The sequence below is a fragment of the Talpa occidentalis genome, unplaced genomic scaffold (genome assembly GCF_014898055.3).
Source record: "Talpa occidentalis isolate TD23 unplaced genomic scaffold, MPIMG_talOcc4v2.1 talOcc4.14, whole genome shotgun sequence".
Classification (NCBI taxonomy): Eukaryota; Metazoa; Chordata; class Mammalia; order Eulipotyphla; family Talpidae; genus Talpa; species Talpa occidentalis.
In genome coordinates, this window is record NW_023601433.1 from 675,408 (window position 1) to 776,465 (window position 101,058).

The following is a 101,058-nucleotide window of genomic DNA, read 5'->3' on the forward strand; positions in this document are numbered from 1 at the left end:
TTAAAAGGACTTACCAATGCTGCACTGCAGGCGCACGCGAGAGGTTCATGAAAGGTTTATTGACCAGGGAAGGGGAGATGAGGAAACGGACAGCTCGGGGAGAAAAGTGGGAGACAAAGTTTTAAATGCCTCCCACCCGATCTGCGGATCAGGAACCCCAGACGGCACCTGAGAGCTGCCGCCAGGAGCCGGGGAGCCCGAGGCGCGCAGGAGAGGGGCCCCCCGAGGCCCACGTGTCTGGTTTTTCTGCCAACCCAGCGGCTGACCCACCCTCCGGCCCGGCCACCCTCCCTCTGGCGGGCGGGTTTGTCTTCCCCAGCGTCCCGGGGCTCGGCCTGGCGCGGGGTGGGGCCCACAAGCCCGCGTGGGGTGGGCGCGGGCCAGCCTCTCCCCGGCCCTGCATAAATACACAGATAAATCTTTAAAAAAAAAAAAAAGCTCTTGAACTGGACGAGCACAACAGACACCGCTCCGGCAACCTAACGTGAGCTGAGGTTGGCGCCCTGGGGCGGGAGACGCGGCCGCGGGGGACACGCAGGCGGGGCCGGCCGAGCTCCCCGGCGACGCCCCGAGTCCGCGGGCGGCTCCACCCGCGCCGGGGCTGGGAAACCACCTCAGGGCGCCGGGCGGACCCGCGCGGGGGGGGGGGGGGGCGGGGCGCGCCCCGGGGTCGCTGGGTCGCCGGGGTCCCCCCTCCCCCCTCCCCTCCCCCCTCCCCCCACCCCGCGCGCCTCCCGCGGGGCGGCTCCTTCCCGGCGGCCCCCGCGCCGCGCGCTTCGAACGCAAACCGCCCGTGGCGAGCGGGGCAGCCACCGCCTCCGGGCCGCGCACGCGCAGACGCCGACTGCCGCCCCCGCCTCGGGCCGGCGCGCCCTGTCCCGAGTGCGCAGCCGCGACCGCCGCCGGGGGCGGGGCGGGCGGGGCGGGGCGGGGGCGGGGCCGCGCGCGGAGCGACGGGGCGAGGCGCCAATCGCGGGGCCGCTCCGCCTCGGCGCTCGGTTTGAAATTCCGCGGCGGCCAACGGCTCCGGAGCGGGACGCGCAGCGCGACGGGCGGCGGCGGGAGCCGAGTCGCAGCAGCCGAGTCGCAGCAGCCCGGGCCGCGCCGCCGCCGCCGAGCGCCGCCATGAGGAGGAGGTGCGGGCCGAGGGCGCGGGGGCGCCGGGGCCGGGGCGGCGGGGCCCGCGGGAGGGCGGCGGGCCGGGGCCGGGGCCGGGGCGGCCGCACCCCCCGCCCGCTCCGGGGCTCCCCGGCGGAGGCCGGCGCCCCCGCGCCTCTCCCGCCGGGACGCGGCGCCTCGGCCCGCGGCCGGGGCTGGGCTCAGGGCCCGCGGGGGGCGGTGGCCGGGCCCCGGGCGGGGTCGGGGGGCCGGGGCGGGGGCCCCGCGCAGAGCCAGGCTCGGGGCGGCGGGACCTGGGGTGACCCGCGGGCGCCGGCCTGCGAGGCGCGGCCGGGGCGGCCCCTGGGGCGCGCGGCCCCGAGGCGAGCCTCGAGCGGGCCGGGGGTCGGGGCGCGCGTCGCGGCGAGGGGCGCGGGGCCGGCGTGCGGGGTCCCGCCGCGGCCGGGGCGTCTGGGCCGGACGCCGCGAGGCTGACAGACAGCGGCCTGCGCGCCCGCCGAGCAGCGAGACGGTAGGAAACAGTAAGGCCCGTCGCGCTGAGGGGTCCGAGCTGTGGGCGCGCCGGGCCCGGGGGTCAGGGCGGCCCCGGCGGGGAACGGGAGGTGCCGCTCACGAGGCCCTTCTGAGGCGACCTGTGACCCGAGACCTGAAGGAGGTTGGGGCGCTGGGGCCAGGGAGGTGCGTGCGGTCTGGGCCGAGGGGAGCGCCGGGGCCCCGCGAGAGCGGCCGCCGTGGCGCGTCAGGGGGCCTCGGAGGCCCGGGCCGGCGGGTGCTGGCGGCGGGCGGGCGGGGCGGGGGGGGGAGCTAGTGGCAGGCGCGTGAGAGGGACGGGCCGGAGCGAGAGACTCGCGCACACCATCTGAATGTTGTGGAAAGTGAAAAAATTTTTTGGTTTAACTTGAAAACTTGTGTTCTTGTGAGAGCTGTCTCTTCACTAGAGCGCCGGGCCATCCCAGGCGCCCGTTTTCCTGCAGGCCAAAGAAAGATGGACGAGCCGGTCCACGTCAGGGGATGGGCGGCCTCTTCACGACACACATTGCGCGTGAGCTGCTGTCTCTGGCCCGCGCTGCGCTGGAGGGAGGTCGGCAGCAGGTTGCTGTGCAGGCGTTTGTCGGTTTTTTTTGAGATTTATTTGTACAAGAACCGGGGTGTAGCCCAGATGTGCAGCATGGTGAGGACTCACCAGAGACCGCGGGGAGCAGAACAGGCAGGCTGAGGAAACACACCGCCGAGGGGAGCGGCGGGCGAGGCGGGAGGGGTCTGCGCGCCAGGTGGGACCGTCGCCCGCCGGCCAGGATCAGACCCGCGCTGCAGAGGCTGTGGACAGGGGTGCCCTGCTTGTCTCGGTTTTAATTGGATTTGAGGCCTGTAAATTGTGTTGCAAGGTCAAATTGTTTTATTTTATGAAAAAACACGCAGTAAACAGTTTACTGTTTTTCGGTTAGATCACGAGTTTTTTAAAAAAACTTCAGATTATATGCCCAATGTTTTAAATAACGGTTTTAGGGGCCTCTGATGGCGCAGGGGTTAAATCTCAGCGCTGTCAAGCTGTTGGCAGCCACTGCAGCCTGAGTCCATCCCCGGCCAGGGAGTGACCCACAGGGCGTGGCAGACCTCTCCTGTCTCCCCGCTGCTCCCCTCAGCAGTGGGTTTCAGTAGATCCACTTGTTCTGCTCCCCACTCTGTCTCTGGGGAATCTTCTCACCTCCTACACCTCTGACCTACGCCCCAGTTCTTGTATCATAAATAAATCTTTTAAAAAAATAAGTTTCATTGAGATAATCCCCATATGATCTACGCCACCTACCTAAAGTATATGCAGTCAATTTTAGAACATTTTTATCATCCCTTCAAAGCCACCCGTAGCAGTCACCCGGTCTGCTTCCTCCACTGTATCCCCACCTCAGCCATGGGCCGTTGCTGATCTGCTCCCATCTCTATGCATTCGCCTGTTGTGGGTATTTCATGGAAATGGAGTCACGACTGTGACGTGGCTTCTTTCACAGCGCGGTCTTCGCAAGGCTGGTTGCCGGGAGACGTCTGTGTGCAGGTGTTCACACTGGCTGTGCGTTGCTTGGTGGCCATTTGGGTTGTTACTACTTCAAGCTGTTAGAATGATGCTGCTGTTTGTGGACATGTTTTCATGTCCCTCAGGTAGATTCCTAGGAGTGGAATTGTGGAGTCACAGGGTCGTTCCCTGTAACCTTTTGAGGAACTGCGGCCTGTTTTCCTAAGTGGCTGTGCCATTTTACATTCCCACCAGCCATGGGACATTTCCAGTTTCTCCACATTCTTGTCAACACCTATTACTGTCTTTTTTATTGTAGCCAAGCTGGCTTCCCTGATGGCTGATGATGTTGAGCTATTTCTTGTGAGCTATTCTTTTTTTTTAGCATTTCTTTTTTTTATTATAAATTTTTAATTTTTAAAAAAATTTTTACATCATTGTTCATTCTTTTTTTTTTTTTTAAGATTTATTTATTTATTTATTTATTATTCATTTATTTATACAAGCACTGGGTACAGTCAGAAGCGCGGGAGGGTGAGAGGATTCCCCAGAGCCAGAGCGGGGAGCAGAACAGGCAGAAGGACCGAAGGACACTGCTGAGGGGAGCAGCGGGGAGACAGGAGAGGTCTGCTGCGCCATGTGGGTAGCTCCCTGGCCAGGGATCAAACTCATGCTGCAGAGACTGCAGACAGCTTCACAGGTTGTATCTTAACCCCTTGTGCCACCAGGGAGGCTCCTCCTGCCCATTTCTTTTTTTTTTTTTTTTTTTTTTGTGGGATCCTTGCCAGCGGCCGGGGATCGAACTGGCGCTGCAGAGGCTGCGGGCAGCCTCGCAACCCAGCGCTCAACCACTGTGCCACCAGGGGAGGCCCCTCCTGCCCATTTCTTGACTGGATTGTTTACTTTGTTTTTTGTTGGGTCGTGTTCTTGTGAGCTATTCTTTTGTTTTCTTTGGAAAAATGTCTACTCAGATTCTTTGCCTGGAGCGCCAGTCTTCTTTTATTGTTCAGGAAAGAGATCACTTTACCTTCTGGGCGATGACAGATTAGGCCCAGAAACCGGATGTTAGACATGTAGTAAACTGTTGACTGGAATTCAAGGCCATTATTTTATTTTACTTACAACAGTTGCATTAGGGTCTGATGAAATGAACATGGGGACGAGGTGGGAGGCAACTGTGAGGGGTGGCACCGGAGCTACACCTGGTTCTGCAAGGGGCCCTGTCCAGGGAGCGAGGGCAGGTTCAGCTGGCTGGAGTCTGAGGGAGTGAGGGGCAGGAGGAACTAGGAGACTACGGACAGCCGGTTTAGAGGACCCTCCTTGGTGGTGGAATTGTGGTTCCTCAGGGCAGATTGTGGTTCCTGCTTAGGATGGGCCCTGGAGCCTTGGGATTTTGTTCTCCTGAGAACCTGGCTGTCTGGTGGAGACCAGCTAGGGCGGGCCTGGCCTCCAAGACTGAGAGAGGCTCTGGGCAATGGCTGAGTGCTCTGGCTGCCTCACCCTAGGGCTTTGATTGAATGTTGACCTTGGATTAGATCTTGTATTTTTAAATTTTTTTAGAAGATTTATTTATTTATGCAGACAAGAACAGGGGTACAGGCCAGAGGTGCGGAGGGGGGGTGGTGAGAGGATTCACCAGAGCCAGAGCATGGACTAGAACAGGCAGACGACCGAAATCCACTACGGAGGGGAGCAGCGGGGAGACAGGAGAGGTCTGCTGCGCCATGGGGTAGCTCCCCGGCCGAGGATCGAACTCGTGCCGCATGGTGGGCAGGGAGGAGAGCTGCCGTTTTTTTAAAGCTTTAGCTACACTGCCGCTGACTAGTACAGACACGGCCTATGTGTAGAAATACGGACAGATGAAACCCCAACCCAGTGGATTGTCGGTCAGCACCCCTGTGGGCCCAGCCGGCCCAGCCTGTCACCGCCGCCCAGGACAGTGGCCTCTGAAAGCAGAGCTGAGTTTTGCCCGCTTGGGAGCGTTGTCCAGGGGATCGCGTGGTGCGCTAGACCCTTGCTTCTCTGCCTTCGCCACCCCGGTTCTTTTTTTCCTTGTCTTCCCCATTTCCCCATTCTTTCTTTGTTTCTTTTACCTCTCCCCCCTTTAGACATGAGGTGTACTTTAGACACCAGAAACTGGGCTCAGTGTACACGTGAGTTTGAGTCAGGGCCGTCGTGAGCAGCTGTGTGATGGCGTGTCCCTAGTGCCATCCTTGTGCCCTCTGGGGGTGTGGGGGGGCTGTCCGGATCCCAGGCAGCGAGTCTGCTCCCTAGCACTATGCGTCTGCCCTTTCTAGAATTGCATAAAATGGAACCAGTGTGTAACCCTCGGACTCTGACAGCTTTCACTGGGCTTAGCTGCCCGTGATTCTGAGATTCCTCCATGCTGGGTATTTCCCCCCCGTAGGGAGTGGGTTATTGTCCGTTTTGTATGAGTAGTCTGGGGTTTTGTCTGTCTCCTTGGTGGCCGTGGGTGTGTTTCTGCTGGATACGTGTGTGGAGCTGGAGCTCCTGGGTCCGGCATTAGTAGCTGTTGCCAACAGGTGTTTGGTTTTTTACTTTTCTGACATTGTTGTTCATTTTTGTACAGTATTTGATTTCAGCCCTCAGGTGTAGTCCCCATAAATCTCCCACCACTACATCACCCCTGAACCATCACCGTAGTCCCTTGTGCTTCCCCTGCCAGCGGTTTTTAAAATGGTACCAGTTCACACTCCAGACAAGTGGTAGATGAAAGTTGTGCTTTTCTGTGTCCTCCTCAACATTTGATGCTTGTGTTTGTCAAGCCGTCCTGTTGAGTGAATAGTTGTGATTTAGGAACAAGAACACAGCGATCCATTGCTGGCCACCTTCCAGGAGCTTTAAAACCACCAAACTCTTATCCTCATCAACATTTGATGCTTGTCTGTCTGTTTTACTGATATTTTTGCCTGTTTTTCTTCAATAAACTCATTTATATTTCTGGACCTCCCTGGTGATGCAAGGGGTTAAGGCACAGCACTATGAGGCTGTCCGCAGCCACTGCAGCACGAGTTCAATCCCCAGCCAGAGAGCTGACCCACATGGCGCAGCAGACCCCTCCTGTCCCCCCGCTGCTCCCCTCAGCAGTGGATCCGCCTGTTCTGGTCCCCACTCTGTCTCTGGTGAATCCTCTCACCCCCTGCACCTCTGGCCTGTACCCTAGTTCTTGTATGCATCCGTAAATAAATCTTTTTTTTTTTTTTTTAATTTTTTTTTTTTTATAGAGGCATGTTTTCTTTCTTTATTTGTTTGTTTGTTTATACAAGCACTGGGTACAGTCAGAAGCGTGGGAGGGTGAGAGAATTCACCAGAGCCAGAGCGGGGAGAGAGCAGGCAGAAGGACCGAAGGACACTGCTGAGGGGAGCAGCGGGCGGCAGGGGAGGTCTGCGCGCCATGTGGGACCCTCCTCCGGTGGCCGGGAAGCAGCCGGGGATCGAACCGGCGTCGCAGAGGCCGCGGGCAGCTTCGCAACCCAGCGCTCAACCGCTGCGCCACCGGGGAGGCCCCGTAAATAAATCTTTTAAAAAGTCATTTACATTTCTTTTTATACTCTCATGGGTAGACTCATTGATACAATTCCAGATGCTGAATGTTATTCAGAAGATTGAGTTTCTGTGATGTCATGTGAGAGGGTTGCTAGTGTTGTGGTTTATGGGGAAAAGAAAAAGGGAGTGGTTAAAGGTGAATTAAGCTGCATGCTTGTTTTCAGTTTGTTTGAGCCTTGAGGCGACCAAGGTCTAGTTTATTTCATTTCTGTAAATTCTGCTCTTGGTCAGGAGCTTGTGGAACTCCGGGGTCTCTTTCCTTGTGTTTCAGTGAGGTGCTGGCAGAGGAGTCCATAGTGTGCCTCCAGAAAGCCCTGACGCACCTGCGGGAAATATGGGAACTAATTGGGATCCCCGAAGACCAGCGGCTGCAGAGAACCGAGGTTGTGAAGAAGCACATCAAGGTGAGCGCAGCCCAGCTGCCCTGGCAGTGGCTTGGGGCAGGGTGCTGGCACCATCTGAGATAGCATATACCAGCGAGAATGTTACTGTTGCCCAAACCTCAGGCTCCCCTCCCCGCTGCCCTGCCCCGACAACTTCAGAACCATCTCTCTCATAGGACCTCCTGGATATGATGATTGCTGAAGAGGAGAGCCTGAAGGAGAGGCTCATCAAGAGCATCTCTGTTTGTCAGAAAGAGCTGAGCACCCTGTGCACCGAGTTACACGTGGAGCCCTTTCAGGTGCGCTGTGGGCCTTGGGGGTCCCGCTGGGAGCTGAGCTAGAGGGGGTGTCTGTGGGCAGTGGGCATGAGAAGTGGGGAAACATGCTGCCTGGTTAATAGGTCCCACAGGGTTATTGTAATCTACGTAAGGAGTTGCCTCTCAGAGAGGTGAGACAGCTCATAAGTGTTGCTTATTTTTGATCGAAAACAAGATTCCTCTTACTGTCAATTTGTAGAGCATACAAAAATATTTTAATCTGAGGAAAAGCCAGGCAGAGACGGTACTGTGATATTCTTTAAAGGGAAGTGAAAAGAGCTATGTAGGCAGCAAAAATGTCTGACTATACCAGGGAACGTTATCCCCAAATCCTGCATTTGTAGATTTTTCCATACCCAGAAGCTGCAGACCACTGAACCAGCCAGAACTGCGACTTGTGGTGAAATCCCCCAAAGCTGAGTATCAGGAGAGCAGTCAGTCTCAGCATGCCATGCTTGCCCGAGACCCCGCTGAGCAGCAGTGTGCTGTGGGTCAGGGACCCAGGGAGGATGCTGGCAGGGACACATGTGCCTGGCTAGAAGGCAATAAAGACAGCATTTGGGTCATATAGATGAAGACAAGAGTAAAGTTTGCGTAGGTGATTACGGCAGCACATGATGGTGAGAGAGCTAAGGATAGTTCTCAGGTCCCTCCTGTTCCAGGAAGAACTGCTTAGGTGTCTAGTGGAGTCAGCACAGGCAGGAGATGGCCTTGGCAGGGATAAGAGTAACTCACAACTGGCAGCTAAGAGCAGCTGGGCCAATTGTAACATCAATGAAGTTTCTGGAATTCAACAGAAATAACATTGACTTTGAACAGGTTATTGTTGTTGTAACCTTTTTTTTTTTTTTTTAAGATTTATTTATGCATATAAGAACTGGAGTGTAGACCATAGGTGCAGGGGGTGAGAGGACTCATCAGAGACAGTGGGGAACAGAACAGGCAGGTTGAGTGAAATCCACTGCTGAGGGGAGCAGCAGGGAGACAGGAGAGGTCTGCTATGCCATCCCCCTGGCTGGGGATTCAAACTCAGCTGCAGTGGTGATAGGGTGATAGTGCTGAGACTTAACCCCTGAGCCACCAGGGAGGGCCCTGTTTTTGTAACTTTCTTTTTTTTTTTTTAGAGGCATGTGTTTTTTTTTTTTTCTCTTTTTTTTTTTAATTTATTTGTTTGCTTGTTTGTTTTTTGTTTATACATGCACTGGGTACAGTCAGAAGCGCGGGAGGGTGAGAGAATTCACCAGAGCCAGAGCGAGGGGCAGAGCAGGCAGAAGGACCGAAGTACACTGCTGAGGGGAGCAGCGGGCGGCAGGAGAGGTCTGCGCGCCATGTGGGACCCTCCTCTGGTGGCCGGGGAGCAGCCGGGGATTGAACCGGCACCGCAGAGGCCGCGGGCAGCTTCGCAACCCAGCGCTCTACCGCTGCGCCACCGGGGAGGCCCTGTTTTTGTAACTTTCAATGTGAAGTTGGGTGTGATGTTAGGTATACAGAGGTACAGCTCCCTTAAAGTACATGATAGTTTCTAGTTCACTGATGTTGAGAAAATTTGTATAACTTCATAGGACATGTAACTGCTCTTCTTCAAATTATCAAGAGTAGAACAAGGAGTCAAAACAAGCTTTCCAGCCAGTTTTTTTTTTAATTGAAGTAATAAAATTATAAGGGGCCTCCCTGGTGGCCTAGGGGTTAAGTCTTAGCACTGTCACCTCTGTGGCCTGAGTTCCTTCTTCAGCCAGGGAGCTGACCCACATGGCGCAGCAGACCTCTCCTGTCTCGCAGGCTGCTCCCCTCAGCAGTGGATTTCAATAAATCCACCTGTTCTACACCCCAGCTCTTCTATGCAAAAACCCCACAAAACTCTAGGTATCTTATAAATAAATAATGTTCCAGGAGTCTGAGATGTGACATCTGCGCATTATTAAAGACAAGCATGTGCATTAGCCCCATCAGTTTTCACCTCTGGCAAAAGTCCCTTTCCTTGTTTAAGATCTTAATTAGGGGACCCTCTTTGTACCACACTCTGTTGGTCGTGAATTAACTTATTTGTAAGTTTAACTGAAAATCTGTCCTCCGAGTCCTGCTCCGTTGCCCTTCTCTTCTGTCGAAGACATCCACTTGAGCCTGACAGCAAGGAAACACTGTCTTGTACAGGAAGAAGGGGAGACGACCATCTTGCAGCTGGAGAAGGATTTGCGCACTCAGGTAGAACTGATGCGAAAACAGAAAAAGGAGAGAAAACAAGAACTGAAACTGCTTCAAGAGCAAGATCAAGAACTATGTGAGATTCTTTGCATGCCCCAGTACGACATCGACAGCACCTTGGTGCCCAGCTTAGAAGAGCTGAGCCGGTTCAGACAGCACTTGAAAGCCCTGCGGGAAACCAAGGTACACTGCTGGCTGGCGGCACGCTCCCGAGAACCGCTTGAATCCTGGGCGTGCTGTGACCCTTCTGTCTTTCAGGCTTCTCGGCGTGAGGAGTTTGTCAGCATAAAGAAGCAAATCATACTGTGTATGGAAGAATTAGATCACACCCCAGACACGAGCTTTGAACGGGATGTCGTGTGTGAGGATGAAGATGCTTTTTGTTTATCTTTGGAGAACATTGCAACGCTACAGAAGTTGCTGCGGCAGGTAATGTCTGTTGAAATGATGGTCTGGGGCTGCCCAAGTAGTCAGCAGTCTGAGGAAGCATTGTCACCCGTTCAGTCTTAATGAGGAACCAAGAGAAGGAGGGAGAATAAAGACATTAAGTACAGCCGTGATGTCAAACAAAACAAAAGAAAACTGTATGTGTCCTTAAAAGTGTGAAATTGAAGTTTTGGATGAAATGATACTGGCCACTTGAATTGGCTAATGTTTACTGGAGAATCTTACTCAAAATTTCAATTGTAATTTGGAAGGGTTTGTATCTTGCCGTAAGGACAGCTTACAGTTTGTGTTAAGTCGTAACCACACACCTCTTCACACCCTTGTAAAGGTCTGCAGCTGATCCTTTTTTTTTTTTTTTGTGGGAGGCCGGGGGCTACCTTCTCTGCTGCTGTCTTTACTATTTCTGCTTTGCTACAGCTGGAAATGCGAAAATCACAGAATGAAGTGATGTGTGAGGGGCTGCGTGCTCAGATCCGAGAGCTCTGGGACAGGCTGCAGATACCCACAGAAGAGAGAGAGGCCATGGGTAACATTATGACTGGTTCAAAGGCCAAGGTCAGGAAAGCGGTAAGAAACCTGAAAAGTGCTGCTGGGTCAGCAGTCTCCGAGCGTGCCCGTGCCAGGTCTAATGTGCTGACTAGCTTCTGCCTTGAGCAAACTTGTTTCCAAGATAGACACAGCAAGGGGGGCAGGCCTTCTGCCTCTTGCAGACATTCGTGGCTCGTTATCATGTGGTTGCAAAGGTGGTCAATTTATCTCTGGCATAAAGCCCGCTGCACTTTTATTTTAACGGGGGAAGCTTCTGCAAACCGAGGTGAACGCAGAAGCGCAGGTCTCTCAGCTGCTTTCTTTCTTTCAGCTGCAATTGGAAGTGGGTCGGCTGGAAGAACTGAAGATGCAAAACATGAAGAAAGTGATTGAGGCAATTCGAGTGGAGCTGGCTCAGTACTGGGACCGGTGTTTCTACAGCCAGGAGCAGAGAGAAGCTTTCGCTCCCTATCATGATGGTTAGTACAGCAACGTGGTCCGCACGTGGCCTGCTGTGTGCAGGTTCAGGAGTGTGTCTACTTCTGAAGCTTTTCGAGCTTTCAGCCCATGTTGCCTTTACTGTACAAATAAGCATTTGCACGTGCTACTGGGAAATTAGAGCTCTCTCGATCTCTGAAGCAGTGTGTCCCTGGATGTAGTGAAGCTCCAGTCATCAGGTGCAATGACCAGCCCTTCCAGGAACAGCTTACCCAGTCCTCGTGTCGAGAGACGAGGGCCGAATGCACTTGAGTGTCAAGCAGCTTAACCCGGAAGCACCGCAGGCAGGTGCAAGAGCCCAAGCTGGTGCCCTCAGAGCCCCGTGCAGTTCCTGGCTGACCTAACCCGAATTTCTATAAAGATGAGGCTGTCTTTACTAAGTTCAACAAATGTTGTTTCTGGACATTTTCAAAGACCCAGCCCTCTGTTGACAGGGTGGGGGAAGGAATATGAAAGAAAACTTAGGCAAGAGAGCACTTGAGAATGTTCATCAGCTTTGTGCCCAAGATCAACGGGAGCAAACCTGGCTTTTATTATCCACAAGATGTGTATATACTGTCTCATGTGTCATTTTTATTACAAGGAAGAAAAATCTTCCCATTATTTATTTATGCATACAAGAGCCGTGGTACAGGCCAGAGATGCAGGGGGGTGAGAGGACTCACCAGAGACAGGTTGGGATGCAGAACAGGCAGACTGACTGAAATCCACTGCTGAGGGGAGCAGCGAGGAGACAGGAGAGGTCTGCTGCACCATGTGGGTTTCTCCCTGTCCGGCCGAGGATCGAACTCGTGCTGCATGAGGCTGCAGATTGCTTCATAGTGTGGTGCTTAACCCCTCTTACCACCAGAGAGACCCCAAAAATCTTCCCATTACTAAAGGGATCAGTAAGTAAAGATACTAGAGAAATTTCTAAAATTAGGTGTGTACACACATCCCAACATTTATTATGTGAGCCAAAAAGTACAGAAATGCAATTATGGAATATCAGAGCGCTGGGTTTATTTTTCCTTTTCAAGAGGGCTTGACTCTCACTGCCAGGCAGATAAAGAGACTGCACACTGGTGGAAACAGACCAGGGGTTAGCTCCAAAGTTCTGCCTAGAACTCGCTAATGCCATCCCCTGCACAGAGGATAGGAAGGGAACGTCCTTGCTAGTTCCCACCATTTGGAAGCTGCTATATTCCGTTTTATCAGCACCAGTATATGGAATGCATCTGGATTAAATGTTAGCACTAAAAATGAAGCTAGTACATGAGATTCTGGCTAAAGAGGGCACTTAAAGAAAGGAGAATAAAGTGTATCACGAGGTAAAAATGAACAAAAGATTCTTACTGCTTTATAAGCATAGTTTGTGTGTATTTTTAATCAGCTGAAAACATTTAATGTAAACCAAACACTGCTCCGCCTCCACCTTAGCTGTGAGTTCTTGCTTCCACATATGATGAGCTCCCCTTGTTTTCTGTTCTTTCAGCGGATGTTCCCAACACGTTTCATTAGACCTGGCCTCATGTTGGGGGTGAGGAGGGGGTGGGCGGAGGGAATTAGACAGACGAGGGAGGGGGGAGTGGACAGACATGGGGAGGGGGCGACACACAGGAAGAGCGAACATGACTGAATTACACCACTCGGGAGCAGTGGGCAAGAGGAGAGGCCCCCTGCACCTTACGTGGGTTGGCTCCCTGGGCCAGGTATCGAACTCAGGCCGTAGCAGTAGCAGCACCGCGGCACTGAGCCTTAACCCGCTAGGCCACTGGGGAGGCCCTTCTCACTCCCTGACTTTAAAGGCTACTAGTACTTCTCCGGAGGGAGCCTCTGCTTTGGCAATGGTGCGCTGATGTAAGCGCTTAAACTCGGCGTCTGCAGGTGTAGCCCATGTCCTGAGAGGGCAGTCAGGGGTAAACCACGCGGTCTGGCATCTGCTCATTGGGAGCCTGCACTCAAGTGGGCCTCAAGTTTACAGTCAGCATGGCCCGCTAAGCGCTGCCAGCAGGTGCTAACGTGCACTGCGGCTCCCGCCTGGGGGTGCCGACTCGCGTGTGTAGCCAGGAACGGCCGGGCAGCCTTCCTTCCGTGGCAGGGCCCGGAGACGAGCGTGGACGCCTGTGAAGAGTATGAATGTAAGTTAGCACGGACTTTGCCAGTCCACGTTCACCGACCACCAAATCTGTTGTGTGGATTTGCAAACCCCACATCGCTGTCAAGCTGCCGTGGCGCTGTGGCGCTGCCGCACCCGTTTATACCTGTTTATACCTTGCAGAGGACTACACTGAAAGTCTCCTCCAGCTCCACGATGCCGAGATCGTGCAGTTGAGAAACTACTACGAGGTGCACAGAGAGCTCTTTGAAGGCGTCCAGAAGTGGGAAGAAAGCTGGAGGCTCTTCCTAGAGTTTGAGGTACCGCCTTGTCCATCATTACCTGGAGAACTAGAGTCAGCGCCCGGTTTCCTCTGCACGTTACTGGGTTCTGGGGCCCTATTTCATCAGGTCAGGTTACTGTTGACCCCCCGTGTGTGTGACCCTTGTATGTAGGAGCACTAACCCCAGAGTCAACAGCTTGAATAAGTTTCTTGCATAAGGGACGCCCAGAGGCGGGCGGTGCAGATGGCTGTGGCTACTCTATCTAGTTCCTGGCTGCTGAGCTCACTTCTTCACCACCTCATCCAAGTCCAGGGAGGCTCCAGAGCGCACCCCCCCAGCATATGGGTGGCTTAGGGCCAGATGGGGGAGAGAGCCCCTTGAAGACAAGAGCCTGCATCCTCTGAGGGCCCCTCCAGGCTCGCCACAGCAGCTCTGCCCCGATGCTAGCAAAGCAGGGAGAACTGCAAGACCTAGCTTGGCCACAGGCCAGCGCCAGGGAGGGAGAGGAGAATGGATGTCAGCAAACATCTGGCACATTCCACCATTTTGATTTTCCCAATTTTCTCAGAGAATTGTCTGGGCACGGGGTTCCCTCAGACTAGGGTGGGGGTGGACTCAGCCAGGGACCTCGGCCAAGAATGCCAAAGACATTCGCTCAGGTTCATGCCATCCTGACGCAGCTGGAAGGGCCCTTCAGGGAATCCTCACTCAAGTCCTTCCAGTCTATGGAGGAAACTAAGACTCCAGAGTGAGTAGCGAGAACAGCGTGAGGTCTCAGAGCTGCCGCGACCACAGCACGGCGTGGAGGGGCAGCGCTGCTGGCAGTAAGAGCCGAACAGGCAGCTCTGGTCACACCCGTTTTTCAGAGAAGAGAAGTGAATCCTACCTGCTCTGGCGTAGTCCATCTGGGGCGTGGCTTTCTCACGCTTGACCTCTAGGCTGTGGAGACGGTGAACTCTGCCGAGCACCTCCTTCTGAGAGTTCACGCCTGACCTGTAGTTCCCGGGTCCGTACCTCACTGCTGTTCTGACGTACTAGGCGCAATAGGAAGAACCGGGAAAGTTACTAAGAAGCCTAGTGTTTTACATTTTATTCTCGTCCATTTTGAGAGGGTTCATCTAGTGAAGGACAGAGGATCCATAAGCCCCGACTTGGGTGCCGCTCCGCTGCCCTAGGCTCTGGCGGAAGTGCGCCCAGGGCTGCTGCCGAGCACGGTGCAGGCTTCCCCGTCAGCTAACCTTTGCCCAAGGAAAAGAGCCGGTGACGCTGTGCATATTAAAGCCTGTCCTACTTTTTTAGGAATCGGTAGTTTTCCTGCACCCGGGGGGGGGTGATCATGTGGTGACCTGGTGGTGCGCGCCCCCACCGCTCCCTGAGAGCTGTGGGGTGTGCGCAGCCGCCTTGACAATGGTATCTTTTTGTTGTTTTTTGAAAGATTTATGCATACAAGAACTGGGGTGCGGGGGCAGGGGGGCGGTGAGAGGACTCACCTGAGACAGTGGGGAGCAGAACAGGCAGCTCGACTAGAATCCACTGCTGAGGGGAGCAGCGGGGAGACAGGAGAGGTCTGCTGCGCCATGTGGGTAGCTCCCTGGCCGGGGACTGAACTCGTGCTGCAGAGGCTGCGGACAGCTTCATAGGTTGCGTCTTAACCTTGCACCACCAGGGAGGCCCAACAATGGTATCTTTCTGAGAGCAGGGAACCTGAGAAGAAGTCACTGGTCTGGCTTTCCCAGAGTCTACTCTAACGGAAATGTATTTTTCACAGAGAAAAGCATCAGATCCTAGTAGATTTACAAACCGTGGAGGAAATCTCCTGAAGGAAGAAAAGCAACGGGCGAAGCTCCAAAAAACACTGCCTAAGGTAATACTGCTGTCAGGTTTTTGGTGCTTGGCCAGAAGAGGCCTGACTGTCGGTGTGTCTTTGCTTTGAATCATGTGGCCTAAAACTGCCTTTTCAAAGACAAAGCTTAGGCAAGGACAAGAAGGCGGCCTTGAGCCTTCCCTGTGGAAGCGTGGAGGAGAGCCAGGCCCCATCTAGGGCTGCGCTACAGCTCACCCCAGGCGGGGTTTATCACTTTGATAAACAGCAGGGGTGCCTCTTCCCGCCCCGAGGCGCAGCTCTGAGGTGAAGGTGCAGGCCAGGGCTGCTTTCCCTGAGGCTCTGCCCCCTGCTTGCGGGCGACGCCACCCCTGTCTCCACATGGCCTCCTCTGCGCACGTCCACGTCCACTCTCTTCTTTGCAAAGGACACCAGCCACATCCGCTCGGGGCTCAGCCTCGGACCCCGTTTTTACCTTGATGTCCAGATAAAGGCACATTCTGCAGTCCCGCGGGTTAGGCCTTCACCCCGACTTCGGGTAGGGGCGTGGGAGGAGGCCAGAGTTGAGCCAGTAACAAAGGAAAACTTCTTAAAGTGTTGAGGGCTTCAGGCCTTTTCTACTGAGTGGCACGTGCTGAGTTCTGCGCCATTCAAGGCGCTGTCCCACCTTGCGGCTTCCACGTCGTTCCGAGAGCCTCAGAGTCGAGGCAAGCGAGGAGCCGGAAAGGCCTGGCTGCTTCTTCGCCACCGCCACTGTGGGAACTGGAACCGCAGGTCGGGCCGGGGGCGCTGCTGCCGCTGCACGCGCCCGTCTGGCTTTGCTGTCCTCCCTGGGGCTGCCCTGACTGTGGGCACCAAAACCTTCGTGTCGGACTCACGGCCCTCGCCTTTCCCCGCCGTGGTGTGAAGCAGAAGCAGACCCGGCTTCGATTTCCGCCCTGAGTCGCCACCGGGTCCAGGCTGGAGTTGAGCCAGTGACCCTCCCGGGGCGGGGGAGCAGCCTTTCATCTGTCCTCACGTGCGGCCTTGCTTCTGCTCTCAGCTGGAGGAGGAGCTGAAGGCACAGATTGAGAAGTGGGAACAGGAGCATTCGAAGGCGTTTGTGGTGAATGGGCAGAAGTTCATGGAGTACGTGACGGAGCAGTGGGAGCTGCATCGGCTGGAGAAAGAACGAGCCAAGCAGGAGAGAGTAAGTGAACGCAACCTGGGCAGAGGGCGGGACAGCCAGGCGTGTGGCCCTGAGCCTCAGGGGCCAGCGCAGCCCTTCTTAGCTCTAGGCCCAGGGTTCCGGCCCCACCCCAGACCCGCTCTCCTGTGGGACCGGTCAGCATTGCGCCCGCTGTTCACACAGCAACTGAAGAACAAGAAGCAGACGGAGACGGAGATGCTCTACGGCAGCGCGCCCAGGACACCCAGCAAGCGCCGCGGACTGCTGCCCAGCACACCCGGCAAAGTGCGTAAGGTAAAGTGCAGCTCCGTGAGCCGCTGTTCAGCAGTGGCTCTTGAGACCAGGCCTCTTGGCCACCGCTTGCCCTGTGTCCCCAGAGGCGATTCCCCAGGGGCGTGAAGGCCACTTGAGGGTGAGGGGCAGGCGGCAGCTAATCCCGGAGGCTCGAGGGCTGCTGCAGCTCCACCCAAGGACTGTGAAAGGTGACTTTTGTGCTTCAAGGGGGGCATTAGGTCCCCATTTTCTGACTTGGACAGATGAAGCAGAGTGTTAATTCCCTTCTTCTGCCTCAGCTTGTATTTTATGACATAGGGGAGGTTTTATTTCGTAAGATTTATGTATGCTTGTAAGAGCTGGGGTACAGGCCAGAGATGAGCGGGGTGAGAGGACTCACCAGAGACAGTGGGGAGCAGAGCAGGCAGACCGATGAAATCCACTGCTGAGGGGAGCAGCGAGGAGACAGGAGAGGTCTGCTGTGCCCTGTGGGAATCTCCCTGGCTGGCTGGGGGATCGACCTCGTGCTGCAGAGGCTGCGGACAGCTTCATGAGTTGTGTCCTAATCCCTTGCGCCACCAGGGAGGCCCCTCTAGGGAAGGTTTTAAAAGTCACTTGTAATGGCCTCCAAGAGGACCCCCGAGAACACTTGCCAGCCATTCCAGGGGCCTCGGTGCCAGCCATGCTGCTCCTCCAGTCTGATGCCTGATGGCTGTGGGGCCAGCACAGTGGCTCCGCCCTTGCCGGCTTCTGGTACCTTCAGACTCGACCTGTGTTCGAGGGGCGCAGAGCAGGCGCTTCCGGCGTTCGTGTGCATTCCCTGGATGCTCGTGAGGCCGAGCCTTCTGCTGTCCCCTGGCCTCCTAGGTCCTTTTCTGGGGACTCTTCCTGTTAGGACATTTATCTCCTAGCAGATTAGAGGAATTCTTGGGGGTTCCAAATGCTCCCCCTTTCACACTGACCGCCCAGTGTCTGGGTCTTGGATAACTCATCTCCTGCTCCTTGTGGCATCAGCCGGCGGGTGGAAAGCTGGCCCCGCCGCGGGGAACACCGCTGTTCCTTCACGGCGCGCTCTTCTCCCTGGTGCCTGCGTCGTGCTGCCTCGTCTGCCTCCTTGAATGATTCTGTCACGCTTACGCCTCCCCTCAGTCCACACGGTGACCATCTCCCTCACCCGCAAGGGCCCCCAGCGCCCCCCCCTTCCAGTTCCTGCAGCCAGTGCCGCTGTCATCGTGGCGCGTGGCACGTTCTGGCGTGTGACGGAACCTCGCGTGCGCCCCCCTCGCCTGGCCTTCACGGCGCGTGCTGAGTGTATCTGCTGGTGCCAGGGTCAGAGGCTCAGGCGGCCGCTCGCTTCTACGGCTCAGCAGCATCCCGCTGTGAGCAGGCCCCTCCGCGGACGCACGGCCTGTCCCTGGCTGGCCGGTCGGTGTCCTGGCCGTGCTGGGTAACTGCGGCGCCGTCTTCGAGCTTCCATTTCCCTCGGGCTCGTGCCTAGGGGTGAAGGGCGGCTGCGGCGCAGGTGGGAACCAGAAGGGCAGCGCTCGCCGGGCAGCCCTGGCGCTGCGGAGCAGCAGGCTCGTGCGTGTCGTCCCGGCGCTCCCGGGGCTGCTGCCTGGGCTCACGCCTCAGTGGAGGGCTGGGCCGTGTCCTCGCCCAGCAGCCGCCTCCCTGCTCCTTCCAGCTGAACACGACCACCCTGTCCAACGCCACGGCCAACAGCAGCATTCGGCCTGCCTTCGGCGGCACCATCTACCGTTCCCCGGTGTCGCGACTTCCACCCTCTGGCAGCAAGGTGAGTGGCCTGGCCTTTGTGTTGGGGGGCTTCTGCTCCCGCTTAGGGTTACCCTCCAGCTGCTGAGAGACGCTAGTTTCAAGCCTGCAGCGGGGGCTCTCCGGGCCTGCTCGTGTAGTGGGAAGCCCTGGGGTCACACGGGCGCAGCGCAAAGCCTGGGCCTCGGTGGGCGCTGAGCGAGGTCACGGGGTCACTGGACATGGCCGGGCACTCGGAGGAGGGGCGCGCAGGTGCTGAGTGTTGGGTCTCTGAGGCACTTAGACCGCGGAAACCCCGGGCCCCGCTGCAGCCTCTGCCCAGTGCACACGCGGCTCTTCCTCCACAGCCGGGCGCTTCCACCTGCTCTGTGACAAAGACCCCCCGTGCCGGTAGGCACGGCGCCAACAAGGAGAACCTCGAGCTCAATGGCAGCATCCTGAGCGGTGGGTACCCCAACTCGGCCCCCCTCCAGCGCAACTTCAGCATTAATTCTGTTGCCAGCACCTATTCTGAGTTTGCGGTAATTCACCTTTTCTAATATCTACCAGTCCCTGGGGAGCACACAGTTGGGGCAGCACGGGTGTCGCCCCTGGGCGCCGAGGCGAGTCAGGACAGTCCTTGGGGGCTGAGAATCCCTTTCCTGCCGTGACCGAGGCCAGTGTGGGGGAGGCGCCAGGGGCACCCCACGCAGGAAGGCAGGAGCTGGCAGCGGCAAGCAGAAACTGAGCCTGGATCCTTCTGCTTAAGAATACCTCTCCCTGGCTGCAGGAGGCGACCCTCTGCCCACGCCCTGCTGCTCTCCTGGTGGAGTTCTTGGTAATTGTCTCAATTCTCTGTTCTTAGAAGGATCCATCCCTCTCTGACAGCTCCACTGTTGGGCTTCAGGTCTGTATGGCGACCCTGCATGTCCCTTCCTGAACACGCCTCGCCTGCTGGCTTCCTTCCCGTCTGCACGGGCTGCGCTAACCACCCATCTCAGCGGTGCTGCCGCGGAACCTTTGTCTCAGGTGGCGGGGATCCCCAGCACACCTCTAGAGTAATGCCTGGCTAATCCGACAAGAGACTGACTAACCTGCTGGTGAACAAGAAACGGGTTCAGACTCGAACTGGATTCTCAGCCCCACTGAAAGTCAGGCAAAGTGTTTTTCTATGTCACTTCGCCCTCCCTGGTGGTGACAGCAGAGGCTTCCGGGGTACCGGGAAGAACGGAGGCCCCCGTGGCGCGGGAGGGGCCCCAGCTGTGTGCTGCCCCTAGCGAGGCTCCTGCCTGCGTGCTGACTCCTTCCTGGAGCATATGCCTTCCTCGCCCTCCGCTGGCGCGGGCCCTGTCTGCTCAAGCTGCAGCGCTCACGTCCTGGGCCTGGCCTGTTTCTACTACACGGAGCTGTTCGAGCAGCTCGGAGGCGCTAGAAGAAAGGAGTCTTTCCAGAATGCTCTTGAGCCTCCCGTGCCCTACTCCCCGCTTCCTAACACTTAGCGGCAGGGCCTCTAACTTGACAACACGTGTCTCCCCCTCCCCACCCCCGCAACAAGGGGCCAGTTGAGCTTCCTGTTGCGAGCTGAGGCTGCCCTTTACTCTTGGCTGGCGTCGAGCTAAAGCCGAGGGGCCAACTTTTACTGCTGCAGTGACAGACACTGGGACAGCCGGCCAGGGCTGCACGCCTGGCCTGAGTGCCGAGGCCGGCTTCCTGTCCTGGCGCTTTTCCCACGTGACACGGCCGGTGTGGCTCTGCCGACACGGCGGGTGCTTGTCGCCCAGGCTGGCTGACGGCGGGCAAAGGGCCCGGCTGTTCATTACCTGCCCAGCCAAGCCTTGTTTCCTCCACTTGGCACCTCTCTCGCCAGGCCGAGGGAGGCTCACCTGGATGGGTTTGCAGGTAGACACCCCTGGGCAGCGCCACAGCCAGCACGTGCACCTTACTAACCTTCCTCAAGAGCTGGTCCTGCCTTTTCTTTTCTGCTTCTCTACCATGTGCTCCAGCATGAGGTCAAATCACCAGCAGGTTACAAGGCCCTCGGCCCCAGGGATTGGTAGATATGTGGGCTGGCCCATTGTTTAAAAAGGCCTCAAAGCTTGTGCCTACCTAGCTTGACAGCTCGGAGGACTGGACGGCTAGGAGGCGCTGCCCTAGTCGGAAAACCTAAGGGACGGTGGACTGGCTGAGGGAGGGGCAGAGCCCGCGAGCACGCGCTTCCTTTAACAGAACGGAGCCCACACCCGCCCCTGACAGCCTGTCTCAGACGAGCCATCCCTCGGGACTCCTGCTGACACCCACACCTAGGGAGGCGCCCTGAGGGGACAGGCCCATCACTCGTGTTGTCTGTTTTTCAACAGCGGGAACTTTCAAAGGCTTCCAAGTCTGACGCTACGTCACGAATCCTCAATTCCACCAACATCCAGTCCTGAGGAGCCGTGCCGAGCCCGCTGCGGCTCCCTGGGCCTAGGCTGGGCCTGGCCGCGCGGGGCTGCCCTCCTTCACGTGGCTGTGCTGGAAGCCCCGGACCAGCGTCACTACCATGGGCCTAGCGTGGAGCAAATGCCACCGCAGGCTTCACGAGGCCTCGGAGACTTGCTTTTATTTTGACTCAGAAATATGTTTAGTTCACAGCAGTCAGTGCAAATCGTAGCATATGGACCTGAGCGCCTCTCCCCACCCACTCGCTCAAGCACACCCCGGGGCTTGCTGTAGCTCACGCGGCGCACGAAATAGCAACGGTGCCCGCAAGTCGTCTGGGCCTGTGCACGCGTTAGTTGGCAATTAGCCTCTTTCCTGGTGATGGGTGCTCAGGTAATGCTGTTAGCTTTGCTCCCACCTGCGGCTGTCCCCACGCAGAAAGCCTCGCTCCCGAGGAGGGGCTGTCAGAGTGGCGCAGCCTGACCTGCTGCCACTGGGTGACGGGGTGGCCTGGCGGGCCGGGTGGACGCGTTACCTGCCTCTGGGCCTAGCCTCGTCCCTGTGCCGAGTCCACGTCCCCCCTGCGGCTGCCAGCCAAGTGGGGGGCTGTGTGGCTGGGCGTTTCTGGCCTGGAGAGCTGGAACTTTGCACATGGCATAGGGGGTTGTTCCTGCTACACTGCCCCCCAGCCCCGTGGATCACTACTACTGCTGCACGCCCCGAAGCACTATTTATTCTCCCTCTGCCTGCACCGCACCTGAAATGGTTAGCAGCTCACAGAGCGGACCTAGCCAGGGTCAGCGCACCGGGAAGTCATACACCTACATGGCTGTTTCTGAAATTATACTAAAAATAAAATATGTGTATACTTACGATTTAAAGACACAATGTGATGGTTCTCTTTCTCCCCAAAAACACTTTTTGGTTGGTTTGGTCTGAAAAACAGGAAAGACCAAAAGACATAGAAGACATTTGTGGTTAGGAACGTGATTTTTCTTGTGCATTTTTAATTAAGAACATCCCTAGGTAATATAAGGACAGTTGAAGGAATACACCGTACAGGGCAAGTCAGCCTGACTTTCTGAACAAAGTAGATTTACTTATGTACGCAAGAGCTGGGGTACAGGCCAGAGGTGGGGTGTGTGTGTGAGGATCACCAGAGACGCAGTGGGGAGCAGAGCAGGCAGACGGACCGAAGTACATAGCTGTGAGGAGCAGCGGGGAGCCAGGTCTGCTGCGCCATGTAGTTCTCCCTGGCCGGGGATCGAACTCGGGCTGCAGCGGCTGCGGACAGCTTCAGAGGTTGCGTCTCCACCTTTTGTGCCACCGGGGAGGCCCAAACACCTTCATTAGACAGACTTTGACAGGGGCCTCCCTGGTGGCGCGAGGGGTTAAGCCCAGCACTGTGACGCTGTCCGCAGCCTCTGCAGCACGAGTTCGATCCCCGGCTGACCAGGGAGCAACCCACATGGCACAGCAGACCCCTCCTGACTCACCCGCTGCTCCCCTCAGCAGTGGATTTCGGTCAGTCTGCCTGTTCTGTTCCCCACTCTGTCGCTGGTGAATCCTCTCACCCCCACACCCCTGGCCTGCACCCCAGCTCTTGCGTGCATCAATAAATCTTTCAAAAAAAGTAAGACACATACTTTGACAAATGTGGCCCTCACCACCAGTCACCTCACTGAATGACTCCGTCGCTCCCCAAAGCTGCTTCCTGCATCTCGGCAATCCTGCCTCCTCACCCCCCACCCCCGGCAGGTCTGCTGCCCGTCACCAGAGGAGTTTGCGCTTTACAGAGGTGAGAAGAGTCCTACACATCTGGCTCTCTGCCTATTCCTTATGATGTTGAGGGTGACCCATGGAGTCAGTGTCCGTGTGTCCAGGCTGCCCTGGGCACCCACAGCTCGCCCACCTGCTGTGCTCGGCCACTTGGACTTCCAGGTGCTGCCTAGGAGGAAAGCCGGCCTGGGGGGTGTGTGCAGGAGTCTTGGGAGGGACACGTTTTCCTCTGGGCAACCGTGGCGGGGTCGTGTGCACTCAGGTGTGTGCTGAGCGTGACGTGGCCACACCATTCCCGGCAGTGCCGCGCGCAGGTCACAGACCCCATCTCGGCTTCAGGGACTATCCCTCCCTCGGCCATCCTTCTCTGGAAGGATCTGATCAGAAAACCCGAAGGACTTTAGAAAGTTAGAATAAACGAACTGGGTAAAGCTGCAGGGCACAAAGTCAACACCCGGAAACGCTAGCAAAGAGGAATGACAAGAACCCCACTCGGCAGCCGCCTCAAAAGGAAAACCTGGAGCAAACCCCGGGGGCGAAAGGCCTGGGTGCTGAAAGCAAGAAGCTGATGAAAACCGAAGACCTGCTCGCGGAGAAGGCGCGGCGCGGGGGCGGCGCACCCCCCGGCGTGGGCCTGCCCGGGGTCCCGGCGACGCTCACGGAGGGAACAACCGCGCGGGGCTCTGGAGGGAGCCACCAAAGACCCCCAGCAGCCGAAGTCATCCAAGCGCGACGCGCCCTCATCTCAACCTTGCAAACTACGGGGACCAAAGCAGTCGGGGGGCCCCGTGAAACAGGCCAGGGGTGCAGAGCTCGGGCACAAACACGCAACAGGTGGCCCGGGAACCTACAGTGCGGGAGGCAAGACGGCGGCGACGGCCCCAGGGGAGTGGCGGGACAGGGCCCGGCGTCCTGACAGAGACAGACACCACCCCCAGGCGAGGACAGGCAGGCCGCGCCCCACACTGGTCTTGGCGGCTGTCTTTGGACCTGACAGCAAAAGCAAAAGCAAAGCAAGGCAGTGGGACAGGAGATGTGCAGATGCTCTGTCTGGTGAGGGGCCAGTCACCTAGTAAGGCAGTAGACCGGGTTGTCGGGAAGGTCGTGACGTGTTTTTTCTACGTTCCTCAAGCAAAAAACGTGTCATAGCGTCTGACAACCCGGTACAACAAAGAGCACATACAGTTCAATAAGAACATTAGTAAAATACGGATGGTTGGGCCTCCCTGGCGGCGCGGGGGTTGGTTGTCCCAAGACTATACGGCTATCGGCAGCCACTGCGGCCTGCGTTCGATCCCCAGCCAGGGAGCTACCCACACGGTGCAGCAGACCCCTCCTGCCGCCCTGCTGCTCCCCTCAGCAGTGGGTTTCAGTGGATCTGCCTGTTCTACTCCCCACTCTCTCTGGGGAATCCTCTCCCCCCGCACCTCTGGCCTGTACCCCAGCTCTTGTGTGCGTAAATAAATCAATCCTTAAAAAATTAAAAAAAGAAATACGGGTGGTAGAGCTGCATAGACTGCACAGAGCCGGGAGGGCGCTCTGGGGCGCGTTCCCAGTGGTTCCGTCACCGTGATAGCGCTCACTAGGCCGGCGGGCGCTGCCCGTGGGGACCGCGGTCACAAATGTGGTCCTTGATTTCTTAAGCAATGACTTTTATTTTTATTTATTTTTTAAAGATTCATGTATTTACACAAGCACTGGGCACAGTCAGAAGCGCGGGAGGGTGAGAGGATTCCCCAGAGCCAGAGCGGGGAGCAGAGCAGGCAGAGGGACCGAGGTGGGACCCTCCTCCGGTGGCCGGGGAGCAGCCGGGAATAGAACCAGCGCTGCAGAGGCTGCGGGCAGCTTCGCAACCCCGCGCTCAACCGCTGCGCCACTGGGGAGGCCCGACTTTTATTTTTAGACAATGACACGTGATCCCTCTTGACCCAAACGTGAAGTGACTCGACCGCACACGACGGAGCACCACTCCGCCGCTGACGAGACGGCCGCCGTCTGCAACGACACGGACGGGGCTTGAGGGCATCAGGTGAAATGAACAGAGAAGGACAAACGCTGCGACCTCATCTACACGTGGGATCCGTATTTTATTAACACAAAGCGCAGCTTCCCCGGGAACCGACAAAAAAGCCTCCGTGAACAAGTTTGGAAAGAGCACACGACACGAGGGCGACGCACAAACACCAGCCTTCTCTCCACACGCCGGCCGCCAGCAACGGGCAGCCGAAATTTGCAACATGCCCAAAACGTGCCCGTGCATCCGCTTCACCGCCCGGCATCCTGCCGACGAGAGGGGCCGGACGGGCAGACGCTGCGTCCTCGGACGGGAGCCTCGACATGTGGGACGTGACGTGTCCGGATCTAGAGGGCAAATGCGAACACATCAGTGCCCGGCAGGCGCGTGGGAAGCGCAAAGCTGACCCCGAGATGCATGTGGAAGAGCAAAGAGGCTAGAGCAGCCGAGTCTGGAGAGAACCAACGTGGAGGGCGAGACTCGGGCGTTGACCGGCGCGAGGCCGGCCAGTCCCAGAGGCCCACAGACGTGGCGGGGGGGGAGGGGGTGCGGACAAGCGCGGAGGCCAGTCGGGACAGTGTTTCCAGCGAGCGGTGGGGGACACTGGACGGTCGCTTACTCAAAAAAAGGGAGGGACTGTGGCCTCTGCCCCGCTCCAGGCCTAAGTGACCTCAGAATACACCGGAGCGACAACTGTCAGAAGGAAACACGGATGGCGTCGGACCGAGCAGAGCGCCCCTGCACGGACATCAGCAGCGCGACCTCTGGAGGAACAGAGCGCTGAGATTTTAACGAATTTTAAACCTTTCATTCCGAGAAAGAGACCGTCACACAGGCTGAAGCCTCCTGGCGGCCCAGGGCTCGAGTCTCAGGCCGTCGTGCGGACCCCCGGCCAGGGAGCGGCCCCCAGGGCGCAGCAGGCCCCTCCTGTCTCCCCGCTGCGCCCCTCCGCAGTGGGCTTCGGTAGATCCGCCTGTTCTGCCCCCCGCCCTGTCTCTGGTGAGTCCTTTCACCCGACCCCCCGTAGCTCTGGCCTGCACCCCAGTTCTCGTGTGCATAGATAGAAAAAATAAATCGAGTAGCTGCCAACGGGGAGAAAATATCTGCAAATCACATGACCAGCAAAGGTAACGGACTCTCCCAAGACTCCACGACGGAAGCCCGGGCACGGGAGGTCGGGACAACCTCGTCAGACAAGACGCCGACCAACGCGGCACGTGCAGACCACACGGTCCAGAGACAGACGAGCAGGGGGCGGGGGCGCGGCCAGCTCCTGGGGGAGAGATTACGCTGGGCAGGGGGCGGTGGGGAGGGGGATGGGGAAGGAAGGGGCGTGAGGAGAGGCGTGTGTGTGCGTGTGTGTGTGTGTGTGTGTGTGTGAGACCGCAGCTGGGAAGGCGCGTGTGTGCGTCTGGGGGGAGGGAGGGGAGTCGTGTCAGTGTGCACGTCTGTAACTTCAGCTGGGGAGGGATGTGTGTGTAACTACAGCTAGAAAGGTGTGTGTGAGTGAGTGTGTAGCTGCAGCTGGGGAGGTGTGTGTGAATGAGTGTGGAACCGCGGGGGGAGGCGGGCGTGAGTGTGGCACTGCAGCGGGAGGGCTGCAGAGGGAGCCGCGCCCTGAACCTCAGGCCGCAAAGCGGGGCGAGAACCGGTCCGGGCGGTGGTGGGGGCGCGCCCTGCCCCCCACGCCGGCCACGAGGGACAGCAGCGCTGCCCAGACCAGGCCGAGCCCGCCCGCGCCGCGGAGGGGAATGTGGGGGGCGCTGACACCCTCAAGCTCCCCGGGAGCCTGAAAAGCCTCGACGGACCCGAACGCGCGGCCGGTGCTGGAGGCGCAAACGCCAGACGCCGCTGCTCGGGGTGCAGGGGAGACGCCGGCTGAGCCCGCGCCCCACAAAGAGCCAGGGTGCCCCTGCCCCCCGCAGACGGCTCAGAGCAGCCAGCGCCCCACAGCGCGCTCGGGCGGGAAGAGTGTCCACCCCGCGGGCTCCTGGGCCGCCGAGTCCCTCCCCCGGGGCCAGGCTTGAGGACGGGCGGGCGGGGCTCACGGGAGCTGCACCCCGCGCCTGGGGTTCTGCACCCTCCCGTCTGCTCCACGGGCGCTGGCCCGAGGTGCGGGGGGAGGCGGGGCTGCGGGAAGGCAGGCGCCCCGACCTGGCCAGGCCACTCACCCGTCAGCTCTGCGCGCCCGCGGCGCACACGTAGGTGTTCCAGGGCCCGCAGTGCACGGCGCGCACCCGCAGGTGGTTGTCGGCGAAGTAGTCCACGCGGCAGGGCCGGTCGCGGCTGGCCGTGTCCCGAGGCCCAGCTGGCCGTATTTGCCTGCGGGGAGACAGGCCTGGCGGCTGCGCCTCCCCCTGCAGTGACCCCCGGGGCTCGCGGCTGTGGCCACGGTCCCTGAGGCCCGGCGGGGCGAACAGCAAACTCCCTGCGGCTTGGAGAGGCCGGTGCCCGCCAGGAGGCAACGACCCCAGAAGCCGCCACGAAGATGGTGGAAGGGCTGACCCCGCGGCCCTTCTCCCGCCCCCTCAAGGCCCCCAAACTTCGCTCTGCCGCCACCGTCTCTCCAGAGTCTCCTTTTCCCGACCTAAAAAGGCCGTTGGCTGCTGCTCACGGCGCGTCCGTGCTCAGGCCCGAGGCCAAGCGCAACGAGGCGTCGCTACGCCGGGGCGGCAGATCGGCGGCGACCCCGGCCTGCGCCTCGGCTTTCAGGGCCTTGACGCTCGCGCACGGGCGGCGCGTCACAAGAAGCGGAGCTGCCGCGACCACCGCGACAGCGACGAGCAAGGCGGCGGCGGCGACGGGTACGAGGCGAGGCAGCGACCCCCGGCGCAGAAGACGCCCCCCCCCCACGGGGCGGATCGGCGCCGGCCGCGGGAAGCCACGAGCCGCTCGGCGCCTGCTGCCCCGACAACGCCCCGCTCAGGCCTGGCCTCCCCGAAGCGCGGCTCCGGGTCCTCGACGCCGACTCCTCTCAGCCTGAGGCGCCTCATCGGCCGCTGCCGGCCGGGCCGGGCGCCCCTCCGGGGAGGAGACCGCAGCCACCCCCGCGCGGCGCCTCCCGGGCCCAGAGGGGTCCCCGCCCCCTTTCCCCTGCCCGGAGCCCGACGAGGCCCCGGCCGGCCCGCCCCGCCACGCCGCCCGCCCCGCGCCCCGCGCCCCACTCACCCCAGCCCCAGGCGTACAGCTCGCCGGCGCCTGCAAGCGAGAGCGCGGTGAGGGCCGCCCCGCAGGCCGCCGCTTCCGAGGGGCGCGCCGGGAATCGCCTCCCCGCTCCCCGCGGCCGGGGGGCAGGAGGCTGCCCAGGCGCGGGTGGGCGGAGGCCGAGCACCCCCCCCCGCACAGGGGGGCCTCCAGGACCGAGAAGCCACCCGGCGCCCGCAGCGGACGCGGAGCAGCTGGTGCCTCTCGGGCCCCCTAGAAGCCACACGTCGGGCGCCCCGTCCCAGGTGCCTGGGGTCATCCCCCGCCAGGGAGCCGCCCACGGGGCGCAGCAGACCCCCGGCCTCCCCGCGGCTCCCCCAGCAGCGTCCTCAGTCCCTCCGCCCGCCCTGCTCCCCGCTCTGCCTCTGGAGCCTCCTCGCCCCCCTCTCTGGCCTGCACCCCGGCTCTACGCAAAAAAGCGGCTCGTCTCGGGGCCCCCACCCTTCCCTGCAGCCCCGGCCCGAGCGGGGAGCGCCCCGGCCACTCACGCGTCACCACCGCCGTGTGCCGGGACCCGCAGCTGACCTCGGCGGCCTCGGCGTCCAGGGGCAGGTCCAGGAGCGCGGGGAAGGGCTGCACCGCTACGAAGGGGGCTCCGGGCCCCGCCGCGCTCTCCCCCGGGGGGCGTCTCCGCCGGGGCCGGGGGCTGCGGGGCGGGGCGGGGGTGAGGGCGGGTGACGCCGGCCGGGCTGCCCCTCTGACCGCGCGCCCCAGAGCTGCCGCGGGGTGGGGCGCCCCGCTGCTCCCGATGGGCCCCGCGCCCGCAGGACGGCCCCCCCAGAGCGCCCGGCCGGCCCCCGGGGGCGCGGGACGGGGGGGGGGGGGGGGGGCCCTCACCTGCCCCCGCCGGGGCCTCGCCGCGCGGCCCCAGGCTCCGGGCGGGCAGGGCCAGCTGCCCCGACTCGTTCCAGCCCCAGACGTAAACGTCCCCGGCCTCTGGGAGGGAGAAGTGGGGTTCACGCCACGCCGAGGACCCCTCATCCGAGGCCCCTGCAGCCACCCCCACGGCCCGGGCCCCGGCTCGGGGCGCCGCTCCCCGCCCCGCCCGCCCCCGGGGGCAGCAGCCGGTCCCCGCGCCCCCCCCGCCGGTCCCCGGGGGCTCCCCGCACCCCCCCCCCCGGGCCCGGGCGGGCGGGGGGCGCTCACCGCTCACGCACGCCGAGTGCCAGCCGCCCGCCGCCACGCGCGCCACGGGCAGCCCCTGCAGCGCCTCCACGGCCCGGGGCTCGCGCGCGGCCTCCAGCGCCCCGTGGCCCAGCTGGCCGAGCCTGCGGGGGCGGGGGGTCGGTCCCGGTCCCGGTCCGCGCCCCCGCCCGCCCCCCCGCCCCCCGCCCCACTCACCGGCCGGCGCCCCAGGCGAACACGCGGCCCCCCGCGCCCAGCAGCAGCGCGTGCTCCGCGCCCAGCTCCAGCCGCAGCGCCCGCAGCCCCGGGGCCAGCGCGCGGCAGAAGGGCGGGCGCGGGCTCAGGTGCGCGCCGGGCAGCAGCGGCAGCGGGGGCGGCCCGGCCCGGCCCGCGCCGCCCTCGGGGCGCAGCGCCCGCGCCCACAGGGGCGCCCCGCGCAGCGCGCGCCCGGGCGCCCAGGCCTGCAGCTCCGGCCCGCGCCCGGGGCCCGCCGGCGCGCGCAGCAGCACGAGCAGCGCCTCCGCGGCCCACGCGTCGCGGCAGCCCCCGGCCCCGCCGCCCGCCGCGCCCGACAGCTCCAGGCGGCCGGCGCCTGCGGGGAGAGCGCGCTGGGCGGGGGCCGGGCGGGGGGGAGGGGGGGTACGGGGGGCCCGGGGAGCGCGGGGCGGGGCGGGGGAGGTGGGGGGCCGGGGGGCCCGGGGAGCGCGGGGCGGGGGCGCGGGGGTTCCGGGGCGCTCACGCGTCAGCAGCGCGGTGTAGCTCCAGCTGGCGCGCACGCGGAGGGCGTCGGCGCCCGGGCCCCGCAGCGCCTCCGGCCGCAGCACCCGCAGCCCGCGCCCGGGCCCGGCGCCTGCCCGAAGCCGCAGAACCCGAAGCCGAACCAGGCCGCGGGGCGCTCGGCCGCCATGGCCGCGGGGGCTGCGGGGCGGGGGGCGGGCCTGGCCTCAGCGCGGGGGGGCGGGGCCCCAGGCGCCGGGCGGGGCCCCCCCCGCGCCCGGGCGGCGGAGGCCCCGGAAAGCGGCCCCGCCGCGAGGCCCCCCCGAGCCCGGGGCACGAGTCCACCCGCGGGGCCCCCGCGCCCCCCGCCCCGGGCCCGGCCGGCGCGCGGCGGACCCTCCCCGGCCCCCCCGGTTCCCCCCGGCGCCCGCCCCGGCGGCCTCGCGCGGTCGGGGCCTCCGCGGGGCGCGGGCTGGACGGGCGGCCCCGGGCCCGCCCCCCATTGGCTCGCGGCCTGCCACTCACCGCCTCTGGGCCAATGGGCTCGCAGAGCGGCTCAGCCCGTCGAGCGGAAGCGGCTCGAGAGGACCCGCCCCGCGGGTGGGGAGGCGCCGGGCGCCCGCAGGCCCCCCCAGCCCCGGCCCCGCCCCCACCCCCCGCGCACGGACGGGAGGGCCGAGGCGCGCGCGCGACCAGCCGCCCCCCCCAGTCCTCCGAGCCCGGCCGACCGGATCGCTCCGTCCTGGGGGCCGCGGGGCCCCGCCTGGAAGCGGCGCTGCTGCTGCCGCCGCGGGGGGGGCGGTGCCGGGGGGGGGGGGGGGGGCCCGGGGCTCCCGGGCTCGGCGCACCCGCCTCCCCGCCCCGGAGGCGCGCTCGGTGCACACACTTTTATTGTTTTATCGGGGCGGGGGGGCGGCCCGCGGGCAGCCGGGGCCGGGGCGGTGCGGGCAGAGCGGCGTGTCCGGCGTGTCCGGCGTCCCCTCGCGGGCCGCGCCCAGGGCGGCTGGGGGGCCTCGTGCTCAGCGTCCAGCCTGTGGCCAAAGCTGCACCGTCCACACTCGCGGCCGCTCACGGTCCGCCGCGGCGGGGCGCGATGAGCCCGTACTGCACCGCTCTCCCCAGGCAGGCGGCCGCCGCTCCGGCCGCCGGGCCGTCCTCGCCCTTGGCCAGCACCGACAGGATCTCCAGCACCTCGCTCTGCATCAGGGCGCCGGCCACCTCGGGCGAGGCCTCCACCATGTTCAGCACCACCACGGCACCCCGGTGCCGCAGCTCGGGGCTGGGGCTCAGCAGCAGGGCCTGCAGGATCTCCAGCCAGTGCGCGGTCTGTGGGAACAGGGCCCGTGACCGCCAGGCAGCAGGCGGGAGCCTGCGGGGAACTCGCCCCCAGACCTCAGACCCACACCAGCCGCCACCCTGCTGGGGCGCCTGCCCCAGGTCCCCGCCCCACCCAGAGGCACTGACCACTTGGGGAATGCGGCTGCAGAGCGAGGGCCGCATGGAGGTGAGCATGGCCAGGCCCCCGGCCGCCGCCCGCCGCAGCAGCTCGTCGTCCTCTCCGCTGTACAGCACCAGCAGCTTCAGCCGGTCGTTGCCCGGGGCTTCGAAGAGGTCCTGCACCTGCGAGCAGACGCGGCGGCGTCAGCTGGCCAGAGCCGGCGGCCCAGGGTCTCCACGCGCTGGCCGCCCGGGCCGACACCCACCTCCTTGCTCACGGCCAGGTTACTCATGCACTCCGTGGCCGCGCGGCGGATCAGCTCGTGCTCCTCGAACATGTAGCCCTCGATCATGGGCACAGCCTTCTCCTTCAGGATCTTCTGCCTGCGGGGCCCAGGGGCCTCATCAGAGCCACCACCCCAGTCCTGGGCCCCCACACCACCAAGCCCAAGGGCTTTCCTGGGTGACGTGCACCGAGGTCTAGGCACAGGCTGCGGTGCTTTCCACACATCTAACCAGGCCTCAGGCAACAAATTCCTCAAAACTGGGAGTTAGGGGGCTGGGGCGACGGCAGTGCTAACCCTGGGCCCACGCCCCGCCCGCCCTGGACTCTCGTAACCCTCACGACAGGGGAGGCGCAGGGGAGACCATCCTGACTGCTCTGCAGAAAAAGCAGCAGGCCGATAGGACGTAATGCGTTCGCCGTCATGATCGGTCCTGACGGCGGACGGGGTTAGCCTGGCGCGTGCAGGGAGCCAGCACTGTGTGCCAAGTGCCTCTACAGGAGCTTTCTCGTCTGAGTCTCCTCAGCACTACCCCGCGAGGCAGGTACTGTGACCAGCCTGCTTCGGAGGAGGAAACGGGCTGAGTGGCTTGGTCACCGGCTCCAGGTGACGGGCTGGTAGCCAGCGGGGCCAGGCCTCCAGCGCCCTCTCCCACCTCTGAGACCCATGGGCGCCACGGTGACGCCCACAGAGGCAAGTGAGCCAGGAGCGCTTCCCTGACTAGGTGCTCGAGCGGGTGTGTGCCCTGCCCAGGCCCCACACCCCAGGCCTCACCGGAGCCGCTCGCTGATCCCCGCCAGGTTAGTCAGCGCCATGAGCGCCTCGAAGTTCTGCAGGCCCGAGCAGTTGAGGTGTAGCAGGGAGACCAGGGGCCGGACCACTTCATAGATCTGAGACACGAACCCCATCAGGCTGCTTGCCCTGCTCCCACAGACCCCACTGGTGGGAGTCCCCCCAGAAAAAGCCATGCCCCTCACCAGCCCACCAGTAGGAGTCCCACTCCACCCGGTACCCCGCCCTGGGGTTCAGCAAAGCTGCCAGTCCTGTGGGCCCAAGGAGCACAGCCTGGGGAGGAGGGGGAGGGCAGGGAGACACGCACCCGCTCGCCAGGAAAGGTCATCTCCGGGTTGGAGGTGATGGTGAGCTTGGCAAGGGCCTGGGCAGCCTTGGTCTGCCCCACTTCGGTGCCCTCCAGGGCCAGCGGGAGCAGAGCCTGAGGAGACAGGCCTGTCAACATCAGGTCTGAGCCTGAGCGTGGTGCTGACCTCGCCCCTCCTCCCGCCGGGCCTGGCACAGCCGCTCATGGCCAGCCTCCTCGCTGACGTCCCCCATTAAGCCACCCAGACCTTCCCAAAGCACCTGTTGAGGGCCCGGCCTGGACTGTGCTGGGCCCTGGGGCTGTGGGCTCGACAGGGGAAGGAGAGGGCAGGGCGTGACTAGGCAGGACTTTGGGGCCCAAGGGCCACCCTCCTCAGCTTCCCCCCACTCGGCAGGAGGCCGCTGGGGCTGTCCCACATCCAGCACTAGTCTCGTCTCACAGCTGCTGAGTCCTGCCCTCTGGCCCCCCGGGGCCCTCCACGCCAGCTCACCTTGCCCCCACCCTGAGCGACCACAGTGCCACGGTCCTCGACCTCTTCCACCAGAGCCAGGAAGACCCTGCGGGGAGAAGGCAGTGGTGGCGGGGTGGGCAGCCTGGCCGCCGGCAGACACCTCAATGGCAGCCCAGTGGGGACCCCCCGCTCCCGGCCACGCCAGGACCTGCTCCCATGGCCCCACCGCGGCGCGAGGCCTGGAAGGGCAGGGTTGGGCACTGCGCAGCGGCGCACCTGGAGAGCAGCTCCCTGCAGGAACTGGTCAGCACCGGGCTCTCGGTCTTCACCATGCAGGTCAAGGCTGACACCACGCCTGCCGCCAGCAGCTTCTTCACCCGAGCACGCACGAAACTCGGTTTGTCCTGGGGAAGGAGACAGCCGAGCGGAGGGGCCTCAGCTGGCCTGATGGGGCGGGGACCCGCTGGGGACAAAGGGTCAGGCCTGCTGCCGGGACGGCCCTGGGTCAGCCGGTCCTAGTGAAGGGAGACCCAGAAGCCCCCACCGGTGGCCCCTCACCTTGGGGTGCTGTTCGGGGACGTGCTGCTTGGCGTACTTGGCCAGCTCCACCATCTTGGGGTCGGGCTCCTCGTAGTCGTAGCTGTTGGTACAGTTGACCAACGCCGAGGCCACGGCAAAGAGCACTGACCGCTCCTCAGACTGCAGGGCAGGGTGGCGTGGATGAAGGCGGCCAGGTCCCAGGTCTCCCCTGCCAACCCCCGCCAAGCCCTCAGGAGCTCACACACGCGACCAACCCAGCTTCCCGAAGAGATCAGCCTCCCCGACGCCGCTGGTGCCACTCCAGCTGCCTGCCCTCCCTCCTGCCTGCCCTCCCTGGACGCCAGGAGCCACTGGCCGAAGTGTGCCAAGAAAAGCCAGCTCAATTCTAGACAGTGTCCCCACCCGCGCGGCGCTACCCTGCTGAGCTGGAACAGAGCCTTCAGGGCAGCCTCATCCTCCACAAACTCTTCCTTCACGTCGGCATCGAAGGTGAGGTAGGCCAGGCCTTCCACTGCCCAGCGCCGCGTGCCCGCGTCGATCTGGTCATTGCACAGCCACCTGGGGACATGCGGGGTGGGGGCGGCCATCAGGACTGGGGCAGGAAGGCTTCTGCCAGGGGCTCGGGCCTCCCCTGGACATCACAGGACAGGATGAGGGTGGCAGGGGAGGGTAGCGGGCAGACCCCCGTCTCCACCAGACCCGCTCACAAGGGGAGCTGACGAGCCCGGGAGACTTACTTTCGACACTGCTTGGCCAGTTTGAGGGTGGAACCCTCAGCAAACTGCTTCATGCTGAAGTCGGTCCCTCCAGCCGAGCCGAGCTTACAGAGCCCCTGAGGAAGAGACGACGCGGCTGGCTGCTGGCCTCAGCAGGGCGGCTGCACTGGGCTCCCCCGCCACCTTCCCCAGAGCATGGCCACGTGTCCTGGCAGCCGGCAGAGATGGTGCCCAGCCATGGTGCCGTCCTGCTCCCGCCCTCCCCACCTGCACCCCGACAGGCTCCGCTCTGCTCCCCGTCACCCAGTAAAGCTCTCCACCAACAGAGCCATGGTGTGAGGGACAGGATGGGTGCCTCCGCCCGAGCCACGGGCCTACAGGCCACGGAGAAGCCCAGGCCTCAGCGCCCCACAGAGCAGCGGCATCCCCGAGGAGCCAGCCGACAGCAGGTTCACAGGGCCGGGGGTCCCCCCAAGGCACCGGCTCCAGGCTCCTGCAGGCATGGCCTTTCCACAGCCCAGCCTGGCCTGGATATCCGGCCCACCCTTCCTCACCCCACCCCGCGATCTCCCCCCACTCAGGGGCGCGTGTAGCCCCGCGCTCTGCCTCCTCTGTGCACTGGCCTGAGGCCCGCAGGGGAGACGTGCGCCCCCCGCGCCTCCGCCGACAGCGCGTGCCGGCACGCCCCCCGCCGCTCACCACCAGCGCCCGGATGCGGATGCTGTCCTTCTCGCTGCGCTTGTACAGGTCCTTGAGCAGCGAGACGCCGTTGGCGGTGATGAAGGAGGCCCGCTTGGCCTTGCCGGCTGCGTGGATCAGGGCCTCCACGGCCACCAGCTGCTGCTCCTCCTGCTGGGAGGCACACAGCGCGATCACGCTCTCCATGACGCCGCTCAGCTCCAGGGCCCGGTTGCCGGCTTCGCACGGGCCCTGCAGGAGGCAGGACACCGTCTGGATGGCCCGCAGCTTCCCGGCCAGCCCGCGGCCCTCAAACCAGCTCCTGGAGGGCACAGGGTGACAGCATCACACCGAGGCCGGCATAGAGGGACTCCCCCCTGGCCCCGCACGGGCTCGGCGTCTGCACTGCGTGGGCCAGAGCAGGCTGGGGGAGTCGGCCTTGATCGGAGGCTCCCCTGAGCGACGGGCAGACGCAGGGTCGCAGTCTCACCGCAGCGTTGCGCCTCCCTGTGCCTATTACAACCGGAAGTTGTTCTGTCCGTGTCCTAATTTGCCACCAGCTGTGAGTCTGTATGGGGAGGCCCTGGGGGGTCCCTACCGTGCTGGGCAGGCACAGGGTGAGGGCCTGGGACAGGCCAGGTGGGCTGATGGCGCCCGGGAGGCACCGAAACGACAGAACACCTAGGAGGTCGCTTTGGAAGGAGACATGGCCCCTGGCCCTCCGGCCCCCAGCCCCTCCTGCTGACGCCCCAGGGCGGAGGGACGGCCTCACCTGATGTAGTTCTCACAGAGCCGATGGAAATTCTCCCTCTCGGCGTCGCACTTCAGGTCGTCAAAGAGCTTGCTCAGGAGGATGGAGGCACTCATGCGGCTGTCGGCGGTCACCGAGAGCTCCCCGGGGGGGTCCTGCACTGCACCCCCCACCTCCAGGATCTTCCTCAGGCCTGAAAAAACACCCCACTTAGACGGCAGAATGCGGGCTCCGTCCTGAGAGGCGGCAGAGTGCACGCAGCGGCTGTGGGGGTCGGGGGGGAGCCACACACACAGGGGCAGGGGCTCCTCAGGGTCAAGCTGAGCGGGGACCGCGCCTGTGCCTGCGGGACTGCTGGGCCACAAGAGGTGAGAGCGCCGCCCTGTGCTCGCGTGGAGCATCTGGGGGGTGGGGAGGGGAGATTTATGGCCAGGCCTCACTTCGCGCCTTCACGGGCTCCGGGGAAGCAGGGTTTCAAGCCAGACCATGGTTAGTGAAAGCCGGCCCCCGACAGCGTGGCTCCCTAAGGCCACTGGGCTGCCTCCTCACAGTCACAGAGGGATGACCTGGGGCGAGAGGCCACTCCCGGGGCTGCTGTGGCAAATGCCAAGTGCTCATCCCCTGAGAGCAGAAGCCAAACCCCCCGCCCAGCTCTCGGCCATGGCTGAAGGTTTAACTCTACGTCCCCCAAGGGGACCACAGGCTCAGGTGGGGTTCAGTGTGGGGACAGCAGGGCGGTCACGCCGGGGATGAGCCGGCCGCGGACACTCATCCCTCTCTGACTTTGGGTGCCGTCGCCTACCTTGGTCAATAACCCAGAGGGTGAGGCTGTTGTCGGGGTCCTTAGGAGACTTCCGGGGCACCACTTTAATCAGGAGGGTCAGGGCATTGTCTCGGCCTTGTCCTGAAACCCCCACCTCGGTCAAGAGCTCCAAGAGGTTGCTGATGAGGACCTTCAGCTCCCGGGCAGGGTCTGGCAACGAGACGGCACTCTGGGCTCCGCGGTCCGGCACGGGCCAACCCTGAACTTCTCCCATGTGGGGGAAACAAACCAGAGACATGGGGGGCAGGGGCCCACATCCTGGCTCTGAGCAGGCCTCAACCAACCCCGAAGACACCAGTAAAACACTGTCACCAAGTCCTGTTCCCGAACAACCCCCACCGCAAGCCTGGCCTTGAGAGAACGCGCCGGCCCGCTCAGCCTCTCCTGCTCCCTAACAGTGGCACCCAGGGGACCACTCACCCACGATGATGGCGCCTTCTTTGCCATGGAAGCCTTTCCTGACGCCTTCCTTGAGGGCGTCAAATATCACCTGCAGTAGGTGGCAGGCAGCCAGGGACACAGCAGGGCTTTCCACGCCCAGGATGGAGACCACTCGCCGGGTTCCCAGCACGCTCAGCGTGGCCACCGTCTGGTGGGGGAGTGGACAGGCTCTGGGTTAGCAAAGGGCGGCCGCGGAGACGGGGACTCGAGTGTGGTCGGGAAACACCACCTGAGTGGAGGAAGCAGCTGCCTGCGAGAACAGTGGGCCTGTTCCAGGAGACAACAGGTACCCCTTGCTCGAAAGAATTCCAGAAGATTCTGGAAGAACACCCACTGCTTCTTGCCCCCTTGGTGCCTAACAGAGCCGAGGAGAACTGCGGCCCCGAGAGCAGCTGTTTGGCTGCCAACTCCCCAGGAGAAGACACGTACCCCGGGACAAGCCTCGTCTACCCGGGCCCTCCCTGACACCAGCCTGCAGGTGCTGTCAAGGCACGGGCACAAGGCTGCCCCCAAGGCTTGCCCCCATTTCTAATGTGGAAAGCCCAAAAGGCCCAGTGGGAGCATGCAGTGTGCCCAGGACAGCAGGGGGCGGGGGGGTGCCATGGGGCAAGTCCCTGTCCTGGCCCAGGCTGGCTCCACTGGGCTCGGAGCCCACCCACTGCCTGGGCCAGCACCGAGCCCGCCCACGAGCTCCCAGGGCCAGGCCCTTCTCGGCGGTCAGTGTCCCGGCGGTGGGTGAGTCACTGGCCACTCACTCCCGCCAAGGCACTTCCGGGGGTAGAGAGGTGCCCGGGCTTTTACCATGTGAAACCCAACCCTGGCCCGGGGCAGTTTCTGCTCTCCTGGGCCCTGTTCATCCCAAATCACGTTGGCCTTTCCTGAGATGCTGCAATTTTCCCTCTCGCTGGGTGTCTCCCAAGACTCTCTCAGCCTCACCTTCCTTTTAGAATAAGACGAGGGGTGGATGGACACGTGAACAGATGGACGGATGCACCGAGGCCCTAAGGAGACCCCCACCCCCACCTACCCGAGACTGGTGCTCCGAGCAAATGCCGACCAGGGTGCGCAGGGCGGCCAGCATCAGGTCAGGCTCCCCTGTGTCCAGCAGGCGCTGCAAGAGCTGTACCCCGTTGCTCCGGAAGATCTTCTCAGCCCCGGCATCCTCCCGGGCCAGCACCACCAGGTTCTGAGAAGCCTGTGCCGGAAGCAGCACACCTTAACGGGCAGACGGCGCGGGCAGGTGGGCGGGGCACTGAACTCTGGACCTCACTGCTTCCGCACAGCGGCTGAGCCACCTTGGCCACCAACGCGGCCTCTCTGAGCTTCCCTTGCCGCCTGTGTAAGTAGGGGAAGGCGCCTGCTCTAGAGTTGATGGCGGAGTAAACCGGCCTGAGAGGTAGAGAGTCCCCTGTAGCCTCTCACCCGCAGCTCCTGCACAGGGTACTCAGGGAGACCTGGTCTTCCTGGGCTCACACTCAGGTGCCAGTCCTCGGCCAAGCTGCTGGGGCCCTCCACCCGGCGGCGCCTCGAAGAGTGGTGCATGCAGACTAGCAGGGCTCCTGGGCCAGGTCAGCCCAGGGCAGGGCGCGGTGGAAGGCAGCCCTAGTGCAGTTGGGCCCACTGGCTCAGCCCAGGGCCAGTACCTTTTGCTTTTTCTCAGTGCCTTTCTCCTGGGGGTCCAGCAGGATCTGAAACATCTGTTCCACCTTGGCATCGGTCGAAGACATGTAGCGCACCTGCGACAGGCAGCAGAGCACCTAAAGAGCCACCCCTCTGGCCAGGGACATTCCCGCTGACTTCTCGGCCCCTCCCGGGCCTGGTTCCTGTCTCTGGCGGCACCACGAGGAGGTGCGGCTGACAGCCAGGGCCTCACTACTCTGGGCAGGAGGAGACTCGTCTGGCAGCTGCTCCCTAACCCCCTGCGGCTATTTTCCTTTCTGAGCTACTTCCCGCTTGGGCAGCAAGACTGCCGCCCGTGCTGAAGGCAGTGCCGTTCAGAAGAGAGCATCCGAGAGCCGGGAGCCAACCCCCTCCTGGGGCACCATGCCCTGCCGAGGCACCCCTCACACCTCAGGCCAGGGAGCCGGCAGGTCAGGCGCTCAGAGCTCATCACTGATGCTCCTTCTAGCCCCAGATTCTTTCCACACCGTTTAAAAACCTGAATGTGCAAAGCCATCGGAGGCCCTCTCCCTCCGGGACCTGGGCGAGGGCAGGACAGACACCTGTGCCACAGCCCTGTGCCCCTTGCGTCACGACAGACGTGACGAATCGATCACGGCACACTCTCCGCCTGCACCAGGCCACCTGCTCTAGTTCCTCCCGTAACACAGGGCTGCAGGCAGCCCCTGCCTGCCCCACAGAGCTGGCACTGATGGGGAAGCAGGAGGCTCTCTCAGGTCTCATTTTCACAATCCTTGCTCCCATCGTGCCAGCATTTTAGCACCAAATTATCTGGTAAATTCAAGCTTGCGTAGGCTCCATGGGCCTTTTCTCCAGACTTTTACACGTCCATGCTACACAAAGCCCCCCTCTAAAGAAAAACTAGCAGACGAAACGAAACATCCTTCGAAAAGGGCCTTCAATCCTGATCTTCTATCCACATATCCCCGTTATCATTTAATGTCACCTTTTTAAATTTTTCTTTCACATTTACATACCCGAGGAGCCCCACCACACACACACACCCCCACGGTGCTGTTTTGGGTGTGTACGTGGAAGAAAGTTTTAACGTGTCTGCTCTCCACGTCCACACGTGCTGCCACCTGTCCCGGGCCCCACAGCTCAGGAGTTTATGCAGCCAGTCCCGTCCTCACCACTGCAAACAAGGCTGATGACAACACACCCAGGCCCGCTTGGGTACGCAGACGAGGCTTCTCTAGGGCAGACGGCAAAAGGGCTAGACCATGGAAGATGCCCATTTAAAGTTTTAAGAGCTACACTAAGGTCTCCTTAAAGAGCTGTGCCGGTTTACACCTCCTCCAGCAGCCCTGGGCGAGCCCACGTTCCCCCAACGTCACCCGGTGTCTGCCTCTCTCCCTCAGCAAAGGGTACAAGCTTTACACAGTCTGAGAAACACACCTCTGAGAAAGCGACATCTCGCTATGATTTAATCTGCTTTCCCGGGCTGCAGGCAGGGCGAGCATCAGGCCATAAGCTCATCTGCTTGCCGCCTCTGCTCCAGGGACCTTGCGGACACGGGACCCAGGTTGGAGTCCCCGGGCCCCACCCGCTGCGCTCTCCCGCCACTCTCATACCTTCTCCTGAATCTGGCCCCCGATGCTGCGCAGGGCCTCCTGGAACACCTTGTTCTTGGGCTCCAGGCTCACACATCTCTGCAGGTCCAAGACGGCCTGGTCCAGGCGGCCCAGCTTCTCCAGGGCTTGGCTCCGCCGGTAAAGTGCTTTGACGTCCCCACCATCCTTTTCAATGGCTGAGCACAAACAGGAGCCCTGTCAGCGCCCGGGAGGCCACCGTCTCCAGGCAAGAGCAGGAGGGACAGATCTCCAGCGCCAGAGGAAGACGGGGAGGAAGGTGCCGCTCAGCACTTCGGCCTCAGAGAAGGTGAGCGCAGCTGCAGAGAAGGAAAGGCCCGCGGGAGTGGGAAAGAGAGGCGGCGGAGCGCCGGGTGGCAGGAGAGGGTGTAGGCGCTGTGGTCCCCAGGCCCTGCCCACCGGAGCAGCCCCGGGCCCGGACGGCCCGCGCCCCTACCTTTGGACGCCTCCTTTTCCGCCTGCTCGTAGTCCTCCTGCGGGAGAAGGGGCGGGAGGGCGGCATGTCCCCTGGGGGAACTCCCGGCAGCGGGGCTGTGCTCCCGTCACCCCGCCCCGAGCCCCCGCACGCCCGAGCGGGGTGGCCCGGGCAGTGCGGGCGCGGGGCGCGGGCGCGGGCGCGGGAGGAGGGCGGGCGCGGGCGGGCTCGCTCACCAGCTTGAGGTGGCAGGCGGCCCGGTTCCGGTGCAGGACCGCCCGGTCCCGGGGCGGCGCGCCCAGCGCCAGGGCCCGGCCGTAGGCCGCCAGGGCGCCGTCGTAGTCGCCGGCCTGGAACAGCTCGTTGCCCTCCGTCCGCAGCTGCTCCGCGGCGCGGGCCTGCGCGGGGCAGAGGCGCCGGCGTGGGCAGGGGCAGGGCCCGGGCCGGGGAGGGGGGCGCGGGCGGGGGCGGGGGCGGGGAGGGGGGCGCGGGGGCCGCCCCCCGGGGTCCCCGCGCACTCACCGTCATCCCGAAGCGACGTGCGGGCGCGCAGGCGCAGTCTGCGGGGCGTGGGGCGCTCCCGGGGCCTCCGCCGCGCGGCCCCGCCCCGTCGCGCGTCGGAGGGGGGGCGGGGCCCCGGCGCGGCCCGGGCGCGCAGGCGCCGACGGCTCCGGCCGCGCAGGCGCAGACCGCCCCGGCGCGCCTAGTTCACCCCCGCGCAGACCCGCAGGGGGCGCGCCGCGGAGGACCGCGCTGGAGGCGCGCGGCGCCGGCGATCCGCGCCCCGGCCCCGGCCCCGGCCCGGACTCCGACTCCGGCCCGGGCCTCGGCCCCGGCCCCGGACGCGGCAGAAGTGCACGAGGTCTGCGGTCATCAGCGCCACGAGCAGCAGGCTGTAGAGGCCCAGCGCCAGGAGCGGGCCCGGGCCCCTGCGGGAGGCCGTCAAGAGGCCGTCGGGAGGCCGTCAGGAGGCCGTCAAGAGGCCGGCGGGCCGCCCGCGAGGCCCGCCGCGACGAGGGGCCGCTGGCAGCCCGAGGCCCTCCCCGGGGGAATCAAGCGTCACCAACCCGACTCGCGTGCGGTGCCGCGGCGCACGGCCCGCAAGAGTCTCTCGTCCCGACACCCCGCACTCCCCGCACCCGACGCCTGCGCGACCCCGGGGCACAGCCCTGGGCCGCTAGTCTGCAGGCGACAAGCCTCCCTCCCCTGAACTTGGAACAGGCGCCGCCCCGTCGGCGTTCCAGGGCTCCGGGCCGGTGCTCACCTGAAGATGGGCGGGGGCGGAAGGGCGGACAGGTTCACCTGGTACAAGGCCTCGAATTCGCGCAGGGTGCAGCAGGAGCCCCCCGCGGCCCGCAGGTGGCAGCAGTAGGCTTCCTCCGGCGCATCCGAGAGCCGAGGGCAGAAGAAACCCGGGTGGTGGCGGCCCTCCGCATCCCTGGTGGTCTGGCACAAGTGGGGGTGGTGGGCCAGTGCTGCTGGAGGGACAAGGGGCTGGAGGCCGGCAGGAAGGGTGTCCACACCCCCCCCCGCACCCTTTCGGGAGAGTGAAAGGGATCAGCCATGGGCTGCCTCCTCCCCAGCAGCTCCCCAGAGCACCTACCCCTGCGGAGATGGGCACGAGCAGAAGGCTGTACCTGAGAGGTCGGTGGGCTGGGCCAGAGGCACCCCGCTGAAGAGTACCAGGAGCCCCACAGACAGGCCTGTCAGCAGAGGGCCCAGACTCCCGGGGAAGCCCATGAGGGGTCACCTCCACCTCGGCCCTGGTCCCGGGAGGCCCAACATCACTCCTGCTACGCCATGGCTGCAGACAGTAAGGAAATAGAGATCAAAGCCCCACAGCCCCTGGGTACATGGCACAGACCTGAGGCTTCTCTGTCACGGGCCTTGAGAGGGGGCGAGAGAGACTGAGTTTCTATCTTCTCTTGGAAAATGGGAGGCCCAAGGGTTTCTGAGCTGGGGGAAAGGCTCAGAAGACGGGCAACGGGAGAGAGAGAAGGTGAGCTGTTCGCCCGAGGACAGACAAGCATCAAGGGCCGGGTTCGCTTCTCTCCACCCACCGTCAACTCTCAGGCTGTGCTGGAAGCCTGGGGAATTCTGGCCTCTGCGTTCCAGGCCCCGGAGACCTCAGCCCAGCAGTCTGGAGCTTCCCTCCCTCACCGCTGCCTCGTGGCAACCTCCAGGACTAGCCGAACGCAGGGCGAGTCCTTTCCTTCCCGTCTCCGCTGCGCTCCTGCCCTCGCTGCCGCTGAGGCCCGAGGCTCCCTGCCTGGTTGGAGGTTACTTAGCAGCCGGCCAACCCCTCGCCTGGGGAAAGTCTGCGGGCCCCAGGGCTCCATCAGCCGGGGCAGTAGATGCCCTCCCCAGAGACGCGAACTGTCTCTGGAAGGCGAGGCCTCCAGGGCGGGGCTGTCCCGAGCCCTCGGACTTCTCCCACAGGGCTGCGGGCAGCTGCGCCGCTGGTCGCCGAGGGCCCGGGCGGGAGCCTGGGGGAGGGGAGGAGCCCTTCAGCCCAGGGAAGAAGCGCGATTCTGTCCTGGTGTCTGGAGCAAGGGCACTTCTCGCGGAAACACCACAGCTGCCCGGAGCCCCCGTCGAAGCAAGAGGCTGGAAATTTCCCCGGGTTAGCCCTGGGGCCTGCCAGGGCCCAGAGGGGAGACTCCTGGCCTGCAGCACCCAGGCCCAGCCCCTCGGGGAGAGCTGCGTGAGAGCACTGAGACCGGGGGTTGCCGCTCGGGGCTGGTCCCGGGAGCCCCAACATCACGCCTGCGGGGCCGCTGCGGACGGCCGGGAGTGACTTTTCATGGGCCGAGAGCCGCGCCCCCTCCCCGGGGGGGACCCCGGGCTCGGGGAGCTGCCGGGGCCGCGGCCGCCGCGCCCTCCCGCCCGGACACGCGCAGCCTTGCTTGTCTCCCGCCCCCGCCCAGGGCGCCCGGCGGGGATGCTCGGGGCGGCGGGCAGCGCGGCTCTCGCGCCGGCCGGTGGGGCGCGCCCGGGCCGGCCTCCGCGGCGCCAGGGGGCGCTGTGGACACGCCGTGGGCGCCCCGCCGCGCGATGGACTCGGAGCTGGCGCGGCTGCTGGACGCGGCCGACTTCGCGGCGCGCAAGCACCGACGGCAGCGGCGCAAGGACCCCGAGGGGACCCCCTACATCAACCACCCCATCGGTGGGGCGGCGCCGGGGGGGGCCCGCGGTCGGGGACTCGCCCGGGGCCCCGTGTGACCGCCCGCTCGCCCGCAGGGGTGGCGCGGATCCTGGCGCGCGAGGCGGGGGTCACGGACGTTGAGGTGCTGCAGGTAACGCGCCCGCGGGGGCGGGGGCGGGGGGCCGGGGGCGGGGGCCGCGCGGCTGACGGGGCCGCCGCAGGCCGCGCTGCTGCACGACGCGCTGGAGGACACGGACGCCACCGCCGAGGAGCTGGAGCGGCGCTTCGGGGCGCGCGTGCGCCGCCTGGTGGAGGAGCTGACGGACGACAAGGCGCTGCCGCCGGCCGAGCGCAAGCGGCTGCAGGAGGAGCGCGCGCCGCGCCGCAGCCCCGCGGCCAAGCTGCTGGCGCTGGCGGACAAGCTGCACAACCTGCGCGACCTGCAGCGCTGCCCGCCCGCGGGTAGGCGCCCCGCCCGGACGCGCGCGGGGGGCAGCCGGGGGGGGGCGGGGGCAGCCGGGGGGGGGGCGGGGGCAGCCGGGGGGGCGGGGGGCAGCCGGGGGGGCGGGGGCATCCCGGGGGGGCGGGGGCAGCCGGGGGGGCGGGGGGCAGCCGGGGGGGCGGGGGGCAGCCGGGGGGCGGGGCAGCCGGGGGGGCGGGGGGCAGCCGGGGGGGGGGCGGGGGGCAGCCGGGGGGGCGGGGGGCAGCCGGGGGGCGGGGGCAGCCGGGGGGGCGGGGGCAGCCGGGGGGGCGGGGGGCAGCCCGGGGGGGCGGGGGCAGCCCGGGGGGGCGGGGGGCATCCCGGGGGGGCGGGGGGCAGCCGGGGGGGGGTGCGGGGGGCAGCCGGGGGGGCGGGGGCAGCCGGGGGGGGCGGGGGGCAGCCGGGGGGGCGGGGGCATCCCGGGGGGCGGGGGCAGCCGGGGGGGCGGGGGGCAGCCGGGGGGGCGGGGGCAGCCGGGGGGGGGGGGGGGGGCAGCCGGGGGGGCGGGGGCATCCCGGGGGGGCGGGGGGCAGCCGGGGGGGCGGGGCCCCCCCAGGTCCCGGCCCGCCTCAGGGCCGCCGGCTGTCCCCGCAGGCTGGCCGCCCGCGCGCGTGCACGAGTACTTCGAGTGGGCGGCGCGCGTGGTGCGCGGGCTGCGGGGCACGAGCGCGCCGCTGGAGGACGCGCTGGCGCGGCTGTTCCGGGAGCGCGGGCTGGAGCTGTGAGCGGGCCCGGCCCGCCCGCCCGCACCCCGCCCGCCCCCCGACCCGGGGCCCCGGCCCCCCGCCCGCACCCCGCCCGCCCCCCGACCCGGGGCCCGGCCCGCCCCGCGCCCGCCCCCCAGACCCGGGGCCCCGGCCCGCCCGCCCCGCACCCCGCCCGCCCCCCGACCCGGGGCCCCGCGCCCGCCCCATCCCGCCCGCACACCAGGCCCGGGGCGCCCGCGCGGGGCGGCGGGAATAAAGCGACTTGGGTCAAGCTTCGGTGGCTGCTGCTCCTTGTCCGGCCCGCGGAGCGGGGGGCGCCCTCGTGTCCGGGAGGGGCGGGAGGGGCGGGCCCCACGCGCGGGCGTCCCCCGGAGGCTGAGCGACAGGCGCTGCCGGAGGCCGCCGGGCCCGGGCCCGGGCCCCGCCCGCGGGGGTGGGGCGGGGCGGGGCGGGGCGCGCGTCGCGCCGGCCGCGGGGCTGGTCCGGGGCTTGCGCCCCCGAGGAGGTCGCCGTGGGGACGCCGCGAAGCGCGGGCTTCCCGGGGGCGGCGTCGCCCGCGAGGTGCCGGCGTCCCGGGAACGCTCCGGCCCGGCGCTCGGCGCTGCCCGCGCCGCCGCTCCCCAGTGCCCGGCCGCGGCGGCGGAGACCCCGGGGACGGTCGGGACCAGGCGCGCCGGCGAGAGGGGCCCGCGCTGGGCCAGGCCCCGCCGGACTCGGCGGCAAAGGCCAGGCCCGAGGTTTCTGGCCCGGCCCGAGTCCGGGGGCCCCGACAATACTTAGCTTTTCGATTCAGCAGTTGTTTTTCAGAAACCCAATGTACAGGCACCTTTCCACACGACCGGCCGGGAGTGTTTTCGGGACGCAGCGTGCTCCGCAGGCGGCCACCCACGTGGACGGGCGTGGAGGAGCCCGCACAGCCCCGCGGGAGGCGCGTCTCTCCCCGGGCGCCCCTTTCTCATAAACAGTTTTGTCTCCAACTTTTCTCGACACCGACAGTGCCCAGCGGCCGTGCACACACATTTCCTTGTGCATGTGAATCACAAGGTGTGCTTGCATTTCGCCCCAACAAGAACCTCTTTGCCTTTCTGGGCCTCCCTGGTGGCACAGGGGCTTGAGAGGCAACTGTCCGCAGCCACTGCAGCACGAGTTCGATCCCTGGCCGGCCAGGGGGCTACGCACACGGCGCAGCAGACCTCCCCTGTCTCCCCGCTGCTCCCCTCAGCAGTGCATTTCAGTCAGTCTGCCTGTTCTGTTCCCCACTCTGTCTCTGTCTCCAGGGCTGCATGATGTAGGAAGCGTGGTGCACGCGCAGAACAAGACTGCAGAGCTCGTCACCACTGACTTGCTCCATAACGGGGCAGTGTGGGAACAGGAGGGTGACTCCTCTCACCCCCCACACCTCTGGCCTGTACCCCAGTTCTTGTATGCACACTAAATCAATCTTTAAAAAAAAAATGCCTTTCTAACATTATTGCTATCCAGGATTTTAGTTCCTCTTTTTAAATTACAAAATGCTGTATTTCATGGCCAATGATGCCGTTAGTTTTATGCGCCCAAAAAACATCAATTCTTTTTTGCTGATGAACATCTTTTCTTCTTCCACTGAAACTGCAAAATCTTGGTCTTTGCCTACCAAAAGATATCATCTCCCCCCATTCTTGAGTGACAGTGCAGCTGGCACTGGATGCAGGGGTGCTGACAGCCCCCCAGGCTGAGTGTTTCATCTCACGGACTCCCCGTAAGGCTGCCAGCCTTTCATCCGTCTCTCCTTTCTAAGGCTTCTATGTTTTCTCTCTGGTTGATTTTTTTTTTTTTAAAGATTTATTTATTTATTTACACATTTATTTATTTACCGGGTACAGTCAGAAGCGCGGGAGGGCGAGAGGATCCACCAGAGCCAGAGCGGGGAGCAGAGCAGGCAGAAGGACCGAAGGACACTGCCGAGGGGAGCAGCGGGCGGCAGGAGAGGTCTGCGCGCCATGCGGGGGGACCCTCCTCCGGTGGCCGGGGAGCAGCCGGGGATCGAACCAGCACTGCAGAGGCTGCGGGCAGCTTCGCAACCCAGCGCTCAACCGCTGCGCCACCGGGGAGGCCCTCTCTCTGGTTGATTTTGAGAGTGAGGATTTTTTTTCATGGCAACTTTCTTGGAACTCAGTCATCTCTTTCATTCTGAGAATTCGTATTTTTCTTCCATCTGAAAACCCATGATCTGATTGTTTTCTTCTTCTCTCACTAGTCTCTCACAACTGCTGTTAAAGATTATGTCAAAGCTTATCATCATCCTGTCTCTCTTAGCGCTTCTTATATTTTCCTTTTATCTTGTATATTCGAGTGATTCCTCTATTGTATTTTTCAAGCCCACAAAGTTTCTTGTTTTGTTTTCTAAAATCTCACCTGCATCAATCCAGTGTCTATCCCTCACGTAGATTTTGATGCAGCGTTAGTTCTGGCTGTGTGTTGAGCCGAGGCTTCGTTTGCAGCCTCGCTGGCTTTCCTGCCCGTGCTCCTCACTCAGAGAGGCTGACCTCCCCGGGTCAGCCCCACCATGCAAGGCAAAGCCTAGCGCCCCCTGTCCTGAGCCGGCAGGTTCCTCCTGAGCTGCATCGCCCCACCTTCTGCTCAGACCCTGGTTGGTCTCTCCATTCTTGGTCAAAAAAGCTGCCCTCCTGCTGCATGACGCTGCTGTTCCATCTTCAGTGTCTTACTCAGCATCCTGAGATGTTGGGGGTTAGGGAGCAGGAGTTTGGGGGAGTACGCCCTTTGTTTGAAGGCACCGCCCCAGCCATTCTGACAGGAGGCCCCAGTCTCTCCTCTGCTGGAGTTTCTCAAGGCTTCAAGAGTCGCCTTGGCTTAAATCTGTCACATCCCAAAGGCCCGAGGACTCCGCTCCAGCTGCACCTGGGTTTCCTAACTGCACCGAGTTCACGTTCATTTCTGGTTTAGCTCGGTGAGAGAGGGCTGCAGTCAGGAGCCCAAATGGACAGAGAACCTCAGCAGCCCCCCTTCGTCCTGACACCTGGTAGGCTCTGCATCCACTCCCCCTAACCTTCAGTAAGAGGGAGGCTTTGTGAAGTACGTGGTGTCGCCACCAGCCTCTCCTCCCCTCTTAAGTGTTTGTTCAGACACTTGTCAAGGGAAAAATCGGTGATTTTGTTCCCTGATTTGGACGATGAGCCTCACATGGCTTTCCCAAGTAGACACGTGACGTCAGCTCAGCACAGGCACGCGTGGGCAGCAGGTCCTGTTAGGTAAAGGTGTTGGCGCTCTGTGTACTTGAGGTTCTACGCAGCCAGCTCAGAGCGGTCCGGGCCTGCTCGCCAGGATGGCAGGACGCAGCTCTCCGCTCTGGCTCCCCAGCCACGCAGCTCCGCCCCCACGGGAGCTGGCCGGTGGGCGAGGGCTCAGGCCCGGGCTCTTATCCAGTCCCAGGAGTTCCGGTTTTGACTCAGAATCGAGGCCTCCGCGCCAGAGCACTGAGGGTCGTTGCTTGCCTGAAATCCGGCCTCTTCCAATTACGTGTGCCAAGGCAGCGCCGGGGAGCTTGTCGCAACGCCACATTCTTTGGCTGCTACTCCAGAGTTGGGTTCCATAGGTCATGCCCGGGAATCTGCTTGTCCTTGGAGAGCTTTTTGGCTTGGCCTTGTTCCATGTCAGCCCAGCGAGCGGGGCCTCTGACCTGCAGACCCCACTCCAGCCTGCAGGCTGGGGGAGCAGGCGGGTCAGCCCTGGCGGAGGGCGGGCGTCTCAGCGAGCTGCTCTGGTGATTCTGGCCCCGCTCGGGCAAGGCCGCCTGCGAAGGTGAGTGCGCGGGATTACACGTGGCAGTCCTGGCAGGCCAGTAAGGCAAGATCTCCACAGACAGCATCCTTTACTCTGCTAATTTCCGAGGGGTGCGCAGAGTCACCCCGACATTCCAATAGCTGCCACAGCGTGACGGCTTAGCTCCTTACTCACTGGGGTACAGCTCGTGGGTAAGCGCGCTCCTGCGCACGGGGCACATCGCTCGGCAGGTCTCATCGACTCATTTCCTCCACCCAGACTCCCACAGGGCTGCAGGCAGGCGCTGGCGGCGACAGCCCTGGGTGGCCTGCGGGCCTCCAAGCCGTGCCCCCCAGTCTTTAGGGAGCTACTCAGCAGGCCTTTCTCCAAGGACCCACGGCTACTGTTGCACAAACAAATGCAGGTCCCGCCTCGTCCCGTGCCGCGGACACCTTCTCCCAAACCTGCCATTTGTGTTTAACCTTGGTCTTCACCACCACACAGAAACCGCCAATGTTTTTCGTGGTAAAATCTCTTTCCCCTTATTATCTTTTCGTTTTCATGTTGTATTTTAAAAAGACCTTCCTACACCAGGGATATAAAATTATCCTCTATTTTCTTCAGTAACTTTTAGTCTGACATTCTGCTTTTCTCCTCTGGAACTAGTGTTTGTGGACACCTCGAGGGAGAGCTCTGCCCCTCCCTTTAGTGGGTGGCCAGTTGTCTTCCAAGCCTCATTTATGAAACAAGCCACCTCCTGCCACTGACAGCGCCACCTGTCCGACGCCGCGTCCCCGCTGGCAGACGAGGGAGACACTGACCACGTCACCAAGCACCAGGTGCCATCTACAGGGACCACTGTGGCTTTTCTCGATTCGTTGAAGCTGGAAAAGGCTGAGGCACGGTCAGCCTCCTCCTACCTCACTTTCCATGACCCGAGTCCCCGTGTTGGGACCCCACCCTCTGGACAGTGTCGAGGGTGAAGCACTGAAGCGGGGAGGGGGTGAACATGTCTCTGGTTGCCCAGCTACCGGGGGCCCGGGAGGCTTCCTTTCTCTCCAGGGAGGGCAGCCAGCCAGCCCACGCACCCCCAGGGGAGGGCCCTGGGACTGTGTCCAGAGTCCAGCCTCCAGACAGGAGTCAGGCAGGCAGAGCTCCCACGCGCCTGCCACCAGCCCACAAATCAACACACAGACCAAGTGCCCAGTTTAAACAGGGTTTTCAGTACCTGAAATATCATCTGACGTCCGGCCGTGACCATCTCAGCGAGTCCTTCACCGCGTGGCCCCACAGGGCCAGGGCGCAGCCAGAGGCACTCTGAGGGGGGCCACCAAGGAGCAGCAAGTCTCTTCCCTCTCCGCCCACTGCTCACTCTACCCCCAGCCTCCGCCTCCCGGCAACACTGCCCCCGCTTGTCACCCCAGGCCACGCAGGCGCCACATGACCTTGGTTCTCCTCAAGCCCGCTCTTGTCATGGGCCACCCTGACGCCAGGCAGTTACCTGCTCGGCCTCCTGTCCCTGCGTCTCCTTCAGCCACACTGGGAAAAGGATGGGGACTTGAGCCTGCACCCCAGGGGGCGGCGCTCAGAAACTGCCGCAGAGTCCTGCAGTGCCACCGGGCCCTGGGCCTCCTCTGCTCTCTCTGGCGTCTGCCCTTTGGGCCCAGCACTGGCTCGCAGGGCGCCCCGAACACAGACGCAATAAACAGGAAACCAGGGCAGAGCCTCGGTCGCAGGTCTGAGAGGTAGATCGGGATGGGGTCCCCAGTGTGGCTCGTCCAACCCGACCTGACATGGGTGATAAGAGTCCGTCTCTGTGCATGATCGTTCTCTTCCGGCCACGGAAGTCCTAGCCCAGGCGGAGGCGGAAGGTGGCGATCTCCATGGGCTCCAAGTAGACGTCGGTGTTGTTGGAGGGCGAGGCCAGCGGGTACAGCAGCGTCAAGGAGGTGGGCTGAAGGAAACCCACGTCCAGGCCACGGAAAAGGCTGCCCAGGGCCACCTGCACAGAGGGCCCGAGGTGTTGGCTGCGGTGTGGACACGCTGGGCCCCACAGCCCTCCCTCTGCAGAGGTTGTCACCTCCTCAGAATCTCAGAGAAGCGCGGTGAAGGGGTCCACGTAGACATATGGGCTTGTAAGGGGCCCTGAGCCCCCCTTAGCCTCAAGGCCAGCCCCCCGGGGACAGGGCAGCACAGGAGCTGGGACGTGGAGACACTGGCCCTGGACTCTGTTGTGGTGTTTCCCACTCCGCTCCATGAGACCCCTCCTCACGGAACAGAGGCTGTCCCAAGTCCCGGCTAGAGCTTGCCCTCTGGGCCTCTGCAGCTTTGACCACACAGGCCCACAGCTTCCCCTTTCTCTCCAGAAAGCCCCAGAGTGACCCCATCACTGCCACCCTGCTGTCCTGGGTGCCCATCCCATCTCCAGGGCCTGCCGTTCCCCCACCTGGCTGCTCACCTTGCCTTGGCTTGTGGTGCAGTTGAAGCCTAAGTTCTTGGCCTCGAGGCCACAGTCGAAGCCCTTGCGGTGTAAGATGAGGGCGGCCTCTGCCGAGGGCAACACAGCATCCTGGATAAGAGCACACGGTGGGGAGGGGTGTGTGTGTGTGGAGGGCCAGCTCTGAGGGCGGCAGGCATAGGAGGGCTCGTGAGGAGGCCTAGAGGGCACTTACCTCGGCCTGCAGCGCACGCAGGTTGAGCAGATGGAAGTCACAGGGCAGGGAGGACACCAGGGGGTGAAAGGAGCGCAGGGCAGGGCCGGGCGGTGGCTGCGTGGTCACAGGCAGGGCCAGCGCTGGGCTGTTCAGGTGGGCGGAGGTCAGGTGGCTGAGGAGGGATGGGTAGCTGGCGGGGTGGTGGTCCTGGACCTGCAAGGTGGGTGAGAGTGGGGTGAGGAGCAGCCGCACCCCCGGGGCATCTAGGAAAGGGCCTGCCAGTGAGTGAGGGCACGTGGGGCCTGGCTGCGCGGCCTCCAGCCACACCAGCTCCCTGCCCCGGGGGTTCGGCTCCCACAGCAGTTACCACAGACTCGCTGTGGGCTTCCCCAGGGAGCCTGGGTCTCCGGTGAGAACATGCCCCACTCATCAGAGAAGCTGTCCTCGCCCCTAGGCCGCAGCGCCACTGGCTGCTGGGGACGTGCTCATCCTCTGCCGCCGGCGTTCACACAGGCAACCCCCACTCGCAACCCGTACTCCCTGGAGGGTCAGGTCCTATCTTCAGAGCGCGTGCCCCTCGCAGACCTTAAAGCAGGCGCTCAGCATCCACTTGGTGATGGAAGGGGGCCACAGACGTGGAGGCTGGCGGCAGGCTTTGTCTGTGTGGGCTCCGGCTGGGGGACTACGTGCTAAGCGTGCCCCCGGCCACCCTTGCCCCCCATCGTTGCTCCTGGGACTCTGAAAGGTCAAGTCCCTAAGCATGGCTGCCAGGGTGGAGAAAAGGCGGGCTGGCAGGCGCAGAGCCATGAGCTGCGCGGCCGGGGCAGAGGGCCGGGGAAGGAGAGCGCACGAGGGGCCCGGGGTGCGTGAGGCCGAGCAGCGAGGCTCCAGACTGTCCCCATGCAGGAGGCAGGCCTGTTCCGCCTTTGCAGCGCTCCCCAGCCTGGGCTGAACCCCAGGGCCACGCCCGGGGACCGGCCTGACCGGGGACCCTAGGAGAGGCAGAGAACGAACCTCGCTGCCCAGAACTCGCCGCTCCAGCAGGAGGCGGAAGTGGTTCCGGGTCCTCTTGTTGTCCTTGAGCCCCTGGCCGAGGCCCCGGTTGTCGTCCTGCATCAGCCGCCGGTCCAAGATCACCTCCAGCTGGCCTGGGGGCGGAGACCATGAGCCCCTGGCCTGCCACCAGCTACCCACAGGCCGGGAGGGACAAGCCCCACGAGCACCCTAGAAGGGAGCCACTGGGAGAAGCAGCCGAAGGAGCCCAAGCGTCCCGGGGGGAGGTGGCGGGGCCTGCCGGGGACCAGGCTGCAGGGCCAGGCGCACCGGCCACACCGCGGGCCTTCCTGGCTCAGGCAGTTTGTTGTGTCAGAGTTTAGCTGGAAGACGAGTTCTGGTCCTGCGCAGGGACAGCCTTGAGCTCCACCCACCGCCTTCGTCAAGAGGCAGGTGACGAGCGGGAGGCTGGAGGCAGGTCAGGTGTCCTCTGGGACACCCAGGGAGGGGCAGGTGATCACATCTCTTTCGAGGGCTGCGGCAGTGGGGTCACACCCAGCTCAGCACCCAGAGGTGCCTCCCAGGGAGGCCCAGGCCTCAGCCTCCCGCTGATGCTCTGGGGGTGTCCTATGGCCAGCTCTAGGCCAGCCCCTCCCCTCGTGTGCTAGTTCTGGTGCTTCAGAACGCCATTCTCTTTCCCAGCCCCATTAACGGGACAAGGGCGTCTATTTTTCTCCTCTGCAAACTACCTCATGGTAACATCAAATGCACTTTTCAAGCTGTCGCTACTGCCAGTCCTGGCCAGGAGATGGGCGGGACACACCTAGGTGAGAGCCACCCCCCCTCCTGCCTGCAGGGGCCCTCACCATCGTGCAGGCTGGAGACGCCCAGCGCCTGGGCAGTGTGCAGCGTGAGGCGGTTCTGAGCGTCCTGGATATAGGCCATGACGGGCATGGGGTAGAAGTTGGCCTGCAGGGGCAGCTTCTTCAGGTATCGCCGGGGCTGCACCTGTGGAGGGAGGGCTGGCACGTCAAAGGCATGAAAGCACCATTTGGGGCACAAAGGGTTCCCACGTCTGAAAGGTCCCTGATTACTCTACCCTCCACCTCCTCCTGCTCCGTCTGAGCCACCCCCAGCACTGAGGACAGCTCAGCTCTGCACTTGGGTCTCCAAAAGCCTGGGGCGCAGGACTCACCTGGAAGCCATTGAGGTCCGTAAAGAAGATGCCCTGGCTGGCGATGTCCGTGTGGATGCGCAGGGCCAGCTCCTTGTTGACATGGTCCCGGATGTCCACCAGAGTGGAGACGTCCAGAGACAGCCCCTCCACCCCTGGGCATGGGGACAGGAGAGCACTGAGGGTGCAAGGTGGGCCCTACCCGAGGAATCGGGCTGGGGGACACTGTGCCCTCGGGGGGCAGCTCCCAGGGCAGCTGTGGACAACCTCACTCCAAGAGAATGAAAGTTTGTCCAGGCCAGAAAGTGGCCAGAAGAGCAGAGCAGCCACTGCGGCAGCCATGCTCCTTCCAGACCTGCCGGGCCGTGGGCTCACCTGGCAGATTGTAGAGCCGGACCACCTGGTGGACGTGCTCGTAGTAGGCAACCACCTCGGAGAAGAAAGGGCCTTCGGTGACACGCAGCACTGGGGGGTCCTTGGGGACATAGGGCTGAGGAAAGAGCAGGGGGCAGCTGACGCCACCCCAGAGGCGGGGGTGGGGGGGTGGGGGGATGTCTCTCGCCAGGCTCAGCCAGAAGGCCAAAGCGGAGCCCCACCCGGACCCCTCCCCAGAGATGGCAAGCCCCGGCCCCAGGCAGAGATGGCCTGGAGGAGGGAGCGGCCCCCAACCCAGGCCTCCCTTCACTCTCTTCCAGGTAGAGGGGCCCCCAGGGGCGGCCCCTGCCCGCGGGGTGCCCGCGAACCTGGGCTTCACCATCAGGCAGGAAGAGGTAGGCTCCGCTTTTGTCTTTGGACGTGCGGGTGCCATAGATGAGGAATTCCATGTCCACCCGCTGCTCCTGCTCCTCGTCCACCCTTCGGATGCTCTGCCAAGAAACACAGCCCTGACCCCTGGCCCCAGACCAGCATGTCAGGCCTGCCCTCTGGGAGGGCGCAGACTAACTTCCCCAGGAGCCACGCCCGGCTCCCCCCAGCTGTCAGCGGTGAGGAGCGCCACACCCAGGCCACCGACAGTGGGGGCAGCTCTCGGCCGAGGCCAAGGCAAGCACCTCCTCCAGCCCCTCATCCTTTACCTTGAGGAGCCCGGTCAGGCCTGAGAACCAGACCTGCATGTAGCGGTTGCTGAGGGCAAAGTCGCTGCTGCCAGAGTCGACGACGCGCAGAGGGAAGGCCTCGTGCCTGCTGACGGACAGCCGCCGGCCATGCAGGTAGACGCGTGTGGACGAGGGCAGTGTGCGGGGGCCGTCCACGCCCAGCTGCAGCTGCAGCACACTGAGGCCCAGCGCCGGCAGGCGGATGGGCACAGACACCTGCGGGCACAGGGTGAGGAGGCAGCTACAGCCCCTGCTGGGGACCCCCAGGGAGCCCCAGAGAGCCCACCCAGAGTGCAGGGGCGTGGCTGGCCCCTCGAGGACTTAGAGTCTCAGACCACACCAAGAGGCTGTGAAATGGATTCGGTGTTTGCTGAATGACTGAAGGAGCGAGGGCAATGTGATACTGTCTCTGCTGTTGCCATCATGGTCCTTCACCTCTGTCCACGGACAGTCAAGTCCGGAGAGGCCCCCGCCCCTGAAGGCCCCCACGAGGGCAGGGAGGCCCTCACCTGGTAGATGTTGGGGACCATGTCGGTGGCAGAGCTCCAGTGTGCGCTGATCTGCACGGCCAGCGGCTGCCCCTCCTCCGAGAGGACGCGCACGCGGGGCGAGCTGACAAGCAGGGCCACCACGCTGAGCCGCTCCTGCTCCAGGGGGTTGAACAGCACCACGTACCTGCGGGGAGGGTGGGCTCACCCGGAGGTCTCGGGGCAGGGTCCCACAGCACCAGGCGCACCCGCTCCTGCACCCCCGTGTAGCTCACCGTGGGGAGGACTCCAGCTGGAGGACTGTGCGCTCCGGCAGGGCGTCGTGACTCAAGCGCGTCTCATCCTGGAAGAGGGGTGGGATGGAGAGGCCGGGCGAGCTGCCTCCCACGCCCGTCCAGGGATGGGCACCAGCCACCCGTGCGGGGCTGTGCCCAGGACGGTGAGAAGAGGAGCTGCACCCCAGGCCACTCTGAGGGGACTGCCTGAGCATGGGGGCGGGGGCTCACCATCTGGAGGAAGGGGGCCTCTGGGTCAAAGCGGTAGGCGTCCTTGTCCCCCAGCACCAGGTAGTGGGCTGCGTTTATGATCACCTGCTTCAGGCCCACCAGGGCGCGCAGGAGTCTGGGGACGGGAGGGGGGTGGTGGTGAAGAGGGCCGCAGAGCCCTCTGGGGCGGGGTCGGGACTGCCCAACTGCCCCTCTGGGGGAGAGGAGAGGGTGAACGGAGGGGGATCCCACCTGACCCCATAGTCCACTACCACCGCCTCCTTGGCCGTGCCGGTGATGGCATCGTGGTGCTGGAAGAGGCCCAGCGTGCGCCGCGCTTCCGTCAGGAGGGCGAAGTTCGATAGGGGGTACTGGCCGGCCAGCTCAGCGCGGCGGGCGTGGGCAACCGCCAGGCTGTACAAGATCTCTGCCCCCCTGCCGGGAGAGAGGGGTCAGCGCCTGCCTGTCCGCCCGCGCCGCCCTCCTACACTCTCCCCATGCCCGGGTCTTTGCTTGTCTCCCCACAGCCAGGCCGTGCCCCCAGGCCCCGCAGCGGACTCCCTCCAGGCCGGGGGCAGCTTACCGCAGGTGGGCTTCCAGCACTCGGTCCAGGCGCTTGTAGAAAGGCCGGGAGGTATAGTAGCCTGTCCAGTAATGATCCTCGCGGTCGGCGTAGGAGAAGAAGTCGCCGCTGAGCACGGGGAAGCCTGGAGGCCGCGCCCCTGGTTCCACCCCTGTCCTCTTGTACAGGGCGTCAAAATAGTCAGACAGGGTGCCAAACTGGGCCTGTGGGGACCCCAAAAGCCCCTCAGTGCCAGACCCTCCTGGGAAGCATGGCCCCCGAGCAGCAGCTGCCATGGCCCGCATAAGCTGGGCGCCCGGGAGACCCGCCAGAGCCGGGAATGCCTGGGCTGCGTCCCCGCACCTGCACGTGCAGGTCGGGCTTGCTGTTGAGGAAGTCGAAGAGCCGCTGGTAGTTGGAGAACTGGGCGTCCCACTCCTGCGGCTTGTCATAGCGGAAGTCGTCGCCCAGCGGCACCAGCAGGACGTGGCTGCGGAATAGCCGGGACTTCTTCCGGTACTGGTCCAGGAGCAGGGTGGCCCTGCGGGGAGGGGCCAGCCTGATGTCCTGGGCCAGGAACCCCGCGCCCCCTGAGCCACGGCCCTGTGAGTGGGCACCTCCTGGCAGGAAGGCCAGTCCCGAGCCCCAGAGTCCTGACGTTGCAGCAGCAGAGGCTCTCCCCAGGCAAGCCCCCCACTCGGGCCCCACAGACCCCAGTGGACTGCTCCCCAGGACGCCACCCTGGGCCTGTGCCCACTCTTCTGCTCCCTCTGCAGCGTCCCCATGGGATATTCAGCACCTGCTCACCCCAGTTCCCTCAGAGGGGGCCCCAGTGCTGGGCGCGTGAGTCCAGGGAGGGCCAGCCCCTGGAAGACCACGCCGGTGGGGCCCAGCCTGGTTCCTCGAGACATGTCGCCTCACCAGAACGAAGGGGGGCACCTCACCCTGGTGAGCCTTGCCTGGTGAGACGCCCCCCACACCCCAACCTCTTGAGACTTTTGAGGTCCTGACTCTGGCACTGCGGTCTGCCTGCCAGTTGGCCAAGCAGCGCAGCCGAGGGACGAGGCAGGCCAGGGCGCGAGGTGCTCGCTGAGGCTGTGGGCGAGGCCGCTCACCTCCTTGGCTCAGTTTCTACATAACGCCACGAGAACACACACGAGTCAGTGTTACACACTCGGGAGGGCGCCTGCCGCAGCAGGACCTTCAGGTGGAATCTGCGGGTTTCCTTTCCGTCCAAGTTACTGGTGACACCAGCAGGAGAACACAGCTCTGCAGCCTCTGCTCAGGCCAGCTGGTGCAGGCACAGGCTGGGGTCACGGCCCTACGCCGGCCATCCCTGACCCTCCACCCTCTCCTGCTCTCAATTTCCTCCTCTGGGAGGGCCCCACATGCTCCACTCCCCCTCCTGTCACAGCCTGGCAACCTCTCACAGGGCACCTGCAGCCCCTGCTTGGAGGAAACTCGCCTCACAGCCCTGGATTCTTGTTGGGACCCAGCACTCGATTTCTGGAAACAAAGGACCACTTTCTTTGCCCTTCAGCCACACGGCCCACCTCTTGGACCTCACGGAAACCGCAGCATTATCACACAAAAACCCGTTCAGCCTGTTACCATGGCCAGTCCGGATCTGGCTGAGCCACTGTTCAGCTCACCCTTCACCCGCATGTCCTGGGGCGGACGCTGGTGTCCGCACGGTGGCACCCCTGGGCCCCCGAGCGAGTTTGCAAGGCTGCGGGCTGTCTGGCAAGACTGAAGGGGCACCTGCAGGGGGCTCTGTGTCCACGGGGTGGCTGCCTGGGCCAGCGAGGCCTGGAGGCCAGAGGCCGCAGGACCCTGCCTGCCTTGAGAGCCGTTCGCGCGTCAGGCAGCAGCTCTGACCGCGGCCGGGGAACACGTGCGTTCAGGAAGGGATCCATTCCGGGAAAGGGGTACCTGGGGCTGCCCAGTTTTAGGGGAGCTCAGGGGCTTTGGGGGGCCTGCACTCACCACCTGAGCCCTGCCCCCCGCAATGCCCCAGGCAGCAGCGCAGGCAGCAGAGGCTGGGTCCCCCAGAGGCCCAGTTTCTGGATCTTTTTGCGGTCGGCCCGGCAGTGAGTACCTCTCGGCGACATTGGCCTCCGTGATGGCCCGGGGCGGCACCTTCCAGGGACAGTTGATACGGCCACCGGGCAAGCGTTTGAAATCAAACTGGCAGCAGATCTTGGGGTCCGGGCCACAGGTGTGGGGGACATCGTAGCTGTAGAAGGGCATCATGTGGCAGAAGATGTCTGTGCTGGAGTCGGCATCTGTAAGAGACACACACATCTGTAAGAGAGTGGCCAGCAAGGCGGGGGTGGCCCTGGAGCCCAGAGCCCTCCCAGGACCCTGGTGCCACGTACTCAGATTGGTGGGATGGACATCAGGCCCCGCAGAGGCCAGAGGTCAGTGACCCTCCTCCGTCCCCCACCCCCACACACACACACAACCTAAAGGAGAGGACTTCCGGGGTCTGGCAGTGGGCACAGGGGCAGGTCATCTGCTTGGAGGAAGCAGGGTCTTTTTTTTTTTTTTTAAAGATTTATTTATTTATTTATACAAGCACTGGGTACAGTCAGAAGCGCGGGAGGGTGAGAGGATTCACCAGAGCCAGAGCGGGGAGCAGAGCAGGCAGAAGGACCGAAGTCCACTGCTGAGGGGAGCGGCGGGCGGCAGGAGAGGTCTGCGCGCCATGTGGGACCCTCGCCCAGTGGCCGGGGATCAAACCAGCGCTGCAGAGGCTGCGGGCAGCTTTGCAACCCAGCGCTCAACCGCTGCGCCACTGGGAAGGCCTGATGCAGGGTCTTCTTCCTAGATCCCCGCTCCTTCCCGGGGAAACACTCTGCTGTGGCCCCGCCCCTGGCCTTACCCCACGTCTGCCTCCACATGAACTCCAGGCTGTGGGTGGCAGCAAAGTGTTTCTTGATGGCATAATGCACCCTCTGGATCAGCATGCTGGTCAGGTTGGCACGGCGCAGCAGGTAAGGCATGGTGGAACTGTGGCCAAAAGGGTCCACAGCCCATCCAGAGCGTGGGGTGGCACCTGGAGAGGGGCAGGGAAGCCAGAGGCTCTGAGCTCTGGATCTTGGGGCCCACCTCCTACCTGCCAGCACACCAGCTCCCCAGAGCTAAGCCCAGAGAGGAGCCCATACCAATCCCTGCACAGACACCCCCTGCTGTCCACTGGGCCCAGCTGCGGGGGTCTGGACTCACCGAGGTTCCTTTCCAGCCACTGGTGCCCCTCAATGAGCTGGTCAATCAACGCAAAGTAATGGGAGTTGGCTTCGTCCGGCATCACCCAGCCTCCCGTGGCAATCTCCAGCTGCCCGTTCCCCACCAGCCTGGAGGAAGGACTCGCACTCAGCGGGGCAAGACCTTTTGCCAGCCCGTGCACCGTTGCCACTGAGCCAGCAGCCCAGCCTGGGACCCAGCGCGCAGACCTGGGCCCTCCTCTCCTTCCAGCCAGCCTCCAGGCACAGCCTGCTTGCCCCTGCCTCCAGGCAAGCCCCACTCATGCTTCGCTTATGCGCTCTGAGTCCCCCGAACATCAGTGAGCCTGCACCGCTCTGGGGCAGCTCTCGTTCTCAGCCAAGATCACCCAGCCCCTCCCAATACTGTGGCACCCCAAGCTCAGCGAACCCTGCACCCACAACCTGACCCACGGCCAGCCCCGCTCTCCCGTGGGCACTGGCCTCCGGACGGCGGCTCTCTTCTGCACGTTGATGTTGTCCCACCACTTGGCAAAAAATGAGACCTCCGCCCAAAGGAAGCGCCGCCGAGGGTCCTCCTGCAGCTTGGCCACCATGCTGTTGAGGATGTGCTGCGTCTGCTCCGTGTAGTACTTGTCGAAGGTCTTGATCCAGCCTGGGGGAAGCAGGCCCTGAGGATCCTCCTCAGCCTCCCTCACCTTGCGCTCCCAGCCCAGGCAGCACGGTCTCACCTGGGTCGTTGTGTGAGTGTGGCACCACAAACACCTGCAGGTCTTCAGCGTCCCAGTCGTGGGGGCCATAGGAGATGTCGAAGCCCTGCTTCCACACGCCGCCGTCCACGTTGTCAAAGGGCAACTCCTCCATCACGGTGAACATCTGCAGGGGGCAGCGGGCGCTCAGGGCGCACTCTAGCCACGGTGGGGGAGCAGTGCCCATCTGCCAGCTCGTACCTGCAGCTCTGGCTTCTGGCCTTGGGCCCCCAGAGCAAACTGGCAGTCTTGTGGGGAGATGGAGAAGAAGCTAGGCCGGGGCTCCGGCGGCACCACCCAGGAGCCATTGGCTGTATAGTAGGGCAGGAGGGCGGGCGGGCCCTCGGCGTTGGCGGTCAGCTCCAGCACAGAGTCCTTGATGTGGCTAATGATCTCATGGTTCTCCTCCAGCAGCTGCTCCAGCTGCTCGATGCGGTTCTGCAGCACAGAAATTTGGCTCTGCCAAAAAACCAGAAAGTGATCACCGTTGGCTCTTCTCGCACTGAGGGGCCCGCCACCTGCAGCCTGCTGCAAGCCTGCGCAACCTGGCCCGAGCCAGACCCAGGAGCCCACAGGGCTGGACGGCTGTGCTCAAACCAGGGAAGAGGCAGCAACCTCAACCCGGCATCCATCCCACAGGGTCAGGCGGACCCTCCCCCTCCAGCTTATGGTGGCAGAGATGCCATCGCCCATGATGGCAGTTGCCCACCTGGAGTGTGAAAGGACCCAGTGGGGAGGAAGCTGCCTCCACTAGCAGTGGGTCAAGGATCTGGGAGGGCGCGGCAGGGCCGACGGCCGTTTTTCCTGCCTTCTCTATATTTCTGCCATGATAGCTTTGGGTTTCTGGAAAGCCTCTTCATTGGGAAGGCACGCTTCTGTCTGGACTAACAGGGCATGCCAGCGGGGCCCAGCTGTCTCGGAAGCCAAGAAACCAGCCACAGGCCTGACTCACCCGGGGGAAGTTCCCGCCATTCTGGTGCCGGCTGGGGTCATGCTGCACTCGGTCCAGCATGAGGTAGAGTGAGAAGACAGCCACGCAGAAGATGGCAGCACCGCACACCGTCACCTGCTTCTTCAGCTTCATCCTGGCTGGCACGCACACCTGGTGGGGACACCAAAGCCGATAGCCCTCCTGGCCTTCCCACCCAACGCCCCCGTGCCTTCTGGAGGGCTGCCCCTCGAAGAGCGGCGAATTCCAGCATGGGCACTGGGTCCTGCCCAGCCTCGCTCCCTTGGCTGAGACCGAAGGAGCACAGGTAACTGGCACCTGAGGACTGGCCCAGGCAGTCCAAGCGGCAGCTGGGGTGGAGGTGACGCCCGGTCACAAAGTTCCTGCTCTGCCTCCAGACGCCCTGTGCCACCTCCTGATGACAACCAGCTTCCCGTTAGACTCACCGCCCCCCCCAAAAAACACGCAGCGCCTGGCCAGTATGCCTCGAGTCGCAGATGAATGGGCCGGTCTCTGCTCCATGTAAAGGGTATGGCCAAGCCCAGAGGCTCACAGAAAGGCCTTTCACCCTGGCCTCTTGATCAGACTGGCACTGGCCACAAACAGTGGCTGACAGGGCTCCCCTCATGAAGAAAAGAATGAATTGGAAAAGCAGCTTATGTTTCTGACATAAAACGAGCCCCGCTCTTGTCCCTGCGGCTCCAGGCCCGCGGTGGTGACCTCCTCCTCCTACAGGGCACCTGGGGACCCCTGCCCTGTGAGGGGGGCTGAGGGATCCTGGCGCGGCCTGCTCCGGTGTGGGTAACTCCAGAGGGGCGGTGCAGGCCGCCACCACCCGCGGGCCCCCACTTGCCTGCCAGGCGGCCGGGCGGCGGCGGCTGCGGAGTCCGCGTCGCCTGGGCCGGGGAGCCGGTCACCTCTGCGCCGCGCCCTACTTCGGGCGATCAGATCGCTCTCCGGGGCCTCCCACAGTATTTTGAGCCCGAGGCTGGGTCCAGGCCAGGAAGGGCGGCGCTAGGGAGAGAGAGTTGGATCCCGGGGGGCAGGTGGGCACCTGCCGCGCGTCTCCCGGCCGACCGCCGGCCCTGCCCCTCCCCGGCCTCCTGGGCCGCGGCCTCCGCCACCGACCCCGGGCCCGAGACCGCGGCGACCCGGGCCGGACGCGGCCGCCCCCGCGCGGCGCGCCCTCCCGCCCCCGAGCCGCCGCCGCCGGGCCCCGCGCCCGCCCGGCGCGTTACCGTCCGCGCCGGTCTCCCCGCCGCTCCGGGCCCCGCCGGCCCCGCGGCCGCCCCTCACATCCCCGGCGGCGGCGGCCCGCGCGAGGCAGCGACGCAGGCCGAGGAGCGCGGCCGCCCACCCGTCGCCCCCGCTCGGCGCGCCGCCCGCGCCGTCGCCGCGCCCGCGCGACACTGCGTGAGGGGCGGGGCCAGCCGCCCGGGCACGCGCCGACAGGCCCCGCCCCGCCCCGTCCCCGCCCCGCGGCCCCCTGGGGCCCCGCCCCCTGCCCAAGCCCCGCCCCGTCCCTTCCCTCCGGCGCCCCCTCCAGGGCCCCGCCGCTGTCAAAGCCCCGCCCCTCTCCCCTCCCCCTGCGCCCTCCTCCGGGGCCCCGCCCAGGCCCTGCTCCCGTCCGCGACCCTGCCGTGGCCCCGCCCCTACAAAGCCCCGCCCCGGAAGCCCCGCCCGCAAACGCCCCGCCCCGCCAGGGCTCCGCCCCCAGAAGCCCGCCCCGCCCCGGCCCGGCCGCAGTGCGCAGGCGCAGCCGGGGCCCGTCCCCGCGCCGCGGAGCCCGCGTGGGCGCGCGGTGGGTTTCCCGCGGCGGACGCCCTCCCGGCCGCACCCCCGCCGCGGCTGGGCCCGGCGCCGTCCGTGGGCGCGGCGGGGCCCGGCCCGAGCTCCGCCCTCCCGCGGCCCGCGCTGTGCCGGGCAGGCCCCGCTGTCCGCGCCCACGGGCTCGCGTCCTGCGGGGACCCCCGCGCGGTCCGTCCGCCTTCGCGTCTTTCCGAGGGGTTCGTTCACGGGCACACAGGAGCGGGGTGCAGGCCGGAGGCGGGGCGCGGGGCAGGCGGGCTGACGCGCACTGCGGGGGGCGCGGGCGGGTCTGCGCGCCGCGTGGGGCCCCCGCCGCCGGCCGGGATCGAACCCGCGCCCGGAGCTGCGGACAGCCTCGCAGCGCGGCCTTCCCAACACGAGCCGCTTTGCGAGTGGGTTGTTTGAGCTGAGGTCAGGCCAGGCCCTGCAGGCGCTTAACTACCTCAGAGTGGAAATGGAGGTTTACAATTTTATTACCTCCAGAAACAACAGTTCCATCAGAAAAACCTGTCTCTGGGCCTCCCTGGTGGTGCAGGTGCTCGAGCGCTGCCCTGGGAAGCTGTGCCCGGCCTCTGCCTGCGGGTTCGTTCCCGCCAGCCCGGAGCAACCCGCAGGGCACAGCGGACCCCCGTCTCCCCGCTGCTCCCCTCAGCAGTGGACTTCAGGCAATCTCCCTGTTCTGTTCCCGGCTGTCTCCGGTGAATCCTCTCACCTCCCGCGCATCTGGCCTGTACCCCGATTCCTGTATAAATAAATAAATCTTTTTTTAAAAAAAGAAAAACGGATCTCTGCTGGAGCAAGGTAGTCACAGAGCACCTGGTCCTTGTGGTGGGATCCCCTCCCCGCTCCTTGAAGCCCAGGCCCCATCTCATTCCTCAGTTCAGGACAAAACCCCCTTTTTGTCCTACTTTCGTTAGAATTTACACCCATGTGGATTCTCCATGGGTAGGTAATTAAATGTGGTCTTTCCTTCTACTAATCCATCTCCTGTTAATTTGTTTGCTGGACCAGCCGGGGAAGAGCCCAGGAAGCAGGGAGACGGTTTCCGCAGACAGCAGGTGGGGCTGCCCCCCCCCCCCACAGGACTCAGCTGGACCAGACCTTCCCTTGCACGGCAGGATTGTGGGTCTGCACTGTCAATCACTAACTGTTGAATGCTGCTGAGACAGGTTTTTGACTAATAAACCAGATTTAAAGTGCCATCGCATTGATTGCTTTCAAAAACATTTTTAGCCTTACTTATTGACCGGCATACCTGTCACTATGACCCCGACCTTCGTCTCCTGGGTCTCTGTTTTGCCCTGTGTTCTGGGAAACTTCTCTTCCAAACTTGCCAAGTCTTTCACTTTGGTAATCATGATCTTACTTTTCAAGAGTCCCTGATTGTTCTCTGGCAATTCTCCTGTTTTGTTTTCATAGAGGGAGGGGTAACTTTCGACTTATGGCATGTCTTAAGTGTTCGTCTGGATGAGGAGTTTGGATAAGTGTATTCATAAGTATAACCCGCAACTAGATCAAAACAGACCCTTCCCATCACCCCAGGAAGCTCCCCAGGCACAGCCCCCAGGCACAGCATCTGCAGCAGCTGCCGACGGGGCCACCATACCTCCCAGCCTGCACCAGCGAAGAGCCCGTATGATCCGGATCCTCACCCTGGCAGCAAAAGCAGGATGACCCCGAGCCGGAGGTCGGAGGATGGGCACAGCGGCGGGTCTCTGGAGCTGAGAAGCTGCTTTAAACTGCCAGCAGGTCACTTTGTGGCCTGCAGCTGCACTCTGGAGGGGGCGGGCAAGGGGGAGAGGCCTGCACCCAACCAGAACTAGGAAGAGGGGAGAGAAATGCTGGGCAGTCTCCTGCAAATAGGGTGGTTTCTCACCAGTTGCTGACCTCCCTTTGTTCCTGGGGGATTCCGGGCCCTCTGTGGCAAGAGGAGTTCGAGAATGTCCTGGGTCAGACTGTGGTCAAGCCTGGCCTGCAGAGCCTATAGGGAGCCTCACTGTCGGGGTGCTGTGTCAGAGCTGTGGCCTACAACCCCCTCTGGCCACCCCAACCTTCGGTTCTTTTCAGGAGCATGAACTACCCAGCAGGTAGCCCAGTGCATTGCACTGATGGGAGCTGGAACCCAGTCCTTTCCCATTGCGTAGCAAAGTCAGCTGAGAGTGGCCACAACTAGGCCTCCCAGCTGGAGGCCTAAGGTTACCTGGAGCCAAAGCCCCATGTCCAGTTGTGCACTCGGCCTTACAACACCGTTATCAAGAGTTTGCTCCACTTTTCCTGATTCCCACACCCTGATCCTTGTGCAGCAGGAGGCACCGGCCACGCACACCCCCACGCCCCGCCCCCAGGCTGGCTGCACCATGCCCAGGCAGTGGCATGGGGACCGACCCTGCAGAGCCGGGACCAGTTTCTGCTTGACAGCAAGCATGGGCCTGACATCCCCAGCACAACTAGGTGAAGGAGAAGTACCAGAATCTCCTCTCCCTCCAGCTCACCTTTGCCAAGGTTGCCTCGGTGGCCTCGGTAGCCTGACTTCCTGGGGCAGGCCCGAAGGGGAAAGAAAGAATGAGAAGGGCCAGGTGTGTGGCTAGGGTCTCCGAGGGCCGCCTCTCCCTTCTGGCCTTATAAACTCCCCAACGCCAGGCCTCCCCAGGCCACCACGGACCTGCGGCCCACACTCTCCGCCCTGGGAGCTGAGCTGGGGGCAACGCCCTATTTAGTTTCTCCTGTAAGAGCACATTCCACCTCCCATCGGCGCTGCCACCTGTCGCAACTCGGGGCACGACACGTCTCGCAGGCGCCCCAGGCAGTGACCCTCTGCTGAGGACTCAGCTACAAAGTTGGCACCATGATCTGATTGGAGGTTTGGAGAACCCCGATAGGGTACAAAGCCACAGAGGAGTCCTTGGAAGCCTGGCCCACAGCCCCTGTGCTCACAGGAATCGCCGCACCACACCCAAAGAGCTGTCCGTTGCAGTCATGGCTCAGCCGGACCCTGGGTGGGGGACGACAGGAGGCCCAGAGAGTCTATTTGTTGGGGCCTGCCAGCTCAGTGGCATGGGGACGGAGGGACAGCAAGTATTTTAGCTGTGAGTGTAGAAGTAGAGGGAATGTTTCCGTGTGAGTATTTCTGCTGTGGTTTTTGTACACATATAAACACGCACTGCGTGTCACAACGCCCAGGAACAGCACGACCCCGCTGGGGAATGGGGGTGGAGCAAGACCCCCACCTGCCAGGCGCTCCCCCCCAGGGGGGAAACCGGACATGGGTTTGTGTTCTCCATGTAACAAGCCAATCACGGTTATTTCCAAATCCTGTCCACCAACTGCAGTATCTGAATCATCCATGGGTCTGTTTCTATTGCTTATCTTTCCTCTTGTGCATCGATGTCATTTTTCTCTCCTTTTCGCATGTTTTATAACTCCTGGGTGTATGGCACATACTGGGAATAAAAGGGTAAGGACTTCAGACAATGCTAGCCCCCCACCCCCAAGAGTCCGGGGCGCCAGTTACCTCAGGGTAATCAAGTTTGAGCTGAGTGCGGGAGAGCCCTCCTGTGGCCTGCCCCTGTCCCCTGAGAGTGGCCCTCTTGGATTTGGGGCTGAGCGCCTGGCCAGTCTCGCTTTCTGTCCTCCAAGTTCTGCTCTTCAGATATTTTGAGGCTGGCCTCCCACCCACACATCTTCAAAACCAGGCCAGAATCTTGCTGCCCCTGCAAGCACAGGAAACCTTTGGCTTTTCTTTCCCCCAGCAGTAGCTCCCCAGGGCATGCCTGAGGCTCAGGGATGCCCAAATCAGCAAGTGCCTCAGGGAAGTAGGCAGCCGCCTGGCCGTCCCCCATGGGCTTGCCTGCTGGGAAACCAGTTCCTCTGGCTGCCGCGTCCCCCTCCAGCCTCCATCTCTTTAACGAGGATTTCATCTCATCTCTTTCCTCCCAGTTGTCACAATGGGGGAGACGGCCTGTGACCCACCACACCCTTCTCATCTTCACTTCTGCTTTTTACCACCCCCAAAAGTCAAAATATGGCTCTTAGTATTTCCCTGAGTCAGCCACCAGCCTGGTTTCTCCTGTTGGGTGGGTTACAGGACCTTGAGTCCTAAGCATCCTCTCGCATCTAACCTCCTCGTTCCTGTTGTAATGATCCTCCCAGGCCATCCAAAGCCTTATCTTCATGACCTTCAGGGTTGTTCTGGGCATTTCAGACAATCTCACACATTCAGGGAGATGCTGAGGACTCCCCATCAGTCAGCAAACTTGCGGTGAGAGAGGGGCCCTCCGGGAAGCGTGGCTCCCCTCGGCTGCTCCGTGGGCCCGAGGGGTGCTTCCCCAACGTCTCCGCCTGTGTGGCCTGCACGCGGCCCAGCCGCTCTCCTTTGTTTACACACTAGCGGCTCTCAAACCTCAAAGGCCAGACTTTCCCTCCTTGGGCTTCCAGGCACATGCGCCCAACATACACTCCCCGGCCCCCCAGACCCATCTCCCAACTCACCACCCTGCCCGCCCTTGGCTCCTCTGCCTGTGACCCTACTTTAGAACCTCCCCCTGCACCCGCCTCCCCCACGCGGCAGCTGGCCCTCCCCTGCCCTCCCGAGGAGCACACCCCAGAGCACTGGTGGGCACGAGCGAGCGGCTTTATTATTTCTCCCTGAGGAGGGCCCCAGCCAGAGTGAGCGCAGCAGACACGGCCGGTCTCCTGCAGCAGGGGCAGGCGGCCGGGGCCGGGACCGGCGGGCCGGAGGAGGCGCGGGGTGAGGTTCTGAGGTGAGGCCAGGGCTGCAGCAGCCTCACCGATGCCGCTTCCGGATTCTCTGCAGCTCCTGGTAGATGGCGCTGAAGTTGGGCCGCTGCCCCGGCTCGTAGGCCCAGCACTGCTCCATGAGCCGGAACACAGCGTCGGGGCACAGCTCCGGGCAGGGCAGGCGGCCCCCTGGGAGGACAGCAGGCACCGGGCTGGGGCGGCCCGCAGGCTCCCCTCAAGGGGCCAGCCTCCTCCACCCAAGGCCCGGCCTCGAATCCCACCCTAGTACCACCTGCGCTGGCTGCCAGCCGCGGCTTCCCTCCTGCGAGAGGGGCACCCTCCATCCCACCTCACATGAGATAACACGGCCCGGCAGGAACCACGCCCGCACTGCGGCCGTCCTCCTGGCCCGGGGCTGGAAGGCTGGGGCCTGGCCCTGAGGCTGCCGGCACCTCGGGGGCGCCTTACCCTTCTCCACGAACTCCCGCGTCTGCTGGTTGCTGAGGTTGGGGTAGGGGGAGGCCCCGAGGCTGAAGGTCTCCCACAGCAAGATGCCGAAGCTCCACACGTCGCTCTCGGAGGAGTAGCGGCCTGCGGGGCGGGGCGGGGTGAGCAGGCCGGGCACGCCCTCAGCCAGCCCCCGCCGCCCTGGACCCGGCCCCGGCCCGGTACCGTAGTTGAGGGCCTCGGGGGCGGTCCACTTCACCGGGACTTGTCTGAGGCCTCCCGAGGCGGCGTAGACGCCGTCCGCCTCCTCCCGGGACATCCCGAAGTCGCTGATCTTCAGGGCGTTCTTCTCCGTCACCAGGCAGTTCCGGGCAGCCAGGTCCCTGGGCGAGGTGGGCGTGTGTGCGCGGGCGAGCGCAGGTGTCGCGGGGGCCTCCGGCCAAGTCCACGCGGCACCTGCCACCCACTCCCCGCACACGGCCAGGCCCCCGGGCTGCCCCCGGGACTGTCTCCCACCCGGCGCTGGGCTGAGGCCTGGCCGGGCCGCGGGCTCACCGGTGGATGCAGCACTTGCTCTCCAGGTACTCCATGCCGGCCGCCGCGTCCCCCACCAGCTGCAGCAGGGTCTTCACGCGCAGGCGCGAGCCCTCGGTCCGCAGGAAGGTCAGGAAGTCACCCCCTGGAGGTGGGGGGGAGCCCGCTGAGCCTTGCAGGGAGGGACCTGGCTGGGCTGCGCGCCCCCCAGTGCGCCCTGCGCTCCTCACCCTGCACGAGCTCCATGACGATGTAGATGGGCTGTTTCTGGGTGCAGACGCCAATGAGCCGCACGATGTTGGGGTGGCTGTACTGCTTCAGGATCCTGGGGGCAGGGCTGCCACTCAGGCCCCGGCTTGGGGACTGTACACCCCAGCCCTGAGAGCCGCTGGGAAGCCCGGGGGCCGAGGGAGGAGGGGACGGCAGCAGGGCAGCAGGGGCGGAGGAGGGGCGCTCCCTGGGGGCAAGAGGCCATCTCCCCCCTGCTTGCTGCGCACTGGGGGCCTCCGTGAGCACCTTGTACCACCCACCTGGCTTCCTGGAGGAACTTGGCCTTGAGCTCAGGGGGGAGTGTCTCCCGGCAGGACTTCACGGCCACCGGGGTGTTGTCCGCTCGCAGGCGCCCACTGAACACTTCGCCGAAGTTCCCCTGAAACGGTTCTGGGCTCCTACCCGGCTCCCCAAGCCCGGGCGCCTCTGGGCCAGGGACAGCCAGCCTCACCCTGGGCCCACAGGCTCAGACCTGCCCCTGGCTCTCCAGGGGCGCCAGGCTGGGGAGCTGCGGGGGCGGGGACGCACGGTGACCTCCCAGGCCCGTCCCCCCGACGTGGGAACACCGAGGCCATTTTCACTGGGTGGGACAAATTCATTTTTAGGAAACTGAAGGTTCCTAAGCAGGTGTTTTGGGCTTTCTTCTCCTGCACACGAGAGCACCTGGAGAGGCAGGGGCCCGGGGGGGGGGGGTGTGCCAGTGGGTGGTTTTGGGTGCAGTTGCTTTTTGCCCCTGTTTCCTGCAGGGTTACGGGGGGATAGCGGCTGGGTGGGGAAGCAGACTAGGGATCTAACTGAGGCAGGGAGGCAGCAGAGGTTGGGGGGCTTCGCTGTAACCTGGCTTGTCGGCTAGAAAAAGGGGGACAGGTCTGGGGGGCACCCGCCACTCACCCGCCCAATCTGTTCACCCAACACCAGGTCCTCGTGGTTCAGCACCCACTTGTCCTGGAGAGGGAGGGGGTGCTGAGACGTCTGGAGGGGAGTGAGCCCTTCCCCTACTGTCTCCACTTCTGGGCACCTCAGTTGGCAGGGCTATCTTCAGAATGAGGGGGGTTGGGCCGCATGGGGGACACAGGTGTCCTCACAGGTGTGCTGCCCATGAATCGGAAGTGACCTTGACCTTCCAAACCCAGAGGGAGGCCGCCCCGGGGAAGCGTCACTTGGCACCTCTGTCAGACTGGGGGCCTGAAGGCCACCCACCCCCGTCCCGTGGGGCCGGAACCCGCTCCCCCAGTCCTGGCGACTCACCTTGGGCACGGCCCTGCTCAGGACCACCCCGCTCTTCTTGGTGAGGGGCTGCTGGGTGCGCAGCAGGTGGTCGACGAGCAAGGGGATGCTGGGAAAGCCGTCTCCTTCCAGCCGGTAGAGGCCCTGCGGGGCAGGGGCCGGGTTACCAGCCGCGCGGGGCCCTGAGCCCGGGGAGGGTGGCATCACTCACGTCAGCCGACTGGATGATGAAGTGGCGGGGCTGGCCGTCCCACAGCACCGACAGCACGTACTCCTGCTTGCCCTGGCTCTCCCGCACCAGGAAGTCCCCGGAGTGCGCCAGCAGCTCGGCCACCTCTGTCCGCGGGAGGGCCCCGTGGTACCACAGCTGCTCGTGCAGGGGCTTCTGGACCTCGGGAACCAGCTGCAGGGGGGGTGGGAGCTGGGCAGGGGCAAGGAGGGGTTGCTCAGTCGGTTGGTCTGGGGCGACACAGCCCCGGGGGATGCCCACCCTTGCCCCGGGCCGGCCAGCGGGGTCTCTCACGTCCTTAGCCCTCACAGACGGGCTGAGCGGCATGGGGGGCTGGCGGGAGGCCCCTAGGTGGGCAGGAAACTATCCTGGGCTCCCTTGAGGCAAAGCCAGAATGGGAAGCCCAGGCTGCTGCTTCCAAGCTCAGCTTTGCCTTTGCCAGCAGGCCACAGCCCGAGCCACCCCGGCATGCGTGCGGGAGGGGGGCAGGGGCAGGATCTGAGGACATCTGCAGCTGGGGCTCAGGGGAGAGAGGGGCGCCCCCATGAAAGCAGGCTGGGCGGAGCCTCTCCTTGGGGACAGCCCAGTGACCAACCCCAAACACCAGGGTCGGAGAGTCTTGGGGGAGACGGCTCTGCGGCCCCCGGGCCCACTCACCGAGAACCTGGGGCGGAAGATTCCTGAGATGTGGCTTTTCAGGATCTCCAGGGTGGGTGTCCGTCCACCTTCTCGCTCCGGCTCCTGAGGCCAGGGACAGACGTCAGCGGGTGGCCGGGCTTGGGGAGGGGGAGGGCGAGAATGAGGAGCTCGCCCGGGGGCGGCGGGCGGGGGGGCGGGCGCGCGCGCTCACCGAGGAGGACGTGGAGTGGCGGTCGTCCTGCAGCAGCAGCACGGGCGGGGGCTCGCCGGGGCCCAGCCGCTCCACCTTGGCCTGCAGCAGCTCCTGCTGGGCCTGCAGCTTGGCCTGGCTGCACAGCGCTACCTGCAGCCCCTGCAGTGCCTCCTGCAGAGCCTGCTTCTTGCCCAGCAGCTGCACTCTGCGGACAGGCGGGCAGGGGTGAGGCGGGGAGAGCGGGAGGCCGAGGGCCGGCACGCAGGAGGGAAGCAGGGCTGCCCGGGGGGCCGCTAGGGTGGTGCCCACTCACCGCTCCCGGGGGTGGGTGTTTTGTTCCTCGCTCTGGAGCTCCCGCTGCAGCTGAGCAACCACCTCTTGCCGGCCGAACACCGCCTCGGTGGCCACGGCCAGTTCCTCAGTCACCGAGGTCAGCCTGCACCCGCGGGCAGGGCAGAGTCACTGTCTCCACTCCCACGGGCAGGCAGGGCTCAGGAACCCAGCCTCGCTCCGGTGGGGTGTGTCCACCCGGCCCTCCCCCCACCTCGGCCCCACCCTGCCCACTGCCCGCCCTGCCCCACACACGTGTGCTGCACGCTCTCCACGGTCAGCTCGTTCAGCTGCAGCTCCCCGGGCTCCAGCGGCTCCCCCTCCTCCAGCAGGGACTCGTCAAAGGTGACACAGGGTGGGACATCAGGTGCGGAGCTGGGGGGGTGGGGGGCGACAGTGGCCCATCAGCGAACAGGCCAGCAGGGGGCAGGGGATGGTAGGAGCAGGAGGCCCTTACCCATACTGGCGCAGGAAGCCCTGGTACTCGGCCTCCGGCTGGATGCGGGCCGCAGCGGCGGCCATCTCCCGGTGAATGGCCACCACCTCGTCCTGCACCAGGCTGCTGATCTCCAGGTATTCCTGCAGGATCTCCTTCCTGCCCCAGAGAGGACCCTGGTCAGGGGGCCCTCAGGGTGGGCAGCTTGGGGGCCCCCCACCTCCGTGGGCTTGGAGTTGCCCTGAGCTTGACCACCCCCACCTCACGCTTCATCGGCCAAAGGGCCTCATGCCCATGCCGAACCCACCCTGATCTCCACCCGCTGGTCTGCGAAAGGGAGCGCGAGGGGGTTGCTCAGTGAGCGACGATCCCGCCTGGCCCCACAGCCGGCCAGCACCGGGCACATTTCTGTGTCCAGCCCCCGGAGTGACGCTCTCTCTCTCACGCCCACTCCCAGTCCCTCCGGGAGCCACACCGGCTGCAGCAGCAGGACTCAGCCAGGCAGGGCCTCTGCCCCCAGGGCCCACTGCCCCCGCCCCGGCCTTGTCTCTGCTCTGCATTTCTAAAGCCCCCCATCCCGGACAGCCACACCGAAGCTCTTCTCAACACAAACCCCTCCCACTCCTGCCTCCCTCCCCAGCATCACCGGACTCCCCGCCCCCAGCTCCCCAGCCACCCTGCGCCCTGGGCTCCCGACCCCACCTCGTGACCTGCCTCCTGCCGCTGCCCTTGCCTGGACGGCCTCTCCCAAACACCCCGCTTCACCCTGCTGTGAGCCGGGTCTCCTTCCTGGGCCCAGGCCCCCGGGCCCCGTCATCCGCTTTGTTTTCACCACAGCACCTCAGCCTCCAGCTGCCTCTCTGGCCTACGCAGGGGCTTTCTTCTCAACCCCAGCGAGGGCCGGAGGCGGCCCCATGTTCCGTTTCCCTCGTTCTCGCTGCATCCCGGAGCCTAGGACGGGGGCGCTAGCAGGGCCGGCGCGCCCCGGGGCCTGAGGCGGGTCTGCGTGGGGCTCCCTTCTCCCCGGGGGGCCCTTCCCAGCGGGCACACTGGGGACCCTGGCCCGGGCGGGCGCGGGGCTCACAGGATGCGTGCCATCTCCTGGTGCAGCTCCTGCAGCGACTGGAGCAGGCCGGGCAGCAGGAGCTGGTGGTGGTGCTGGTGGTGCAGCTGCGCGGCCCGCACGCCCAGCACGTAGCGGTTGTGGTGGGCCAGGAGCTTCCAGAGGCTGCGCACGTACTTGTCCTTGGCCTTGTCGCGGTCCTTGTCTGCCAGGTAGAGGCGGCAGATGGGGACGGTGCGAAGGCTCGGGTAACTGTAGCCCCGGGGCCCCTAGGGACCGGCCAGGGCTGGTTTAGGGCCCCCTCCCTGCTGGGGGGAAGCCACCGACCTTTGCTGGCCTCCTGGTACTTGCGCCGGGCCTGAGCACTGTCCCGGGCCAGGGTGCGGTACTGGCTCTTTAGCTTCTCTATGTCCTGGCTGTGGGTCTGTAGAGGGGAGAAGCCAGTGTAGGCAGCAGGCGCCCAGGGGGCAGGCAGGGCTGCTGGGCCTGCGGAGGGCCGGGTGCGCCTCTGGGAAATCGGCCCTGAGGTTAAGGCCGAGGGTGGCACAGCCCCACCCACGGGAGGGCCCCGTGCTTGCCTCTGGCCTTGTGGACACTACCGTGAAATTCTTAGAGGCTTGGGAACCAGCGTCCCACATTCCCACCCACTGTCCCTGCAGGCAGGAACCACCAAGGGTCAAGACCGGCTCCCGAGTCTATGCGCTGTGATACTTCGGTGAGTGCCACCTCGCTGCTCTGGGCCTCAGTTTCCCCATCTGGAAACTAAACGCACAGACTAGGTCAGACTTCCTCTTACTGAACCAGATGGCAAACATTTCGGGCTTGTGGGCCACACGGTCTCTGTTGAAATTACTCGAGTCTGTGGCCTCAGCTCCATAGTAGCCACAGATGAGACGACACTAAGGCTCTGTTCCAGGAAGCCCGATAGACCCCGCTGAGCCCTGAGTTAGCTGAGCTTCCAGGAGAGGGGAGGGCCAGGCTGGCCACCAGGGGCCGCTGTGGGCCACGGCCTGGCTGGGTTCCTGGGGGTGGTAGGGGGATGAGCCTGGGGTGGGGATGGGGGGCAGATCAGTGCACTCAGGGAGACTGGAGCCCCCAGGCCATAGCCAGTTCCAGTCCCGCAGCACCTGGAAGCGGAGTGGGGGGGAGGGATTGTACCCCAGGCAGCTGGACTTCCAGTCCCCAACCTCTGCACTAGCAGGGGTGCTGGGCTGCCTGGGAGGAACCCGCGGGGGCCGGGGCAGACAGACGGGCCCTCCCTGCCTCTCCTCCGAGGGCGGGCTGGTGCAGCGGGGCCCCGACCCTGTGCGCCTCGCGGGCTGGAGCTGGCTGGCGCCTCCGGCATCCCTGCGCTGCCTGGGCACACGGCAAGGCGGTCCAGAGGCCGGCCCCGCTGCCGGAGCCCCGCGGGGGGAAGCTGTGGTCAGCAGCTCTTACTTCCTCCGTGAATCAGGGCTCTTGGGAGAAATATGGCGTTTTAGGCTCAACATTCTGGCAGGAATGATGGGGTGCAGGCCGCGCCGCCCCCCACCTTGGTGAGCTCCTGCTGCAGCTGCTGCCACTGCTCGCCGTAGGCCCTGCGCAGCTGCTGCCGCTCCCGGATCAGCAGGCTCAGCTTGCTCAGCGGCCCCGAGTTCAGGTCCTCCGCGTGCTGGCGCAGCAGCCGGCTCAGGCCCTCCGTCTGGCTGGTGATCTCTGCCCAGGACTGCAGCACAGGGGGGCAGGCAGGGCATGGGGGACAGCCGCTCCCCTCTGGGCCTGCCAAACCCCCCACCCCTTGGGCTTTGGGAAAGGAAGGGGCGGGCGGGCGCAGCCAGTACCCCCACGGAATTCCTCCAGCGGGGGGTAAGGAGGCCTAGGCCCCTGGAGCCCCACCTGGCTGATGAGGCTGTCAGGGCCCAGGCCGCGGCCCTGGCCCCCGCTGTCCTGCAGGGACATGTGGTGCAGCAGCCCTGCGTACTCCCTGTCACTCTTGACCCGCTGGGCCATCCACTTCCGCATGCCCTCCAGCAGCCGCAGCTCGGCCTCCTGCATCTGCTGCAGTGCCCCGTGGCCCTGGGGGCTGCACAGCTCCGAGGAGAAGCCCATGGTGCTGCCTGGGGAGAGAGCGGAGAGGCCATGACTGGACGAAGGCGGCGTCTGGAGGTGGAGGGGGCCAGGGGCCCGCCGACCAAGAGGACTTGCCCCTAGGCGGCAGGTGGGGGCTGCTGTGCCTGGCCTGAGACTGGCCCTGGCCTGAGACTGGCCCTCGAGGCCTCCTGCGGCCCCCAGCAGGCCCTGGCCCCAGGGGTCCCCTTCCCAGCCCCGGACCTGGAACTACCCGGTAGCCTCCCTCCCTGGGGCTTCCACCCGGCACCCTTCGCGGGGGTGGAGCACACGGGCAGCGGCGCGGCCTGCCAGTGTGGCCCCCACCTGCCGTCCGCCCTGCCCGGCACGTCCGGGGCCTGGGGCCGGCTCCTCGCAGCCCCTCTCCCCGGCTCCCTAGCACCCGCACCCTCCTGCCCCGAGGCGCAGTGGAATTACCGCGCGGCCACTGCTCCTGGGCCGCCGAGCAGGGACTCCGGCCCGCGACCTCCGGCCAGTTCCTGCTCAGCGCTTCCTCCTCGGCGGTTTCAGTTGGCCCAGGCCCCCGGGGCGGGCCCGCCGAGGGGAAGGGGCGGGCGGGAGCCGCAGTCCTGCCGGCCCCCCTGGCCCGCGGCTGCTGCTGACCCGCGGAAACGGAAGGGAGGAGGAGCTGCGAAGAATGGCCGAGGGAGCCCACCCCGCAGGCCCGGCGGGGAGTCGGGGATCCTAAGCCCCCCGAGGGCCAGGGTGGCCCCTCAAGAGGAAGGGGAGCCCAGCCGGCGCCGAGCTCACCCGCAGCTCCCCCAGTGGAGCTCAGCCGCCAGGCTCCGCTCGAATAAAGCTCCCCGGCCAGATCCCAGGAGAACCCGCTCCCGGGCGCCTCCCCCGTCCCCAGGAAACTGGGGCTGTGGGGGCCTGGGTTGGGGAGAAAGGATCTTCCCCGGCGGAACTCAGGCCTTTCTCAACAAAAGCCATCTTGGCTCGGGGAGGCCCCTCGAGGGCCCCGGCCTCAGTCCTGCTGCCAGTTGGCCCGGCCGCTTCCGCCAGGTTGGACCAGAGCAGGCGCCCGGGCTCCCTCAGCAGCCCGGCCCCAGGCAGGGGCTCCACTCCCCTCCCAGGGCCCCTGCCCAGCCCCCGCTGCCCAGCCCCAGCTGCCGTCTCCTTCCACACCCTGCCGCTCCCTGAACAAGGCCCTGGAACCCCACAGGAGTCAGACTCTGGCGCCCCGAGTTGGGCCCTTCCAGAGACAGCGAGGACGTCGCTTCCCCCACGCACTCAGGGGTCGCCGGAGGAAGAGGATCACCACGCTGGAGACGGGGCCCTGGTTTGCATAGTCTGCACGTTTAATCACCTTTAAACTAATGGTATCATCTGTGTCCATTAAATAGAGCAAACAATACTGGGCCTTTTAAATTACAAGAAAAAAATCACCGTGTGCCAACCCAGTATCTTACAAAACCAGCTGGGCTGGCCACAGGTTGGGGGGAGGGGGCACCCCTGGCAGGTGGCTGGGTGGTACCAGGAAGGTCTGGGCGAAAGAACAGGGGGCTCCCGGATGGGAGGGGACTGATTGTCCTAATGGGCGGGGTGCAAAGGCACGTCAGAAGAAGAGGACTTGGGGCAGGACGGGTCGGTGCCTCTCCGCCAGGGCACAGTGTTGGCGGGGCTCGGGGCCACCGCCTGCCCACCCCTGGCACCTGGAGAAGCAGGACCCCTGAGCCCTTGGCACGACGAGCCCCATCTAAGACACAGGCCAGCCTGGCCCTGCGCTGCCACCCCTTCCTGGGGCCTGCCCGGCTGCCTGCCTCTGCGGGGCCGGGGCTCAGCTCCTCTCGCTCCTCAGCAACATGCAGCCGCCCCGCCACCCCAGGCCAGGGCAGCCAGAACAGCAGGTGGACGGTGGGCGGTGGGCGTGGGAGGTGGAGGGTCCAGCTGCTACCCCCATTGAGAATACAAAAAAAAAAAAAAAATCAGCATCTAAAGTGAAATAATTACCAAGTGAAAATAGATCCTCAAACAGCCCCTGAGATCCCCACAGGGGAAAGCAGCATCGGGTGGGAGGCAGGAGCGGCCGGCTGGGCCACCGCCCCTCCCTACCGCCCACCCAGGGGCTCTGGGACTGTGAGTGCCGACAGCCCAGGCAGCCCCGGGCTCAGAAAACAGGGACTCGGGCCCCGGCCAGCCCCGCTCCCGGGCGGCCAGCCGGGTGGAGGGGGCGGAGGGCCGGGCCTGCGTGTGCCTGGAAGCACCTGCCGTCCTTGGTCCCTCCCTTCCGCCCCCGCTGTCGCCGCAGGGGGTGCTCCCTGGCGGGGGGCCGGGGCCGGGAGGAGAAAGCCCTTGGCGAGGTGGCCGTCTCCTCCCGTCGCCCCCAGCCGCCTCCCTGCTGCCTGGGTGGGGACCATTATTGCTTCAGAGGGCGGGGAAGGGACGGGGCAGCTCCCGGGTCAGGAGCCCCTAAAGAGAAGGGGGCGCCGCTCCCCGCAGGGAATACTGCTGGGCCGGGGGCTGCCCCCAAGGGTTCACTCCTTTCTCCACGAGGAAGGGGTGGGTGGCAGGGTGAGGGCCCCTGACCCCCTGGGCTTGGGCCCCCCTCAGGCAGCCGGAGGGCCCCGAGGGAGGGTGGGAAGCGGTCTCTGTCCCTCCTGCCTCCCCGCTGGGGCCCACACCCGGTCCCAAGATACAAAAATACTTTGGTGAATTAAAAAGTGCCCGCGGAGGGTGGCCTGGAGGGCGGCAGTGGCGCTGTCAAAGGGCGCTCTGGTCTTTAATGAAGGCGGTCCTCTCGCCCCGGCCCTCGTCCTCGTCGGAGTCGGACGGGCACTCCTCCTGCCAGGCCTCGGGGGGCAGCCCCTTGTAGGAGACGAGGCCGCGGTCCATGGTGTACACCTTCACGCCCCGGAAGCTGAAGCCGGAGCGCAGCTGCAGGACCAGGAAGATGGTGACGAAGACCAGCACGATGAAGGCGCAGCTGAGGCCGGCCACCACCTCGGGCAGGTGGGAGGGCAGCAGCCCCGTGTGCAGCCTGGGCGCGACCTCCACCTCGGGGTTCCGCGAGGGCGGCGACTCCCGGCTGCTCTGGCTCTGCCGGGAGCACATCTGCTCCACGGGGTCCAGGGAGGCATGGCTGGGGCAGCTGAGGCAGTCTGTGGGGGCTGGCCCCCGGCAGGTGGCACACGAGCTGTGGCAGGGGGTGCAGACGCTGGCCCGGATGGTCTCCACGTCGTTCTCAGTGCTGTAGTGCGTGTCCAGGAGCTGGGGGGCGGAGCCCGCGGGGCAGTGCTGGACACAGCTCTTGCGGTGCAGGGAGAAGCCTTCCTCGCACACTGCGGGCGGCAAGGGGGCGGCTGTGACCACGGGGCTGCGGGCGGCCCCAGCACGGCCCCCAGACTCCCCCAGAGCCAGGTGCACCCTCTGTTCCCTGCCCCGACTCCCGCCAGCCCCCGCTACTGACCCACACAGGCCTGGCTGGACGTGAGGGTCTTGCAGCCGCTGCTCTCGGGAGGTGGGGGCGGCCCCCCGGGGGCCGTGCCGTACAGCACAAGGGTGAATTTGGTCAGTGTTCCTATTTGAGGGTGGGGAAGAGACAAGAGTTAGCGGTGCTGCCCCCAGACGCACCCCCAGCCCGCGGCGTCACCCCCATACCATAGTTGTTGGCTTCGCTGGTGTTTTCAATCTCCAGGACCCACTCGCCAGAGGGGTCCTCGTCCCAGGAGTGGGTGGTCATGAAGGCCCAGTCGTTAAAGCCGTCCGCGGAGTAGTCGTGTGGCCTGGGGGGAGGCGCACATGTCGCCCGAGCTCCCAGCCCGGGGCACCCTCCCAGCCGGGTGCACACGCCGCGGCCTCTCCCCCAGGAAGGCAAATGGCCTCAACCAGGTTCTTGGCACGGGCTGGTGCGCCACACCCGGCAGCCAGCGGTGGAAGCCAGGGTCCCGGACAGCGGGGGTCCCGTGGGGTGAACCCCCTCCCAGGGCCCTCGAGACTGGGAGACCTCGGTCGCGTGACCGGCCGCGGTGGGGGCACGTGAGCGATGCGCGTGAGAGACGGGCAAGCACCTGGCGGCCAGCAGGGTGGAGCGGGTGCCCATGGGGCTGACCAGGTGGATGGCCAGGTCGCCGCGGCGGTTGTAGGACAGGGTGAGCCGCGCCTGAGCGTGCTCCAGCCGGGTGACGTGGCTGGGCTCCCCCCGGCAGGCTGTCACTGTCTTCCGCACCTCGAGCCGCTTCCCGATGTCCCTGTGAGAGCGAGGGGGGTCAGTCACCCGCCCGCCCCGGGAACGGCGGGCGCCCCCCGGCCGGCTCCAGCCCTCACCGGGGCTCCGTGAGGATGTCGATGATGCACTTGCGCTGGGGGGCCACCGTCGTCCAGTTCCGGGCCAGGGCCACCATGGCGCCTGCGTCCAACAGCCCGTAGCCATACGAGTGGCTCACTGCGGGGCAGGAGCGGGGAAGGCGGTCAGGGGAGGCCGAGCCCCGGACCCCCCCACCCGTTCCGCCCCCGACCGCGCCGTCCTCACCTTTCCGGCCCACGCCGTTGGTGGCCCAGTCATTGGCGTTGAGGTGGGCCGGCTTCGAGGTCTGCACCACCAGGTGCTGCATGTCCCGCCAGGTGAGGTTCTTACTGCGGTGGGGGGGGGGTGAGGAGGGGGGGAAGTGGGGCTCAGTCTCTGAGGAGGAGCGGGGAGCCAGGCCGCCCGGGGGAGCGCACTCACTTGGCCTCCAGGGTGAGGGCGATGATGCCGGCAGCCAGGGGCGCGGAGGCCGAGGTGCCCGTGTGGGACTCCGTGCACTTCTGCCGCAGGTCGGTGGTCACCTGCGGGGAGCGCGTGCTGGGCTGAGGCGACCCGAGGGCCACCCAGAAGCGCCCTCTGCCCACAGCCCTGAGCACCCCCAGGGTCCCCACTGGCACCCTGCTAACTTGCTGGGGCCGGGCCGGGCCCCCCCTTCTGGCCTCGGGGACCCCAGGAACAGGGAGCCCAGCTCCTGAGGGGCAGCGGCTGCGTGTGGGGCCCGACGGGGCGGAGGACTCACGATCTGCTTCTCGTTCTGGCCGCCGCTGCTGTAGGTGGTGGCCAGGGTGGACGAGCAGGCCTCGCTGTACCAGGGCACGTTGCCCAGCTGCGTGGCGCTGCTGATGGACAGCGTGTAGATGCTGTTGGTGTAGCCGTCGCAGTTGCAGCTGTCGTGCTCCCGGCCGCCGTTGCCGGAGGCCCAGACGAAGATGGAGCCCAGCCCCCCGCGGCCCTGCAGACAGAGCGCGCTGGGGTCGCTGGGGAACAGCGGGGCGGGGGTAGGGGCTGGGCGTGCAGAGGGGACGCCAAACAGAGGGGGCTGCCGGAGGCCGAGGCTTGTTCTCCTGGCGCCCGCCTGTCCCCAGGCCCCCGACGCCCCTGGCGGGTCAGGTGTACGTGCAAACACGCCTGTCTGGGCGCAGACGAGACCCAGGCCACCCTAAGTGGTGGTCTCCGGGGGGAGGGAGGGATTTCTATTTGCTTCCTTCCGCTGTCCTAGACCCCGAGCGTTCTGGCAATCACGCTTGGAGCAAAGCGAGAATTACACGCGAGTTAGACAGGGACGGGGAAAGCGAGGGCCGGCGAAGACGGCTCCCTGCTCACCTGGCTGACCCCCCGGAAGAAGGCCTCCTCGGCGAGGCGGGCCGGCCCGTCCACGGTCTTGCCGTCGTCCTCGGGGCCCCAGCTGGCGCTGTAGATGTGGATGTGGTTGGGGTTCAGGCCCAGCGAGCGCGCCTCCACCGCGTCCGTAACCTCGCCGTCCAGCATGCGCACCCCTGCGCAGGGTGGGGGTGGAAGGGTGCTGCCTGGGTCCAGCTGCCAGGGGTGCCCCTGGAGCACTCCCAGCCGTGCACCCCAGGGGAGGGCAGGGGTGTGCAGGCCCCTGACCCCTGGGCCAGCTCCTGCCTTCCACAGGCCAGAGCCAGGGCAGGAGAACTGGCCCAGCCCCCACCGCACCCCAGGACGGGGAGTTGGGGTCTCAAGGGAGCGTGGGGCTCCAGGCCTGCCACAGAAGGACTCGGGAGACCCCGCTCGGGGGCACTCCGGCTGCCTGCCCTGGGTCCGGATCTGCCCTGGTGCGAAGGCGCCGCGGGCGGTGGCGCGCACGGCCCAGGAGAGGGGCAGGGGAAGGTCCCGCGAGGGCCCTCCCAGGGCGGCAGCCGCGGGCACCCACCTCCGATGCGGGCGTTGAAGGCCACGCCGACGCCGCAGACACCGTTGTTGGCCACGGCAGCCACCTCCCCCGCGCACCGCGTGCCGTGCCTGCCGGGGCCCAGAGCTCGGCGTTAGCAGGTGGCGGGGCGGGCCCAGTGGGGAGGCCCCGCCCCAGCTGGCCACGCGCGCTCAGGCCCAGGCGCAGCCCGGCTCCCCACCCAGGAGGGAGACCGAGGCCCGAGCGGCTGTTTCGTACCGGTTGTCGTTCATCTGCGTGTACCGAGGCTGGGGGTCGGGGTCCTGGTCGTTGACGTCGAAGCTGGCCCCCGGATCCTGAGAGGGAGCAGCCGTGCTCAGGGGGCCTGGCCTGGTGGCAGGAGGGGCACCCGAGCCCCGCCCCCACGTCCCCCGCGCCCGCCTCTCACATAATTGCCTGCCAAGTCCGGGTGGTTCTTCTCGATGCCGTCGTCCAGGATGGAGACCACGATGCCGCGTCCCGTGTAGCCCTGCGCCCAGGCCGCCTTCACGTTCAGGTCCCGCTGGCCGACGCCGGACTGCAGAGACCCCGCCCCCCGCACTCAGCAGGCATGTGGGTTGTGCGGGGTTGCGGAGTCCTGTCAGCACCCCAAAACCTCTGGCTCCGCCCGCCCCGCTCTAAAGGCCGCTGCTGGCTGGCTGGGCACCCAGGCCCCACGGCCACGTACCAGGTACCACTGCTGGGGGAACTTGGGGTCCGTGGGCTCCTGGTACACATCCCGCTTGCTCCGCCGCTTCGCCACCTGCTGCTCCAGCCACCGGACCTGCGGGGGGGGGGGGACAGGGTGTGGGCGGGGGAGGGAGGCGCGCTCCCCGCTCCCCCCACCCCCGAGAGCTGGGGGAGGGCGGCGGTGGGGGGGGGCTGGGGCCGCTCACTTGAGGCTCCCTCTCCAGCCGGCTGTGCCGCAGGCGGTGAGGTGACAGGGACCGCTTCGTCACTGCTCGGTGCCAGAAGTGGTAATAGTCGCCGAAGATCTGCAACGGAGCAGGAGCGGGGCTGGGCGTTCCATCTGGCAGTCCCCGGGGGGCGGGAGGCAGGGTGGCAGCCGCCAGGTGGAGGTTCACCGGGCGGGGGGGCTCTGCTTCCTGTCCAGCACCCGGAAGGGGGAACGGGGCCAGGAGGTGCCTCTCCCCGAATACAGTGGTCCTCTGAGCCACCTAAGCTAGGAGTAAGGGCAGGCCCCCCATCCCAAGGGCTACCAGAACGCCGGACCCCCACCCCTGAAAAGACTGGGCCCCCCCATGCCTTGCGCTGGGCCAGCATGCGGCAGGCGAACCTACCTGGCCCAGGTTGAGGAAGCCATGCTTGCGGGCCACGCTGTCAGCCACGGACGGGCCTCCAGGAACATGCACCGCCCACGTGTTGGTGAAGACCTTCTGGCCACGGGCTTCGGCCACCAGCAGGAGCAAGACCCCCGCCGCTGCTACCACCCATAGCACCCGGGGCCTCAGCTCCATGGGGGGGGCAGGTGACCGGGACCCCGGCGCCCCCGTCTCCGTGGCCTGGTCACAGGGCCTGGGCTCCCGCGTGCCTGCTCGCTGCCCGTGGCCCGGGGCCGGCTGGCGGGGGCATGGGGCCGAGGTGGGCACGGCGAGGACAGGAGGCGGAGAGCTGGCGGCTCTGTGGGGACAGGGGAAGGAATGGGGAGGGTCAGTCCCCGTCCAGCTGCGCCCTGGGGGGCTCTGGGGCGAGGGGTCGGAACGTGACCCAAGGTCTGCCCGCTGGATGGACAGACGGACGCCACACGAGAACCGGGGCGCGGGAGGAGCTGGTTCTGGGGCTGGCGGCGGGGGCCGGGCGCGGCACACTGACACCCCACCCCACCAGGGCAGGGCAGAGCTGGGAGCACCGTTTCCTCGAGGGGGGGATCACGCCTGCCTGCCCTCTCCCCTGGGGTCGGAGCAGGTTTTCCAAAACTACCCAGTTGTATTTGATAAAAGAATAAAATGTTGGCTTTCCAAAGTTTGTCAGGGGCAGCGTCTGCGCAGCGCGTTTCCTGGCTCAGCAAAGCAGGCGCGGCCCCAGGGGGTGCCTGCCGAGACCCTCGGCCCGGGAAGCGGGGGCAGCCCTGGGTGGCGCTGGTTTGGTTTTCTCCGGCCGGGCGCCTTCGGCACTGTCTCCTGGGAACAGCGAGCCTGCGGCCTGGGCCTGGACGCCCCGCAGCCCCCTCGCTCGCCCACGCCCACCGGTCTTGCCTAACCCGCTCCGGGCCGCCAGGGCCAACAGCCGCCGGGCCAGGCGCGCCAAGGTAAGGCTGGATCAATAGTCTTGTTGTTTTTCCTCCTTCGGCAAACAGACAGCGGGGCCTCTGCCCGGGTCACGTAACTGTCCCCACGGACGGCCCCCGACTAGCCAGAAGCCAAGCCCCGGGGTGGGGGGAAGCTAAGGGAGGTCCCCGGGGGGCCCTGGGCTTGCTCTCAGGCCTGTCCACGGGCCGAGCCCCTCCACTACCTCGGCTGCAAAGAGGCCGCTCTCTGCCACCAGCTCAGCAGGCCCGCGGACTTGGTGCTCGAAGCCCCGGCTCCGGCAGGGCTGCCCTGGGCCAGACCAGCCTCCCTGGCGACGCTCGGGCTGCCGCTGCTGCCGTCCCACCCTGCCGCCGGGGGGACGCAACCCAGTTCCTGGAGTATTTTCAGTTTACACCAAAATAACCTGACAGCTGAAGGCAGGAGGCGGCCGGCCACACTGCAGCTCCTCCTCACCCGGGGCAGAGTCCACCGGCTCACTCCGGGCCTGCAGCCACAGCCCAGGACGCCTTGGCAGGGCACATCCAGCCCTAGGGGGTGAAGGGACCCCAAGTCCCCATGTAACAGGAGCTGTGGGGCCCTGGGGACGGAGCCAGGTTAGAGCAGGGCCTCTTCCCCCGGAACTGCCACCCCGCCGGGGCCTCCTGGGACCCCAAGTCAGCAGCACCGCCAGCCCCGCGGGAGCCCCCAGGCCTCGACTGGGTTCACCTGGGCCGAGCCCAGCACGCGGCGGAAGAGCTGCAGCTGCGGCGACGGCAGCCGACCCGCCATTTCATCACCTGGCAGCCCCGGAAAGCAAGCGAGACGCAGACACCACCCCGGGACCCCCAGGACCCCGCCTGCCTCCCTCTGCCCGGCTCCCCAGCCTGCTGAGGGGGGGCGCCAGGCTCCAGGACGGAGGGGCGACCCCTCCCCAAGAGCAGGAACCGGGAACAATGAATGAATGGGGTCCCCACCCCGCCGGACTGACTCACCCGCTGAGTCCCCGACGGCTACCAGGAGGCCCGCGCCTCTGGGCCTCTCCCGCGGGAGCCTCCACTCAGGTCAGCAGAAGGGTGGGCGCCCCTCCCCGCCGAGCCTCGGCACCTCCCAGCAGACACCCCCAGGCGCCCCAAGGCGCCGACCCCGGGCTCTGGGGGCCTGCGGGCCGGGGCTGCCCCAGACACCCGCTCCGTGTCCTTCCAGCAGACTCGGCCGGCCGCGGCGCCCGCTCCCCTGGAATCCTGAGGTGCAGCCCGTGACGGCGGCCCCCGCGGCGCCCCCAGGTCCCTCCCCTCCCGGGCCTCAGTTTCCCGGCCGGCACCGCCGGGCCGCGAGTTTCCAAACTTTCCCCAACCGCAGAGTCCGTCTCAAAAAATCGCATCTACCGCGGACGCCCCGAAACCGGAAATAGGAAACGGGGCGTCCTGGGCGAGCCGGCCGCGCCCCCCGCGCCCCCCGCGCCCCCCGCCCGCCGCGCGCCCCCGCCGGCCCCGGGTGGGGTGGGGGTGGGTGGGGGCGGGGGCGGGGTGCCGCGGCCGGGCGGGCGCCGGGCCTGGGGCGCCTCAGGGCCGTGGCGCAGGCCGCGCGCGTCAGGCAGCCCCGCGGCGGCGGCCTCCGCGGCCCTGACGCGCCCCCGCACCTGCGCCCGCGCCGCCCAGGTGTGCGGGGACCCCGCGCCCCCCGCCGGCCGCCCCCGGGGCGCGAGCGCCCGGCCCTGGGGTCCCCGCCGCGCCCGAGGCCGCCCGGGCCGCGCGCTCAGGTGGGCCCCGCGCCCGCGGCCCGGCCGGGAGAGGCCCCCGCGCGCCCCCGCGCCCCCCGCGCCCTCCGCGCCCCCCGCGCCCCCCGCGCCCGCCTTACCCGGGCCGCGCGGGGAAAGTTGCCGGGGCGCCGGGGCGCGGGCCGCAGGCCGGGCCTCTCGCGTCCCCGCGGCGTCCCGGGCGGCGGCGGCCTCGGCCCGGCCCGGACCCGGCGGCGCGGCCTGGCCTGGCTCGGCGGGCGGGGGAGCGGCCGGGCCGCGGCGCGGCTTGTTTACTCGGCCGCTGTCAGCGCGGCGGCGCCGGCTCCTCCCCGCGCCCGCCGCCCGCCGCCCGCCGCCCGGCCCGCCCCGCCCCCCCGCGCGCCCCGCCCCGCGCGCCCGCCCGCCCGCCCCGCCCGCGGGGAGAGCCGGGGCGCGAACCCGCATCCCGGCGCGCCCGAGCAGCGCCCGTGCCGCGGGCCGGGGGAAGAGGCCCCGCCAGGAGCCCGGCCGGCCGTCGGCGCCGTCCCCGTCAGCGGGAGCCCGCGGGCCGCGGGGCCCAGGACGGCCCGGCCCGGAGAAGCCCCCCCCCACCCCCGCCGCCCGGGCCTCGGCGGCCCCTCTGTGAACTGGGCGCTCTGCTCAGTCGGGGGCGCCCCGGCCCCTCCACCCCGTGGCGGGACCTTCTCCCGCTCCCAGGAGCAGGTCCGGGGCCACCCCGGGCGGGCGCCCCGCGAGCTGGCGGAGCCGGGGACGAGGAGAACGAGGCCCGCAGCCGGCGGAAGTGAGTCACCTGGTCCTCGGCCCGGGCAGGCCTGTGGGGAGGCAGGGCCGGGCCTGGCCTCACCTGGCCTGGGAGTCCCGGGCCGGCCTGCGAGGCCCGGTCTGCAGGCCCGGTCAGGCCACAGGGACGGCGAGGCCTACGGGCGGGTGCGTCTCAGGAGGAGGGGCTGGGCTGGACCTCCCGGGGCTGCCACCCCACAGAGGCGCCAGCCGCCCCGCACCCCGCCTCCGGCAGGAGCTGACTTTGGAAGCCGGCGGCTCAGGCAGGGCTGCACCCCGGCGGCAGGAGCAGAGGGGCCAGCGGGCCCCTGTCCTGGGTTCCTACTTAGCCCCCCACCTACTTTGGCAACAAATGTGTTGCAGAGGAGACACCCCCACCCCCAGACCCTGGGGTGAGGGCTGGTTTGGAGCGGGCTGCCAGCTTCTCCCTTATCTCCCTGCAACAAGGCCTGTGGGCAGGCGCCTTCATCATCCCCGGGAGCGAGGCTGGCCCAGGAGCCGGGTCCCTGGCGCCCCGGGCCACGGACCCAGGTTATCAGTGTTCCACCAAAGTTAGTGGGCAGGGGGCCGAGGGGGGTAGCACCTGTGGGCTGTGCGGGGCTATAGGTAAGGCTCTGAAGGGGTCCCCACCTGCTCAGTGGGGCTCTGGGGCCCCGGCCTGCCAAGCCTTTTTACCCTTGGACTTGGGACTAATCTGGGGGCCTTGGAGAGCCACTAGGGGGTTAAACCCACCAGGTCACCCTGGCACCAGGCACTCCCACTGTCTTCTGGGGTGCTCTGGGGCTGCCCCCTCCCCCCTCGCCTGGCAGCACCCCAGCAATGCCTCTGGCACCGCCCCACACCTGGCTTCAAGCAGAGTCCCACACCATGCGTGCCAGGAGACACAGCACAGCTTAACTGGTGTCTTCTCTGCAGGGTGGGGTCGAGAGCTTTTTCTCCTCTCTGCCACCTGCCTTCTCGGGACCAGCCTTTTCAGGAGCAGCTGCAGTAACTTTAACAAGAAACCAGTAAGCCCCTGCCCAGAAAGCTGAACAAAGCGTGTCCATACTTCACCAGCCCGCTGCTCGAGGCCTGTGTCCGCCCTGGGGTCAGGCTCCGCTGCCCCACCACCGGCAGGGCTGTCCAGCTCCGGCTCCTCAGCCTGGGGAACCTCCTTTATGGGCCCACGAGCCGGTGTCCGTGGGTGGGGGGCGGAGCCCGAGGTGATCTGGTGGTGACGTATCTGCTCACGTTGGGGCAGCCTCCGCATGGCCAGCGGCTCTTCTGCAGCTTTGGGTGGGTCTGTGCTCACCTTTTCCTGCCGGCTCTGCCTGCTCAGTGTACCTGCGAGGCCCTGCCAGTGCCCGCCACAGCTGGGCAGCGAGGCGGGCCTGGGCACCACCTGCCCTGGCAGGCACCGGGGAGCAGCTGCTGGAGGCCGGGCCTGGGGCCTCCCACCAGGGCCCTCAGGGCGTGTCCCGGGGAAGCTGCGCCCGGGAGAGCCTGCATCTCGGGCCTTGCCTCTGCCTGCCTTGATCCACACGAGCCAAGGAGTCGGGACCAGGACCCTCTGAGTCTTCTGATCCTTCTGCCACCCAGAAGGGGGTTCTCAACCTCGGCTCTGCTGACGCCGGGGCCAGATCCTGCTCTGTTGGGGGCTGGCCTGTCTCCCTGGCCTCCAGCGCTGGCTGCCAGCAGCACCCTCCACACTGTGATCTCAAAGTTGTCACGGCCAAGTGTCGCTGGGGACGAACTCTCCCCGCTGAGAGCCGGAGATCCCGAGTGGGGAGTGGAGGTGGGGGGCGTGCGGGCGCCAGCCGGGGAGTCTGCGGGGCCCGGCACCAGGCCGCTGGCGGCCGCCAGAGGACACCCTGGCAGGGCCGCGGCGGCGGGGTCAGGGCACACAGTCTCGCGTGTGCTGGCAGAGTGTCCTGGCAGTGCGTCAAGCATCAGCCGTACCTCAATAAAGCTGTTTTTTTCAAATGTATTTGAATTGTTTAATGTTCCAGGGCTTGCAAGGCATTATTTTTAGAATTTGCTGATGTGAAATAGCCTATTTCTTCACCATGTCAGATAAATGGGGGGACACCGCTGTCCCGGGGGGAGAGAAATGCCGGTGGGCCCCGCAGGGTGGGCCTGGGGCTGACCGGGAGCAGGGGACGGAGTGTGGAGACGTGGCCGGCACCCCGCCCCCGCGGTGCTGCCAGGCCAAAGTGTCTGGGGCCCTATGACCAGCGGCTTGGGAAAGTAAAATAACATCCAGGAAAGGCGCGGACGATTCTGGAAGTCACAGGTCTCTGCTGCTTTCATCCCTAAAGCTGAGGAAGGCTGTGCATACCTGGCAGTGCTGGAGCCTCTGGGGAGCAGGGGCATTGCAGGAGCCCAAGGGGTGCATTGGGTGGGGTGGGGCACGCCTGGGAGGGAGAGCTGGGGGCGGCTCGGCAGCCCTGGGGGCCTCTCGCTTGCTTTTCAGTGGATGGGGGGGAGCTCCGAGGCTCCCAGGGGTTGGAGGGAGGTTGGGGAGGGGAAGGCTTGGAGGGACAATGAAAGCCTCTGGGGCCCTCAGACACTGCCTGAGCCCCTGGGGTGCAGACCCTGCTCCCAGCTCCAGCCGTGCTTCTTGAGGGCAGCAGACAGCAGCTCAAGAAGCCGGTCTCCGAGAGAAATTCTGAAGTAATCCAGAGAAGACACAAACAGGGAAGCAGGGTTGTGCCAGGGTGATCAGGGGAGGCTTCTCGGAGGAGGTGATATTGGAGGATGAAGATAAAGTGTGAAGTTCTGGCGAGAGGCGGCCCAGTCGTGAGCTCAGAAGCTTCTGGGGAGCAGTGGGGGCAGCAGAGAAAGGAGGTGAACACGCACCCCAGGCAGCAGGCGGGTCCTGCGGGGGTGCAGTCAGGCTCTCACGGAGTCCACGCAATGGGCCGCTCCGGAGAACTGTGCTGTCCACAGTGAGGGCTTGTGAGGATGGAGGTGGGGATGCGCCTGGACCTCCAGGGTGGGAGGCGCCCTGGGGACACAGGTGGGGGCAGGCGCAAGGAAGTCAAGCCGTGGTCATCCCAGGAAGCAGGGCCCCGGAGGACCGGGGAGGGCGACCAGGCCGGGGTGGCTGGGGTGGCCAGTCTGGGGGCTCACTGCAGGCGTGGGGGGCCCCAGGTGTACCTCCCAGCCGGCAGGACCCTCAGGCCTGGAGCCCGTGCAGGCGCTCAGCCTTGTCTGCACATGGTGCTGTCGCCCTCACAGCCCAGAGGCAGCACTAATTCTACCCCCACCTTCTAGTTGGGGAAACCGAGGCCCAGAGATCTCCCCGTCGTCACGGGGGAAGAGAAAGGACCTGGGTTTGCGCCTGGGAGCGACAGGGAAAGCATCTGGACGCCTCCAGAGATAGGTGCCCTCAGGCGGCGGCTGTGGCGGCCTGAGTCACCCGTGACTCCCTGGGCAAGGCTGGCCCGCACCCCGCGCTCTCCGGGCCGCACACGGTGACCTTCTGGCTCCGAACACTGAGCTGCCCCTCACGCTTGGGTGGAGGTCCTGATGCTGGTGCCCAGTCCAGCTCTGGGCTCGAATCCCACCTGAATGCCGCTCTGAACCCCCCAGGTGAGTGGGTGAGCTACTGGGGCCTCAATTTTCCCATCTGCAAAGTGGGTAAAAGCCACCCAGCTCCTCAGGGGACCCCTGACAAGCGCTGAGTGTAGCGCCAGGCCCATAACCAGGGGCGTCCTGCCACAGCCTCCTCCCACCCCGCAGGCCGGCCCTCCTGGGGCCCAGCTCTCGGCCCCTGCACGTGGCCCAGGCATGGCTCCGGGACGCCCCTGTCCACCTGCAGCCTCCAGGCGCCGCCCCCGGTGCTGTGGTCCGGGTGGGCATCGCTGCCTGTGCTTGCCGCAGCCTCGGGGCCGTCCCCGGAAGGCCAGCTTGCAAGCCGCCCTCTCCTTTGACTTCTTGCCTGTGAGGTCGGAGGTCAGCATGGCCCTCACAGGCCGTGACACGCAGGATACAGGGTGCCTCCTGGGGCAAACGGACGGGCTCACCCCAGGCTCCGATGCCTGCCTGGGGCTGGGCCCCGAACCCACTCCAGATACCCAGTGCTCCCAGGATGGGGCAGGCTCTGCAGCCCGACGCCCCGGGGCCCCCTCCCTGCCAGGGCCCCGGCTGTCTCCGTGCTGGAGAGAAGAGGTGCTCCGAGATGGCCTGGGGGCGGCCCCCGCGGACAGCTCCTCGGCACTGGGCCCTGACCTGGCCTCCTGCACTCCCGCGCGGGCCCGAGGCCGCCTCTGAGTGGTTTGGAGGCGAGCACGCTGTGTCAGGTACGCGCTCCGTGGGGCCCAGCCGCCCGCCATCCGTCGCCCTTCAAAGGTCGTAACCCTTAACTAGACAGAAAAGCATGCTTGAGTCTCCGCTGCCCCGCGACCCCCCGCGGCCCCCGCTGCCGGGCCAGTGTGTGGGCTCCCCGCGCCCACGCAGCGGCACCCCGTCTCTCCCCTGGCCTCACACGCCCTTCCCGAGCTCAGACGGGAACTTATGACAAGTTGTTTTTTTGACTCAGCAATCCTGGCGGGAAAATGGACACAAACACGACCACAAACCAGCCGTGAAGCAACAGCGCGGTCTGCTGGGAAGGGTGACACCACGGGGCAGGCCCTGGTGGCAGCGGCGGGTATCCTCTGGCTCCGCCCTCCCCCCCCCCCCCGGGGCAGGCTGTGACGTCACACGGTCACAGGCCTTCCCTCGGTTCAACACATCATTTACGAATGAAATCCGCCGCTGCGCCCTTCTTGCTGGCCAGCGGCGATCCTACGGGGTGCCGGCTGCCAACGCAGCCACACGCGTGAGTCAGACTCGGCAGCGAGGTCCTGTGTCCACAGCCGACGGCGAGGTGGCCCCGCTGACAGCGAGGGCGCGAGGGCCGGCCTGGCAGCCCCGTGCGGGTCCTGCTCATGTGGGGCCTGACCTCACCCGCCCAGCAGTCTGATTCGGGCAGCGCCACCCGTTTCACAGACGGAGCCTCCCGTCTCGGGGCTTCAACGACTCGCTCGAGGTCACGGGGACGGGAAGTAGGATTGTCAGGCCCTGAACCAGGTCAGCTGACCCCAGTGGCCACTGCAAGGGCTGGGCGGGGACCTGACTTCCCGGCCATAATGCCCACCTGGCCAGGCCCTGCTGGGTGGCCCCGCGGTGCACGGGGCGGAGGGACCAGGGGTCCCCGTAGGCGCCTGTGCTCCAGAGAGGGGCTCCCCTGCATCCCGCGGGCGGGCCCGGCCTGGCCGCCTCTCCCCAAACGGAGTCGAACAAACACACACGCGCCAAAACACCACTTAGGCGATAATGATCTGCGGCCGTGACTGTCACGATGACGCCGTGTCAGGTCCTGGCAGGGCCCGAGGGCCCCGGGTGCTTCCGGAGCGTCCCTGCTGGCCGCCGGCCGGGCCGCGCTCGAGCTGGACGGCGACGGGCCAGCCCCTCCCTGCGGCCTTCCGCCCGCTCTCCTCCCGCCCGCCGCCCTCACCACCCCCCCTCTGGCCTCTGTCACCGTCTGCCCGGGCTCCCCGCTGGAGCTCCGCGTCCGGGAGCGGCCGGCGGCCTGACGGAGCCCGTGAGCGCCATTGGCCTCTCGGGCATGGGCGAGTTCCCAGCTGGGCCATGGAGCTCAGGCTGCTCTGAGCCCCGCCCCGGGGCAGGGCTGGGCCGCAGCCTCCCGACCCCCGGGCCCAGGTTCTGGGACCGAGGCCTCCATAGCGCAGGCTGGGGAAGCCCAGAGCCCGCCAGAGACCCTCCCCCAGGAGCCCAGGGGAGCCGGGGAGGCCTCCACCCACGCCCACCTCCCACCCGCCGAGACCCCGGCCCGGGTGAGAGCACCCCGTCTCCCCCGCCCTGCCCCGGGGGGCCCCCAGGCCTGCCTCGTCCTCTCACGGTCATTCGGTTTCTGTCCAGCCCGCTGCTCCTGGCGTCTGCATTTGGCGTCCACGACCGGACTTGGGTTTCTCTCCCTCTGGGGTTGCGCTTCTGCAGAACCCAACCCCTTCCTATTGGAAAATTTGGCTTTTTGCACCACAGGAGCCCCCACCTACCGGCGCCCTCCGCCCTCCCCTCCCCCGGCCTCCTCCCAGGCTCCCTGGGCTCCAGCACACTGGCCGCTGCGGTTTCTCCAGCGCCCATCGCACCCCACCTCAGGGCCTTCGCCCCGGCTGCCCCGGGCCGCGCCCCTCCTCGCTGACACCGGCGCGCCCGAGCCCACTGGCCCCTGTGGCCTGCGCTGCAAGCAGCCCCCACCCCCCGTCCTTGTGCGTGGCCACCCGGCTGCGCCAGTGCTCCCGCCGCCCGTGCCCCGCCGCCCTGCAGCACCCCACTCGTGCGGGCAGGGCCGCGCCCGCCCATCGGCCGCGCCACAAGAGGCCGTCAAATGATTTCATCGTAGGAAACGTGAATCTACAAAAACACACGAGGAATAAAGGACACGTAGCACCTGCAGCCCCCCCGGCTGAGCGCGTCGTGGGGGGCACAGGGGGGAGCGCCGGGAGGGGAGGCTGGGCAGGGCATGGAGGGTGGTGCCCCAGGTCTCCGGCTCTCGGGAAACTCTGGGATCTCGTCAAACCTCCTCCCCACGCCGTTCTCTGCGACCCCAGCCCAGCAGCAAGGGCCTGCCCTCAGCGCCAGGGCACCCTGCACCCAGAAGGCTTGGACACTGGTAGAGGGGGTCGTCTCTGGGGCCAAACAAGACTCCCGGGCGGCACTGCAGGAGGCTGTTGGGGTTGGGCAGGGACGACCCAAGCCCGCCTGGCCCAGCCGCATGCACCTGCCATGCGGTCTCGAGCCCCATCGGTAGACGTGGCTCCAGCCGGCCGGTCTGGGAGCCGGGCGGGGGTTTGCGGTCCCCGTGGGTGCTGCCAGGGGTGTAGGCGGCCTGAGAACTCTGCTCTCCTAACAGAGAAACGTCAGCTGCAACCTCACAGATTAAACCCCACAAGCCCTGTGACCCCGAAGCAGGTGCCGGGAAGGTCACCTGGGCCAGGAAGTGGCTATGAGACACGAACCAGCACAAAATCCCCTCAGCTACTGCAGCATTTCTCGAAGGGCTTGGTCTTCGCAGAAATTGGGTCACTGGGGCACCTTGCCTAAGGGGAGCACTTGGGGAACTCCGTGGGAACTCCCACACGAGGGTTCACGTTGGACAACACACCTGGGGGTCACAGTGGTGGCCGAGCCAGCACATGGACCCCCACTTCTGTGTCCTCACCCACCACAGACATCGCTGATCCACCCGCACGCAGCTGACGAGCCGCGGCCACTCCATCAGCACTCGAGCCTGAGCGTGGGGCCGAGGAAGGAAACGTGCCTTTGCTGCCCTGCCTTTCGGACCCCCAGGCTTGAGGCTGCCCGAGGGGCAGGGAGGGCGTCGGACCCGGCCAAGGGGGCGGGGCCCGGGACTGGACAGTCGGTCCGGGAGGCATTGGGCACTTGTGCCCGGGCCACACCCCCACAGTCAACAAGTGTGGAGTGAGTCCAGGGTGAGTTGACCTGATAAAACTTGGACTTTCTGGGCTCTGAGTCAGGGGGACACAGTGGGTAGATGTGGGGCCGTGGCAGGCGCCAGGGCCCAGGACACCGTGGCTGCACACACCCATCTGAGCACTCATCCCTGGCCGGTGCCCTCTGGGGGTGGCCGGCCTGTCCTGGGCAGGCCCTGCTGTGGGCCGGGCGCCTGCGGTGCGGGTGGCCTTGTGTGTGGCCGCAGGCGCCCGGCCCCCTGCGGGAGGCGCGTCACTGTGTCACCTCCACCTCTTCGGTCCGTGCCCGGCCTGACTCGTCCCTGATGGGCGATAGGGACGAGTCCCCTGCTGGTGCCACAGGAGGGGAGGACGTGAGTCCCGGATGCTGGGCTGGTGCAGGGAGGATGGCTGGGGCGAGCCAGGGGGCCCTGCCGTCACCCCAGCTGAGATGCTTCTGAACACCGGGCTTCTCCTGGCGACGGGGAGGGCAAGACGGACGAGGGCGTGCTCGCGCGCCGCAGCGGGGAGCCCTTCTGGGGCCTCCATGTGCGTGTCGCAGTGTCCGTGTGCAGGGGGCTGTGGACGGAGCCCCCCACTCAGCGAGGGAACCTGGTGTGCGGGGCTGGAGGGTGCAGGTCATCCCCTGCTCTGAGAGGCGGGGCTGCGTCCACCTCTGGCCTCCGGGCCAGCCGACCGGGCCTGGGCTCATGCGGGGGGCGGGGGCGGGGAGCGAGGCGGGCACCGGGTGGAGCAGGAGGAGCAGGTTTTGACTGGTCTGCAGTCTTTAAACAAAACCGATCTGCGCTGTGTTTCCGAGGGACGAGGAGCGGGCGCAGCAAGAGCGAGCGGTGCTCCCACGCTCCGGGACGCCGGGGCCGCGGCCCGCTGGACGGACGCGTTCCAGGCTGGGTCTCGGTCCCTCTTTGTGCCTTTCAGTGTCCCCAGCGAGCCTGTGCAGGCCCGCAGCACTCTCCAAACACCCGCGTCTGGGGGGCTCCAGCTGCGGGGGCTCTTCCGGACCTGCCCCCTGGGGTGGCACCTGCAAACTGGGGAGGCCTGGTGCACCTGGGAGTGACCAGGTGACCTTCAGGCTGGGGTCCGGTGCCCGGGCCGATGCCGTGACGCGCGGCTGCCGCCCCCACTTCCTCCCCGCCCTGCTGAGTCTGCTGCTGAGTCAGGGCCCCTTTGGGGATGAGGCAGGACGTGGTGGGACCCTGCAGGATGCGGCAGGTCGAGCCGGGCCGTCCCCAAGGGTGTACAAGCTATGGGGGTGGGAGGTCCCAGCAGAGGCCGCGTGTCCCCCGCCGGGCCGGGCACTCTGCTGAGGGTCTGTCAGACCTTGATGACTGATCCCGAGGGGACCCCCCGCGGGCTGGTGCATCGGCCAGTTCCGACCTCTGACCCCTCAGATTTTAAATGCCATTGAGCTGGATGCGGCCTTGTGCCGGGCCCAGGCTAAGACGCCGTCACCAGCCTCAGCTCGGGCCGGCTCGTGGCCGTCCTGGCGATGGAGTCTCCTCTCCTTGCCCTCACGCTTCTGGGGCCTGCGGGGCCCCCTCCTCTTGGTGCGTGGGGTGCCCACACCCAGCTTCTGCCCACCCCATGGGTGAGGCCGCCGTGCTCCAGCCCGCCTGACTCTCCACGCCCCGGCCACTGCCGCTGTCGTGGGGCTGGCGAGCCCCCGGCCTGGCCCCGCCCGCTAGCCGTGGTCTTGCTCGTCGCGCCTGAGGTTTAAAGTTCGCTCAGGCTTTGCCTCCGCGGCTCTTGGGCCCCCGCCCTCGTCCGGCCTGGGCTCCCGCGGCCGCGCTGTCTCGGCCTGAGCTGGGTCACCCGGCCGCACCGCCGGGCCTGCTTTCCCAGCGCAGACGCACTAAAGCAAAGGTTCATTTAAAGAAGCAGCCAGTCCTGACTCTGAGGTCACAGAAATCTTCTCAACGTGCTCAGGGCCTCCCTGGGGGCGCAAGGGGTTAAGACGCAACCTATGAAGCTGTCCGCAGCCTCCCAGCTCGAGTTGGATCCCCGCCGGCCAGGGAGCTGCCCCCAGGGCGCAGCAGACCCCTCCTGTCTCCCCGCTGCTCCCCTCAGCCGTGGATTTCGTCAGTCTGCCTGTTCTGCTCCCCACTCTGTCTCCGGGGAGTCCCCTCACCCCCTGCACCTCCGGCCTGCACCCCAGGTCTTGTGTGAATAAATAAATCTTTTAAAAAATAAAAAAATGAATAAACGCGCTCACATCCTGCTATTCCCTTGTCAGCCTGGGATCCGGCCGGAGCGTGAGTGTGGCGTCAACTGGGGATCTAGTTTTACTCTCCCCTGTGGATGGCGCTCGCCCGGCGCCATCTAGAATCGTCTGCCTTTCCCCCGCTGGATGGTGAAGCCTCAGCGTCCCGCCGGTTCTGCTCTGGTCCCCTGTCCCCGGCGCCCAGTTCCGCTGCCTGAGCTCATTCCCCAAGTTTCCCTCCGCTGGGCGCACCGAGGACTGGGCAGGGGAGGTGGCACAGGCGGTGGGTGCCGAGGGCTCTGGCGAGTGCGGGCGGGCAGCAGAGGTTCCAGGGTCAGGTGGTGGCTGGACGGCCCCCAGGGCGAGGCCACAGGGCGGCCTCCCGTGAGCGCGTGTAGGGCATGGAGTCGGGGGCGTGGGCAGGATCTCTGGGGGGTGGGAAACTGGGATCCAAGGTGACGCTGGGGTTGGGGACAAAGCTGGGGGCGTGGCATCTGTCCTGCTGTCTGGCCCAGCCTCTGGCCCCAAGCACTATCTCAGGGAAGCAGCCCTGGAGCTCCCCGGGGAGCGGCTGGATGTGTGTCCTCACTGGGGTCTGTTGCTATTTTGGGGGAGAAGCAGCTGGGTGTGAAGGGGGCCCCACAGTGGAGGAGTTGAGCTTGGGAGGCCCTGCTGGGGGTGGGAGCCAGACCTGGGCCTTCTGACCAGACGGGGGCTCACCGCCCTCAGGAAGTCACCTTTGGCCCACGGCTGCCCGAGCTGAGTCACTCGGGGAGGCGCCCGGGAGGAGCTCAGGCCGCTGGGGCGGCCCCGCTGCGGGCCCTGCAAGCAGGCCCAAGGCAGCAGCAGGGCAGGCATCGCTCGTTAGTGCATTCGTTCGTTCACACGAGGGTTCTGGCCCCTCCCGCGGGTCGCCAGGATGGCGGAGGAAGGTTCTCAAATGCCCCAACACTGAGGGGGTGTGCAGGGGGCAAGGGCTGGGGCAGGCAGGGAAGAGAAGGGAGGGCCTCGGCCGGGGGACAGAGCGGCTGCCCCGCAGGACCCTCGGCCTGTCCATCCGCCTGGGTGTCCTCGGGCCGGCCGGGCACAGCTGGCTGGGCGGGAGGGGCAGGGCGGGAGCACCTGGGTGCTGTGGCGTCGCCGCGGGGATGTCCTGTCCTCGTCGGGCACGGCGGCCAGGGCTGGCGAAGGGCGAGAAGGACACAGAGGGGGGTGGCGGGTGCTCCTGACAGGGCGCGGGGCCGGCTCTGCCCGGCATCCTCACAGTCGCGCTGCGCCCCAGCAACCTGGGCCAGGCCTCCCCAGCCCCCTTCCTGGACCGAGAGACGCACCCGCAGAGACGGGGAGTCGCGTGTCCAAGGCCTCGGGTGGCTCCACGTTCGGACCCCCGCCTGGTGGGACCAAATTAGGATTTCTCAGTGTGACTCTTTCAGAATCTTCAATTTCACACCATTAAAAAAAATTGCATCTCCGTTACTCAAGCATGGAAGACTCTAGAACACTGCAGGGCCCTCCTGACACCCGCGGGCACCGGGCGCTGGGGGCTGAGGTCAGGCTGGAAGCCGGCGCCTTGTCAGGTGCGCTGACCTCACCTCTGACCTTCCCCTCGGCGGGGGGCCGCCCAGGAGCACCCTGTCCTCGCCCTTTGCTCTTCATTCATTCACTCATCGCACCTCCTCCTCCCTGGCTGTGAGGCCGCCTGCCTGGTGCGCTGGAGGGTGGCGTTAGAGGGGCTCAGGGGCTCCCCAAAGCATGTCTAAGGCCCTCCTCAAGGCCGGGCTGGCTCTGTGCCTGGGCCCAGTGCCTGAGAAAGGGGCCTTAGCCTCAGGGACCTGCGGTCAGGGACGGGCCCTCCAGCTGCCAGGGCTGCGCCCCAGGGACCAGACCAGCTCCCTTCAGCTGCTCCTGGGGCTCCGCTGTTGGGACTTGCAGAGACTCTGGGTCCTCACACAGTCTTCCTGAAAACCCAGCGCACCCTAGGGTGTTAATGACGCGTGCAGCTTAAAACCTCCAGGTTCCCAACTCTGGCTGCTCAGAAGATGACCCGAGGAGGGAGACAAGGAGAGAGGGAGGGAGAGGGAGGCAGGCACGGGGCGGGGGTTGGGGGGGGCTGCAGGTGATGCGTGTTTATTCTGACAAAACCAGCAACAGACGCGTGCAACAGAGAGGGACGCCGGGGAGGGGGGAGCTCGCGGCCTCGGAGGGGGTCCCGTCCTCTCGGTCTGCGCCCTCTGCCCAGCGCCCGGCCGCGCCCGGCCGGGGGTGTCACGCAGCCCCCCATTTGGTAGCCGTGACAAGCCCACGCGGAATCTGGAGAGACAGAGGCGCGGGGAGAGAGGGAGGGGGCTGGGACTGCGCACACCTGCTCGACTTCAGCTCATCTCACGCGAGCTCAACGACCTCAAGGGCGAGTCTCCCCCTCTGCGAGCGGGACGAGTCCCCCGGTTCCCCTCACGCCGGGCAGACAGGCTCCAGGAGGGGCTGAGTCTCAGCACCGTCACCCCCGTGCCTGCGTCCGGTCCCGGGCCAGGAGCTACCCTCAGGGCGCAGCAGACCCCCTGCCTCCCCGCTGCTCCGCTCAGCAGTGGATTTCCTCTGCCTGTCCTGCTCCCCGCTCTGTCTCTGGGGAGTCCTCTCACCCCCGCCCCTCTGGCCTGCACCCCAGCTCTTCTACACATAAATAAAAGTAAATCTTAAAAAAGAAGGTTCCACAGCTCAGTAACACAGTCTTGGGGGGCCTGGGGCGGAGGGACAGACGCATCAGCCTGGGCTGTCTGGAGTGGGTGCCCTTGGGGCGGCCCGCAGGGCACTTCTAGGTCCTGTCGGGAAAGTGGGGAGACGCTGGAATGGGCTAAAATGGGAGCTCACCGCGTCCTGGGCGCGTCCAGCCTCTCCCGGCTCCTGAGAGAGTCACGTCCCGCACCTGCAGCAGCTCAGGGCCTGGCCTGGCCCAGCCGCCCGCGCCCCCAGGCCGCCGCCCCAGCCCCTGGACGCCGTGGGTCCCGCCGGCCAGCCCTGGGGGGGGACAGCAGGGAAGGGGGGGCTGGGGGGCTGCCCTTGCCCGGGAAAGGGCCGCCAGGGCAGCTGGGCCGAGTCCGGCCAGAGGACAGCCTGGGCCCTCGGGATCCTGGGGCGTCCTGGGCGCCCCCTCTGCTCTCCGGGCCCCGGGGCCGGACACGGACCGGCGCGGGAGCCTGGCCCTGCGCCTGCCTGCGGTGGGGCTCCCTGCCCGGCCAGATGCCCGCGGGGACAGCTCGGGCCGGCGGGCCGCACCCGGGAGCAAGAGCCGCCCTGGAGCTTCTGCGAGGAGCAGGGAGCCCCGCCCCACAGCTGCACCCCACTCCCCGACCCTGCTGCGCCCCCGCCGGCTCCCGCGAGGCTGTGGCCCAGGCCCCCCGCACACGCGCCCCGAGGGGGCTGCCGTGGCCCCAGAGTCCGGGGGCCTCGAGGCTGGGCGGCCGCGCCGTGGCGGGGGCCGCAGGACCCGCTGACGGGAGCGTCCCGGCTGGCGGGGCAGCTCGGCCCGGGGCCCGGGGAATCCCCTTCCTCAGAGGAGGAAGCCGCGGGCTCTGCCGGCCAGTGGGCGAGACGAGGCCCGGCCTCCTGCCCCCGTGGCCCGCGCCGCGCTGGGCCTCGAGCCCCGGAGGAGCCGCTCCCGGAGCCCCGGCCTGCTGTGTCCCCTGCGGCGGGCCCTCTCCTGCTCGCGGGCCCTGCGTCCCGGGAGTGCGGGCCGCGCAGGTGCCGGCTCAGGCCTTCCTCAGGCGCTCGGGCTGGGCCGCGGGCTCCCGGTGGCGTGTGACAGGGCGGCCCGGAACAAGCGGCGGCCCGGCTGGGTCCTCGCCCGCGGCCTGAAGGGGGGAGCACTCCGCTGCGGGCGCCCGCCAAGGTGAATAAAGGGTTAGTCGCCAGGGACGGGGAAAGAGGAAAATGTCCAAGTCAGGGAGAAAGGAGGGAGGTGAAGTCTTAAATGCGTCCTACCCTCTCCCCCGACCTGGCCTCCCAGGGGCACGCTGAGGGCTGGCGGGGGGCCAAGAGCTGTGGAGCCACGAGGAGCCCCCCACGGCCCACGTGACTGGTTTTATACCACCCCCGGCTGCTGAACCCCACCCTCAGGTCCCAGCCACCGCCCTTTGGCGGTGACGGGATGTGTCTCTCCCAGGGTCCTGGCGGCTTTGGCCTGGCCAGGGGTGGGGTCCACCGGCCTGTATGGAGTTGGCTCAGGACACCCTCGCCCCCTGACGGTCGGATGGAAGTGTGGCGCCTGCCCCAGGAACCCGCAGCCGCACCTCGGGGGTGTGCACCCCCCGGCATGCACGCCCTGCGCGGTGTGGGGTGTTGTCTGCGATCTCCAGAGCCCGGAATCTCGATGCTCCCAGCAGTGGACAGCTGGGTGTGGCCGCGCCTGGAGGAGGCTTGGTCTTCCTTAGCCACATAATAAGAGGGTGACGCTGCCAACGGCTGAGGCCCCCGAGGGAGGACCGAGTCGCTCGGGCCAGTCAGCGTCTGCAGGGGGTGTGACGACGCGTGGTCAGCGGCCCGCGGCCGCACCCTCACTGCGTGTCCTGAGGTCGCGGGTCACCCCTGCCCAGATCACAGGAGGCCGGGGCTGCTGTCAGCCTGTCTGGGATGCGCTTCCTCCCGGCTGGGTTTCGGTCTGTGATCAGAGGCTTTCCAGAAATTTCCAGATGCAGAGAAGGTTGCCGGGTCGGGTCTCCCAGCTCATCACTCCCCCCCGCCCCCCCCCCCCGACTTATTCTCCCAGAGGCGTCTTCCTTGTCGGGGCCAGGGCCTTGTGCCTGGCTCTGACCTTGGCGGGCACTGAACCGCCGGGCCAGAGCTGGCCGCTGCCCGTGTGTTCACAGGGCCCCTGGGGCAGCTACTGCATCCAAAGCTGGCCGAGGCCTGGGGCAACCAAGTGGCCTATGTGGGGTGGTGGCCCAGAAACCCCATCCCTCACACCTGCAGGGTCTGGCGCCCGGAACCCGCTAGTCCCATCCTGTGTGCCCAGAAGTGACCAGGAGAATGGAGGCTCCGCAGCCCACCGTGACCTCTGCCCCCACGGCCTAGCGCCCCCACTGCACTGGACAAGAGCCCCAGGGAACGGCATGGTGGGGGGTGGGGGTGGGGGTGGGCGGGCAGTGTCTCTGGAAAGCAGCTTTCAGCGGCCCTGCGGCGGCACAGCACAGCTGCAGCGAGCCCTCCCTCAGCCAGGGTGACCCCACATGGGGCCCCTCTCCTCCCAGGGGCCCAGAGGCTCTGCCAGGCTGGGAACCCTGGGCTTGTGGGATCCCCAGCTGCTCCCAGAGCTGGGGCTGCCGTCTCCCGGCGGGACAGGGCTGTGGGGGCGGGGCCCCTCCGGGCTGCAGGGGAGAAGCAGTGG

General features: G+C 65.6%; 8 protein-coding genes across 17 annotated transcripts; 2 read left to right on the forward strand and 6 right to left on the reverse strand.

Moving 5' to 3' along the window:
• The first annotated feature begins 1,075 nt into the window (after positions 1-1,075).
• PRC1 (protein regulator of cytokinesis 1) lies at positions 1,076-21,770 on the forward strand. 7 transcript variants are annotated; one of them, XM_037509901.2, is made up of 15 exons: positions 1,076-1,136; positions 6,966-7,098; positions 7,254-7,376; positions 9,546-9,779; positions 9,855-10,025; positions 10,461-10,610; positions 10,903-11,050; positions 13,330-13,466; positions 15,199-15,294; positions 16,295-16,441; positions 16,604-16,714; positions 18,378-18,488; positions 18,814-18,987; positions 19,311-19,352; positions 20,803-21,770. In XM_037509901.2, exons 1-15 carry the CDS (start codon positions 1,126-1,128, stop codon positions 20,872-20,874), a joined length of 1,860 nt encoding a protein of 619 aa, XP_037365798.1. In that variant the 5' UTR covers positions 1,076-1,125; the 3' UTR covers positions 20,875-21,770. The 7 variants fall into 7 exon arrangements, with proteins under 7 accessions (XP_037365798.1, XP_037365799.1, XP_037365802.1 ...); XM_037509902.2 differs by having other exon boundaries at positions 16,604-16,705; XM_037509905.2 differs by having other exon boundaries at positions 18,814-18,910; positions 19,236-19,352; positions 20,803-20,837.
• RCCD1 (RCC1 domain containing 1) lies at positions 10,659-29,892 on the reverse strand. Its single transcript, XM_054694706.1, is given in 13 exon segments — positions 10,659-13,172; positions 14,317-14,464; positions 21,737-21,798; positions 26,828-26,958; positions 26,961-26,978; positions 27,825-27,854; positions 28,349-28,487; positions 28,490-28,506; positions 28,698-28,796; positions 29,007-29,128; positions 29,202-29,577; positions 29,725-29,835; positions 29,838-29,892. Coding segments are annotated over 10 exon segments (1,095 nt in total). The 3' UTR covers positions 10,659-13,172; positions 14,317-14,464; positions 21,737-21,798; positions 26,828-26,830.
• An 863-nt stretch (positions 29,893-30,755) lies between these two features.
• Positions 30,756-41,054, reverse strand: UNC45A (unc-45 myosin chaperone A). The gene is made up of 19 exons (XM_037509908.2): positions 40,846-41,054; positions 40,631-40,667; positions 40,177-40,352; positions 38,566-38,658; positions 37,950-38,117; positions 36,902-37,070; positions 36,461-36,631; positions 35,680-35,851; positions 34,929-35,229; positions 34,251-34,345; positions 33,930-34,071; positions 33,532-33,672; positions 33,250-33,377; positions 33,013-33,079; positions 32,523-32,636; positions 32,198-32,313; positions 31,406-31,523; positions 31,167-31,322; positions 30,756-31,028 (listed from the first exon to the last, which is right to left on the reverse strand). The coding sequence occupies exons 4-19, from the start codon at positions 38,647-38,649 to the stop codon at positions 30,771-30,773; spliced, it is 2,400 nt and encodes a 799-aa protein (XP_037365805.1). The 5' UTR covers positions 38,650-38,658; positions 40,177-40,352; positions 40,631-40,667; positions 40,846-41,054; the 3' UTR covers positions 30,756-30,770.
• A 258-nt stretch (positions 41,055-41,312) lies between these two features.
• LOC119245120 (protein shisa-like-1) lies at positions 41,313-43,379 on the reverse strand. The gene is made up of 4 exons (XM_037511382.1): positions 42,670-43,379; positions 42,247-42,413; positions 41,874-42,087; positions 41,313-41,538 (listed from the first exon to the last, which is right to left on the reverse strand). The coding sequence occupies exons 2-4, from the start codon at positions 42,347-42,349 to the stop codon at positions 41,313-41,315; spliced, it is 543 nt and encodes a 180-aa protein (XP_037367279.1). The 5' UTR covers positions 42,350-42,413; positions 42,670-43,379.
• A 284-nt stretch (positions 43,380-43,663) lies between these two features.
• Positions 43,664-44,960, forward strand: HDDC3 (HD domain containing 3). The gene is made up of 4 exons (XM_037511425.1): positions 43,664-43,775; positions 43,850-43,905; positions 43,976-44,216; positions 44,830-44,960. Exons 1-4 carry the CDS (start codon positions 43,664-43,666, stop codon positions 44,958-44,960), a joined length of 540 nt encoding a protein of 179 aa, XP_037367322.1.
• Positions 44,961-45,991: 1,031 nt separating this feature from the next.
• On the reverse strand, positions 45,992-62,125 carry MAN2A2 (mannosidase alpha class 2A member 2). Of its 2 annotated transcripts, none has more exons than XM_037509910.2 (23): positions 61,927-62,125; positions 61,077-61,226; positions 60,326-60,583; positions 60,107-60,251; positions 59,820-60,030; positions 59,380-59,507; positions 59,036-59,209; positions 58,250-58,436; positions 56,515-56,692; positions 56,173-56,375; positions 55,842-56,024; positions 55,611-55,725; positions 55,380-55,447; positions 55,126-55,291; positions 54,596-54,832; positions 54,266-54,388; positions 53,898-54,012; positions 53,544-53,677; positions 53,215-53,356; positions 52,370-52,503; positions 51,374-51,568; positions 51,160-51,270; positions 45,992-50,703 (listed from the first exon to the last, which is right to left on the reverse strand). In XM_037509910.2, the coding sequence occupies exons 2-23, from the start codon at positions 61,206-61,208 to the stop codon at positions 50,551-50,553; spliced, it is 3,492 nt and encodes a 1,163-aa protein (XP_037365807.1). In that variant the 5' UTR covers positions 61,209-61,226; positions 61,927-62,125; the 3' UTR covers positions 45,992-50,550. The 2 variants fall into 2 exon arrangements, with proteins under 2 accessions (XP_037365807.1, XP_037365808.1); XM_037509911.2 differs by having other exon boundaries at positions 59,859-60,030; positions 61,927-62,124.
• A 5,374-nt stretch (positions 62,126-67,499) lies between these two features.
• On the reverse strand, positions 67,500-77,079 carry FES (FES proto-oncogene, tyrosine kinase). Of its 2 annotated transcripts, none has more exons than XM_037509914.2 (19): positions 77,047-77,079; positions 74,863-75,083; positions 74,519-74,692; positions 73,315-73,411; positions 73,009-73,192; positions 71,946-72,083; positions 71,744-71,863; positions 71,472-71,594; positions 71,177-71,363; positions 70,984-71,067; positions 70,309-70,518; positions 70,119-70,241; positions 69,762-69,815; positions 69,131-69,249; positions 68,831-68,925; positions 68,622-68,745; positions 68,292-68,449; positions 68,088-68,210; positions 67,500-67,808 (listed from the first exon to the last, which is right to left on the reverse strand). In XM_037509914.2, exons 2-19 carry the CDS (start codon positions 75,073-75,075, stop codon positions 67,666-67,668), a joined length of 2,469 nt encoding a protein of 822 aa, XP_037365811.1. In that variant the 5' UTR covers positions 75,076-75,083; positions 77,047-77,079; the 3' UTR covers positions 67,500-67,665. The 2 variants fall into 2 exon arrangements, with proteins under 2 accessions (XP_037365811.1, XP_037365809.1); XM_037509912.1 differs by lacking the exon at positions 77,047-77,079 and adding an exon at positions 75,511-75,600.
• A 708-nt stretch (positions 77,080-77,787) lies between these two features.
• On the reverse strand, positions 77,788-84,257 carry FURIN (furin, paired basic amino acid cleaving enzyme). 2 transcript variants are annotated; one of them, XM_037509915.2, is made up of 16 exons: positions 83,904-84,256; positions 82,532-82,871; positions 82,127-82,225; positions 81,919-82,014; positions 81,640-81,768; positions 81,471-81,547; positions 81,234-81,322; positions 80,663-80,835; positions 80,079-80,291; positions 79,760-79,860; positions 79,565-79,668; positions 79,360-79,477; positions 79,104-79,283; positions 78,694-78,818; positions 78,503-78,613; positions 77,788-78,374 (listed from the first exon to the last, which is right to left on the reverse strand). In XM_037509915.2, exons 2-16 carry the CDS (start codon positions 82,706-82,708, stop codon positions 77,797-77,799), a joined length of 2,370 nt encoding a protein of 789 aa, XP_037365812.1. In that variant the 5' UTR covers positions 82,709-82,871; positions 83,904-84,256; the 3' UTR covers positions 77,788-77,796. The 2 variants fall into 2 exon arrangements, with proteins under 2 accessions (XP_037365812.1, XP_054550682.1); XM_054694707.1 differs by having other exon boundaries at positions 77,895-78,374; positions 78,507-78,613; positions 82,532-84,257.
• Between the last annotated feature and the right edge of the window lie 16,801 nt (positions 84,258-101,058).

Coding starts and splice junctions, on each gene's coding strand:
- FURIN (XM_037509915.2), bottom strand. CDS start 82,708: ATGGAGCTGAGGCCCCGGGTGCTATGGGTGGTAGCAGCGGCGGGGGTC. Junction 78,819..79,103: donor TCCACCCTGCTGGCCGCCAG/GTGCTTGCCCGT, acceptor GCCTCCCCCCAG/GCCACACGACTACTCCGCGG. Junction 78,614..78,693: donor CAGCGAAGCCAACAACTATG/GTATGGGGGTGA, acceptor ACCCTCAAATAG/GAACACTGACCAAATTCACC.
- HDDC3 (XM_037511425.1), top strand. CDS start 43,664: ATGGACTCGGAGCTGGCGCGGCTGCTGGACGCGGCCGACTTCGCGGCG. Junction 43,776..43,849: donor CTACATCAACCACCCCATCG/GTGGGGCGGCGC, acceptor GCTCGCCCGCAG/GGGTGGCGCGGATCCTGGCG. Junction 44,217..44,829: donor GCAGCGCTGCCCGCCCGCGG/GTAGGCGCCCCG, acceptor CTGTCCCCGCAG/GCTGGCCGCCCGCGCGCGTG.
- UNC45A (XM_037509908.2), bottom strand. CDS start 38,649: ATGTCTTCGACCGATGCCAAGGTGGAACAGATGTTTCAGATCCTGCTG. Junction 36,632..36,901: donor AGAAGGCGCCATCATCGTGG/GTGAGTGGTCCC, acceptor TCTCGTTGCCAG/ACCCTGCCCGGGAGCTGAAG. Junction 32,637..33,012: donor TCGCTCAGGGTGGGGGCAAG/GTGAGCTGGCGT, acceptor CTGTCTCCTCAG/GCTCTGCTCCCGCTGGCCCT.
- MAN2A2 (XM_037509910.2), bottom strand. CDS start 61,208: ATGAAGCTGAAGAAGCAGGTGACGGTGTGCGGTGCTGCCATCTTCTGC. Junction 56,376..56,514: donor AGCCCGACCTGCACGTGCAG/GTGCGGGGACGC, acceptor GGGTCCCCACAG/GCCCAGTTTGGCACCCTGTC. Junction 54,013..54,265: donor TGCCTGATGGTGAAGCCCAG/GTTCGCGGGCAC, acceptor CTCTTTCCTCAG/CCCTATGTCCCCAAGGACCC.
- FES (XM_037509914.2), bottom strand. CDS start 75,075: ATGGGCTTCTCCTCGGAGCTGTGCAGCCCCCAGGGCCACGGGGCACTG. Junction 68,926..69,130: donor AAGTTCCTCCAGGAAGCCAG/GTGGGTGGTACA, acceptor CCCTGCCCCCAG/GATCCTGAAGCAGTACAGCC. Junction 68,211..68,291: donor CCCCGAGGCCCTCAACTACG/GTACCGGGCCGG, acceptor CCCGCCCCGCAG/GCCGCTACTCCTCCGAGAGC.
- PRC1 (XM_037509901.2), top strand. Junction 15,295..16,294: donor TCCAAAAAACACTGCCTAAG/GTAATACTGCTG, acceptor TTCTGCTCTCAG/CTGGAGGAGGAGCTGAAGGC. Junction 18,489..18,813: donor TTCCACCCTCTGGCAGCAAG/GTGAGTGGCCTG, acceptor CTTCCTCCACAG/CCGGGCGCTTCCACCTGCTC.
- LOC119245120 (XM_037511382.1), bottom strand. CDS start 42,349: ATGGGCTTCCCCGGGAGTCTGGGCCCTCTGCTGACAGGCCTGTCTGTG. Junction 42,088..42,246: donor CCAGCCCACCGACCTCTCAG/GTACAGCCTTCT, acceptor TTGTCCCTCCAG/CAGCACTGGCCCACCACCCC. Junction 41,539..41,873: donor CCGCCCCCGCCCATCTTCAG/GTGAGCACCGGC, acceptor GGCCTCCCGCAG/GGGCCCGGGCCCGCTCCTGG.